The sequence below is a fragment of the Lepidochelys olivacea genome (genome assembly GCF_965140295.1).
Source record: "Lepidochelys olivacea isolate rLepOli2 genome assembly, chromosome: 27".
In the NCBI taxonomy this organism is placed as follows: Eukaryota; Metazoa; Chordata; order Testudines; family Cheloniidae; genus Lepidochelys; species Lepidochelys olivacea.
Window position 1 is genome coordinate 19,130,505 of NC_140437.1, and position 123,868 is coordinate 19,254,372.

The 123,868-nt window shown below is 47.4% G+C and overlaps 2 protein-coding genes across 7 annotated transcripts; one reads left to right on the forward strand and one right to left on the reverse strand.

The window, feature by feature from the left end:
- Nucleotides 1–3,584: 3,584 nt before the first annotated feature.
- DHX8 (DEAH-box helicase 8) lies at nucleotides 3,585–21,743 on the forward strand. Its single transcript, XM_084615546.1, has 23 exons — nucleotides 3,585–3,740; nucleotides 5,479–5,564; nucleotides 6,206–6,278; nucleotides 6,701–6,786; nucleotides 7,752–7,861; nucleotides 7,966–8,283; nucleotides 8,668–8,812; nucleotides 9,412–9,615; nucleotides 10,465–10,552; nucleotides 10,913–11,010; nucleotides 11,607–11,754; nucleotides 12,149–12,330; nucleotides 12,721–12,915; nucleotides 13,154–13,339; nucleotides 13,929–14,139; nucleotides 14,327–14,508; nucleotides 15,312–15,452; nucleotides 15,751–15,906; nucleotides 16,719–16,856; nucleotides 17,369–17,497; nucleotides 18,969–19,165; nucleotides 19,340–19,519; nucleotides 20,107–21,743. The coding sequence occupies exons 1-23, from the start codon at nucleotides 3,629–3,631 to the stop codon at nucleotides 20,324–20,326; spliced, it is 3,585 nt and encodes a 1,194-aa protein (XP_084471672.1). The 5' UTR covers nucleotides 3,585–3,628; the 3' UTR covers nucleotides 20,327–21,743.
- A 15,423-nt stretch (nucleotides 21,744–37,166) lies between these two features.
- ETV4 (ETS variant transcription factor 4) lies at nucleotides 37,167–82,462 on the reverse strand. 6 transcript variants are annotated; one of them, XM_084615859.1, is made up of 13 exons: nucleotides 82,283–82,462; nucleotides 81,781–81,883; nucleotides 81,563–81,656; nucleotides 81,244–81,291; nucleotides 60,968–61,021; nucleotides 53,697–53,820; nucleotides 52,232–52,390; nucleotides 51,566–51,816; nucleotides 45,159–45,233; nucleotides 44,978–45,046; nucleotides 43,254–43,426; nucleotides 41,785–41,886; nucleotides 37,167–40,926 (listed from the first exon to the last, which is right to left on the reverse strand). In XM_084615859.1, the coding sequence occupies exons 2-13, from the start codon at nucleotides 81,835–81,837 to the stop codon at nucleotides 40,705–40,707; spliced, it is 1,428 nt and encodes a 475-aa protein (XP_084471985.1). In that variant the 5' UTR covers nucleotides 81,838–81,883; nucleotides 82,283–82,462; the 3' UTR covers nucleotides 37,167–40,704. The 6 variants fall into 6 exon arrangements, with proteins under 6 accessions (XP_084471985.1, XP_084471986.1, XP_084471984.1 ...); XM_084615860.1 differs by having other exon boundaries at nucleotides 52,232–52,306; nucleotides 53,697–53,823; XM_084615858.1 differs by having other exon boundaries at nucleotides 43,254–43,423; nucleotides 53,697–53,823.
- Between the last annotated feature and the right edge of the window lie 41,406 nt (nucleotides 82,463–123,868).

A 123,868-nucleotide genomic window follows, 5' to 3' on the forward strand; every position in this document is an offset into this window, starting at 1 on the left:
AATTTCCCAGCCTCTCCTCCTCTCTGTCAAATGCAATATACAACAGGGTCTGGATTTTTCTTTTAAATTGCTATGTACTATTTGACAAAGGAATGCTGTGGAGACATACAGCCCTAATTTTTCTTGTGGGAAGACAGCAGACACATTTGCAGCCCATGACACATCAGTTAAGTCTCATTGACACAAAGTGCAAAACAGAAACACTTTGTACTCCTGTAATACCTTCCATCCCAGGATTTTACTGTCCACACTACAGTTGTAGTACATAAGAATGGCCATATTAGGTTAGGGCAATGATCCATCTCACCTACTAGCCTGTCTCCCAGTTTAGTGAGATCCCTTTGTTGTAACTCTCCACCATCTGTGTTGGACTTCACTGTCTTGAGTAATTTATACTGCCTGCAAACTTTATCACCTCACTGTTTACACCCTTTTTCCAGATCATTTATGAATATGTTGAACAGCACTGGTCTCAGTATAGATCCTTGGAGGACTCTGAAAAATGACTGTTTATTCCTATCTTTTAACCAGTTACTGATGCACGAGAGGATCTTGTCAAAGGCTTTCTGAAAGTCCAAGTACACTATGTCCACTACACCTCCTTTGTCCACATATTTGTTGAACCCCTCAGAGAATTCTAATAGATTGGAGAGGCATGATTTCCCTTTACAGAAGCCATGTTGACTCTTCCCCAACATGTCTGTCATCTATGTGCCTTTCCTTATAATCCATAAAGTGTTTAACAGAATCTTTTTCAAGACACAGGTCCCAGGGCCTAGGCTATGATTGAGGCAGGTACACCTGTTATCCCCTGAAACAGATAGGTACGTTGACTGTCCCTTAGAACATGATTCACAAGTGCATTAGGGATTTTATCCTTTATCTCCACTTGTAGTTATTTTCATATTCCCTCATATTTTGGACATTAGGAGTACAAAGTGTCTCACTATCCTGATCTCTTCTCTGTCACATTAGTTGCCAGCTGTTACTCATTGGGCTTGCACTCTGCTTTATGTCTCCCAGTTTCAACCTATTGTTTACTGACTTTGTTTCTGTATTTGGTAAGATTCTACCTTACCTATGCACATTTCACTGCGGTGAGGTATATGTGCAGGGTGATAGTTCTGTATCAAACTTTTCCGAACTTTTCTTCACAGTCACTCTGACACTGGTGTTTTTGGTGTATTGTATAATTTGTCTGGGATGGTTGTTTGTTCCATTGCTCAGCAGCTTAGTGCTCCTGGGCTGCAAGAGTTATGTTAGATAGCAGTGAATTTTGGTTTTGTTTGGATTTCGTTTTGGGCTCTCTAGTGCTTTAGAGAGGAGAAGTGTTTGCTGCTTCGGTTGAGGTGGCACCAGAAGCGTGGAAATCATCTACCTCTGCTCTGCAGCCCATTGAATAAATGTTGTAATAGTTACTTGCAGAGTTATGCATGTAAGGTTTCTGTGACATTTTGTCCCAGCTAGCATATTTGCTAAGGTCGGGTCCCTGCCTTCACTCCATACAATACAAAAGGTTTATATATACTGTCCAGTAGGTTTAGCAGTAGCATTATCACTGGGTTGTATTTCTCTAGTGATTTCTGTATGCCAGAGAAAGCCGACAGCTTTTTCTTCTAATGCTTTGATCCAACCCAAATGCTGATGAGTTTTTAAATTGGCCCAGGTGCCTAATTAACATACACTCAATATCTCTGTCTCTAACAAAATTTGTGTTGAGGTTTCTCCAAAAACAATGTGACTTTGTTGGTACTGGTTGCAGGATGACTTGGCAAGCCCTTGATTTGCAGTAGGCTGGCAAAATGGATGGAGATCTCATGTGCAATGGTTACCACCAGACAGTCATCATTTTATTTCTGATTGTTTAGCTGGTGCCCTAGGTAGTGGACCTAGTGAAGCAGGTAGGGTGAGGAAGGCCTGGCTCCATGTTTGTTTTCACCCTACAGTAGATGGGCTGGTGCAGGGATTTCATTGAGCCAGATGTTTTCCCTCAGACTGCCACTTTGTGGCAATTTAGGGTTCAGCCTCAGGTTCTGGAGTCAGCCTGGAAAGTTCCTGGAGCAGACGAGCTTTTTCCCTTGGTGTGTATTGTAAAGGTCTGTGAATGAGCATCCGCAGGGGAAAGGTAGGGACAGAGGCTCATTCCTCAGTTACAAGCCCGAATGTAACAGGGTGACAAAATGCTGTGAAAGTGGAGGAAGAAATCGCCTCATGGATATGGGGGGCGGGGGAATCTCCTCACGGATGGGGGGCCCCACACAGTGAGGGGGAATCTCCTCACGGATACTGGAGGGGGGGCGGGGGAATCTCCTCACGGATGGGGGGCCCCACACAGTGAGGGGGAATCAGGGGAATCTCCTCACGGATGGGGGGCCCCACACAGTGAGGGGGAATCTCCTCACGGATACTAGGGGGGGGAACAGGGGAATCTCCTCACGGATGGGGGGCCCCACACAGTGAGGGGGAATCTCCTCACGGATACTGGGGGGGGGCGGGGGAATCTCCTCACGGATGGGGAGGCCCATACAGTGAGGGGGGAATCTCCTCACGGATACTGGGGGGGGCGGGGGAATCTCCTCACGGATGGGGGGCCCCACACAGTGAGGGGGAATCTCCTCACGGATACTAGGGGGGGGAACAGGGGAATCTCCTCACGGATGGGGGGCCCCACACAGTGAGGGGGGAATCTCCTCACGGATACTGGAGGGGGGGGTGGGGGAATCTCCTCACGGATGGGGGGCCCCACACAGTGAGGGGGAATCTCCTCACGGATACTAGGGGGGGGAACAGGGGAATCTCCTCACGGATGGGGGGCCCCACACAGTGAGGGGGAATCGCCTCACGGATACTGGGGGGGGGCGGGGGAATCTCCTCACGGATGGGGAGGCTCATACAGTGAGGGGGGAATCTCCTCACGGATACTGGAGGGGGGGCGGGGGAATCTCCTCACGGATGGGGGGCCCCACACAGTGAGGGGGAATCGCCTCACGGATACTGGGGGGGGCGGGGGAATCTCCTCACAGATGGGGAGGCCCATACAGTGAGGGGGGAATCTCCTCACGGATACTGGAGGGGGAGGGGCGGGGGAATCTCCTCACGGATGGGGGGCCCCACACAGTGAGGGGGAATCGCCTCACGGATACTGGGGGGGGAACAGGGGAATCTCCTCACGGATGGGGGGCCCCACACAGTGAGGGGGAATCGCCTCACGGATACTGGGGGGGGAACAGGGGAATCTCCTCACGGATGGGGGGGCCCATACAGTGAGGGGGGAATCTCCTCACGGATATGCTCCTGAGGGGGCGATTCTCTTCACTGACACTGGGGCAGCGAATCGCCTCCCCGCAGTGCTGAGGGCAGCACTGTGCCAGGCACTACAGCTCTCTCCCCACCCCGGCCCTCCAAGAGAGCGGGAAGAAAAGGGCCAGCCCGCCAACCCAGCCACCCTAGACCATAGAGTCGGAGGCGCTGCCTCCCTCCCAGGCCCCAGCCTGAGCCGCTCTAGCCAGCGCCGCCGTCTCTATGGCCAGCGCCTTGCGTGACCCCCAGCAGTGACGTACGTGACGTAGCCCCGGCGCGGCCCGCACCCGGAAGTGGATTGCGCTTTGTGAGTCGGGGGCCGGGGGCCATGGGGGACCCGGCGGGCGCCGACGAGCTCGCGAAGCTCGAGTACCTGTCGCTGGTGTCCAAGGTCTGCACCGAGCTGGACAATCACCTGGGCATCAACGACAAGGACCTGGGTGAGGGGCCCGGCGGGGAGCGAGCGGCGCGGCGGGGCGGGGGGCGTCCCCTGGGGGGGGTTGAGGTGACCCCCGGGAGAGGAGGACGGAGCCGGTCGGGGGGCAGGAGCCAGGGAACCCCCCCCGGAGGAGGAAGGGGCGGGCGGGAGCCGCTGCGCTGATGCGAGGCTGGGCGTTTGCCGGGACACGCGGCTGAAGTTGGATCCTGGTCCCCAGCTCCTTGTTCAGAGGCCAACGTTATTTTCAAGTCGCGGGGGGGTGGTAGCCGTGTTAGCCTGTATCCACAGGCACAACGAGGAGAGTCCGGTGCCGCCCGAAAGACTAACAGATTTATTGGGGCATAAGCTTTTGTGGGTGAAAAACCCGCGTCTTCAGCTGCACGGAGTGAAAGTTACAGGTACAGGCATGAATATATACGGGCACATGAAGAGAAGGGAGTTCCCTTACAAGTTTCAGAGTAGCAGCCGTGTTAGTCTGTGTCCGTAAAAAGAAAAGGGGTCCTTGTGGCACCTTAGAGACGAACCAATTTGTTTGAGCATGAGCTTTCGTGAGCTACAGCTCACTTCATCGGGTGCATTCAGTGGAAACCCTTACAAGTGGGAAAACTAGTGTTGACCAGGCCAGTTCAGTCAGGGAGGATGTGGTCCACTCCCAATACTTGATGAGGAGGTGTCAATACCAAGAGAGGGAAAATTGCTTTTGTAGTGAGCCAGCCACTCCCAGTCCCTACTTAAGCCCAAATTGATGGTGTTAAGTTTGCAAATGAATTGTAACTCTGCTGTTTCTCTTTGCTCACGAAAGCTCATGCTCAAATAAATTGGTTAGTCTCTAAGGTGCCACAAGTACTCCTTTTCTTTTTGCGAATACAGACTAACACGGCTGTTACTCTGAAACCTATCTTTGAAGTCTGTTTTTGAAGGTTTTTTGTTGAAGGATGGCTACTTTTAAATCTGTTATTGAATGTCCAGGGAGATTGAAGTGTTCTCCTACTGGCTTTTGTATGTTACCATTCCTGATGTCTGATTTGTGTCCATTTGTCCTTTTACGTAGAGATTGTCTATTTTGGCCAATGTACATGGCAGAGGGGCATTGGAGGCACATGGTGGCATATATCATATTAGTAGATGTACAGGTGAATGAGCCCCTGATGGTGTGGCTGGTGGGGTTGGGTCCCATGATGGTGCAGATATGGGGACAGAGAAGGCAACAGGGTTTGTTTTCAAGAACCTCAGTGTAAGATTTACATTTTTAGAAATTTCATCAGACTAACAGGAGTGACTGTGGTAAAAAAGTAAATGTGTAATTATGTAAATATTTATTATATAATCAAATAAGGAATTGGGAACAAGGAACCAGCTTCAGCCTCATTGCCCTGACACGTCCGTTATTGATTGTGTGTATTGTGGTAGTATCTTTGAGCTCCAGTAGTTGTGCTAGGCGCTGAACAAACATAGACAAAAAGACAGTCCCAGCCCCCAAAGAGTTGACAGTCTGAGTTAGAAAATGAGCTCTCCTCTCATCCTGAGACACAATCCCTCCAGGTCTGGGTTCCTGAAAATGGACTTAAGGCAGTGTAGATAGAGAAACTTGCACTGCTGCAGACCATGCATTCCATGTTCTCTGGCTAGATGAGGGACTTCAGGTTGCCAAGCCAGCCCCTTTCCTCAGAGTGAAATGCATGTGACCTGACTTCAAATTATTTTTGTTTGTTTCACTCTCAATCACTTTTTCTTTGCAGCTGAGTTTGTGATAAATCTTGCTGAGAAAAACACCACATTTGACACATTCAAGACTGCCCTTACAAAGAATGGCGCTGAGTTCACAGTAAGTGAGATATGAACACAGAGAGAATCTTTTATTTAAAAGAGAGTTGCAAGGATTAAGTAAACACAGAGAGAATCTTTTATTTAAAAGAGAGTTGCAAGGATTAAGTATTTGTGTTTATTAATGTGCAATTATTTTCATTTAATAGTTCATACATGCTGGCTTCCACACACTTCTGTCTAATTAAGCGTTATTTAACTTTGCTTGATGCAGTCTGTGAAGCACTATGCAATTTTGAAGACTCATTTGGGCTCTTTGGTGTCTTATTACTATGCATATGTAGTGCAAGAAAAACAACGTGTCATGAAAACAAACTTTTTATGGTGCTCACACACCAGGCTGATAAGTACCTTAGAAACAGGTCAAAATGATTGTCCTAGTTAGAACCAGTGACTGGTGTGGAGAGTCACTTAAATGGAATTTTCATAACGTTGTAAAATCAAGTCACTTTTTGTCTTAGTTCTTTACAACTGAACTTTTATGGTGTACGTGTGATTTCTTGTGGCTATGGCCCTATACGTCTACATCTTTAGAAGTTGGGATTGAGCTTTTGTTCCCTGCTAACAAATCCTCCTTGTGCTAATGTGCAAAAATATTGCAATCACTTAAAAAAATCTTCTGTGCTTTATCAAATTTTTCAGGACTCCCTCATTAGTAATTTGTTACGTCTCATACAGACAATGCGGCCTCCAGCGAAGCCATCTACAGGCAAAGGTAAATACAGTCTCACTGCTCCAGCAGCTCAATAGAAAACAGACCTAACCCTTTCAGCATCTGCTGGACATTGTGGGTATGACAGATGAAATCGCTATTCTTATATCTTATCTACTATCATTCCAGTGGAGTTCTCTGTGTTACATGAAGTGCTGGTGCAAAGCTTTGGGGCTACTCGAAGAGAGCCTGAGTCAGTGCAGAATTCAGAATATTGCATATTTTGCTATCTCATTTAATCAGAATTTCCTTTGTGAGGGGAAATGTAGTTATTTTTAATTCACCTTTTAAAAGCTGCAGTAAAATTTACATTCAGAGATGAAATGAATACTCCGTTTCAGAAATGACAGTAGAAAATTATTCTAGCCATGTGATAAAGGTGCACTTCTAACTTTTTTTTTTACCCTTTTTTATTCTAAAAACAGAGGTAGTTGTCAAACCCAAAACAGAAAAGGAAAAGCTGAAGGACCTGTTCCCAGCCCTTTGCAGGCCAGACAATCCCACCATCAGGGTAAGGATGCAATTTCACACATTAACAATCAGTGAATGGAAATATGCTTGTTTTCTCACTCTTGGTTTGCAGTTGCTACATTAACATAACCATCTATATTGTGCTTCTAATGCATAAAATGTGATGGGGTATGAGAAATGAAAATGCAGAATGGAGTGGGAAGTAAGTAGTTGGTTTGGGATTGCTGGAGGTTAGTTGCAGGGGACTATTGCTAATATAGCTCTCTTAGGGCAAACATTGCTTTGCAGAACACCCAACAAGACAAGGACCCTACCCTGACAAATTCACAGTCTAACTCAGACAACATAATAAGCAGATAATGTTTCAGGTGCAAGACTGCCTGGTGACACTGAGACCACTGTAGGACACTTTGTTTAAGGAGTGGTTTTGAAGGAACGTGTTTGGCACCTGAGATTGAAAGGCCCTTATACACCTACTATAAGGGGTTGCATGATAGAAGGTACAAAGAGCAGGAAAGCTGAAGATGGTAGATTGGACAGAAGATCCAGAAGAGTGCAGAGGAAGAGGTGGGAACTGTGCAGAGGTTTGAAGGTGAGGTGGATGAAATGAATTATTAGCATATACCTTTAATCAGATTGGGAACTGTAATAAGCATCTACTTATGGAGAAGTTAATTTGTGTCAAAACTTTAGGATTAAAATCTAGGCTACCCAAGATGCCTACTAGTAACATGCATATTAAAGTTTCAGTAACAATTTTAAAAAGTCAGTCTCCAAATTCATACATAGAGGCAGACCTGGTAGAGCCATGTGGCAGAGAAGGCTTTGGCGTTGAGACTCCTGGTTAATGATCCCCATATCTTTGCTTCTTTACATCACATTTTCTCTGATCTTTTCTCCTACTTTCCTTCTTTCTGGTGATTGTCCCATTGCACAGATTAATGCTCTGTGCTGGTGATAGGATTTTAATCAGCCATTTTAAAGAGGTATTCTCTGTGTCTATAGACTATGCTGGATGAAGATGATGTGAAAGTGGCTGTTGATGCTCTTAAGGAACTTGAAGCTTTAATGCCTAGTGCAGGTGGGCAGGAAAAACAAAGGAATAATGACCGCCGGTAAGTTTCCAGCACATCTCTGGGCCATGGCTAGCCAGTAAATTTTCTGTCTGCATGACCTTCTCTTGTATGAAAGTTGAACACAGATTGTTAATGTTTGCTAGGGCAAAAAAGAAGAGGAGGAGTCGCAGTCACAGCAGAGACAGGGACAGGAAACGGAGACACCGATCCCATTCCAGGTCACGTTCTAGGACTCTGGATAAGAACAAGGGGAAATCCAGATACCGCTCAAGGAGCAGGAGTCTGAGTCCCAGCAGGGACCGTAAGGATCGAGAGAAATATGCAGAGAAGAGCAATGACAGATGGAGGGACAAGCATGTGGATCGGCCCCCACCTGAAGAGCCTTCGATTGGAGAAATTTACAACGGCAAAGTCACAAGTATAATGCAGTTTGGGTGCTTTGTGCAGCTGGAAGGATTAAGGTACCCATCTCACCTTCACAATGAGCCATTATCACTTCTTGTACCATCATCCTTCCTTTGTGTATTATAAACATTGGCTTCAATTTCAGTTATTAATATGACTTAAAAAAAAAAAAAAGGAAAAAAGGTATGATGCCTTATTAGGCGAAGGCAGGTATGCCAGTGATACACACTGCATTTCACAACCACAGTGAATTTTCTCTTTCAAAAAAGTAAAGCTGACAGTAAAGAATGTTTCTCTTTCCAGAGACAGTTTATAAACACAGTAAAACCTCTCAGCACTAAACATTTTAAGACATTTAAGTGCTTAAATGATATGTGAAGGGTTGGTTCCCAGAGTAATATACAGTATCTCATGCTCTTCTCTCCACGTGTGACCCACAGGAAACGCTGGGAAGGCTTGGTTCATATTTCTGAACTTCGCAGAGAGGGACGTGTTGCTAATGTTGCTGATGTTGTGAGCAAAGGTCAAAGAGTAAAGGTCAAAGTGCTATCATTTACTGGGTCCAAAACCAGCCTGAGCATGAAGGTATGGAAGAATTTTATAGATCAAATTATGGTGGAGAAAGAGAGTGTTTACAGTTCTAGTATTTCAAATATTGCTGTACACTAACTTGAATCCCTTCAAAGTATCATATTTTAATACTTAAAGCCTGTAAGTTATAGTTCTGTATTTATGCCACCCATTGGTTCCTACTCCTGTTTTCTCCACATGTTCTTTTCAGATGCCTTGCATATAAAGATTCTAAACATTCAACTCTGTTTGTACCACTCATTGAACCAAATAAAGTGGTAACTTTGAAGTCTTTAGTCAGGTGCCCAGACAGACCCCAAGCTGTCGTTTATGCCCATCCTCCATTCACTGCATGAGAAAGGCATTTTATTTTAAATTACAGGCTACAATGTGTTTCTGATCACAGACTGCTTAATCACTTCTGAGATGTTAATTTAAAAAACAAACAATAGTGAAATGTCTTCACATACATGGGCTGTGTTTGGGCTTGGCCCCTCTGGGAAACGGAGAGATCCTTGCCTTTATATGCTTGGTAGAGGAAGGAGGTCCAGGTCAGGTATCTCGGGAAAAGGTGGGACAGTGATTAATAAATTTATCAATCATATTTGATATAGGATGTTGATCAAGAGACTGGGGAAGACTTGAACCCAAACCGACGCAGAAACCTAGTTGGAGAGACCAATGAAGAGACCTCTATGAGGAATCCAGACAGACCCAGTCACGTCTCCCTGGTGAATGCCCCTGAAGTGGAGGATGATAGCCTTGAACGGAAGCGTCTCACCCGGATTTCAGACCCAGAGAAATGGGAAATCAAACAGGTGTAAAGCACTACCAACTCATACTGGGGTGTCTGGGGCGATGTCATTCAGTGTGGTTGTAGGGGAGCTTCAAAGATTACCATCCAGCTTCCCATTTTTCTTAATAGTCCATGGTTTCTTGGGTACATCCTCCTCACTGATATAAGCTGTCTGAAATATGGGTTTCCCAAGCTCTGACCTCATAAGGCTTTGAGTAGTCTTTGGCTAATAGTGTGATCCAGTTAAGTGTAAGACTAGTGTCTCTCTTTGCCAGTATTCAGAACCCCCCGCAGGGATCTATAATGGAATGTGGAGCCTCTCACTCCTATATCCCTGATTCATAAATCTGACCAGTGCTTTTAATAACTGACACATCTTTGTTAGAAGCGTCACTTGTCATTCCAGCATCTTTCACCACTAAAATCCAGGAAAGACAAGGTGTCAGAGATTAAAAAGCCCGTTTAGGCATACTAATGCATCTCTGCTGATGCTGGGTTGTTCCAGGCAGCACATCTACCAATGTTGTGTCCAGAGAAGTTTTAAAGTCACAATTGAATTCTTTTGGGAGGAGTCTACAACCCAGTATATCACCTTGTTGGGATGTATTATCTGATATTAATTGTAAATGTCCTTTTCTTAATTTCATCCTATTTTTTCCTATTTATACTGTGTTGTACCACACTAATAGGCACTAGTCCCCTCAGACAATCCCAGTGCCACAGTGTCCTGGGAGAACTTACACTTCCTATCTCTTTGCAAAGTGAACCCTTCTTTCATCCCAGAGAGCTGTAGAATCTTAAATGGGCCAGTCTACCCTTGAATGATGTTCACATGTGGGAACTAATCCTCCCCTCTCCATTCCTTTCCCAGATGATTGCTGCTAACGTGCTCTCGAAAGAAGAGTTTCCTGACTTTGATGAGGAGACTGGGATCCTCCCTAAAGTTGATGATGAAGAAGGTAATATTGTCTGGTAGTTTCACTGTGGGTATAATAGATTCCTTTCTGTGTATGCGATCTATGCAAAAAGGAGCTTCTGATGCAAGCAAGTGTAAGGAGTTTGAGTTAGCAGTAGCTCTAAACACCTGGAGCTGGCAGGTGTGCTGGTTCCCTTTGGTTAATGAAGTGCTGGTTGCCTTTGGCCGGGAGCTCTCTCCTTGCCTGTGACATTTTTACCTTTGTAGAATATGTAATTATACAGTAAACAGGATGCACAGAAAACACTTCAGCAATGTAGCTTCCTTTTCCTGCGGTGGAAGTTTGTTTGAAAAAAAGCTGCATCTGTCTCCTTGTTAAACCTGAATTATTTGTGTGTTTTAGATGAGGACCTTGAGATTGAGCTGGTTGAAGAAGAGCCACCATTCCTGCGAGGGCATACCAAGCAAAGCATGGATATGAGTCCCATTAAAATAGTGAAGGTAAGAGATTTCAGACTAATGATTGAAAACTTGCATGGTGGTTTTATGTAAATGCTCTGGAATTAGCAATAATGAGTGGAATCTTGGTATCCATAGCCCAGAAAATCAGGAGCGCTGGGCTGGAGATCTTTTTTTTATTATACATAGTTGGGTTTTAATTTCATTGGTAATAGTGAGATGAGATCATGGAATAGAAATGCAAGGTTAACATGCGGCCTACATTTAACAGAAAATGAGGTAGAACCAAGCGGTGTTCTGCCCCACTCATCCTCTTGTTTTTGATGAGGTGTGGATAGCCAGGAAACTATCCTTCTCACCTCAGTACCAGTAAGCTCATCCTTGATTGGACTATGAAGGGAGTCTGCTATTTTACAGTCACAGCCACCTGCATCCTGGAAATCTAGCCATCAAAAATATTTCTGCATTTGTGAAATAATAAAGTTTTAAAAGCCTTTGAAGTAGTTGTGGGAAAGAGATTGCCTTCAAGCTTGAGGACAGATGGGCTGGGCTGTAATAAAGGTGTACAGAGGAGAGGGGTAGTAAAGGCTCCAGGACTGGATAGTGCTTGTAATTGTATGTTGTTTTTTGTTCTTCAGAATCCTGATGGCTCCTTGTCCCAGGCCGCAATGATGCAAAGTGCTTTAGCCAAAGAAAGGCGAGAACTCAAACAAGCTCAAAGGGAAGCAGAGATGGACTCTATCCCCATGGGACTTAATACACACTGGGTGGATCCTCTTCCTGACGGTGTGTTCTGACTTGTCTTTGTTTAAGTATCTACTGTGCCATTCACTGTGGGAGCTGAACCATTCCAGGAGAGTATCTTGGTGTCTATGTATGTGGCCGCTTCACTTAAGACTTTTTTCATCTTGAGCTTAGCTTATATGTTTAGTCTTCTAGTCAAAGTGTGATGGGAGAGTGGACTGAGCATATTACCAAGTGATGCACAGATGGAACTATGGCAAAAATCGTAGTAGGCCCAAAATCACAATCAATATGCCAGAACAGCTCATTCGAATTCTAAACAGGCAGATTGTAGTGTTATCTATAAAATGCCTTTTTACTGTATCTAGCTCATTACTGCATTTGTGCCATGTGAGCTGAAGAGCGATAACTAAATTCTCTCTTTTTTTTTTCTTAGTGGATGGGAGACAAATAGCTGCCAACATGCGGGGTATTGGAATGATGCCCAATGATATCCCAGAGTGGAAGAAACATGCATTCGGTGGCAACAAAGCCTCCTATGGTAAAAAAACCCAACTTTCCATCATTGAGCAGAGGGAGAGTCTCCCAATCTTCAGATTAAAGGAGCAGCTGATTCAGGTAAGTCCCATGCAGGAACCGCCTTCTCCTTGGAGTGGGAAGGATTAATATGAATGTTACTGGGTCTGTTTATTGACAAATTAGTAGCCACTTGAGAGTTTTAAGAATGAAATTGTATTTTAAAATCATAATTTTTCTCTGTAAATCTTTATAAAACTGCAGTAGGGCCAATATTGGAGCTAAGATCCCAAATGACACAAGTCTTTATGGCAGGGTGAGTCCTCTGAGTGGTCAAAGAGTTTACTGGCTTGCTGGTTAGCAAGACCTAGGCCAGAACACTTTGTCCGAGCCAGCATGAGTGAGGGCACTTGGGGGCTACATCTAGTCTTAGATTGACTGTATTTAAAAAAAAGAATCCTAACAAGCACTTTCTAACATGTCCTCTTTCAGGCAGTTCATGACAATCAGATCCTGATTGTTATTGGTGAGACAGGCTCTGGGAAAACGACACAGATCACCCAATACCTGGCTGAGGCAGGTTACACGTCAAGAGGAAAGATTGGGTGCACCCAGCCTCGCAGAGTGGCTGCAATGTCTGTTGCCAAGAGAGTGTCTGAGGAGTTTGGTTGCTGTTTGGGACAGGAGGTAAAGTTCTGTGTTGGAGGAGGCAGCTGCATAAACACGATGAAAAGTGGGGAAAAATCAGTAATGGGATAACTGACCTATGGTCTATGGCAAGTTTGAATTGAGGGGCAGAATAACTCAACCTGGGATTATCATTGCCAACAATTTTGTTTCATCAATTCAGTTAGTTTAGTGTAAGGGGTGGAGACATAATTACTCATTCAAACCCATTGTTCTGCTTCCATCTCTTGTTTGGTAGGTTGGCTACACGATTCGATTTGAAGACTGCACTAGCCCCGAGACCGTCATCAAGTACATGACGGATGGTATGTTACTGCGGGAGTGCCTGATTGATCCGGACCTGACCCAGTATGCCATCATCATGCTGGATGAGGCTCATGAGAGGACCATTCACACTGATGTGCTCTTTGGGCTTCTGAAAAAGGTAATGTTATGTTTGGCCCCTGGTCTCTCCGCAGGTTATATCAGGAGAGAATGCAGGAAGACAGGCATGTCTGCCTTTTGAGACCCTCATGTCTTAAAACGGTCAGTTGTGAGAACTGAGCTATGGTTGAAGGTGACTGTGCCTTTACAGGAGTAGTTCACCTGGTCTTAGCTCTGACTGTAAATTAAATGGAGTTTTGGCAACAGATGAAGGTCATTTAATTCAGAACATTTCTGGGGATGAATAGGCAACTCTCTCAGAATAAGGAAACAGTCTCACTTAACCCAGTCTGCCTCTCACAAAAGGTCTCTGTGCTGGGAGTTCCCTTAACTAGGAAAAAAGAGAAGTGTATTTTAAATATGGCCTTAGCTTTAAATTGCATGAGATTCTGGCCTTTTGCCTCTCTGAGAAGGACAGTGTATCCTCCTTTGCATTTAGATGATTCTGCGAATCCACCAAAGTCCCTGAGGTGATTGAAGCCTCTTGTTACCTGGAATAAAATGTAACTGAGCGAAGGGGCTTGTTGAAGCCCTTATTTATTGCCCTTGTCACTATTAACGTGGTATGGGAATGTTCTCTCCTGCTACAGACTGTGCAGAAACGTCAGGATATGAAGCTGATTGTAACTTCGGCAACATTAGATGCTGTGAAATTCTCCCAGTATTTCTATGAAGCTCCAATCTTCACAATTCCTGGCAGAACATACCCTGTGGAAATTCTGTACACGAAAGAACCAGAGACTGATTATCTGGATGCGAGTCTGATCACAGTGATGCAGATCCATTTGACGGAGCCACCAGGTAAGTTTGATAAAATTTGGCGGTGGCAGGGTCCTGTGTCATGGGGTCATATGGCTTGATAAGGAGCACATCTGAACGGGAGATCTTTCTACATGGAAGAGAAGAGGGGAAGAAGGAAGCAAAGGGAGTGGTTAGACAGAAGTTGTGTGGAGCAGGATTAATTCTGTTGACACGTTCCCTTTTGTAGGTGACATCCTAGTGTTCCTGACTGGTCAGGAGGAGATTGATACAGCTTGCGAGATCCTTTATGAGAGAATGAAATCTCTAGGACCCGACGTGCCAGAGTTAATTATCCTTCCCGTGTATTCAGCTTTACCTAGCGAGATGCAAACCAGGATCTTTGACCCAGCCCCACCAGGCAGCAGGAAGGTAATGCCAGGCAAAGGGCGGCTTCCCCCTCTGATGAAACACTTAATAGTGGGACTTGTTACACTGTTCATTCCATTCAGAATCTTATTTGCTATGGGTTGGGGAGGAGAGTAATTATAGACTATGCTCTGTAGCTTTGAAACAGCAGCTCTTATGTGGCTTAACTCACAGAACTTTTCTTGGCCAATTCTCCATTTTTTGGCATTTAAGTATTCTTCTGTTTTATTTTAACCCAAACCCTTTTGCGCAGAATTGCTTTATAAATAACATTGATTCAGCAGAAAGATTCTCTAGATGCTACCTTTCAAGGTCATTGTTGTCCTCTGCGGAAATCGGATTTTCTGAATGGTGTGTCTAGAAGCAGCTCCCAGAGGATGGCAGTAATTGTCTTGAAGCACGTTCTGTGGTAGTTTCTTGTCTCATAAGGGCTATGTTGCAGAGCCAGGCAAAAAAATACTTTTTACGGATCACATAAAATTATTTGAGCAGAAATTGGTAACCTTTTCCTTGTTTTTATCAATGAGTTCCACTGTGTTCACATCACGTACTGCCCTAAAGCTTAAAACAGGGTGCAAATGTTTAAAATCTGGCCATTTTTATGGGTGAAAGGAGAACTCTGCTCACACATATTGGCAGGAGAATAATCAATAATTTTAAATCATAGCAGTTGTGTCAGCAACAGTCTGATTATACCATATTGAATGGTTTGTATAAACAGAGCAACACTCGTTTAGCTTAGTTCTGTTTCTGTCTGGTTGGCAAGCAGAGATAGTATCTGAATCAGACTGTACTCTTGCTTACAGGTTGTCATTGCTACCAACATTGCTGAGACCTCCCTGACTATTGATGGAATCTATTATGTGGTAGATCCTGGGTTTGTGAAGCAGAAAGTGTATAACTCCAAGACTGGAATTGATCAGTTGGTGGTTACACCAATTTCCCAGGTACACAGCATATGTTTGATAATGTATGGGAAGTAAATCTGTGGCTTAGAGGAAATTTTATGGAAACAAGGTGGGGAAATAAATACCACTTTCCCACACACAATGTCTTGCATCACACTCAGACTATGTTTAGCGCATCATGTCTCCTTGCATTGCGTTAGGAGCCCCCTAATAATGTTAACAGAACTGCAGACAACTAACCCTTCATTCCTCTCTCACTTAGTCTCTTGACTGAACCATTGTCCTGGATAATGCTTACTTGCCTCTGAGATGTTGTGTTCCCTCTGAAATCCTACAGGCACAGGCAAAGCAGCGAGCAGGAAGAGCTGGAAGAACAGGGCCAGGAAAGTGTTACAGACTCTACACGGAGCGCGCTTACCGAGATGAAATGCTAACCACCAACGTGCCTGAAATCCAGAGAACAAACTTGGCCAGCACAGTGCTCTCCCTTAAGGTAGGAATCAGTGTCTCATTATTTTGCTGAAATACAGCCAATGTGATTGTAATTTCCACCCTTTTACTAAATGCAAATGGATAGGAAGGAACACTGTACCATTGGCAGAGCTATAGCTCGCTCTCCACTTCTTTCTCCCAGGGGGTTATAACTTAGACTCAGACTTAGCTTTACAGATATCAGTCCCAGAAAAGCCATTCTTTACACACAACCTGAAAGCCATATTTCATTGCAAGTTCTAGAAATGGAAAGCCCCAGGAGTCTTAGTCGAATCATACGTTTCCATGCCCTGTTATAAAAAAACAAACAAAACCCTTTATAAAATACACATACATTTCTCAGGCCATCACCTCATAGGCGAGGACTTCTCTTTCTGGGGTCGTGGTAGTTGTGTCGTTTTCAAATATATGTATATAAAGATCTATAGAAGACCGTACCCTCTGAGAACTGCAGTCGGCTAAGTAACTGTCCAAGATGTGAGAGTCATAGATGTTACAGATGGCACGGAACTATTAAGTCACCACACATCTCTCTGGCGTTAGTGCAGGATTGTTCACTATTGCACCTTTACTAGAACTTTTCCCTGTTTTGGTTTTTGTCCCAAGGGATGGAATAATGTGCCCACTGGGATTTGTGATTACACTGGAGATAAGGCACGAACCCTGGGCACAAGGTCTAAGCAGCACTGATAAACTCTTGGTTTTGGCTTTTGACTCATTTTTTGATGCTCTCGGAGATGTCTCTACTTATGGAGCCTGGTTTCCAGTTTCTTTCCTGGTGTCTCTTACCCTTAGATTTTCACTCTATTTCAGGCTATGGGGATCAACGACTTGCTGTCCTTTGATTTTATGGATGCTCCCCCGATGGAAACACTAATCACTGCCATGGAACAGCTCTACACCTTGGGAGCCCTGGACGATGAGGGGCTGCTCACTCGACTTGGGCGCAGAGTAGGTTAAATATCATGCCTCTGAACATTGGTTGCATTGTGTTCTCCGGCTGGCCTGGGTGTAGCTATCCATAGGGGTCATTGCCACTGTCAGTGATTTCTCTCTGTGGTCTTGTGCATTCTTAGTCAACCCAAAGCCACACTTCCCCACTAGCAGTTGGCCTTTGCAGACAAGTAGTAAATAATATTGCCTTTTCTGCTTCCCAGTGGAATAGTGCCATTTTCTCTTGTAAGTGAGTTCCATTTTACACGTGTCTAAAAATCCCCTGTAAGTGTTGGGCTGCTCTGATCATGTAGATGGCAACGGTCATCTGCTCTGTGCCGAATAAACCTCCCCTAGGTAGTGGGCAGTGCCGTGTTAGGGAAACACTCAATGGCATCGTCTTCTCTCCCATTAAGGTTTAGTTACCTCTAACTGAAATGAGTCTGGCCTATTTTCTGATCTTGTGAGACCTCTTAAAGCCTTGCTTCAGCACCACTGAAAATATATGTTGTTGTCCTTTATTCCTGCAGATGGCAGAGTTCCCTTTGGAGCCCATGTTATGTAAGATGTTGATCATGTCTGTACATTTGGGATGCAGTGAAGAAATGTTAACTATAGTCTCTATGCTGTCTGTACAGAATGTGTTCTACAGACCAAAGGTAAGGAATTCAGGCCTATGTGCTGTAGTGCCCAGCCCTGGTTGCATGGTGAGAAGCAGGAATCTGGTGGTGGTTATTGAATGCATCTGGTGTAATGGTACGTGTGTACTCCCCCAGACAAGACCATAATTAAAGGGTTCATTGGATCACATATTGCAAAGCTAATTTACCTCTTTGTTACATGCCCCCTAGCTGTGGATGTTTGATGCCACTTTGCCCTCGGGGAAGTGAAAGTTGGAGGCTTTGCTTTTTTCTTCTCTTCTCAACAGTAAATGAAACAACATTAGAACCTGCCATCTCCTGCTTTGGAATTCGGAGCCATTCTTGTAGGGTGGCTGGAGGAACCCTGTTCCCCTCCCAGAGAAACAGAAATGGTTTCAGAATGAAGTTACACATCATAAGCCCCTCCTGCGCTGACCCTCTTCTTGCACCTCTGGTCTGCAGGCTGTGGTGGTGACATGGCTGCTCCTTATCAGACTCCTTTTGGATCTGTTATTTCTTCATTATAATGTCCTATTGCTGTCTGATTCAATGACCTCAGTGTGTGTTTGATATCCCAAGGCTACATCCATGGAGTTGAGAAACATGGACCTCTCTGCAGAGCCTATTGATTAGGCCTGGTCTACACTGAAAAGTTATATCGGCATAGCTACATCAGTCAGGGGTGTGGAAAAACCATACCCCCGACTGACATAGTTATGCTAACAAAACCTCCAGTGAAGACGCAGCTATGTGGAGAGAGAGAGAGAGTGCTTCTGTGAACGTAGCTAATATCATTCAGGGAGGCGGTTTTCCAAAACGTACAGAAAAACTCTGTTTGTTTGTGTAGGGGGGCTGTGCTGGCATAGCTATGCTGACAGGATTGTCATATAGTCTCCATAGTGTAGAAATACACTCTGTCATTGAATGTCCGATTTCTAAGCAACAAAAATTTGACTAGTTCTATGCATGCAACACAGTGCAGCCGACAGCGTAAGTGAGCCATATGTCCTGTAGTATCATTTCAAGAATAGTTAGGGTGAGGAAAGAGAAGGGTGCTTCAGGAAAGACCCAGTGTTGCAGGTTCTCTGCTCTAGCCCTCCCCTCTTGTGAGAGAGGAGAGGAGGGGTCTGCAGCATGTCTGTGTTTTCAGGTAGGAGCTGTGCTTGTCTTTTTCAAGTTTAACATTGTGTCATAATGGTAATGCCTTAATCATAGGGGTCCAGTTCAGCCCTGGTGTGGGCAAGGGACCTCCCATTGACCTGCAGGGCTGAGTCTGATCTGCAGTGCTTTGTATTTAATCCTTTACAAAAAAGCCAGTATGCTGTGTATGCATCTCAGCCTTGCACTGGTTAAACATGGGGCTGTCCATTTAGTAGCACATAAGAACATGCAGTATTTGGGCATAAAGAAGAACCAGTGCCCCGTTGCCAGGGGTACATGATACTTTCTCTAAAACACACATGTGATGGAAACGTGTTTTGTGTGTCAGGATAAACAAGCACTTGCTGACCAGAAGAAAGCCAAGTTCCACCAGACAGAAGGGGACCATCTCACCCTGCTGGCTGTCTACAATTCCTGGAAGAATAATAAGTTCTCGAATCCCTGGTGCTATGAGAATTTTATCCAGGCCCGGTCCTTGCGCAGGGCACAGGACATCCGTAAACAAATGCTGGGCATTATGGACAGGTGAGCAAATCCAGCAGAGGGCAGGAACTGGTTCTGCCTTTTTTTTTTTAAAAGCATTCTTGTCCTTTAGCAGTAGCTGATTGGCGCTTGCTGTTTGGGTGTTATGGTGTCTGTGCTTTGCACACCAAACACGGGGGCCCACTAAATTCTTTCTTTATGACTCTCTTCTGGCAGACACAAGCTGGATGTGGTGTCATGCGGGAAGGCAACAGTGCGAGTCCAGAAGGCCATCTGCAGCGGTTTCTTCCGAAATGCAGCAAAGAAGGACCCCCAGGAGGGGTACCGGACTCTCATTGACCAGCAAGTGGTCTATATTCACCCATCCAGTGCCCTCTTCAACAGGCAGCCAGAATGGTAGGAAAACAGGGACTCTTCATTCTAAGTTTAATTCTCAATTCTACAGCTAGAAAGTCCTCAGCATGGGTTATACATAAAATACAGACCAAAATCTGTGAATGCTCCAATACTTCCGTGATGGGCATGGAACGAGAATAGAGACCAAAGAGACAGACTGTGGTCTGTTCTCAGCTCCTGAGCAGACGTGTACAGGACATATGAGGTGCTACAATCACTGCAAAGCAAGGCTGTCTGGAGTCCTGCCTCCAGCTGTCCTGTTGTGCCTCTCCTCCAGGTATGGAGTTCAATGCAGCCGCATAAGTCAGCAAGAGGGGGATCCTGACATTAAACCAAGCAGCTCCATGCTGCAGAATGCGGGAGATGCATGAGAGAGGCTTTCTGCTGGGGGTGGCTCTTTTTGGGTCTGGTGAGCCTGGAGGTGGTGATGAAGGGGGAAGGAGAGTTAGAGAACTGGACCAAGGGGGACAGGTCTCGAGCACCCCTGACATGAGATGAGGTCTTCAGCCCCAAGGACCTTCTCATTGTTAAGAACCATTAATTTCCCCTTCTGCAAGCATTAATATTGCTATCTTCTCTCTCTACAGGGTGGTCTATCACGAGCTGGTGCTGACCACCAAGGAGTATATGCGTGAAGTGACCACCATTGACCCACGCTGGCTGGTGGAATTTGCACCAGCCTTCTTCAAAGTCTCTGATCCAACCAAACTGAGCAAACAGAAGAAGCAGCAGCGGCTTGAGCCCCTGTACAATCGCTATGAGGAGCCCAATGCCTGGAGGATCTCTCGTGCATTCAGGAGGCGATGAGCCTGGCTCTGGCATGGGTTGCTGTTGGCGAAGTGTTCCTGGCGGCTGAGATTCTGCACTGTTTTAAAATCCCCTTTTCAGGACACATGCAGTTGAACCCAAATCCAGTTGCAGCTGAAATCCAGACTGATTCAGGCTTTAATTTATTTCCTATTCACTTTGTAAATATCTTCATTGTGGGCCAAAAGAACTGGACAATATCACTGATTCATGTCCTCTGCCCTTGGAACTGCTACAGTTAGCAGGTCACTTCTCATGTCCAGGCTCACTCAGGTGTGTTGTATCACTTCCTCCTACTTCCAACCGTTTGAAAATCTAAAGGCTTAGAAATCTGGGCACTAATCAACAAATGAGGCAATGATCTAAAAACCAATTGTTTGTCAACTTGATCGTCTCCCATCTGACTGGATCTTCAGATGCTAGAATGGCCTGAGTTTCTAGCCACTCTGAAGAGGGATTGATTTCAGCCGACACTCCTGTCACTGCTCTTGGACAATGACTGATTTTCTTTGGCAGGCTTCACCACTTGTGGTCAACTTTAACTTTTCCATTTTCTTACCTGCTGTAACTATTTGTCTCTTACTTGAAATCAAAAACTCCTGCAGCCAGCTGTGGAGAGAGATTTAGAGTATGTGGTTTGGAATAAGGTGGAAGAGATCCCCTGAAACCCAACCCGAGTGTGTGTTATACTTGGACAATGGCGCAGGTCAGACTGGTGGTCTTATCTTTCATCAGCATCTCCTGTGCACTGAAAACTAGAATATCACATGTTAATTAACCACATCCACTCTGCAGCACAGCTCAGTCTGTGAACTTAAATGGTTACAGATGTCCCAGAGAGAGATTTTCTACACAGTGTGTCATGTGCTTTGTTTCCTCTGACAACATTAGGTGACATCACAACTGGCTTTTTTTTTATAGAATATTTTCTTAGGTCTAAAGGTGCATTTTCAGCAAAAACCTGCTAGAACAGTTGTTATGAAAATGTAATTCCAGAATGACTGAAGCTGTACATAAACTTGCTTTATTTTCTTTTTGTTATTCTAATGCCGGTGCTCAGACCTGCCTTTTCAAAGCTGGAAATAGCTATCTGGCTCCAGAACTAGAGAGACCCAAACTTTGTAACTTTTCTCAAGTTGGTGTATTTACGAAGTAACTGGTGAAAAGTGCACAGAAGAGCTGACTGGTTTGATTTATACCTGACTCTGTGAGCTACAAGACACCACGGTGCTTGCTCACTGAAAATTGGCTACACCTGAAATCTGCATCTGTCTGTAAAGAGGGCAGTGAGAGGGATGGCATAGATATTGTTTTTAATATGTTGTACAAATGGCCTAAATTCCTTAGAAGCCTTCACAAAGAAAATTTATTATAAAAATAAACTTCTGAAACAGGAAACTGTTTCAGCATCAAATAAGCACTAGGGGTTTGTCCTTTTGGTGGTAACAGAATGGCTTCCAACCTGGTAAAACCTCTTTGTGCTGCTGTACCTGTTACCAGTGAAACTTTGTGTTTGAACCACATTTTTAAAAAGCCGGTGGAAGATATGGGATATATTAACTGAGGGCTCAGGTCAGACAGCAGTGGGGCTTTGAGGCAAGGTCTCGTCATTCCAAATTCTTTTTTATTTTTCTCCCTGTTTGGAACAGTATTTTGTTTCCTTGGCTGGCTTGGCAGCTTGGCCCTTCTTTGGTAGGGGAATCAAGACAGCGCACACATGCCTTCTAGAACTGAACTATGAAACAGGCGTGTTGGTTTACACATAACTCTTTGCAATAGGCTTTATAGACCTGTCCTGCTTGGAACAACTCAGAGCATCAAGTTCTCGGATGTATCGACTGGCAGATACTAGAAAGCGGTTACCTCAGTCACTGTACCCATGGAATTGGAGCCAGAAGGAAGCACAGTCATTGCAAAGGTTTCTAGTCTAACATTAAGCAACTGTTCATTGATATTTTTAGATTCTGAGGCTAGAAAGGATCACTATGAGCATCTAGTTTATCCTCAAGTATAACACAGGCCCTAGAATTTCACTCAGTGATTCCGCTAGGAGGTCCATCTGCAGTTAGTCTAAAGAATATTTCAGTAGTGTGCATGTAACTAAACTCTGGGAAAATGAAGATGACAGAGGGTCTGAGGACTTGTCTATGTTGGAAGGTTATACCAATATAAGGTAAAATGTGAATTTAAACCAATATAGTTATACAAACATAAGCCCCAGTCTGTAGGCACTTGGATTCTGCTATCAGAGTGGCATTCGCTTATATCCATTTAGGAAGGTGTTTAAACCAAAAAAGCCACTTTTCCACTAGCATAAGTGTGTCAACAGAGGGGGGTTAAACCAGTATAACTGATAAAAACTTTCCCACGTCGACAGGCCTGAGAGAACTCTTTACCCAGAGCAGTGTACGTGCAGCCATACACACAGCCTCCTCATCCATCCCTCTCCACCACTGGGGATCAGAGTCATAGAAATGACCCATCTCCTTACACTTCTGCAGCCCTGGTTATGGTGCCGGGTATGATAGCAGAGATCTTTTCATGAACATGATGTAATGGGGTGTGCTGGCTCTAGCTTCTCCTCCCTGGCAGCGGCAGCAGCAGGCTCGCACGTGGGTGTTGGGGGGAGAGAACAGTATGCCTTCAGGCTGGGGTGGCTTTCTGCTTCCTGTTGCAGTTGGATGAAGTGCTTGCACAATGCCATAAGCTGTAATTAAGCAGGGAAATGGCTGCCAAAGCATCCTTATTAACTTTATAGCTGGTGGCAGAAGGCAAGTTACAGTTAAACACAGGGAGAACCAGGGATGCAGATCTAGGAACCCAGCTATTAAAAGTGTATAACCAGTGCTGCTACCATAGGCAGTGGGCAGGCTGCCATCAGACATCAGTGCTCAGGTCCTGCCCTGTCTTCTGCTACCTGGGTATAGCATCATGTGTCCTGGTAGCAGCTGCTTTATTCAAAAGGCCTCCCGGTTGAAATCCAAGAAGCTGCACTCTGAAACACTCTGCTCTTTTCAGGAGCTTTGGGCTCTGACAAAGAGGAACTTGCAGCCTCTCTGGTCCAGCTCACGTCAAAGTCTCTCTGTAGACTTTCCACTTCTAGAAGCTGGGAGTGTTACTTTTGGAGCATGCTGATGCAAGGTGCAGTAACTAGCCTCAGGTAAGGTCACTCCCACTTGTTTCCCAGAGGTTGGTGTGATGCTGTCCTACCCACAAGTACAAGAAGCCCCTGCCTGCTCCCCTCCGATTCTGTTGAGTACAGCTGTGAATCTTTATGGAGACACAAAATATCCAGTGCACTTGTCCAAACTCCAGCTGCACATGCCGAAGATCTGCAGTCCACTTGTATGTATCGCCTGCATACAGCCTGCTTGTCACATAAAGTATCCTGGACAAAAAATATCAAACTTCTCTCACACGCACACTCTCCCTCTCTCTCTCTCTCTCCCAATAAATCAACCTTTTGCCCTTAATCCAAGAAAGATAAATAAGACTTTTACAGGCACCACCACACGTATTCCATCTGTTATAGCAACTGCCTTCCCTTTATTTAATGGGCTTGTTACCAGAGCCATTGTGACAGCAGTGTGCTGCCATACAATGAGAGTTTTGTTTTCTCCTAATTCGGTTTTCATGAGATTTTGTGACAATTACAGAGAGGGTCACGATACTGACCCATTAGCAGTTTGGTGGAATTTCTCATTTATGAATGTATTGTTCTTTCAGGCCAGCTGGGAATATGGTAACTGAGTATCTGAATCTCCCAAAAGGGGTTTATAGGTGTATGTTCTGCAGCATACATAAATCCTGTAGCTGGTCTGACCATAGACTTGGGGTGAAGAAACCTGCACACTAGTTTATTTAAATTCAGAACAATCACCCTGTGCTTGTGGCTGGTGAGCAGTTGGTTCAGTCAAAGTGCAGTTCTACACCAAAAAATGCCACTCAAAACAGCACCTCCCTGTTTAATGTAGGTATGCTTCCTGATCCTGTCTGTGTTCAGTGTTACTTCCCTTCTACAAGGACACAGGCAAGGGGAAGCTACTTGCTCAAGGTCACTCTGAGTCAGTGGGAGAGACTAGGTGCTGACTCCCAGTCCTGTGTTCTAACTAATGTTCTTCTCTTAATGCACGCTCACTTCGCACAGCTTAGGCACTCACATACCCTGGGGACAGAACTGGGCTTGCTGCAGGTTTGTTCAGAAATTGTGTCTCATACGGGACTGATAGAATTGTGCTGGAGAGGATGTTTGTTCCCTCCAAGATGGCTGGGGTTGGCATGATTTTAGCACAGGGGGCAATAGTATTTAAAAGAGTAACTTTGCTATCAGAAACCACATGAGAGCCTCCAGTGCTGGCAGCTATGCCCTAGAATGGCGTGTGATCTATGGCAGTGTGTAAACACACAGATGCAAACCACAGTGTTACAGTGTTTGGTCACAGCCATATCAGAAAACTGATTCAACCTCCATTACTAGCTGGGTGTGATCAGAAAGTCTCATGACTCAAACCAGTCCGAGTGAGAGGGTTTCTCTCTAAGGAGAGCAATGGCATAAGGCAGTGGTTCTCAAACTTTTGTACTGGTGACCCCTTTCACATAGCAAGCCTCTGAGTGCGACCCCCCCTTGTAATTTAAAAACACTTGTTTATATATTTAGCACCCTTATAAATGCTGGATGCAAAGCGGGGTTTGGGGTAGAGGCTCACAGCTCTCAACCCCCCTTGTAATAACCTCACGACCCCCTGAGGGGTCCTGACCCCCAGTTTGAGAACCCCTGGCATAAGGCCACTGTTTGATTTCCTTCAAGTTCGGAAAAATAAATTCAAGGCACCTATTTGATTCCATCTCCTGGTGGAGAAGTCTGTGACAAGCTTTGGGCTATGGCTGCTCACCCTTCACTCTCTCTCCATCGAGTGGATACTTGAGTCAACACAAATACACATGAGGCAAGCAGCCCAGCCCGCACATCCCACTTAGCACTAGACCCAGCATTCAAAAATCAAGTGACGTCTTAAAATCATGAAGTTGTAATTTTTTTAAGTCCCTGTTTGGTTCTTTTCCTTTGCCTTCTGGCTTTTGAGCCTTTAGGCTGCACTTGCTGCATGTTTTCAAGCTTTTCTTCACAACCATGAAGGCTAGAAACTTACTTAAAAAACAAAAAAGAGAGAGCTGAGATTCTTAGGCACTCCCTTGCTTCCGGAAGCTGCAGCTTTCAGAAAAACACCAATTATCATGACATTCAGCAATGCTGCATCCTGGCTGTGGCTCAGATGGGCTGCACAACCTTCAAGAATGCAGTCTGCCAAGAAAGGCTGAGGTCTGGCTGTGCTGTGAATGATCTGTTCCTGCAGCAGAGGGAATGGGGCGCTGAGCAGGTTTCTCACTGTTATATTAGAACAGCCACTAGCTAGCGCCATAGCTCAGGATGGAAAACACTTTCCGTTACAACCCTTGTTTCCCACCTGCAGAATGTCCTGTAGCATTCACCACTGTGGTGTTTGGTACAGATATCCCCCCCCAAAACAGGAGTTCTGAGCAACTTCCCATCTGAGTTTTTTTAATTATAGGAGAATGAAAGAGAAACAACATTTTTGTTGGAAAAAAAATTCTGAGCTTCCTTTTATGTGTAGGGCTCTGGCCAGAGTCTGACCCCCACAGAGGCCTGCCTGGGCCTTTGCTTGATTTGAACTTTGAGCTGTGTGCTCAGGATGTGTGGTAGGTCTTTGTAATTGGGCAATCAGGTGACACTAACCTATCATATGACAAGGGTGCTGACCCTTTCAACTCTGACCCCAGTCAGGTGACTGGTGGCAGGCAATAAATTCAGTCTCTTCAGTCTAGTAGGTTGGTGGGGTGTGCATACAGCAAGGGGGAAGCGTGAACCTAGAGATGGGGGGGTGCTGCTGCCTTTTTTACCCTGCAGCCTCCTGGCCCCAGGCAATCCCTTTGTCCCCTCAACCTGTGCGGCTCCTGCTGCATTTCTAAAGCCTGGAATCTGGTTTGGGGCTGCTCTAGCTCAGGATAAACCCCTGAATTCAGCAGGACAAAGGAGGCAGCACCTACCCCAGCTGAGGATGGCTGCGAGGGGCTAGGTCGACCAGATGTCCCGATTTCATAGGGACAGTCCTGATTTTTGGGTCTTTTTCTTGTATAGGCTCCTATTGCCCCCCACCCCATGTCCTGATTTCTCACGCTTGCTGTCTGGTCACCCTATGAGGGGCAGAGGGATAGAAATGCCAGTGTGGGGTACAGCTCTGTGCTCCCTTGGGCTGACTTGTGCCTGCGAATATGTGGCAGAAAACTGTCAGTCAGTTCTAGGGCTCTGGCCTTTTCCTCCCCCCCAAAAATTTATTTTCCCAACGATTTCCCTGGAGAAGGTCCAATAAGCGGAGTTTCCACAAACTGCAGAGGTTTAAAGCAAATCCCAGAAGGGGAAACCTGATGCCAGGTGCTGCCAGCTCCCAAATCCTCTGCCATTAACAAGCAGAAATGTAGAGCCTGTGAGAGGATAAATAGTGGGAAAGACACAAGCCGAGGAGCCAGGGATCCTGTTTCCATTGTGTGCGGGCAGGTGGGGGGAAGGTTTGCATAAAGGTGTGCATTACTTGTCTGTGGTTTGTAGCAGTCAGGCTGTGGTGGAGCTGCCCAGGTCCCATCTATTTTTTCTGGCCAGGAGCAGAGCCAGGGTGAGGAATGATGTCAGGGACAGCTGGCGCGAAGCAGCCGCTTTCCTGGTCGACAAGGGCCTAGGCAGCACTAGTTAGTCAGTGACTCTCCCTGAGTCCAGCAGAGGGAGCACTGAGTTCAGTGTTCACGCACAAGGGGAGGAAAGATTAAGGAATTTGCCCCATGATGTGGGGACTGACAGAGGTTTTGCCTTGGCGGTTTGTGTGATGAGATCCTTTGGTTCCAATCTGTTGGACCCTGTGTAGCCCATAAGATTTGGGTTCAGACAAACTGCAAAATGCAGCTCGAATGGTCAAGTGAAACCCTGTAGCTCACGAAAGCTTATGCTCAAATAAATTTGTTAGTCTCTAAGGTGCCACAAGTACTCCTTTTCTTTTTGTGAATACAGACTAACATGGCTGCTACTCTGAAACCTGATTTAAATGCAGTGCTATAAAGTGAACGCCAACCACCTGCTCTGCTCCTGTGTGAGCATCTGTAATAAAAGCGGGCAAGTTTCCTGCAGTCTCTGCTCCTGGTGCTGCAACATTTTGCTCAGCTCCATGACTGACACCTGTCTCCCTCTCTAAACCATTCATCCTTCTAAGAGCTCTTCCTTCCATGGGTTCTAGATCAGTCACTTCAGGGTAGTTGGAGTTTTCAAGCAGGTAGAAGCAGTTCAATGGGTGCAGCTGGGCTCTAGCACTGAAAGTCAGCCAGTGGGCTGTGATGTTGCTGGAAGCTGGTTTGTGACCTAGACTGATGGGAGAGTCCTCACTGCTGACAGCTCCAAGTAGGCAGATGTAATCACACAGAACCAGAGCAAAAGTGCAATCACAGCAGGCAGCATAAAGCGAATTCAGAAAAGTGGAAACATGCAGCATGAAATAACAGATCAGTGAGCAATAATGGAGAAGGGAAGTTCAGGGACAGATGCAGCAGTTATGTGCTCAATAAATAGGGTAGTGGCAAATCTTTCTCAAGGGTCCTGCATGAAAGGCTCTTAAGCAAAGTAAGAAGTCATGGGATAAGAGGGAAGGTCCTCTCATGGATCAGTAACAGGTTAAAAGATAGGAATAAATGGTCAGTTTTCAGGATGGAAAGGGGTAAATAGCAGGGGCCCCCAAGGATCTGAATTGGAAGCAGTGCTGTTCAACATATTTATAAATGACCTGGAAAAGGGGTAAACAGTGAGGTGGCAAAGTTTGCAGATATAAAATTATTCAAGATAGTTAAGTCCAAAGCTGACCGTGAAGAGTTACAAAGGGATCTCACAAAACTGAGTGACTGGGCTACAAAATGGCAGATAAAATTCAATGTTGGTAAATGCAAAGTAATGCACACTTGGAAAACATAATCCCAGCTATACATACAAAATGATGGGGGTCTAAGTTAGCAGTTACAGCTCAAGAAAGAGACCTTGGATTCATCATGGATATTTCTCTGAAAACATCTGCTCAGTGTGCAGAAACAGTCAAAAAAGCTAATGGAATGTTAGGAACCATTAGGAAAGAGATAGATAAGACAGCAAATATTATAATGCTACTATATAAATCCATGGTACGCCCACATCTTGAATGCTGCATGCAGTTCTGGTCACCCCATCTCAAAAAAGATAGATTAGAATTGGAAAAGGTACAAAGAAGGGGCATGAAAATGGTTAGGGGTAAGGAACAGCGTCCATGTGAGGAGAGATTAAAAAAACAAGGATTGTTCATCTTAGAAAAGAGATAGCTAAGGGAGGATGTCATAGAGGTCTATAAAATCATGAATGGTGTGAAGAGAGTGACTAAGGAAGTGTTATTTATGCCTTCACATAACACGCGAACCAGCAGGTTTATAACAAACATAAAGTACTTCTTCACACAATACACTGTCAAACTGTGGAACTCATTGCCAAGGGATGTTGTGAAGGCCAAAAGTATAACCAGGTTAAAAAAAGAATTAGATAAGTTGATGGAGGATAGGTCCATCAATGGCTACTAGCCAAGATGGTCAGGGATGCAACCCCATGCTCTGGGTGTCCCTAAACTTCGGACTGCCAGAAGCTGGGACTGGATGACAGGCTGGATCATGCAACAATTGCTCCACTCTGTTAGTTCTCTCTGAAGCATCAGGCACTGGGCACTGGTGGAAAACAGGATGCTAGGGTAGATGGATGATTGGTCTGACCCAGTATAGTTGTTCTTATGTCTTCAGTGCAGACACGTTTCTGGATGGGGTTGGGACAGCTGCTGAGTTTGGACCAACAGGGCTGCTGCCCTTGCTGAGTCCCTACTTTGCTCTTTCATTCTGTCTGGCTCATTTAACATGGTGGTGGGCACTTCCCCTTCTGCCCTTCCACGAGTATATCAGCTATCAAGGTACACAGAGATCAATATTCATTGTACCAAGTGGTTTCCAGTGTTGTAGTGGATTACGATATTACTGTGATTGAAATGCAGAGGGGAAGGCAATGTATGGGTAGCATTAGGGCTGATTCATTTGACAGAACGAATCTCCTGAGAATATCAGCAAAGTTCATGCCAACCTCCTTCTCAGGGGCTTTACGCAGATGTAAAGGACTCAAACATCCCAATATTGTCACATAAACCACCCTGGGGCTGGCCTAGTGACACACGACACCCAGCCAGCCGTGGCCTAGGGAATGGAGGCTGACTTGTTTCTAGGTGTGCTGTGTGTCAGCTCTCTCACTGCGGGGGGGCAGGGTATGTGCCGAGGGGACAGGCTCCCTGTCCCAGTGCCCATCCCAATGTTCGGATATGGTGAAGCAGAGGGGATTTGTGGTCTACGGGGCTGACCCCAGAATAGGGAGCATGCAACTCCTGTGTCCCGCTCTGGCACTGACTCCTCTCGGAGCATCTGGGAAGTCACTTCCCTTGTCGGTGTCTGTTTCCTTCTTGGTAACGTAGGGTGAATGATATTGACGCACCTCATGGTGGGGCTGGGAGGGCATCATGGGGTCACAAGTGAAGGTGTAGTTCGCTCCAGAGTCTCAGTCCACGTTGCAGTGTTACTGCCCTGTTCAATGGGATTTCCTTGCCTGGGAGAGCAAGGCATTACTGCAGGTCAGGATCCCAGTGGCTGTTGGGTAGATTGTCTGCTTAATATGCTCCAGTCCCTTCCACTAGCATTAATGGAACGATGGGCCAGTATCCAGCTCTCTCCAAACTGGTGAGCTGCTTTCCACTGAGTCAGCATGCAGAGGCTGGGCGTCCCACAGAACTGGGCTCTCTGGCAGAGGCCAGTGGGAGGAAGGGAATGTTCAGCAGCAACATGCTGGGCTGTCAGGAAGACATTATTTGGAAACACACATAACAGTAGCGGGGAAGCAATATGTTCATGATAACACTCACCCTGTCACGTGGCCTCTGGGACTCTGACCCAGGTCAGGAGATTGGGGCCAGGCAGTAATCCCTTTCCAGCAGTGTGTGTCTCGCCTGCAAAGTGCTGCAAATGCTGCTTCACTCATGGTGCTAGGAAGCATTTTCAGAACCCCCAAGCAGAATGGACAAGGCACTATAAATGATTGCATCTGACCGATGCAACATATAATATAATCCTCCTCTCCTAACCCTCTCCTATTCACTCATGGCTCCACCTTCAATAGGAATTTTGCTGCTGCATGTGTCCTTCAGTATCTCTATTCATTAATATTTCAGAGTAAGAGGATTCTTTTATGTTACCAACAATTTCTTATGTAGCCTGCACTCTGATGCTAGTGCAGTTCTGCATCGCCATCCTTTCATATTAGGATTAATTCCCTTACAGCGTAGTCTAAGGGCACATCTGGGACAGACTGTAACGTTACGTTAATTATTTAGTATGACCAGAAAGGAACTTTGCATCAGACTCTGGGTAGTAGATTTATGATGCTTCCTGCTGGGCTTTGTATTATTCCTACAGCAGGAGTAGCTGTGGGACTAGAGCAACGATAGAAACTGCTCCGAAAATAGAAAATCCACATTAGGAAAAACTAAATCACAAAGAAATGATCATGGAGAATTTTTTTCCAGTTGGTCCTGTAGCATAGTCACATTTTCTAGTGGATAATTCACCAGGCTAAAACAAGAGGTGTAATCAGTAACAATGGAAAAGATGGTGAGAACTTTACAAATATATGTACTGTACCCAGTTGTCTGGCTCTTTGTCCTGATCAGAATTCCTGTGACAGAACCCATGACTTTTGGCGGTTCCATAAAGAAGATCATGGCCTTTCTCCGCATCTGTCCATTAAGGAACAAAACTTTTATTGTGAATTTTTCTAATGGGTTGGGGGAGGTTGTGTGTTTTGCCAGCTTGACACACTTTCAAGCAATTAACTGCAGCTAACACATTTAAGAAAATCTACTGTAGTGACAGTAAGATGGGAGTCAAAGCGAAAACTCCGCTCTGTTCAGACCCTGCTGTGCTTTAGAACGATCTTTGTAACAAAAGAACTGCTGCTGCGTTAATACACTAACTAGCATGTGCACCATTATGTAGGTCAGGCCCAGAATTGACAAATGCTTTATCTGGTAGGAACAATACTTGCCTCTCAGGTGCAGAGTTAGGGATGGAAGATGTGGGCTTTAATATTTGAGCAGTTCCCTCACTAGTCACCTGCCCCATCAGTCTCTTGCTGAGCTGGAAACTCAGAGTGGATTTATTGACTGCCAGGGCTCTGATCTGCTGATTATAAACCTCTATCCTTCAGAGCTCACTCCTCCTCAGTTATGAGAACCTGATCTCACCAGCTCCCAGAACCACCCCCCATGTCTGTCCATCCTATTGCAGTGACTTGAAAAATCCAAAGTGAGACACAGGTTTAACTTTTTGTCTGAAAGTGAATTAGTCCCCAAAATTCCCTGCACAGGGGCTGGCTGGGCTGAGCACTAGCACAGAAATTGCAGCATAATGTGTATGCAAAGCACTTCAGGATAAGAACCTAAGAATGGCCTTGCTGGGCCAGACCAATGGTCCACCTATCCCAGTATCCTGTCTTCCAACAGTGGCTGGTGTCAGATGCTTCAGACAGAATGAACAGAACAGGGCAATTATTGAGTGATCCAGCCCCTGTCGTCCAATCCCAGCTTCTCGCAGTCAGAAGTTTAGGGACACCCAGTGCATAGGGTTTCATCTCTCACCATCCTGGCTAATAACCATTGATGGACCTATCCTCCAAGAACTTATCTAGTGCTTTTCTGAACCTAGTTATATTCTTCACAACATCCCCGGTAATGAGTTCCACAGGTTGACCGTATGTTGTGTGAAGAGGTACTTGCCTTTGTTTGTTTTAAACCTGCTGCCCATTAATTTCATTGGGGTTCTTGTGTTCCTTATTCACTTTTTCCACACCATTCATGAGTTAATAGACCTCTGTCATATCCTGCAGGGTGAAAGACGCTAGATAAATGCAAGCTACCACTGTTCTTAATTTTCACGAGACAGCAAGTGCAACACCAGGGAACACAGCGGGCTAGCTCAGATCCTTTTTCACAGCTGCACGGTTTGGTTCCTAGAAGAGAGAAAATAATTTTTAGGAATGTACAAGACCTTCATAGAATCATAGAATCATAGAATATCAGGGTTGGAAGGGACCCCAGAAGGTCATCTAGTCCAACCCCCTGCTCAAAGCAGGACCAATTCCCAGTTAAATCATCCCAGCCAGGGCTTTGTCAAGCCTGACCTTAAAAACCTCTAAGGAAGGAGATTCTACCACCTCCCTAGGTAACGCATTCCAGTGTTTCACCACCCTCTTAGTGAAAAAGTTTTTCCTAATATCCAATCTAAACCTCCCCCACTGCAACTTGAGACCATTACTCCTCGTTCTGTCATCTGCTACCATTGAGAACAGTCTAGAGCCATCCTCTTTGGAACCCCCTTTCAGGTAGTTGAAAGCAGCTATCAAATCCCCCCTCATTCTTCTCTTCTGCAGGCTAAACAATCCCAGCTCCCTCAGCCTCTCCTCATAACTCATGTGTTCCAGTCCCCTAATCATTTTTGTTGCCCTTCGCTGGACTCTCTCCAATTTATCCACATCCTTCTTGAAGTGTGGGGCCCAAAATTGGACACAGTACTCCAGATGAGGCCTCACCAATGTCGAATAGAGGGGAACGATCACGTCCCTCGATCTGCTCGCTATGCCCCTACTTATACATCCCAAAATGCCATTGGCCTTCTTGGCAACAAGGGCACACTGCTGACTCATATCCAGCTTCTCGTCCACTGTCACCCCTAGGTCCTTTTCTGCAGAACTGCTGCCTAGCCATTCGGTCCCTAGTCTGTAGCTGTGCATTGGGTTCTTCCGTCCTAAGTGCAGGACCCTGCACTTATCCTTATTGAACCTCATCAGATTCCTTTTGGCCCAATCTTCCAATTGGTCTAGGTCCTTCTGTATCCTATCCCTCCCCTCCAGCGTATCTACCATTCCTCCCAGTTTAGTATCATCCGCAAATTTGCTGAGAGTGCAATCCACACCATCCTCCAGATCATTTATGAAGATATTGAATAAAACCGGCCCCAGGACCGACCCTTGGGGCACTCCACTTGATACCGGCTGCCAACTAGACATGGAGCCATTGATCACTACCCGTTGAGCCCGACAATTTAGCCAGCTTTCTACCCACCTTATAGTGCATTCATCCAGCCCATACTTCCTTAACTTGCTGACAAGAATACTATGGGAGACCGTGTCAAAAGCTTTGCTAACGTCAAGAAACAATACATCCACTGCTTTCCCTTCATCCACAGAACCAGTAATCTCATCATAAAAGGCGATTAGATTAGTCAGGCATGACCTTCCCTTGGTGAATCCATGCTGGCTGTTCCTGATCACTTTCCTCTCATGCAAGTGCTTCAGGATTGATTCTTTGAGGACCTGCTCCATGATTTTTCCAGGGACTGAGGTGAGGCTGACTGGCCTGTAGTTCCCAGGATCTTCCTTCTTCCCTTTTTTAAAGATTGGCACTACATTAGCCTTTTTCCAGTCATCCGGGACTTCCCCGGTTCGCCACGAGTTTTCAAAGATAATGGCCAGTGGCTCTGCAATCACAGCCGCCAATTCCTTCAGCACTCTCGGATGCAACTCGTCCGGCCCCATGGACTTGTGCACGTCCAGCTTTTCTAAATAGTCCCTAACCGCCTCTATCTCCACAGAGGGCTGGCCATCTCTTCCGCATTTTGTGATGCCCAGCGCAGCAGTCTGGGAGCTGACCTTGTTAGTGAAAACAGAGGCAAAAAAAGCATTGAGTACATTAGCTTTTTCCACATCCTCTGTCACTAGGTTGCCTCCCTCATTCAGTAAGGGGCCCACACATTCCTTGGCTTTCTTCTTGTTGCCAACATACCTGAAGAAACCCTTCTTGTTACTCTTGACATCTCTGGCTAGCTGCAGCTCCAGGTGCGATTTGGCCCTCCTGATAACATTCCTACATGCCCGAGCAATATTTTTATACTCTTCCCTGGTCATATGTCCAACCTTCCACTTCTTGTAAGCTTCTTTTTTATGTTTAAGATCCGCTAGGATTTCACCATTAAGCCAAGTTGGTCGCCTGCCATATTTACTATTCTTTCGACTCATCGGGATGGTTTGTCCCTGTAACCTCAACAGGGATTCCTTGAAATACAGCCAGCTCTCCTGGACTCCTTTCCCCTTCAAGTTAGTCCCCCAGGGGATCCTGGCCATCCGTTCCCTGAGGGAGTCGAAGTCTGCTTTCCTGAAGTCCAGGGTCCGTATCCTGCTGCTTACCTTTGTTCCCTGCGTCAGGATCCTGAACTCAACCAACTCATGGTCACTGCCTCCCAGATTCCCATCCACTTTTGCTTCCCCCACTAATTCTACTCGGTTTGTGAGCAGCAGGTCAAGAAAAGCACCCCCCCTAGTTGGCTCCTCTAGCACTTGCGCCAGGAAATTGTCCCCTACGCTTTCCAAAAACTTCCTGGATTGTCTATGCACCGCTGTATTGCTCTCCCAGCAGATATCAGGAAAATTAAAGTCACCCATGAGAATCAGGGCATGCGATCTAGTAGCTTCCGTGAGCTGCCGGAAGAAAGCCTCATCCACCTCATCCCCCTGGTCCGGTGGTCTATAGCAGACTCCCACCACTACATCACTCTTGTTGCACACACTTCTAAACTTAATCCAGAGACACTCAGGTTTTTCTGCAGTTTCGTACCGGAGCTCTGAGCAGTCATACTGCTCCCTTACATACAGTGCTACTCCCCCACCTTTTCTGCCCTGCCTGTCCTTCCTGAACAGTTTATAATCATCCATGACAGTACTCCAGTCATATGAGTTATCCCACCAAGTCTCTGTTATTCCGATCACGTCATAGTTCCTTGACATCACCAGGACCTCCAGTTCTCCCTGCTTGTTTCCAAGGCTTTGTGCATTTGTATATAAATGGGGCAGGAGGCAATGTTGCAGCGAGGAAGAATTCCTGGGCTTAGAGATGGCTCCTGTGCCAGTTGCTGGCTGGATCCAGCATTTCCTAGGCTGTTTCTGAAGCTCAGCTGAGGGATGACTGCGCCTCCGGCATCCTCCCAGGATGGCTTTTCTCTATTACCTCTGCTGTGCACTTGGGTGATGTCATCCTGCTTGCTACTGCCTGTATGGCACCTTGTTCTATTATACGGGCAGCTCTGCAGCTAGGGTCTGGGAGCTCAGCCATAAGATGGCCCCATGCTCATCCCTAGTGCTCACAGTGACACTTTCCAACAAGAGGGTGGTGCTATGGAGCAGGCTCAGGGAAAGACAATTTTAATTAAATTAACAGAGCTGAGATCCAATGGCAGGAGCCTTTATCAGCCTGGGACTGTGCAGAGGAATGTGGGGGATGTTCTCTGCAGAGGCAGATAGCTACTCCCCTGGCTCCAGGTGCAGTAGGAAACTACTGATTTCATTGTGTACTGTCCTAACAACGAGCGCTTGAGCTGGACGGCAGTGCCCCCAGGGCCACGCTGAGGCAGGCTGGGCTGATAATGAACTCTCCTTCTTCCCATGTCCCCCAAAGCCTTCAGTCTGCTCCTCCTTCATCCTGTAGCAACACCCTGGGGGACACCACAAACCCAGCTCCTGGCTTCACTGCCAGGACGGGGCTTCTGCAGCAGGAGCAGCTATAGCTCCTTCCAGGCAAGAGCCACTGGACCACAGAACACACCAGGAGTTTCCAGAGCAGGGATTTCCCCACCCCTGCAAACACTATAGAGCCAGGACAGAAACAAGTGGACTTTCCAGCCAGTGATTCTGCAGATCCCACACCTTGCACATTGGTGCCCTGGCCTCTCAGCTGGAGTTCAGAGTTGCCAGTGCCCTGCTTACACGGAGCACCTTTATAAGCTTTACTAAGCACAGAGAATCCCATGCAGCGCTCACATTCTGTAACGTTGAAGGCCAGGCTGGGAGGTAGCTGTACATGTGCATTACAACGCAGCTCACAGCCCCACTGTGCTGTACCCTCAGGAGCCTTAAAGTCAGCATTTAATCCAGGAGTATGGTAGGCTCTCACCCAGCATGGGGGGGATAGAACCAGCACAGAGGGTGTGGAAGTGGAGGCTAGCACTGCTGCAATGGAAATACTGTGGGGGTGCACCCTGGTGTGTCATTCCCTGTAAACTGCATGCATGCGCCAGGTGGGTGGGGACAGATGAAAATGAGAGCAGGACCTGTGGGAACTGGAGTGGCTGCCGCGGTGCTTGGGGTCAGGTAGGAACTGGGGTGATGGGGCCGGGGCCAGCAGCAGTGACACCTGGGGAGAGAGATGCATTGCTGGGGCCCCCCCTTCCCAGCCTAGAGCTGTCAGCCTCCCCTCCTGTGCTAAGTCTCAACAGCTCCACCTTCAGAGCACCCACCCCGCTCCTCCCTCCTAGCCCTTCAACCCTCCTATTTAACACGAGCTTCCACCCTTCTGACCCTATGCACCTGCCTGCGATGAGAGTCAAGAGGCCCATGGTCAGGAGAGATTCAGCTCAGAAGTAAATTCACCTGGCTTGTGACTCTCCGGGGTTCCCTCCTTCCCGGCACTCTATAGCAGAAGATGGACAGAAGGTCTGTGGTCATGGAAACGGACCGGGGGATTTGGGACTCTGGACAATCCTTCTTCTGTGGGGAAACCCCCAGGCCTAGGGCTTCTTAGCCAAGGCAGGGGGAGAAGCCGTCTGCTAACATCCTCACACAGAGAACATGGAGACAGGGTGGGATGAAGCACAGTGGGTTCTTTTATTCGGGTCCGAGGATGGTGAATACAGAGAGGCTCAGGGAGGGAGTAAAGAGTCTGCCGAGCGTGGAGTCATGACAAGCACCTTCCCTCTTTTGGGCATTACCACAACATTAAAACCCCTGCCTGTCCAAGTTTAAAGGGAGAGTCCCAGCGCCACCCTCGCATGACCAGACCCCCACAAGCCCAGCCAGCGTCTCCAGTCGTCCTGTGCCGAAATGACAAGCTATGAAACACATTTTCTTCTCTTGCCCCATTGCTTCCTGGTGTATTTTTCTCCCCAGCCCACCACTGCCCTCTCACCTGCTTCCCGCCACCCAGGCAGTTGTGCAAAGCATGGAGGCCCAGCTCCCTCAGTGCAGGACTCCTGCTGGGATGCACTTTGCAGGCACTCAAATCCAAAGGTGCTCACTGATGCCTGAGGTCACAGAGCCCACCTCTGAGGAGTGAAAAAGCCACATAGGTTTGTCCAGGTATCGCAATCTCTTCCTGAGTGTGGACATGTGCACTCTCTCAGCCCTCCTGCAATGGAGAGGCTCTGCTGGACCACCGACTTCCCCTTTAAACAGGGACTTATGAGGTGTTGTGACAGGAGCAGTTTAACATGCAGAGGAAGCCTAGCATGGTGCCAGTGTGAAGGCAAGTCATTCACTCTGGGTTTCTTGCCTGCACAGCCTGGCAGGGAACAAAACACTCCATTTTCTCACTTAATATTAAGTTTATAAATCTAGTATTTGCCCCCATCCTCCTTCCAGCAGCAGCCAGCCCTGGGCAGGCTTGAACAGCTCAAATAGCATTTCCCATGGAAACATCTGCAGCTAGTATATTGCTAAAGCAACTCTCAGCACCCTGACAATGGCCCAGTAAGACTGGAGCCGGTGCTGGGCTGCAGGGTGAATCATGCATGGGTTGGGATTGTAGGAAAGGGATTTTTGTAATGCCCAGCACTGTAATTTGTAAAGGCTTTATCTGAACAGGGGCTGACCCAAAACGGTGGTTTATAGCATTGGGAGAATTTGCACCTTTATCTTAGGCAGCTGGTGCCTAGTGCAGTCTTATAATGTACATTGTTTTCATTGAGAGTTGACAGCAAATCATAAAAAGCAAATGCTGTTAGCCAGGTAGAAAAATTAAACACACAGTGAGAAAAAACATCCCCCCAAATATTTGGTATAAAACTTGCACGTGTCCAGCTCGCACTGCGAGCCCATGATCTGCCACTGCTCCTGTCCTTGTCTCGCCCTCTGGAGTGGGCTTCAGCAGGGCAGACACGACTTGGGTTGGAGGACAAGGAACTGGAGGCTGCTGAGTGGGAACTGTCCCTTTGCAAGTGATTGCACAGGAGCAGGTCACTAGTCCACAGGGTTCCGGCCAGTTACAGTACCTTGGCCTACACCGAACATGAAAATAAATGCACATCCCCCGTCTGGCTGAATCAGTCCATACAAAGCTGCATGCTGATGCCCGTGACACAAGCAGAGCAAGCTTAGAAGGGAAGGTAGAAGAAGCCAGGGAGCTGAATGAAGGGGCACCGGCCAAAGATATAGACCAATTTATTGATTATAGTATTTTTTTACACTCATAAATAATAAAAATAAGTGATGCCGATGGGAAGAGCTCCCCCTCTCCTTCACTCGTGGGGCAATGGAGAAAGTGTGCTTCCCACAAGAGGAGTGAGCAGGGCGAGGGCTGCAGAGGCCCAGAGGAGGGGTGGGGCCAGTAGAGGAGGAGGGAGGTTCTCACAAGGGGGCAGAGGAGCAAGCTGAGCACTTTGTAAATGGAACATGCCCACCACGCTGTGGGTCACAGAGAGCTTCCCCTCCAGACATTGCACCTGGGGCCGAAGCGAGGATCCCTGCTAGCTGCATAGAGAGGAAGTTCCTGGGAAATCAGCCTCTTAAGCAATATAAAAAACTTTCCCTCCAAACTGCCACATGAGGCTGAGCCAAAAGCCTTCTGCCCTCAGGAGCCTGAAAGTCATCCAGAGGAGCAGCAGGGCGCAAGGAGAGCTGAGCTCCACCACACAGGCACTGCTGCTCCTGTGATCCTGCTGTGGTTGTGCCTGGGTGGGGCTGCTTAGCACAGTGGGGGCAGGGGAGGGGGCCTCTCAGTGAGAAGGCTGTGAGAGATGGCATAACAATCTCTCGTTATGCAGCCCGTGCTGCATTAACCAGTTGGGACCCCTGACAGCGTCTCATGAACTCCTCCCTTACCCCTCGCATGTGCCCTTCTGGGAAGGCCAGAATCAGATGAACAAGGAGAGTGTGGCTTTTTTGCAAAGCAAATGCCTCCCATCCAGAGGCTGAGATTGTTTTCTAACCTCCAGGGTTTACCCACTTGCCCAGGGACAGCAGGTCTGACCAGCGCTAATGGAAAGGAGTACTTGTGGCACCTTAGAGTCTCTCAAAATTGCTGAGGATGTTTTTGGTGGAAGCTCTTCAGTTTTGAAGAGTTTGGCTGCTGTAGGTAGCCCCTGCTCAGTCAGGAGCAATCAGCAGCCCAGCCACTGGCTTGGGCATTGGAGCCCATGGGCACCAGCATCCCTTTCCTCGGACCCCATCTCAGACTTTGCTCTCTATCCTCAAATTCCCAGTTATCTGCAGGGTTCCTCTGGCTCAGAGCCACACTCCAGGCCAGTGGAGTCCAGGGGCTCCATGGCTCACCCTCGGTGACATTTCCTATCAAGCAGACCAGAACCACGCCAGCATTGGCTGGTGGCAGCTGGTCCCCTTCCTGTCGTTGCCAGAATGACAACAGGCTTCAAACACTAAACAGCCCAGAGATGAAGCATCCTGAGCAAGAAGGCACCAAGACAGGAGCAAATGCATCCAAGGGAAGAAATGTTCCCCATTCCCGCCAAGCTGTTTGTATGGAATAAGTGTGAGCTGAAGCCTTCAGCTCCCTACTGCCCTGCTTCAGCTCCCTACTGCCCTGCTTACTGCACTACTTCTTACGTCCCCAGCACGTAAGAAGTAGTGGGGGTAATAACAGTGCTTGTAGGTGGGCTGGGTGTCTGAGGGAAGCTTTGTAGGAGTGTGTGTGTCTGGGGAAGCGAGGGAATTAACAGCTTTCACAGAATCATAAAATCAGAGGAGAGAGCCCAACAGGGTCCCATTTCCTCCCCACCCTGCTCGGCGGGAGGTCATAGCCAGAGACAGGATCGATGCAGGGATGTGACACAATCACACATTTAACTGAATGAAGGCAGCACTGGCTCTGGATGCTGCTGCTGGCAGCCCGGAGAGGTTTCTGTACTGGTGAGAGAGCCAGTTCCATTGCACCAAGTCTGGGGCCACATCCTGGGTGAATGAGGTGCAGCCAATGTCTTTCAAAGCCTCAGATGCTGGCGAGCTGTCCAAGGATGGGCTCGCATCACCTCTGCCTGTTTCAAAGGCAGCTATTCAAAGAGTCTAGTGGAGCCCAAGCTGGCCCAGGAAAGCTTCTATGCAGATCGATTACTAACAAACGTCTCCATAGATACAAACACAACGGCTGTGCAGCAGGCTACTGGTGGAATTAGTAGGGGTAGCCCTTGCTGTAAGGCTGGGAAGGGAGGCTCCCAAGATCCTGGATGTAAGCCGTGTTCTCGTCCAGGTGGGAGAGAGGAACAGTATCTTCCTCGCTGATCTGCCGGTCAAACTCTGCTTTCAGGGTTGGCCGCTGATTGTCAGGGAAGGCCAGGGAGAAAAGGGCTTCAGGCTCACACACAAACTTGTACACATAGCGCTCTCCAGCAACCTGCAGGGAGGAGACAAGGTGAATGCTACAGTCTCTGTCCCACCCAGTTGGCGTGCAGCTAGCTGCTCCCAGCGAATGACAGCAGCCATGGGCATGTGAGTTGTTCAGTGGGGGATGAGAGGGACCCCATAGAGCTAGGAAAGACCCTGGGCTCCTCTAGACCGTCCCCATGTCAGAGAGGGAGTTTTCACCACTTCGTCCAGCATCCTCTGTGGCTGCTGCCCTAGTCCCATCTGAAATAGCTCCAGGGATGGTGATATCTCAACCTGATAAGCAGGCGGGCCATGTTGCAAGGTACAGCTTTTCTCTTAGGGGGCTGGAAATGGGGAGGGTGGGAAAGAGACTTTTAACTGTCGGGTTGGAGAACCATTCGATGAGGACCAGGATTTGTCGTGGGTTATCTTCAATTGCTGGACTGAACGCTGTATTTATAGGCTATGTTAAGGGTGCCCAGAGCACATGGATAGGTGCTACCTTTAGCCTTTTTATAACTCTAACTAGCACTAATAACAACAAGAGACTCCCTTGGCAACTAATCCCATGACAGGCACCCTGACTGTTGTAGAGAGGATCCCCCCTTTGCTCCCCAACGCAGGCGAACATGGAGAAAGCATGACCCCGCCCCCTGATCGGCTTTCCCCTAGGATGCCTGGATTCAGCTCCTTCAACCTTTCCTCAGGGGTCTTGTTTCTTTGCTTCCTGCTCTGCGAATGGTGGGCCAGGGAGAGAGTTGCAGGGAAAGAGGGAACCTCAGGAAGTCAGGGGGTTCAGAACTTGCCATGAGCCAGCCAAACCTCCAATCACAAGCAAGACAAGTGTCAGGATGAGCATAGAACTTGGATCCCATCACAAACTGACCTTCTGCATGATGCCCTTCTCATAATAATAGCGAAGGGACCGGCTCAGCTTGTCGTAGTTCATGGCTGGCCGGTTCTTTTGGATACCCCACAGCCGGGCCACCTGCAGGACAAAACACCAGGGTGCATTAATGTCTGTAAGCTCTGAGGAAAGGAGCGCATGACAAATGCCTGTGTTTATCTGTCTGGGGGATGTTCCGTGTGATTCCTTTCTGAGAGAAGGATGCTGCTCAAAAGGTAATATAAATAATAATTTAAAGTAGGCAAACAATGGAATACAACTAATAAATACAGCATCGTTCACATTTCACTGCAGTGAACAAGGAGGGCAAGGCTGATAAACAGAAGCTTCCTTTCATCACTGAGAGAATGTGTGCGTGCAAATGTCCCTGTGGCAATTGTATTGATGGAAAAGTCCATCAATAGGCAAACATTGTCACCGGCCCACAAACGACCTTCCTCGATCCCCCAACATTCTGACGGAAAGTAAGGGGTTTGAGAATACTGGTAATCCTGGGTGCTGAGTAGCTGATGAAAAGGTCACATGTTACTACAGACTACATGCAAAGTGCTTGGCACTTTTAGCCAGTGCCTCTATATTGGCGGGACATGCCCACAGCCAGGTCAGCACTGGGAAAGGACCACTTCACCTGAAACCACCTTCACCCTTGAACGATGAGCACTATTATACAAAAAAGAGGCTGAGAAAACACTTGTAAACGAATGTTAATAGTGAAGTGACCCAGCAAAGTGACTCAGCCCATCTGCGCTGCACATGTTCGTAAGAGCCGGGGGATTAGCTGGAGCAGCTGCTAAACACAGCCATAAATCGGATCCTGACATTAATGGATGTTCCAGACACATTTCCCAGCTATTATCAGAGTTTATTGCTCTGTTTGGAACATGGTGGCACTAGAAATGATATCTGTTAATTGCAGTTCGAATCCATCCATCCCCAGATTAGGACACGGTTTCTCCCAGATTTTTATTTAAAATGCTGTGATCAATGAGATACACTCCTGCCCCGGATCTCAGAGACAGCATCGGGCACTGACCATGAGATAGGTGGCACAGAACCAACATGGGACAGCCCAAGAGTAAAACCCCTTGGAAGAAGGAGACCAGCTGAGAAACCCACCAACTGCAATTCCCTTTAGCAACTCTGAGATCCTAATGAGGGAGCTATTGGAGGGGAAACTGCCATCTCCTGTATCTGGAATCCACTGACCCAGACTGTTCACCTGCTGAAGCTCAGATGATGGGCGCCGCCATCATAGAGCTGGGATTTTTGGCACTCAGCTGCTGTGGCCTCCTCCTCTAAAACCCCAGCCTCAGTGGTGACCCTTAGGGCAACTGGCAGGCAGGAGGCCTTACATGTGGCAAAAGCCCTGGCCCTTAGGAATCTGCAGAATCAGTAAGTCAGCCCAGGGGCCCCTCTTGCTCCATGGGTAGAAGCCGAAGAGTTTTCACCTCCTCAGGCTCAATGAGTTTGAACTCCATCCCTCTGCCGGTCCAGGAGATGAAGTGGGAATTGGTGGGATCATCCAGCAAAGCCACCAGGAACTGCCAGAGCTGAAGAGACCCTCGGCGCTGGTATGGGGGTCCTTCCCGGTACCCGCTCACTTCCTGCTTGATGTCTCCTGCTGAGCAGAACAAACACAAAGGGTTTTGCTATGTCCCTTCCCTTGCCCTCCAGCAGTTCTGCCTCTCCTGACGGGAGGAAGATGCAGAGAGGGCTTCTCGGTGGAAAGCCACAAAAGACAAAGCAGGCTCCAGGCCACCTACAGAGGTTACTACAGGGATGCCTGAGGACTAACCTCCTCTCACCTGCTGTTTACCCAAGAGGAGAGTCTGGTCAGAAAGCCAGAGCCCAGAGTGCAGCAGGAATCGTTTGACAAGCCAGCCGAAAGAGTTGCTTGCTCTTTGTTTAATTGGAAGAAGTTGGGAGAGTTTTACTGTAGTTCAGGGATCACTTCACAGTGTAAATGCAACAAGACCCTAATGCAGTAGGACATGGCATCCGCTCCCAGTAGAGCCCCATCCTCCAGAGATGGATGCTAAAGGAACTGGCTGCCCTCTGATTTCTGAGAGAACTCTGCAGAAATAGAGCTTTAGACCAAATGTGCTTTCCCCCCAGCGTCACTGCCCCCTTCAGAGACTGGCCCCCACCTCCCTTGACTCCCACATCCCTGGGCAGTGGGGAATCACTAGCAACTCATTCAGGCCCAGGCTCAGAACTGCTGTTAATGTGCAGATAGCCCAGCTGGCTGATGCCCAGCATCAAAGCCCATTAGGTAATCTCCTCCTCTAATGTTCACAAAAGGCAGGGCTGGCCCTTGGGTCCCAATGGGGGTGGGCGAATCCCAAAGGGGACGAGGAGAGAGGCTGAGAAATACAGGTGCCAAGATTCTGGGCAGATGCCGGGCCTGGCTTCTGGCACGAGGCATTTACATGTTCAGGCTTGACTCCTGCAGCAGCAAAGCACATCGGAATGATTTCAGCTTGTGTCTCATCCCAGGGCAATCCCACACACTCTGACCTGTATGGGTGGCAGGCTGCACATCAGGACCAAGCTCCATTACTGTGAGTGAGCCCATGTTAGACGCACTGCCTTCAGAGTGACACTGACAACCACACAGCGACTCTAGGGGTGTATGGGGACTACTGTAAACTGAAGCCAGGTTGGTAAAGAGGCCCTGGGGTGCCGTGCTCAGCTGGCACTAGGAAAGGGCAGTGATCTTGGCGAGAAGGTTTGGGGGTGCCTGTGGAGAGCTGGGACAGTAATCAAGAGGGACTGGGCCCCAACACCAATAACAAAGCTGGGAAATGGGGCTACTGGCTGGGTGATCCTGGGTTCAACTACTGTGCAGAAATCAGCATCTCTCAAGTGTTTGCCTACAACATTTCAGTTTGCACAGGAGTGAAGAGGAGGAGAAATTCACCACCAACTGCAGTGATCGGGGCTCAGCTGCTGAAATGTCTGTCTGCTTCTATGAAAACTCAGAAAACAAACTCCCAGGAAGCACAACATCAGCCATGACTCATACATCCAGGTGCGGCATCTCCGAATGAATAGGGTCACAAATAGAGTGAGCAGAGCTGGCAGTGACTATGCCCACTCACATGGCTACATAGGGCTTGGGGTAACCTCATTCTACCCCAAGATTTGGAAGACACACAGGTTTCTCTCTGACCTTCAAACTTCTCTGGGACGACACAGACATCATCAGCAAATGGCCTCATCTGCTTGTTGTAGCCATAGCCTGGAAGAGACAGCAGCAGATGCAATCAGAGAACACAGACAAGCTGCAGCACTGGAGTGAGGTCCATTGCAGGAGCAGATGAAGAGGAGACAGAGCCATGGAGGTTTCTTACCTAATGTCCCTTCGGTATTTGAATGGCTTTGATACCCCTCAGCGTTCATGTACATGGAAGGACAGCCAGGAACATCTACAGAATGATCAACACACACAGATCACTGCCAAGCACAACAAGCATCAGAGCCGGCCTGCTCATCATACGGGATCACAGCCTCAGGCCCTGAAACAGCCGGGCCAACCACTAGCCTTGTGCCCTCCTAAGAGAAAACTGAGACTCTAGATCCCGTCTTTGCTCCAGCTCAGACCGGTTCTAGGGCTTGTCCTCTCACCACATTTTCAATAGCCATGGATTAAATTAATGTGCAATTGTGACACCACCCAAAGCACTGTTTTTATCCACCATGACAAAGAGAGAGCGGAAATATTAACACAGGTTAAATTTGTTTGCTATTTCTCCTTCATTTAGGGTTTAGGGTGACGTGACACCATAGGCGCCAACTTCTCCTGGTGCCAGTGGGTGCTCGACTCCCCCCTGCCCCGACTCCATCCCTGCCCTGCCCCGCCCCCATTCTAACCCCTTCCCCAAAGTCCCCGCTCCAACTCTTCCCCCTCCCTGCCCCTATTGGACTGCTTCCCCAAATCCCCGCCCCGGCCCCGCTTCTTGCCGGCCTCCTCCCCTGAGCGCGCCGCATTCCCGCTCCTCCCCCCTCCCTCCCACAGCTTGTTACGCTGCGAAACAGCTGTTTTGCGGCAGCAAGTGCTGGGTTGAGAAGTGGGGACGCGGCACGCTTAGAGGAGGAGGCGGAGGCAAGGTGAGCTGGGGTGGGGAGCTTGGCTGCTGGTGGGTGCAGAGCACCCACCAATTTTTCCCTGTGGGTGCTCCCAGCCCCGGAGCACCCACGGAGTCGGCAGCTATGCGTGACACTGGACTGCACTCTGATTGTTACAGGTGAAGAGGATGTTATTAGTCAGGATGGGCAAGGGATGGTGTCCATAGCCTCTGTTTGCCAGAAGCTGGGAATGGGCGACGGGGATGGATCACTTGATGATTACCTGTTCTGTTCATTCCCTCTGGGGCACCTGGCATTGGCCACTGTCAGAAGACAGGACACTGGGCTAGATGGACCTTTGGTCTGACCATTCCTATGTTCTTATTTTGCTACAGTGCAGCTATGGACTGCAGGGCCCCTGCTGCATAGTGCTCCTATGGACAGTCTGTTTCAGGTATATTGTTGCAAGCACTTGGGGTCTTAGTTCTCATGAGCATTAGAAAAAGTGAAAGGGTAAAAACAAGGTGGGTGTGAAAGAGGGCAGCAGTTTTAAAGGTTCCATACTGCACATACAGTATGACTGGTTACTGTAGTTTATACATTAATTTTCCAGCCCCGCCTGGAATGAGGGAACTAACTGGACACTTTGGAAGAGTTTTCTCACGTTTCTCATGCCTTTTTGTATAATGCAGTTGCCTTCAGCGCTCTTCTGCTGATGCTAAAGGCAGGGGTACACTGAATTGACTGCAGTCTGCACTGTACATTATTACAGACATAAACTAGTTTCACGAAAGCCATTCTGCTGGAAGCAGGGTCATTTTTACCCATGTCAGGGTGGAGGCACTCAGTGAGGGGTATGTCTCTATGGCGGACACAGAGATACATTCAGAACCCCAGTGGGAAATGTGATTGAATTTATTTTTGCTCATGAAAACCAGTCCAAAGTGGCCATTAAAACACCAGGAGAACAGGAGCAGCCTTCTCTCTTCAAAGGGGGATTAATCTAGTATGGATCACGGCAGCATGTGCCCACACCTCAGGCAGGAGTCTGCTGGAAAATAAGCTTTTCACTGAGAGAAACTAACTTTAGTCCCTGACTGGTTGGGTTCCCAGGCAGCCCCCTTTGGAGATTATTAATAAACATTTCTGTAGTGCTGTGATCAGCTCTGGCATCCTCTGAGATACTGGGTCTTCACCCCTGACTTCCCCCAGGATGCTTGCTGTGGGGGTGACAGAGCCAAGAGGAAGATAGTAAGTCCAGCTGATTAGAAATTTCTGCTTAGCGCAGCAGACAGGCCCAGCTGTGCTGGGAGTGGCTCCCGTTCTCCAGTTTGGTGTTAGTGGCACAGATGTAAAAAGAAAAGATTTGCTTCTCAGAACAAAGCTGGTTTATCCTGCGATTTAACCTCCAAACGAGGGAGTCGTTTCTCATTGTCCCTGACTCGCTCCAGGCAGCAGTCAGACAGCAACACACCAGCTCATGTTACCAGCCACCGGCTGATGTCAGCTGCCTATGAAAAGAAAGCATGTGGTGAAAGCTGACACCACCGCCAGCCCAACTGGGAGCTCAGCTCCTTCCCCAGCCCTCCATTTTGTGAATGAAATTCCTCTGACTCCATTCAGAGGGAGAGGAGCAATGTGTGCCAAGCTGCAGGGCGGGAGCACGGTTCAAGGTTATGTAATGCAATCCCTGGCACTGGGGAGGAGTGCTCCAGCTCCCCTAGCATTTGAAGGTCACTGGCGCTGCAGAGACCGCAGTGCATTCTCTGTCCTAGTTCCAAGCCACTGGACTCCCTCCTGCAGCTCTTGACAAAGGGATTTCTGTGCAACTTCTGCAAGGCTGAACACAGCAAAGTCTGCAGAGAGCTAAACAGAATGCAGGGGAGCTTGCAGCGTGCACACCATAGGTGCTGGAACTAGGGATGCAGCTGCTCCCTTGAAGTGTCAAGTATCAGAGGGGTAGCCGTGTTAGTCTGGATCTGTAAAAGCGGCAAAGAGTCCTGTGGCACCTTATAGACTAACCGACGTATTGGAACACCACGAAAGCTTCTGCTCCAATATGTCTGTTAGTCTATAAGGTGCCACAGGACTCTTTGCCTCCCTTGAAGGGGTTTCCATTATATACAGCCTTTCCAGTTTGGTTCAATGGCTCTCAGCACCTCAACTATACAAACTGTTCCAGCGTCCCTGGCACACACTGGCTCGGGTAAGAAAACCGCTTTCTGCAGAACCCACTTGCTATTCCCTCTGGCCACTGCTGCCTCCTAGGTGGCCAAAGCTCTTCCTAAGAGCTAGTGTAACCCACACACCTTCTGGGTGTGGTGTTCTGGCCCATCTAGTGGCACCAAGACCACTTAGAGAGAGAGAGCGAGATAAAATGAGTCTGCTCTACAGATCTTAGCTAACAACCAGTTGGCTTTTAGCTCATGCACTAAGCTCGATCCCACCCGACACACCTCTTATATAGGGAGTAACAGCAGCCTCCCATCAGCACAGTATCTGAGCACTTTCCATGCAAAACCAAGAGCCACACTGAAGCCCCTAGTGGTCTTCACTAACAAGTGTTTCATTTCTGACTCATCTCATGACACCAAAACAAGTGAGTGACACACCAAGTACCTTTCCCAGACCTGAGGATGAGCTCTGTGTAGCTCGAAAGCTTGCCTCACTCACCAACAGAAGCTGGTCCAATAAAAGATATTATCTCACCTGCCTTGTCACAAGAACAAGGGGGCAAATGAAGCTCCTGAGATGCTATCCTTCTTGGGTTTTTTTAAACACAATGCATACTTAGCATCTGGAACTCACTGCCACATGATATTTTGAGGCCAAGAGCTGAGTGGGATTTGACATTTATGTAAATCATGAGGCTATCCAGAGTTACATTAAAAAATACAAATTTATAGGGGTGTTAAACACTTTTTCTTCAGAGCATGAGCCAACCTCTAAGTGCCTGGGGATAGGGGAAGATTATTCCATAACTGTCCATTGTAGGGTGTTTTACATCGCTTGTCAAAGCATCTGGTGCTGGGCACTGTTGCAGAGAGAAGCCTGGTTAGATGAACCCCTGGTCTGATCAGGAGTGGCAGTTCATATGTTGTGGTATGAGGAACACACACAGAGTTCCATTCCCCTCTGTTTTTTGTCACTTACTCATTCATTCACTGGGGACTCTGGATTAGTGATTGTGCATTGCTGGGGGAGGGGTCAGAAGACAACAAGGCACCCCCAGGACTCTTCAAGGAAGCAGAGAAACCAGATGTGACCTACCCTGCCCATACACAGGTCTGGATCCAGAGAAAAGGGCTCTTTCTTTTGAGGAAAGAAAAGGAGTACTTGTGGCACCTTAGAGACTAACCAATTTATTTGAGCATGAGCTTTCGTGAGCTACAGCTCACTTCATCGGATGCATCCGATGAAGTGAGCTGTAGCTCACGAAAGCTCATGCTCAAATAAATTGGTTAGTCTCTAAGGTGCCACAAGTACTCCTTCTCTTTTTGCAAATACAGACTAACACGGCTGTTACTCTGAAACCTGTTCTTTTGAGGACTTACCCTTGGAATCCAACCAGAACATGACTAAAAATACATCCAGAAAGCAAGAGTCCTGCTCAGTGTTCTCAGATCCCTCAAGAGGAGGTCATTGCAGCCTGGCCAGCTGCCAGAGCATTTCTGCAGATTGCAGGAGTCAGAATTCCTACCAGGAAACATTCTCTGATCTTTTTAAGGAAGCGTAAGTTATTATTTATTGTTATTGTTAGCAGGCAGATTGTGGGGCATGAATCAAAGACTGAATATAGGACTTGAGCTTTTTTCCAAGGCACTTCCATGACTCTTTACAAACTGGGCTCAATAAGGGCCCAGTCCTGCATTGCTGATGGAGCTTTGCCATTGATCGCAATAGTGCAGGATCGTCCCACCCCTGCAGGGTTGTGGGCAGCACAGAACCCACTGGGATGCTGAGCAGGCGGGACATGGCATCCCTACCAATACTGCCAAGCAGTTCTGAGGTTTCACTGGAAACTGGCAGGGCAGCAGTCCATTTTCTAAGCAATTATAGACTCATCATCATCTCAAAAGTCACTGCTTTCCAAAAATCCTCCACTTTATCATTCAGGGAGAAAGGAATTTGCTCCAGAGAGCCCGTGGAATGTCCTCTGTAATAGGCCAACTAGGGCCAGGCAGAGAGATTACGCTTCTTGGCCTCCATCTCTGGCTGCTTCACCACTTAAGATTGTCAATAACAGGCTAGTAAAGAACATGCATTACTGTGCATTAGCCTTCATTAATTTCCCAGCTCTGGGGGCCACAAGTATCTCTGGCAGGGCAGTATTCCTGTAATTAGTGCTCAGGCACAGGGGGGAGGGAGGCCACACCTCTTTTTGAGATGTAATCGTAGGCTTTAGGGGAAGGTAGAGGACAGACTTGGGGAGTAGCCTAGTGACCTGTAATCTCCCGCAGACCCTCTGAGATGCTCTGTCCCCTTTCCCTTTGGGGACATCCAATGTGTGTACGTAGCACCCAGCACAATACGGTCCTGCTCTTTGACCAGAACCCCTAGGCAATATTAAAATAGAAATAATACACTAACAACATAAATTCCTACTGGGCAGCTGCAGCTGAGGGATTCTCCTTCTGCAGCCTGGAAAGTCTGATTCATCGATTCACAGAGTTCAAGGCCAGAATGGGTCATTCTGATCATCTAGTGCAGGGGTTCTCAAACTTCATTGCTCTGTGACTCCCTTCTGGCAACAAAAATTACTACATGACCTCAGCAGAGGGGACTGAAGCCTAAGCCCCACCCAAACTCTGCTGCCCCAGGCCGGGGGAGCCCAAAGCCCGAGCCCCACCACCCCTGGTGGGGTAGGGGGGGCGCAAAGCCGAAGCCCAAAGGCTTCAGCCCGAGGCCGGGGGCCTGTAACCTCAGCCCTGCTGCCTAGGCCTTGGGCTTTGGTCCCTGGTGGTGGGGCTCGGGCTTTGGCTTTAGTCCCAGGCGTCAGCAAGTCTAAAATGGGGTCGCAACCCACAGTCTGAGAACCCCTGATCTAGTCTGACCTATTGCATAGCACAGGCCTGAGAACCTCATCCAGTAATTTCTGCATCAAACCTCTAAATGCTGGTTGAGCTGGAGCTTGTCTTTTAGAAAGAGACCCAGTGTTGATTTAAAGACTTCATGGATGAAGAATCCACAATGGCCCTAGGTAAATTGTTCCAATGGTTAATCACCCACCCTAATAAAAATGGGTGCCTTTTTCCCAGGTGGAATTTATTCATGTCAGCTTCCAATTAGTGGGTCTTGTTCTGCCTTTTTCTGCTAGAGTAAAGAGCCATTTCCTGTCAGAAATGTCTTCCCTAGGCAGGTACGTATAGACAGGGATCAGGTCACTTCTTCACCTTCTCTTGGATAAACTAAACCAACTGGGCTTCTGAAGCCTCTCACTCAGTTTAAGTCATGTTTTCCAACCTTGAATCATTCTCACAGCTCTTTCCCTGCTCTCAGAAAACCTCCCTCAGGGTGTGGAAATAGGGAGGGGAGGTTTTGCAGGGGGAGGGAGGCTGTTAGCCAAAGCACCTATGTGCTGTTGCCCCATAGCCCGTGACAATGCCAGCGAGAAGGTTCCCCAGGAGCCAGCACACCCAGCAGCATCTGGCCTGCATGTATTGCTTTAGTCAGGATAATTCTCCTGCCCTACCTGAGTCATAGGCATAGTCTGTCTGCTCCTGCTTGATCACCACTCCCGCTGGGTACGAGTGGTCACTGCTGCTCCCCAGCTGGCTTGCCTGCTCATACATTGGGTCGTGGTACTCCTGTTTAAAGTCCTGCGGATGGTAATGTAGGCAGGGCTCGGACATCTGGCGCTGGTAGGCAACTGGAGCGTCTCGGCCCATGGCCTGAGAGGAGGGGAAGGAACGGCACATCTCCGTAGGTGGCTGGTAGATGGAGCTAAATGGGGGGAAATAGCTGATGTGGTGACTGCTTTCCCTAATCACAAACTATTTGAGACCCGTATGCAGTGGTAGGAGGAACAGGGATTTTAGAGGGTTGTAGCTTAATCAAAAGAGACACACGTGCACAGTTCTAGTAAGGTATTCCCGGGGGCTGTTGCATAGCCGTAGGTCATATAGAAGCTACGGCTATAGAGCTGAATGGGCTTCAGACAATAGACTTCCCCCACATAGGCACAGGGCAGCAGCTTGGGACCCAGGCTGGTAACAAGAGGGAAGGTCTATGATTGCTGGAAAGAGACAACTTTGATTGAGATATGGGGGAAGGGGGGAGAACGTCAAGGGAGCTTTGGGGAGGGGAGCCCCTTTCGTTGGAGGCTGTCTACCACCTTGCTACTGCTGTGGACACTCACCTGTGTTCCATGAGGAATCCACGGCTGGATGTGGGTTGGGACGGCCCCCGAGGGCTCAGGAAGCTCCTGTCCTGCCTAGGGAAATGTTGAAGCGGTGACTGTATCGGGGTTCCTGGGTTTGGGGACTTGAGTCCAACTTGTCTGGTTTGGTCATAGGCACTGGGACAGTCAAACAGATATTGGAATATTACAATCTCCTGACAGCGACCCATTCCATTCACCTGGGGAGAACGTGCCACAGGCTGTCACCTGGCAATGCAGCGCTCTGAGTAAAGTTCCCTCTTTCTTATTACTGATCGCTCTCCTTGATCAAACTAATGGCACTTTACAGAGGAGTCACCCAATGAAATTAATAGGCAGCAGGTTTAAAAGAAACAAAAGGAAGTATTTCTTCACACAACGCACAGTCAACCTGTGGAACGCCTTGCCAGAGGATGTTGTGAAGGCCAAGGCTGTAACAGGATTCAAAAAAGAACTAGATAAGTTCATGGAGCTGTTAGCCAGGATGGGCAAGGGATGGTGTCCCTAGCCTCTGTTTGCCAGAAGCTGGGAATGGGTGACAGGGGATGGATCACTTGATGATTACCTGTTCTGTTCATTCCCTCTGGGGCACCTGGCATTGGCCACTGTCAGAAGACAGGATACTGGGCTAGATGGACCTTTGTCCTGACCCAGAGTGGCTGTTCTTATGTTCTTATGAATGGGAGGACAAGGCCTGGGTGGTGAAGCGCTTACAGTGCAAATACAAAGAGGTGCAGAGGAGTGGTGGGAAGGTCAGTACAGGGAGGATCTGGGGAAGGGAGGGATGAAGGAGGAGAGGGAAAGTGCTTGGCAGACAAGAAGAGGGAAATTGTTCTAAGCGTTAGGGGCAGCCAAGACATCAACAAGGAGATGCAAGGGGACTGTGCAGGGATTGAGGACAGGGGTACAGCAGAGCACTGCTACATTAGGAGGGTTTTATTTGAACAAGTAAACTGGCTGGCACCAGTGGCAGATTCAGAGTTAGTGGGGCAGCGTGTGGAGCTGCCTCCCCCCACCAGGGGCACGCAGAGACTTGCCAGCAGCTGGCCACTTCCAGAAGTGGTGTGGGGCCACCAGCCACTGCATGCAGGCAGCCTGCCTGCCTGAGCCCTGCTGCGCCACCAGCCAGGACCTGGGGACTCGCTGTCAGGTATTTGTCCTGCATTTTGGCGGCCCCCCTGTTGTTGGGGGCCCTGGGCTACTGTATGGTTTGTTTCATGGTAAATCCGCTCCTGCCTGGCACTGATTTTCTTGGGTGTAATACTGTACAATAAACTAGCACATGAGGAGGCTGCCGGGGGTGCAGTGTTAAACGGGAAGTAACCCATCAATCAGTTTGCACTAGCATGTCAGGAGAGACCCAGGGACTGAACAGGACACGTTGCAATAGCACTCCCTCACCTTTAGTTACCCTTCCCTCCCTCCTGCATGCAAGCAGCATTACCTGGCGTAAAGGCATTGCTCGCCATTGCGGTACCGAAATGGCTGCTTATGGCTGCAGGACAGTGCTGGGTCAGAACAGGGACTCTGTGGCTCCTTCTTAACTTTAGCAGGAGGGCTGTGAAAAGCTACTGAGAGAGAGAAAGAAACAGTCAAGTCAAAACTCCTCCTGGGCCTGGAGAGATGGCATTTGTGCCAGCGGAGAAACTAATGGCAACTGAGACACACATGTGCACACACTGCCTGACCTACTTACCTGGCTCTAGGTGAAGCAGAATAACAATGGGTACAACTGTTCTCTGGAGTTTGCCGAACTCTGTCCCAAATACCCCTCCATACCCTTTGTTTGCACTAGCTGCTGTCCGAATATTTAGTTAGGTTCATACTGAGCCCTTCAGGGGAGAGGTGACATGGTGAGTGGGTGTCTAATTATTTTGTGTTATAACCCAAAGGGTAACACATTCATATTCTGCTTTTCAACACCTAGACCCTAAGGTCTGGCTTTGCATTATGCAAACCACGCTCTCAGGTTCACATGGGTGCTAACAGTGTGTTGTGAGTGACATCGCCATGTTGTTCATTGTGCCATACTGTACTGACAGTCTCATGAGGTACATTTCATGATACGCTAGTTTGTCCTGTAGGACAAACAATTTAAGATGGTTACCATAGAAACGGCTACACTGGCTGCTGAAGGATGTCTGTAGGGAAATATTATTATACTTATTGAGCCATCTTCGCTCCTTAGTCCTGTACCAATGCAGAAGAAAGCAAGGACTAATATTTTCAAGAGCCCCTTAGTGATTTAGGAGGCTAAATTCCATTTTCAAGTTACTTAGACAATTAAAAGTCTAAATACCACTCACTTTCAATGAGAGTTCAGCTTCTAAGTCACTTAGGGGCTCTTGAAAATTTTATCCAAGGTCTCTGACCAGAGGTCAGTACAGACTGTATCACACAGGACCATTGGACTCACAGCTCAGAGGTCAAAGCTTTCAGTGGTAGGGAGTTTTGTTTGTTTTTTTTAATTTGGAAGATTAAAACCCCTTCCTAACTAGCAGTATCAGCAAGATGCCCCCTTGTAACATTAGAAATTTCAGGTTGTCTCCTGGGAACCAGCTAAGTGTAACCACACAGTTCACTAACACCCGCAGCACCATTACACAGCCGGCTGCATGCTATGTGACATTTGACAGCATGGGTTCAGACAACATACAACCATGAGGGATGTTCCCCGGTGCCCTCTCGCAAAGAGACTGCTCATGAAGCTGGGAGGAGGAGATATTTCTTGTGAAGGAGACATAACCACTGCTTCCCCAACACCCTCCTTTTTATTTTTCAATATCTATTTAGAACAGAGAACAGTGCAGGTCACACAGAGTTCTGGGTTGCAGCTGTCTGGAGAAAGGCCCAATGTAGCCAGGTAAATGTTTGCCTAGTGAGTGACAGCTCAGCAAAGCACTGTGTACTTTAAAGTCACACAGTCAGTCTGCCGGTAGTGCATTTTATCTTAGATCTTTAGGAAATGCTCTTTATCCAGAATCCCTACAGATAAGGACCAAAATCAGATACAAACCAACAGGCCCTTACTGACATCAACAGCATGGAAAGCCACCAGGCAGAGCCAGTAGGCAGCTACAAGCCAGAGAGTTCCCTTGTGACGCCCACCCTCATTGTCAACAACACACACCTTATTTCCAGTCTGAATTTGTGTAGCTTTAGTTTCCAGCCATTGGATCACGTTAGATCTTTGCCTGCTAGATTGAAGAGCCCGTTAACAAATCTTTGTTTACCAGTAAGGTCCTTATGGACTATAATCAAGTCATCCCTTAACATTCTCTTTGTTAAGCTAAGTAGCTCCTTTGAATCTATCACTATAAGGCAGGTTTTCTAGTCTAATGTTTTAATTAGGGCTGGCAAAGCCCAACTAGGTCACACGCAGTCCATCCCTCGGGGACCCAGTGCTCCCTAGTGTTTTGTCCCGTTTAATTTTCAATGTGCCACCACTTCTCTGGACAGGTGCTAGCACATTACACATCAGCAGGAAGGACAATGCTTCCCAGCTCCCAGCTGCAGTGCACACACGTGCCTACATTTTCTGCACCCCACTCATCCTGCAACAGCTCAAGTGTCTGCCACTTTGCTCCAGGTTTCTGCAGCAGTGGCATGGTGGGTTGTGGCAATTTCCTTTGGTGGACTTGGCTTCTTTCCATGCTGAAGGAGGGGCAGGGAGAAACAAGCAGCCTGTTTGGTCCAAACTGCTAGACTGCCAGAGAGTGAATTTGCAGAGGAGATGCAGTAGCCCCCCATAGGAGCGTGTGCGCAGATGTGGGGGGGAAGGGAGAAAGAGGAGTGAGTGATGGGCGTGGGGACCATGTTACTGCATGAACCATTGCGGAAAGGTATAGAATCACAGAACTGTGGAAGTGAAGGGACTGGAAGGGACTTCGAAAAGTCATCAAGTCCAGTCCCCTGCGCTGAGGCAAGACCAAGTAAACCTAGACTATTCCTGACAGGTGTTTGTCCAAGCTGTTCTTAAAAATCTCCCGTACTGGGGATTCCACAACCTCCTTTGAAAGCCTGACCCAGAGCTTAACTATCCTTAGAGTTAGAATGTTTTTCCTAATCCCTAACCTAAATCTCCCTTACCGTAGGTTAAGCCCATTGCTTCTTATCCTACTTTCAGCGATCATGGAAAACAATTAATCGCAGTCCTCTGTATGTGCGCATGTTTGGTTGATTCCACACTCATCTAAAGCATTCCTTATTTAAAGAAAGAGCACTGTCCCATCTTCATCGCTCCAGCCAGTGGCTTTGGCCTGATGCAGGCGGGAAGAAATATTTCTGAGCTGGCTAGAATGTAATGAATAACAAACGTGGGTTGCAGTTTACAGGGTCAGGAAGTGGGATGCGGATATTGTTACTTCTTATGCATAATTAAATCCAGCAGGGAGCAAAATCTCTTTACAGGCTCTTCCGAGGAGCATGTCCCAGGCTAAGGGCCACATGCAGCTCTATGAACAAGGTAAGTACCTTCTGACTTTGCCTCCACTGCTTCCTTCAAGTCATTGCTGGACATAGGAAGGAAAGAGCTACAGGGGTTATGCCCCATTTTGAGCATTCAACAAGGAGAGGGGAGAAAAGGGAAGAAGAAGCATAAGGAGTGGAGGGGTTAGGTACAGAGAGATGTGCACTCTTGCACCAGGTCTATGTTTGGTCCTCAATCACCAGTTCATGCCTAGTTAAAAATTCCATCCACTCTAGCTGATACCATTTCACTTACTAGGGGTTCAGATGCTTAAAAATCTCCCTAAAAACCTAGGGAAGGTTAAGTACTGATCTGTGAATGGCTTGCTCAGTTTATTTTAGCACTAAGTAACTTGAGATGTTAATTGGCCAGTCAACTTCATGCCAGACCCTTTGCCAACAGGAGACAGCTCTCTCTGAGATGAGCCACGCTGGCTGATTTGCAGAGTTCTGTCCATGAGGATTGTGCTGTGCACTCCGCCCTGCAGCAGCTGGTGAAGGGAGCAAGACGTACTTCACCCCCTACAAGAGGGGGTCAAAGTGAATTCTGAAATTCTTAGTGCGCCTGAGGTGGGAGAACAATCCCCTGAGAATCCCCCCAGGAATAACAAGAGCAACACCCCAACTGTGTCAGGCTAGTTTACTGCCAAGAGTTGCCCAGTTTTTTTTATTCCCATCACCCCCAGCAGTCGTTCTCCAACCCAGCCACCTTTGCTCTTCAGCTGCACAAGGAGGAACCTTTGAGCATTCTTGAAGCCTTACTGAGCACCCAGGAGCCTGGCCATTGAGAGCTCTCCAGGACAAGGCTTGGGTTTGTTTGGTTTTTTTAAAATTTCTAACATTTTAGGTACTAACTTTCCTATTTTCATGAGCAGATATTGCTGGAAACAAATGCTTGGAAGCAGCTCTGCTGTCAGTTACAGCAATCTAAATCTGGAGCAATGACTTTGTGTTACTCTGGAATTATGCTATTGTAGCTGAAAGCAGAGTTGGCCCTTGGTGTTTCTCTTCTGCTCTGTGAGATGCTGAAGATGTTCCCTTGGATGCCCCATAAACAACCTACCTGGGGTAGAAGTGGATTGGAGGCTATAATAGGGTAGCTCACCCATTATGGGCGGGAGAGAATGATCCACTCCTGGGAGAGATCAGGGTGGCTGCCTATAAAGAGCAGCAGGAGGCTCCCATGAAGGAGGGAAGGGTAGGCTGTGGCAGAGAGAGTGTGAATGGTTCTGCAGGGATGAGACTCTGAGCCCAAGGGGTCTGTGAGCAAGGAATTGTAGTGAGCAGGAGGCTCCTGCTAAGGATCCTGACCAAGAGAAGGGTGAGGGACTGGAAGCCAGAGAGCTGAGAGAGGCTTTCAGCTAAAGCCTGAAAGATGTTGACCTGGGGCCTAGCCCTAGGAAGGAGGGCTGGGAACTCCATATATAAAGGGAGAGAGGGATTGAACGGGGTTGGAGCCTGGAGGCCTGTTATGTAAGGACTCAATATAGGTAGCTCAGGAGAGGAATGTTGAAATTACCTGTGGCTTGTAAGCTATTAAGGGGCCCTGATGAGGGCAGAAGTTGGTAGCAGGGCATTCTGGCCATGAGAGGAGAGGCCTAGGAGGTGGCTGGCCCTGTTACAATGGCCTAATGGTACAATATTGGCTAATGATACTAGAGGTCCTGGGTTCAAATCCAAAGTAAGCTCTCTGTGGAGGTGACATGTGTGGCCCCTCAACTGTAAATAAGCAGGCATCCCAGGACTGGAGAAGGGGGCAGCTTATCACCGCAGTGTGGCTCTAGGCCACGCCTGGTCATTCCAAACAAATCCATTCTCAATCAGAGAGAGAGAGACAGGCACCTGGAGCCTCACCCCCTTCACCTGCTCTGACTTTCAGCCCAGAGGAGAAGAGCCCATGTGCTTATTCCTCAAATCCCTCCTGACCCTCAAGGGATCCAGACCCTCAGGTAGAAATCAACACCAATAAATACACCCGCAACAGCAGGGAGGCTCCTAGTCCTTATTGCTGAGGGCTTGATCCTACAGCCAAACCTGAGGCGTCCATCAATCACAGTGGAGTGGCATGCTCATGAATAGCTCGTTGCACAACCGAACAGGAGCGAGTTCTCTCCCCCCAAAACCCCGCCCCCCAGGGCCTGTCCCACACCTGGGAGAGATTCAGTGTCTGAAGCATGACATCTGTGCAAACAGTGCAGGTCCCAGGAGCAGGGGTGGAGAAGAGACGTCTCTTTCCATAGCTTGGGAGCACTCCTTCCCCTTCTGTCTGTGACAGCTCAATTCGTTTTACAGAGTAAACAGAAACTACAGAACCAGCCACAAAAATGCTGCTGTCAAGGGAGAGAAAAAACCCCACTGGCCAGTACACTGAGCTCCATTCAAGCCTCATGAAGCAAAGTGTGCTAGGAGCGGCCAACCCTTTCCGGCCCCTAATAGCTGGAACAGGCTATTACATTACAACTGGCTCATTCATTCAGAATGAAACATGGGACGAGCCCTCTCCTCAGCTCCAGGTCAGCGGGAGGAAGAAAGAAGTCATATGACTTAGAGCACATGCTGGGCCAGTGCTGCAAAGCCAAATCCCAGTGAGGGTGAGAGGGGAGCAATCAGAAAAAGTGCGTTGTCCTTTTTTTCATGAGCAGACACAGAAAGGGGGAGGGGAACCCATCCCTGGAGCTGATGGGGAGTGAGGAGCATCGTCCCTGGAAAAGCACAGAGCTGTCTGGAAGGGCTTTAAACATCCATCTCCCTCTGTTCTCAGTTAGTGTGAGATGTTCACATGTGCAGGGGCTTGGAGAGGGGAGCGGGGCTTCCTGAAGCTCTGACACGCCAGGCTCTGGGCTCTCTTGGCCAGCCTGGAACACAGACTCTCTACTCAAAACAGTCTGTTAACATCAGCTGGATGGGACAGGCAGTTGCACAGGACAACGGACAGCAGGTTCAATGGCTCCCAGTTACAAGGTTAATTCTGATGAGGATCCAGCTAGGCTCTCAAAATACCACCCTGTGCCATGTAGACAGGCTGGGGTCAGCACAGGGGCTTCCTGGAGTGGAGAAAGGGATGGACCATGAATGGAGAGGCAGGAACTCCTGGGCTCTCTTCCCAGCGCTGCCAGTGACGCCTGTGTGACCTTGCGTCTGGGTCCACACCTAGGAAGTAGCCATCCCTCCCGGGGATGTTCCTTAGGGCCTGCTCAGCCCTTGGAGGATGGAAGTGCTCTGCAAGGACTGAGCACCATTATTATACAGAGACAGCTCCCTGGTGCTGCACTAACCGTGCTGTATCAGACCCTCCTTTGTGAACAGAAGTGCTCTGGTGTTAGAATGAGGGTGGGTGATATAAATGCTCCCACACACATGGGCAAACACACCCATTTGATTGTTTCATTGAAGTTTGGTAAAACACAAGGATCAGGCTGGAGCATGGATCTATTTAGGAAACTGATTGTTCCACTGCAGGTCGGCCTCAGGAGAGTTCAGTTTTCACAGTGTCTCCAATCTGGGCAGCACCAAGTCCCCCTACACAGTACCCAGCTCCTAATCCAATCCCCTGCCCAGGTGGCAGGTGTCAAAGCTGATTATCAGAGCCCAGCAGAAGTGATAATTAGGAGGTTCCCAATACGTCAAGGGAGCTCTCAGCACACTTCCATTTATGGCCAAAGGTGGGTACGTGCCTTCAGACTCCAGACGTCAGAGATTTAAAGGAGCTGATGCCATCTGTAACCCAGACCCCAATTCCGTACTGTTAATGTCCCACCTCAAGAGCTTTGTAAATAAAATCCTAACCAAAAATAATTGACTTATGACTAAAGATGGATTTCCCCTCCTTTTTTATTTTCCCTCTTCTCCTCTCCCTCCAGTGAGAACATCTCCATCCGAGCCAATTTCCTTCAGCTTGGTGGCTATAGGTGAAGGTTTCGCCCTTGCATCTCATGCCAATGCCACTCCTTAGCTGGCTGGAATTGCCCAATTAACCATCATACACATCTGCCACCAAACGCCAACAGCCTTGGAACCTCAGTATTAGGGCAATGTGCCAAATGCCTTTGACTGGAATTAGATAGGGATATTTTTGTCTTCTCAAGAAAGGGAGAGGTGGTCACTATCCCTCTACTTTGGGTGGTGCAGGAGGGAGCTCGTGCCTTTGCTTTGACTCTCCATGTGGCACAGTGATCTTCTCATTGATACATCTGTTTGGTTGAAGCAGCTCCTGCCCCTTCCCCATAAACACATTCCCACGGTACTTACAGTTTTCCGAATGAAAGTCAGGCAGAAATTGCTCATCGCTGTCTGGAACCTGAGCTGCAAAGAGGAAGAAAGAGAGATGCGGAGATTCAGATCTGGCACTTAGTAAGCTGTAATTAAACAGTGAGGCACAAATGAGTCTCTGTGTGTAAAATCAGAACTTTCGGCTGGAAGGCTCTTTAGGGCTGGTTTCCCTTAGGGATTACAAGCACACTGATGCAGTTCTTCCCCCTGCAGATTCAGGGCACGTCTACACTACAAAGTTAGGTCGACTTAATGTAAGCCGACATCCAGCCGCCGCAGGAATTAAGTCGGTTCGGTGAGTCTATACCACACTCATTGTGTCGGTGGAGTGCGTCCTCACTAGCAGCCCTTGCATTCCTCACCAGCAGCCCTTGCATCAATACACAAAGCAGTGCAACTAGCTGCAGGGGTTTTTGGGAAGGGCTTGCAATGACTCATGGGACCAAAATATTGTTGCAGGGGGGAATGAGAATGGGAACATGGCTTCAACCTCACACGATGTAGTTTTCTCCCTCCCTATCCTGATAGCAACGGCATTCAACCCATAGTTTTTTGTGCCTTTTTTGAAAGCCTGGTTTAGCTGCACATATGCCATAGACCAAGAAGCATGGACCCAGCTCACCTATTTACTCTTGTTGTGAGCATTACAAACACCTCAAGCCTTATCCTGCAGTATTTCCAGAGCTGAGACAGGAGCCGCCGCACAGAACATTGTGATGTTATTCAAGCAGCCCTGCTGCAACCCAAGAAACGAAACAATTCCCAATTGCTGCTGGCAGTTGCACAGCAGGTGAACATGGTGAAGTGTCATTTCTGGCCCTGGGAAACAAGCAGTGACTGGTGGGATCGCATCATTACGCAGCTATGACGAGCATGACCACAGGATGACGAGCAGCGGTTGTAGAACTTTTGAATGCGGAAGGCCACTTTCCAGGAACTTCATGCAGAGCTTTCCCTGGCTCTGAAGTGCAGCCACACTAAAATGAGACCTGCTCTGACTATGGAGAAGCGAGTGGCGATCTCTCTGAGGAAGCTTGCAAGGCCAGACTGGGGGGAGTCAATTCAGAGTTTGTAAATCCACCGTGGGTATTGTTGTGATCCAAGTGTGCAGGGCCATTAATAGACTTCTGCTAAGAAGGGTAGTGAATCTGGGCAATGTGCAGGACATAGTGGATGGTTTTGCCGCGATGGGGTTCCTTACCTGCAGTGGGGCTATAGATGGAACCCATATCCCTATCTTGACACCAGACCACCTTGCCAAAGAGTACATAAAACTGAAAGGAATACTCTTCTATGGTGTTGCAAGCACTCGTGGATCACAGGGGCCGTTTCACCAACATCAGTGCGTGATGGTCAGGAAAGGTGCATGACGTACGTATCTTTAGGAACTCCGGTCTCTTCAGAAAGCTGCAATCATGGACTTTCCAGATCACAAAATAACCACTGATGATGTTGAAAAGCCAATAGTGATCCTGGGAGACCCAGCCCCCCGGCTCCCATGGCTAATGAAGCCGAACACCGGCCACCTGGACAGCAGTAAGGACCGGTTCAACAATAGGCTGAGCAAGTGCAGAATGGTGGTGGAATGTGTCTTTGGGCATTTAAAGAGTAACTGGAGCAGTTTGCTTACTGGGTTAGACCTCAGTGAAAGCAATATCCCCATTGTTATCGCTGCCTGCTGTGTGCTCAATATCTGTGAGGCCCAGGGAGAGAAGTTTCCGCAGGGGTGGGGCATGGAGGCAGATAGGTTCACAGCCAATTTTGAGCAGCCAGATACCAGGGCAATAAGAAGAACCCAGTGAGCAGCTCGGTCTCCAGGAGGTTTGAAAACCTGGTTCAGTAATGAGCCACAGTAATGTGCACTGTTTATCTGCGTTGTGCCTTCCCATACCATCTCCTCTGTTGCATCATTTTTCCTGCACCTCGCCTCCCCCTCCCCACACCCTCATGCTCACAATAAATAAAGAGCATTTCATTCTCGAAACATTGACTTTTATTGCACAAACATACAGAAACTGAAAGAGCAGGGAAATACTTTAACCTTGGGTAAACCGCGAGATAAAATTGGGAGGGGAGAAACCAAGTCAGCTTGTCTGTGAAAGCACAGAAGTCCTGGCCATCAAAGGTCTTTGAATGGCCACCTTTTGTTCTTTGTGCCCTCCACTGGTGTTGAGTGGAAGGGATACTGCATCTTTCCCCCCCCCACCCCCCGCCTCCTGGAACGTTTGGGGGAGGGCAATTGGGAATAGGGTGATGTTTGCAGGCCATTCTGCAGGGGTCTAGCCTCATGCTGTTTTTCTTGAAGCTCAACCAGACGCTCCAACATGTCTGACTGGTTCCTCGTAATCCGCAGCATCTCATCCTGCATAGCCCTCTTGTGCTCCTGGGATGCTCTCCTGTTCTCTCTGTCCATGTCGTTTTTCAGACAATGAAATCCTCCAGGCTCTGAGCTCCATGTCCGCTGTCCCAGACACATTCATTATCTCGCTGAACAAGTCATCACACGGTCTCTTTTTCCATCCTCTAATCTGCAAAAGCCTCTCTGCTGGTGTGGAGGCTGTGCTGAAGGCCAAGCTTTCCACTGTAAGGCATGCAAAGCACAAGGCAACCACTGTCAGTGCATACCTGGGGTCTGGTACAAGGATGCTATTTAAATATCCCTCTCCTTATTACACTCAAGTGCAAGCCAGAACATAATCAGAATCTCTAGCCATTCAATAAACCTGTTTGCTGTTCCTGCCGTGGTGAATATGTCCCAGTGGCATGGGCGACGGGCCTTGTGCTGCAACTTGTGGGAAACGCGCATTGGGAGCCCAGGTGTGTAAGTGGACAATGCCTCTTCCCTTTAGCAACATGGACGGTGCTTGGAGACTGGGGACCAGCGTTAAGCCTCCCAAATTGAGGTTTTTTTATTTGAGGCAGCTCCAAAGTGTGTGTGTGGGGGGCGGGGGGGGAGGGCGTTGCGGCCATGAGAAAACATAGGAAGCACACCTTCCCCTTCCCTTAACGCAGCAGGCAACAGTCGCTCTGGGCTTGGAGATTCTGAATTCCCTGCCAACCAAAACACTGGCATGTTAGGGAAACCGTAGTTGAGAGACTCGGAAATCACCATGAATGATTGTTTGTGGTCCGAGCACTTGTAATGAAAACGTCCACAGTCTCCCCTACGTGACCCTATGTGATATCAGTCTCCTGAGGGTGACAGAGGTGGCAAGGGAGCAGATGCTGCAAGCGTCTGGGTACAGAACTGGTCCTTATGCTGCTATGCTGTGTACTACAATGAGGGTAGCAGAGTTAATACTGGAGTGGCGTGGGAAAGTATCCTACCGTGGTGGAAGAAATAAGGCAGTCCTCCCCAGAAACCTTCTGCAAAGGATTGCAGAGTACCTCCAAAAGTTTCCTGGAGGTCTCCATGGAGGATTCCCAGACCATCCCTGTGCACATAAACAGTCTTTTCCGGAGTACACCCTCTGTGTAGTTGGAGTGGCCACTGGGAAGCGGATTCCCACTGCACCTCTCTTTTTCTTCATCTTAAACATAAAGTATAAGAGCGTGTAACCCCTACAGTTTGGTTGGAGTTGCATACTCACCAGAGGTGCCTTCCCCAGAATCATGCTTGGCCACCATGCTGTCCTGTGCCTTGCTGGGCTATGGGATTAAAAGTAGCTCCTGGCTCTTGAGGAGAATGGATCCACCACTTGCCTGTCTCACATTCTCCTCGTCCAGAATGTCCTCCTCGCTGTTGCCTGAGGTGGCCCAGGACTCAGACTCCTGGGAGGTGCCCACATTGCGTTTGAGGGCAGGGGTGGGGTCACCGCTGAGAATCGCATGCAGCTCATTGTAGAAGTGGCACATCAGTGGTGCAGAACCAGAATGATTGATCACCTCACTAGTCTTCTGGTACACCTGCCTAAGTTCTTTGATTTTCACATGGCACTCTTGCATGCCCCTGGTGTAGCCCTTCTCTCCCATGCCCTGCGCAAGCTTTTCACAGATGTCTTCATTTCTTCGGCTGGATAGGAGATGTGCCTGCACAGACTCTTCTCCCCACAGACCAATAAGATCCACAACTTCCAGGCTGGAGCATGTTTGGGGCACTGAGTTACCATGATCAGCTGGGCTGGCGAGCTCTCCATGCTGATCAAACAGGAAATGAAAATTCAAAAGTTCCCGGGGCTTTAACAGGGAAGGTGCTGTTTCCTGTGTACTTGGCTGCTGTGCAGCGGAGTTGAAAACTATCTCCAGAGCAAACAGTCTCCAGAGCATTGTGGGATACCCCCTAGAGGCTAATTCGGTCGACTCACACAATGTTGTGTCTACACCACCTCTCTGTTGACCCATCAACATCGAATTAAGCGCTATGTCTCTCGCAGAGGTGGAGTACTTAAGTCGACATTACAGGCGAATTAGGTCAGCGGTAGGGACCCGGTACTGTAGACACACACATTATTAGGTTGACATAAGGTGGCTTCTGTCAACCTACTTTTGTAGTGTAGATCAGGCCTCCGTTTCTTTCCCTCTTTTCTTCGAAGTCAAGATGACTTTCTAACTAGGGTTCATTATTTCCCAATACCCAGGAATCTTAGAGAATTCATTGTGGCACAAATAGCTACTGATTGAGAAACTCAAGCTGGGAACGATATGCCAAGGTCCTGAGAGAAGCAAGAAACATTTATGTCTCTGCACGGACGTAGCCTTTGCAAAGCAATTGTTCCAGAAAAAGCAGATTGCTTGGGGGGGAAGGCTGGAGTTCGTAAGTTACTAACAGGAGAAGGAGCATTTCAGAGAAAGCGTTTAAACTCTGCATGTATGTGTGGGAGAAAGGGAGAGAAAGCTTCCCCTCTGTATGCATGATCTCTCAGGTGGGAAATTTAGGAGAAAATTGTAGCATATTGGCATCTTATATGACCTGCCAAACACCTGACCTCTCTCTTCACAAAGACAACACTGAACAGCTCACAGTCACACTGCAGGAGGCCTGCACTTCCTGCTGAAGATACTGTAGACAGAGCTCATCATAATGACAATAGCAAGTGCCTCTGTGGTTTTTGAATAATCCAGAAACTGTCTGATAAAGGTGTTTGAATATCTGCAGCCTCATTCCCCGTGGACCATCCCATCTTGTGGGAGCACGAAGAGCAATGAAATGGTTAACAGCGTTAGCAACTCAATAGTAATAACAAGACTTCAAGAATTAATGCCTCATCAAGCCACACTTGTTTGTCTGCAGGGATGAAAAGACAACAGCTAGGCAGTTTGATTTCTCTGATTTCTCCCCACATCCCAAAGGCCTAGAATTATTAATTATTATTATTTTAAATGAAAGCTTAGACTTTGGAGAAAGCTATAAAACCTCATGTGCAGAGATCCCCACAGCCTCTACTACAGAGACACAAATAAAGAATCTAGAACAAATGAAGAATCCTTTCCAGGGACGGCTCTTTGCTTTCTTCTGATAAGAATTCTTTGACCCTCTTTAAAGCATACATTTGTAAGTTTTCATGGAGATGCCTCAACTCAGGTTGAGGCACCAGGAGACAAGTAGACATGAATTCATGTATGCCTTCTCCGCACTGCAGCGCTTAACTGTGATTTTGTACCCAGGTAGATGTGCAGTTGCCATACCTGGTTGTGCAGTGGCCATAGTTGGTTACAAGTAACACTTTGTGTCTGCACACAGCAAATTTTCTGTATCGTGACCATGTTTGTAGCAGTGCAAATCCATGATTTGTAGGGGATATAGTGCCCAGAGGACATACAGAACAATGCACCCTGGGGAATCCTACTTCACAGGCAGCTGGGAGTAAGTACGCCCAGCCAAACTGGTTACACAAATATACTTAGGGCGCCCTGTCCACTGTGTGATGACCTCAGATAGCCATCTGTGCTCCAGACTAGGGCTCGGGCAGGGACAAAACACTGTCACCACTTTGGTTGGTAAGCAAGTTTTAACCATGTTGTACATTATGGGTCACAAACTGGTTACAAGCCTGTAGGGTGGTCAGAATCTTAATCACCCCTCTCAGGCTTTATTGTTTCAACTTTTCTTACAGCTAACACAAACATTCAATTAAACAGACTTAAATCCTAGAATCCTCCTTCCACACGAGGCCTGTGAAAAGCTTGACAATGGTGCGGCAGCTGGTGTGCTGGGCAGCTGCCTATCATGCTGACTCCCGGTGACTCACTGTTATCTCATGCTCCCCGCCTACTTGTATCTACCTGTTTCTGGTCATAAAACTGTGAGCTTTTGGTGGCAGGGACTGTCTCTTTGTTCTGGGATTGAACCAGGGGCCCTGGTCCATGACTGAGTTGCCTAGGCACGATCACAATATAAATAACAATAAAATAGAGTAAAACATATACAGTAAAGGAACAAGGACTAAACCACTTCACCAGGAGAGCTGACATAGCAAATTCTATGGGCATGCCCTGGAAAGGGTATTCCAGCCTACAAACTTTATATTAATAGTGCCGTAATGCTACAGCCCATTCCTGTTCTACTAATACCTTAGATAGGCACCCTTCAGTTATACGTCTTTTCAGTTTCAGGGAATAGGCAGATAGGGATTTGCTCTTGTTCCACTTTTCTTTTTTGCTAGGAAGAGCTTTAATGAACATTCCCCTCAAACATTCAGAGAAGGAGTAATTCAGTCAGATTTTCCAATTATAATGAGTCTGTAGACACACCCTCCTCCCAGGTTATTTGTGCCATTTTCCTTCTGCTGTAGCTATATGAGAATAGAAATGTAGCGCTCAAAGGAGCATGAGAGGTCATCTAGTCCAGGGCCCTGTTCTTAAAAACCTTCCATGACAGGGATTCCACAACCTCCCTTGGAAGCCTATTCCAGTGCTTAACTAGCCTTAGTTAGAATTTTTTTCCTAATATTTAACCTAAATCTCCCTTGTTGCAGTTTAAGCTGATTACTGCTTGCCCTACTTTCAGAGGAGATGGAGAACAATTGATCCCCACCCTCCTTAGAACAGCCCTTGACAGGTTTGAAGACTTATCAGGTCACCCCTCAGTCTTCTTTTCTTAAGACTAAACATTCCCAGGCTTTTTAACTTCTCCTCAGAGCTTAGGTTTTCTAAGCCCTTGATCATTTTTGTTGTTCTCCTCTGGATGCTCTCCAATTGGTCCACATCCTTCTTGAAGTGTGCTGCCCAGAACTGGTCCCAGGACTTCAGCTGAGGCCTCACCAATGCCAAGTAGAGAAGGACAATTGTCTCCCATGTCTTACATATGATGCTCCTGTTAATTCACCCCAGAATGGTGTTAGCCTCTTTTGCAATTATATCACATTGATCCATATTCAGTTAGTGATCCACTCTAACCCCAGATCCTTTTCAGCAGCCGTACCACCTAGCCGGTCCGCCCCCATTTTGTAGTTGTGTATTTAATTTTTTCTTCCTAAGTGTAGTACTTTGCATTGACTTTATTGAATTTCATTTTATTGATTTCAGACCAGTTCTCCAGTTTATCAAGGTCATTTCGAATTTTAATCCTGTCCTCCAAAGTGCTTGCAACCCCTCCCATCTTGGTGTCATTTGCAAATTTTATAAGTATACTTTTACTCCATTATCCAAGTCATTAATGAAAATATTGATTAGTACTGGACCCAGGATAGACCCCTCCATGACCACACTAGATACATCTTCCCAGTTTGATAGTAAACCAAGTACTCTTTGAATACGATCATTCAGCCAGCTTTGCACCCACCTTATAGTAATTTCCTCTAGATCACATTTCCCTAGTTTGCTTCTCCTTATAACCCTATTATCCTCTAGATGCTAACAAATTGATTAATAATTTGTTCAGTGTCTTTCCAGGTATTGAGAGCCATGTTGGTCCAGCCTAACTTCAAATAGACTGCCCTCAACCTAGGATGTACAGTGTTGTTGAAGTTCTTCTCTCATAATCGTCTCCCTTATGGGACAAAAATATAAAAAATAAAGGTACCAACCCAGCTTTGTCTTCAAAAGCAACAACATCTAGCTGTATTTATTCTAGAACACCCTTAATTTCTGGATGAGAAGACACACTTCTACTAAGGTTTCAGAGTAGGAGCCATGTTAGTCTGTATCTGCAAAAAGAAAAGGAGTACTTGTGGCACCTTAGAGACTAACCAATTTATTTGAGCATAAGCTTTTGTGAGCTATTCGTGAGCTACTAAGAACAGCAAAGAGACTGAGGCAATCAGTATAGGAATCAAATCCTGGTTTCAGCATAGCATTTGCTGCTCAGAAATTGGCCCTTGTACCAATACACAATTAACTCTTTTCCAGCCAGTCTGAGCTTACACTGTGCAGAGATTTCAGCCCTAAGCAACATATTGGGAGTTGCAGTTCCCACACCCAACGAACTTCTTCAGAATAGCTGCACATCTGCATTCAATTCTGTGCAAACACCCCTCCCCCTAAGTTTACCTTCCCACCCTACCTTCTCACACAGAAGAATACGCCTTCAATTTTCAAATGAAAAGCCTCCAGAGCTATTGCTTTTCCGCCAAAGCAGGAAGATCTAATTATCCTTCTAGTCACCTGCATTTTCTTGCTTGCCTTCCCAGTTTGTCTGAACAAGTCCAGACACACTGGCACCTCATCTGCATTAGACTGCCCCGTAGGGCTGCACCGTGCTGGTACAACATGCAAAATGTTAAAGAAAACTGTCAGTAATGAGGAGGTCAGGACAACAGTCAACAAGTTATAAACACATCACAAGTCCCCACAAAGGCGCTCCCTGTGAGCCAATGCAGCATGTTTCCAAGTCTGGTTCCCTGGAGCTCTGCTGAGACATGCATGTTGCCCTCTAGCAGCTCTGGCAAGTCAGGCATCACTTAGTCTCAAGGACCCTGGACCCAGGGGACTAAGGCTTAGATACGCTGTGAGGCCCTGTCCTCGGCAGGAGCTTGGCCTGTACACACCTCTGAGAGACACATGATCTCTCCTGTCACCTTTACACTTTGGCAACACTTGTGTAGCTTGTCATTGAATTTTGAGACTCTTTCCATTTCACCAGGGTTCAAAGAGCTGGTTTGAATTAATGCCACGAGTCAACACAAGCAGCAGCTATGTTTTGAAGCAGCACTATGTCAGTGCGAGACGCTCTTCTGCCAACGTAGCTACCACCGCTTGTTGTGGGTGGTTTGGGGAAGCAGCTACACGGGAGATCTGCAGAGGCACAGGACAGTACAGCTGTGCTGCTGTAAGCTTGTCAGTGTCGACAAATTCTCTAGCAATCAAGAACGGCTGCTACTCTGAAGAACGTCCCAGACTCCCAGTAGTTAGGCATGGGTGAATGTGTAGGGAGGGAAGGCGGGGTGATTTGCACATCTTTCTTCACTGGAGGCAAAAGTCCACATTTTGGGTTCAGAACAAACTGCTCAAAAGTAGGCAAATCAAGGCAGGTTTATCACGACATAAAAGATGCTCCTTTTCCTCCGAATCGCATCACTCATGCAAATTTAACAGGATAAGGCTAAGCACAGCTCCAGTTTCCGCCTTAGAAATCTAGAGTGAGGCCTGAAGGCGAGAAACCAGACTTGTCTCTTCAGAAACCAGGGACGCTTTGCCTCCCAAGGAGTCACACAGAACAATCTGGGATGCTAATCGGAAGGATACAGGCAGTTAGGTAAAGTACAAGCAGTGGTTGAAGCCCATATTAGCCACCCCGGAGCTCAGGGCGTCCCAAACAGAACCTGCCACAGATTCCATGAGGCTGGCATCAGGCTTCAAAGGGGGCCTCAGCTGCCACACAACTCGAGGGGCTTTCATCATATTCCCACCATAGGCGCCAACTTTCACTAGCGCCAGAGGGTGCTCGCGCCCTCCCGCCCTGCCCTGACTCCACCCCTTCCCTGCTCCTGCCCCGTCCCCCCCATTCCAACCCCTTCCCCAAAGTCCCTGCCCCAACTCCGCCCCCTCCCTGCCCCTACTGGACCCCTTCCCAAAATGCCTGCCCCGGCCCCACCTCTTCCCCAAGCGTGCCGCGTTCCCCCTCCACCCCTCCCCCCCAGCCACGCGAAACAGCTGTTTTGCGGCACAAGCGCTGGGAGCTAGGGGGGAAACGTGGGCATGTGTTGCGCTCAGGGGAGGAGGTGGAGGTGGAGCCGAGGCAGAGGTGAGCTGGGCGGGGGTGGGGAGCTGCCGTGCTCCAGCCCCAGAGCACCCACGGAGTCGGCGCCTATGATTCCCACAGCAAAGCCATAGGACAAGGGTTAGGACACATAGTGCCTACAACTGGCACCTGATTGTCCAGTTCCACTGCACTGACACATCATCAGTACCAGGCCTTTGGACAATTGTCAGAGCAAATGAACACACACATACAGAACACACAAACATGAGTGGGGCAAGAAGCAAGAATCCTTTGCTTCAAAACCCGAGAACCAGCACTCTACATCAAGTTTCACTGCAAGGGGTTAGAGCAGCCAGAAGCACCAGATGAGATCTATCACTGCTAGCTCCCTCAGTCAGGCTACGATTTAGTCAGGAAAAATAACGAGGAGTCCTTGTGGCACCTTAGAGACTAACAAATTTATTTGAGCCTAAGCTTTCGTGGGCTAGACCCCATTTCATCAGATGCATGGAGTCAGGGGTATTTTTAGTAAAAGTCATGGACAGGTCACGGGCAATAAATAAAAAATTCATGGCCTTGTACTATAAATATCCCTGACTAAATCTTAGGTGGGGGTCCACTGCTCTGGGGGGCACCTGGCGGGCTACTGCTGCGGAGGCGGGGAACAGGGAGGGCCACGGCTCTGCCGGGGAGAGTCAACAGCACCAGCTGCTGGGGGCCACTGAGCAGTGGCTGCTTGCTCTGGGCACCCCCAGGGCCGCCCAACTGCCACTGCTCTGGCTGCCCCCAGGACTGCTGCCGGAGGCTGCCGAGCAGCAGCTGCTCCTGCCACCCCCAGGATCCCTGCTCAGGCAGTCCCCGGGGCCAGCTGCCTGGGGCTGTCCAAGCAGCGGCCGGTGTGGCTGGCCCCGGGGCTGCTCCAGTAGCGGCTGATGCAGCTGGCTGCGGGGCCGCCTGAGCGGTTGGCTGCAGAGCAACTTGAGCAATGGCCGGTGTGGCTGTCCCCAGGTCTACCTGAGCACAGGGTCAGCCACACTGGTGGCTGCAGAAGTCATGGAGGTCGCGGAAAGTCACGGAATCTGTGATTTCTGCAACCTCCGTGACAGACACGGAGCCCTATCCATCAGATAAAGCTCCAATAATGGAAGAAGAGGTTAGAACTAGAGGGACATGGAGCTGCCCCCCATTATCCTGTCAATAGAACACACACAATTCCCATTGACTGATCCTGCTGATGGAACAATTAGGCCCCAGAACTTTAGAGCGACTTGGTCAACTTGAAAACACATTTCAAGCAGGTACATTTATTTCCCTAGGTTACTAGGAACATTCAATATTATGCTCTTTATTCACTTTTTGTATTTCTCTTAGCTGGTGAGGAGACTCATAGATAGATTCCAAAGCCAGAAGGGACCCTTGTGATCGTGTAGTCTGACCTATATTGCACAGGTCATAGAACTGTCCCAAAATAATTCCTAGAGCAAATCTTCTAGAAAAACAACATTAAAATGCACATTATTTGCTTGTGCCCAGTTTACCGAGTGATCCTGATTGCTCTGAATCAGAGATCTGTCCTCTTCATTGTTTACTCCTCCAATTTTTCTGTCATCTGCAAACTTTATTGGTGATGACTTTGGGGTTTTTAGCCAGGTCAATGATAAAGATATTAAATAGCATGGGGCCAAAGAATAGATTAATAGATTTTAATGTTACCCTTTAAAAAAAATTGTGGATGCAATTTATGTGGACTTAGCCAATGGTTCATCTTTTGTTTATATCTAGTTTCATTGTCAAGTTTATGGCTCTGCATTGCTCGGGTTTTGAGCCTTTCCAAAAAACCTGTTTGTCTGAATTTTTTTTTAAATGGTGGAAACATTTATTTCAGTCTCACATTTTTATAAAAGCTTGGGTTTTTAAAAAAGAAAATAAAAATTAAATCTGAGACCAGATTCAAGTTGACAGTATCCCTTTAAGCATTTCTGTATGAAACAAATTAAGGAACCAAGCCACTGACTATGGTGAGATGTTCTAGTTAGACCACAGAGGAAAAAAATATCCCTATATATATAAATATAAATCTGAACAATCTGTAAGGAAAATGAGAGTCAGGCTGCAGCAGCTCATCTGTTGAGGTTTAAAATGAGATGATCAAAATCCTATAGAAACTTTTAAAATAGAAATAAAGGAGACTTAGCAAGAAGTTGTAGAAGTAAGTGCTGAACTTTAGTCTAAATGAGGCTAAAGTACTAGAAGAAAGACTGCGCAGTTCAGAAATCAAGACTTGCAATCTCACTGTGAGTATTTAAGATCGGGCTTGTAAAAGGGACATCACAACATGATTCAGAAGAGCTGCTCCGACATCCATTTCGATTTCCATGGGATAGTCCCCTGAAATATATTTTGTATCATGGCACTATGATGCAGGAAAAATGTATATCACATACACAGAGACATGGCAACCCTACTCCCTCTGCTTAGTGAAAATATGTATTTCTCTGCTTAGCAGAGATAAGCAACATGGAAATTCTCCACATTTACATGTGCTCTGTTTCATGCATTTTAAATGCTAGATTTGGACAGCAGAGATCAAATTGGCTCACTTGTAAGTGGTTTGTGTGTTTTGAATACAGCTTTGCTTTTCTTGTTGAAAAGATGCTTCTAAAAGCAATGAGAACTTTGAACTGGGTTTTACAAACAAAGGGAGAAACATGATGTATTTACTGGCTTTTGCTCTTGTCCACTTGGGAAAGATGGATTTTATGTGAAAAGGCTAACTTTTGTGTGTCTAATAGAACTGAAAGGAACGTAGCTCATTTTCTGTACGCTGTAAGAGTGATCTAGCAGACAGCGCACAGGACTGTGATCTAGGAACAACTGAGCTCTCTAATCATGGCCAGGTCCACAGATAATGTCACTGTCAGAGGCAAGTCTTGGTGGTATTTCTAATATAGATGAATCCTGAAAACAGATCACAGCATAGCTGCACTTTGTAATGTAGACAGCACCTACACCTACACCTACAAGGGGCGGTGAGAACACAAGAGCCTAATTTACAGATACTAATACATATTATTACTGTTACTTTGTTCACAGCATCAGTGAGGTAGGTCAGCCAGCCCAGTCCAGAGAATAGCATCTCTTTGCTGCTGCTGCAGGAGGAAGAGGAAAAAACTCACTTGGTTTCTTAAGGAACTAGAAAATAACAGCTCGTGTTCTCACCTTGGCTAGAGCAGGGAGTTTATTTTATTACAGGTAAAAAGAGAAGTTTATGGTCTGGAGGAAGTTCTAACTTTTAGGCAATATTTTGGGTCTAAACAACCAGCTACCATATTACTTGCATATTAACAGATTAAAGAGAGATCTTTATGCTGCCACCACCTCTAGTCTTGTCAGAAACTAATGGGGGCGGGGGGAAACTGACAGTGACACCAAAGGAAACAATAGCACTAATCTTTGCCAGGCTGGGCTGGAACAACGCTGCTCTTCCTCAGGGGCTGAAAGTGTTCCATATCCAAAGTTTTTCATCTGTATTGTCAAGAAGCCGGGGCGTGGAGACATCAGGCTCTGCAGGTTAAGGAACAATAAGATGCAGCACAGTGTCTAGTTGCAGAGGTATGTTCTCGGGAGAGATCTAAGGGTTCGCATTTAAACCTAGTTAGGAAACTTGCAAACGGATAGTTTTTGTGCAAGTTGTTTTGTTCTTTTTTCCAGTTAACTCTACAAACCAAAGTTCAAGGCTAGTGAAAATCATGCAGGGGAGTGAAGCTAGACAAGGATTTCCCTGGTATCACAGATAAGTGGAGAAGACAGTGCAGGGACCTGGCCTGTCAGCTGCAGCCACCAGTGTCAGATTCTATTGCTGCTAAACAGAGAGCTACCCCCCAGGGGTACTAGCTGCTAGCCCCACCATTCACCAGCCCCAAAAATGAAGTGCACAGCTTCCTCCCTTCTGGAGAGGGGAGATAAAGTCCCACGAAAAACTGGAAGTGACTCAAAGGGGACTGAACAGAGAAACTGTCTGAAGCGAACTGCCCCTCTGAGTTTCCCAGCAGTAGAGGGATAGTGCTGAGAAAACACGAAGTAACAAGCAGAAACCCGGCAAAGAGGGTTCCAGCCTGCTGGAAGGGAGTTGATCCCACCTGGAATCCCGACTGTTGGGACTCACAGTGACCAATATGTATCGCTGACCATAGATGCAAGTTGAACTAGGAAGAGCCGACAGTGCTCCCTGGGGACAGGCCCATGGACACTGCACTTAGGAGCTGCCTGAATTGCCACAGGAGGTCACTCTTGTTGCACAGCAGGGAGCACATTTGTGCTGTAACTCTTAAACGCTGGCGTAAAAAAGGTGGTTTAGTGTAATTTAAAACGACCGTCCTGACTGCCCCATGGCACACGGGGGGCAAGAGGGGACTTATTGCATCTCCAGCCGGAGCCATACTGGGGCAGGGGCGGTAGCAGCAAGTGCAGGAGCAGCTGTCTGATCGACACCACTTAGGAAGGGAAAGTTTCCTTTGGTACAAATTTTTTGTAACCTGTTTTTAACACTCCAAGAGCATGTGACCATTTCATTTGCTCCAGCCAGGAATATGCCAATAAAGCACCGGAACTCAAAAGTGCAGCACAAATGACTCGAGCTGATTCACAAAAAGCAATGATGAGAGGTAAATGTGCATTGCTTGGACAAATAGCAACTACGGCTGCTTCTGCCACTGCTCCCAAGGGTCCAGCTCCCCTGGGGCTCCAGTATAGACAGGGCTCCAGCAGCTGCTAGTGCGCTAACACCTTGATGCCAACCCTGCTCAGAGCAGGTCTATGTGACCACAGCAGCAGCATCAAGACCCTTCTCTGCATTGGCACCACCAGTGGAGGTGAAAGAGTGGAAAATGTTAGGTAATGTAGATGGGGGCAGGAGGGAATGAAAAACATCTGCAAGTCTCTGAAGACCATAGGATGGGAGAAAACTAGGGTGTGATCCCAGGGGATAGCCAGTTCACTTGAATGGTCAGGGGAAGTTGTAGGCTGAATATCAGGAAACATTTCCTTCACAGCCCAAGACAGTCTCCCAGGGACAGAGCCTGAATCAGGGTGGCAACTAGCGATTGTGTGCACACTGCCCACTCTTCCAATTCCTCTTAGCTAAGTGTTAACTCTGCTCTCTGGAACACACAAATAGGGACAGAGTCCCGAGCCTCGCTCAGACAGACCTGCCGTTACACACCGTCGGGTCACTAGCGCAGTGCGGAGACCGCAAAGGGCATGTCCATAAGATATCTGCCAAAGGAGCCCGCACCTGCCCATTGCCATAAACAAAATTGTCTTTGAGACAATACAGACCAGACAGCACAGGCCCGGCTAATGTTTTATTATTATTTCTTACAAGCATTTCCTGGGCCTTTGCACAGCAGGAAAACGAGTACCAGCTGCGAATGCTTGTTCCCCAAAGCCTCTATCAAATTGCTGCTGAAAACACTTCGGCTGCTAGTGCTGAATGGACAAAACCATTTTCAACTGCACTGCAGAAAGTGGGATAGATACCATACGCTTTAAAGGACAGAGGTAGGGAAGGACTAGCAGCTACCTGAATGCTACAATAGTAGGACTAGGTACCAGCTACATCCACTGGTGGAAACCCAACCACGTGAGGCACTTAAAACTAGACTGGACAAAGCACCCCTGAAATATACTGTAGGGAATAACCCAGTACTGGCCTGAGTAACGGACTAGACTGGAGCCAGTAAAACTCTGCCAGCTCAACTTACTGTCATTTGAAATACTCTGCATGGCTCTAAGTGGAACCAAGAGTGAAGAAAAGAAAATTCCTACAGAATTCAAAGAGTGAACAGTCTGAGAACTCTGTCATCGCAAGTGACTGACGAGGGCACCCAGGCTCCAGGCAGTAGTTGGACAATAGCACCAAAGGGACTGTAGGTTAAAATTCAGTCTCAGCAACAGATGAGCTGAGTTTGGGGGTCTCAGTCTATTGCCCGAAGAGCCTATGTCTATTCTGTTATTTTTAATAGAGCATCATGGCCAGCTGCCTGCCCTGGGCTGCTGACAGTTTTACTCAGGGTAACAGAGAACAAAGGGCAATGGTCCATATCTCAGCCCCACAGAGTGGATGGTGTCTGCTCTGAGATGGAGGAATCAAACAGAAGGGGCATGGCTGGAATGCAACTCTGAGGTGTGATGCCCTATAGCGGTGGCACTCAGTCAGGGGTACGCGTACCCATGTGGGTACACAGAGGTCTTTCAGGGGGAACAGCAACACATCTAGATATTTGCTTAGTTTTACAACAAGCTACATAAAAAGCACTAGTGAAGCCAGTACAAACTAAAATTTCATACAGACAATGATGTGTTTATACTGTTCTATATACTATACATTGAAATGTAAGTACAATATTTATATTCCAATGGATTTTTTTATAATCATATTGTAAAAATGAGAAGGTAAGCAATTGTACAGTAATACTGTGCTTTGACACTTATATTTTTATGTCTGATTTTGTAAGCAAGTAGTTTTTAAGTGAGGTGGAACTTGGGGGTACACCAGCTAAATCAGACTCCTGAAAGGGGTACAGGAGTCTGGAAAAGTTGAGAGCTACAGCCCTGTAGAGCTGGGGGAGGGCAGTGGGAGGATGCACCAACAGGCCCTGTGCCCTGAAGCCAGAGCTGTCAGTCAGTCTCACTTACATGAGAAACATAATTCTCCAAATTTGTTCTCCATCTCACATAACTGCAACAGAACCAAGAAATTTACTTCCAACCTCTTTGCCCCTAAGCCACCAGACGTGCTTCCAAGAGAGCTGGGAACTAAACAGGCTTCTCATAGCCTCTCTCCTGACTTATTTTAGTCACTTAACCTGAATCCATCAACACTTGCCCCATCTTATCCCATAGCACTTACGGGCTCCCTAGGGTTACAACCAACACATTCAGACCAGAGGCGCACAAAGAAGAATATTTCCCCCACCCCGTTTCCCCACTGGTTCTAAAAACAGAGATGGAGTCCGCACAGGCAACTAAGGAAAGTTCAGAAACTTTTCTCCAGGGAAGCTTTTGCATCTTTGAATCCTGAGTCACGTTTATGAAAGCTTTGGCACAAAACTAGTTCCACAGTTATCTACTGCTAGAGTCACATTTCATTCTAACATACTCCAATTCAAACAGAAAGTGATGTGGAAAAGAGCATGAAAGTTGTGGCTATAAGGCCTAAGATTCCAGTGTCTGCTAAAAAAGACTTACATATGTACAGAGACCGGTGATTTATACCAGTGCAATGTGGAAATTGGGCCCTATTTGCTGCTATAAAAACCTCCTGAATTAAACCAATTGTAGAACAAAGTTAAGTTACATACTTACATTTTTTATTTTGTGCATAGCTGGATGCTTGGCACAAACTAATTCCTGATTTTATATTTACAAGTTGGTTCCTTCCTGCGGTATTTTATTTTAAAAGTAATTGCAGGAAGCCTTTAACAGAAAGCTATATTTCTCAACTGCATGAGGTGGAGGCAGGAAATATATAAAATATTTAAAAGTTTCACCTTTTTCACATTATTCATAATTCTTAAATTTGTCAGTTATCCCTGGCACTGTTCAAAGATATGTCTGTAGTTTAGAATTGTCTGAATCTGATACAAAAATGCTAGCAGATAGCTCCACATACACAGACATTAGATAATAACTGATTATCAAACACGTCAGCGAATGCGAGTACGGAGAACAAATAATAGCCTGCTTGAGAGGGGAGCTCTCCTCAGGGAAATTGGGACTTAAATCCTCAGCCTGCAATTTGTTTGTTTCATTTACAAATTTACAGCATCTCAGATTAGCTGAAGAGCCACTTCACCATACACATACAGTCTAAGGAACGGAACCTGGATTGTTAAAGCATGTGCACAATCTCAACTAGGGCTCCAATTGGACTCTGACTAGACTCAGTGAGCTAGATTTAAAATACTAGCAGTTTGGCAGTTTCCAGGAGAACTGTGCCCGCAGAAACAGCATTTCACTTTTTTACAAATAAATACTATCATTTTTGTTATAGTCGGTCATTTCTTATAATGCAGGTGGTCTATAAATAACTGGGAAGCTCAAGATTTCCCTTTAGTTTTGTGCTGGAAGTCAGATCTTATGAAAGACAAAGAGGTGGTGGGAATGGAAAGTCCATAGGGTTTGGTATGGTGCAGGCAGCTTCACAGACTTATCATGGATGGTCTTCTCTTCGCTCCCTAATATATACTGTATCTAATGCTTTCCTTGGCAGGGGAAGGGAAATGTCTACCCCAGTCCACCAACTCCTCCCTGCAAAAAATCTCATTTTCCCATCTACAAATATTCAATAATCAAATATAACAACTCTGCATTTTCATCCAAAGATGACACAGCACTTTACAAACACTTATTGCCTGGGTAAAGTGGGTCCATATTATCACCCATGACTGGGAGTGTGGTCCTACAGTTATACCGTGCAACCAAGTATCAGGAGACCTGGAGTCTGTTCCTTGCTGTGCGACCTGGAGCAAGTCTCCGAGATGCTCCATGCCTCAAAAGGGGAATTGCAATACATACTTCACAGAGGTTCATTCATCACTGTCAGTAAAGTGCTTTGAGATCCTGGAATGGCAGGTTACTATAGAAGTGAAAAGGATTAACATTTATTATGAATTTGCAAGTGGGGGAAGCTGGAGATCAGAGAGGTGAATTGGCTTGTCCAAGGTCACACAGAAAGCCGGTGACAAAAGCTGGGAAACAGAATCCAGAAGTTCTTTCTTCCAGTCCAGCACTCTAACCATTAGGCAGCTTTCCACAACTTTCACCCAACGTATGCCCAGGCAGAGAACCATCATTTCTTCACTATATTTTTTTGTGGTTTGCATTACTATCTAATGAAATCTTATCTCTGTCCATAGCAGTGAGACCTTGATGTGGCCTCTCCTTCCCCTCTAGTAATTTCACAAATTAGTTACTGCAGGGCTTACTTATGGAACATTGCACAAGAGATTCTGTGCAAGCTCTTCCAATTTTAATGGTGTCAAACTTAAAACAACTATCAGAGAGCAGAAGGCCCAGAATTGAAACTCCACCAGAACCCAAGTCTGACATGAAGTCCTTTTACTAACACCTCCACAGGTTTTGAGAGTTAAAAGAACTTCTTTCATAATCTGAGTGTATGAAGGGTGTTTACATAGATGGACTTCAAGCAAATCCTCCTCTTTTTCCCTTGTAGCATGAACACAATGGGTATTATAATCCTGGACTGGCCTCCAGATGATATTTTGTGTCCATGAAGTCTGCATTCCTGAACATTGCCTGATCAAAAGGTCTTCTCACTTTGGTTTTAACTGAATAGAAAACATTTTTTTTAAATAAAAGCCAATTTTTTGTATTCCACTCACAAATTTTTGTTTAAAAAAATCCTGCTTTTGCAGGAGTATATTTTCTTGTTGTGGTAGAATTAGGGGAAAGATTGCTGCTCAGATTACCATATGTATTTAGGATATTATTATTAAATATTTGTTAAGTACCAACAACATACTAGGGGCTTTCTGAGACACAAGAGTACTTCTTCAGCTAATAAATAAATTAAACAAACATTTTAACTCTTTCAGGGGACAGGCCGCTGGTAGCGTTACAGTTAAAGCAAATACAAAAGACCACTTAGAATTAGTTTCAATTTAAATTAATTGGGCTAATAGAGATTTTATAATTTCCCTTCAGTGCTGAAGTTAAAAGGCAAAACAGTTTAGACATCAAAACTAAATACACAGTTTAGAGACACAAAGAAATTCCAAGACAACCTCCTCAGAGCACTAGCTTTTCTGAATTAGCAGAAGAGCATTTTGCTCCCAAAACTGAAGGCAACATTCCATTGTTTATTAAAGAAATCATCAGTGTTTTGGCAACTAACAAAGATAAGTGACAAATTAACACAAAATCCCAGCAGTTGCCAGCAGACACTGAAAATGGGCCAAGGGCGAAGTTCCATTCATAAGCAAATACCCAGCACAATAGTGTGATTCATAATCCTTGACTTACACAAGACTAGAGTTTCGCCAGGCTGAAAAATATATTTAATGTTTGGAACTAGGCAAACTAAGTAAAGGAAGAACAGAGCAAACACCAAAGACAAACAAATGAGAGACAAACAAAAAGAGGAATGGGTGCCTACCTTCTGTCAGCCAAGTCTCCTGAAACTGGCTCAAATCCTGGAAGAGGTCTGCAAGAAAAGTGAAAGGTGCCTTTACTGAAGGCTGGCCTGGGCTGGACTGACAGCAGGATGCTCCAGGGTTGGTGATGTGGGATGGGAAAGAAACACAAACACTGCAGGGAAATAGGGGAGTGAAGCAGAGGGAGGGGAGGGTCTGGTCCCTATCTACTCCCTACTCATGAGCCCTGTCCCTCCCCCTGCTACCTCCACCCACTGTCCCCCATGAGCCCTGCCTCCCCCCCCACCCCCACTGCCCGTGGGGTGCTGCAACTGCCTTTACCTTCCGAGTCCTGAGGGGGTGCTAAGCCTGGGTCCATGGGTCTCCTGGTGCCCATCAGAGCTCGGCTGCTGAGGGTCCCATTTCCGGGCGGTTTCTGAAGAAAAGGACAAACCAGCTTGGGAAAGTCATGTCAGGACTGGGCCCTGGGCCACCTCCCCCCGGGGCTGAGAGCTGGGCGCTGTCTGCAGCCTCGGCCCTGAGGTTCTAGCGCTACTCACGTGTGTGAAAGTGTAAGGCACTTGCTGGTCCAAGTACCCTTTCATCCTCCCGTCCATACGTTAGCTCCTCGTGGGCATGGAGCAGCCAGCTCAGCGCAGCGACCTGCGGGAGACGGGCAGAGGGAGCCTGTTTCACAAGGGCTGGGGGGCAAACAGGGCGCGCCCCTTAGTCTCGGCTGCACCTGCTTTAGCCCACCACGTCCCAGGCTGGGCCTCGTGGCATCTCCCCATCCCCGCCCCCCCCCCCCCCCGCGGGCTTGTCCTAGCTACAGGAGCGGGGCTCGAAGATTCAGCCCCTTCCTAAAACGACCCTGGGGGCAGGTTACCAGCAGCAGCCCCACCGCCCCCTCCCTGCTCCCCGGCTGCAGCGCTGGGTGTGAGGTGCAACGAGACGTCGTTCGTGCTGCATCTGGCAAAACTTGTGCGAAGAGGCGGGGTGATGCCTCGCTCCCCAGTGGGAACTGCCACCCTGCACCCCCGCCCAGTCCCCCCGGGCTCTCACCTGCGGCGGGGCTCCCGGAGCGGCTCAGCCCCGAGGGCTGTGCATGCAGATGTTCCCCCAGTCCCGCTCCCAGGGAAAGGGCTCGCTTTGCTGGCGGCTCAGACAGTGTGCCCGGGGGGAGCCTCCCATTGGTGCATTTCCTCCTTCCCAGGCTCTGCTTTCTTGCTTCTTTGTTTCATTGACTTTGTGAATGAAGCCCCGGGCTGGGACACGCCCGCCAATCACAGCTCGGCTTGGCCCTCACCCAGAGCAGAAGGGGGAGAGGCTACGGCTTCCAGGGCCAATCAGATCGCGTCACTCTGGGATTCATTCAAGGCTGGGGCTCCCATTCATAAAAAAACTCCCAAAGTTCATTCATAAAGGTCTGCAAGGGACGGGGAGCCAGAGCTGGGCTGAGCTGAGTTTTGTGCATGGCACGGCGCGTGCACGGCTCACACCATCAGACTCCCTCAGGACCATACACACATCCAGGCTTGCCAACTCACACTCAACGTGGGGGTCATTTAAAAGCAGCTTTTAAAGTATCTACACTCCTGTTATGAAGGATTTTTTTTTAAAGTTTCAGTGAGACTTTGAAAATATCACTCGCATTTATCACTCCTTCTGTCCCGTTGTACCAGCTAGGCGCCCCTGGCTTTCAATACCAATTTCTTTGGTATAACTACTTAGTGCCAATAAAATAAAATAAAATAAAATAAAATTCCAGTCCCTGAGTTTGCACACCCAGAAATAAACACCTGCATGTACAGTCAACATTTGTGTGTGCAAACCAGGTGCTCCATCTCTTGCATTTACCTGTTCAAATGTCATTTGCATATCCAAATAAATGTTTTACATAAACCTATGTAGACTCAAGTTTTTAAATTTCTCCTTAGAGTTCCATGGGGCCATGGACTCAGTTACAAGAAGATATTGTTCTGGGGGAAATTATCCCCTAGACAAAGATTGATACTGGAGAGAGAGTCAAGAAAGAAAGAAAGAAAAAGGTGTGAGTCTTTACATGAAAACTAGGCATAATGACATGTTCTGCACATCACAAATATCAATGTGGAACCTCAGTATGGTAGATTGGAGCAAGACATTTTCTCTCTCTCTCTCTCTCTCTCTCTCTCTGGTATGTGGATGTCTCAGACTGTTATTTGGCATAACAGTCAATTAAACATTTTTGAACCCTTCTACCAAATCAGGCTGTAGCTTTATCTGAAAACATAGCTCAATCACAGTTCAACACTGTCTGCACAGACAAGACTGAACAATGTTTTAACTCTATCATGCAATTAACATCTTTCAGCATAGTTCCTCCCCTCTTCCCCACAACCAAGGCAGCTGGGTAGTTTAGCTGGGACTCAGTCCTCAATGCAGGAGATTATGTTGTTGAGATTGCAGCTCAGGCAAATTGCCTGGATATTTTTCGTTTCCATAAATTTTTAGATATTTTGTGACCTCCAGAACAACAAACAGGCTATAAATATTAATCTGTGTTTAATAGTCAGGATGAGACTGAATGGGAAGAACCTCCCAGTTAGGTTATTGTTGATCTATCTGTTCCATTTCTGCTTAAAATAATTAATTAACACCAAATACTCATGCTATAATTCACTCTCACTTGTGCAGACTGCTGTAAAACAACAACTTGACTTTTACTGGTGGCACATTTCCTGGGTGAGAGATAATGGAGCCTTTGTTATTTCAGCTCTGATTTCAACATATGGTTACACTCTGACCTCTAAACCGGATGGGATTTTCTACTGCAATATTTATTTACTTTACAGTGTTTTAATTTCCCACCCAGCTGGCAGTAGCAATATTGCAGAAGGAAGAAGAGGCCTCAGTAAACATCTTCTTTTTACTTTCCATACCTCTGAACAATACAAACGGCCCTCCTAGCAATCTTTACTGTATTACACTCACTCTCTCTCACACACCCACACGCGTTACTGTGTTAACATCAGAGACTCCAAGGCTCTAATAGTGACAAATGGAGCAGCCCCAGCCTTTTACCTTCAAATACGCAGCCTGTCATTCACCTCCCCAATTTCATACTCTTCTCCTAATAGCTGAAAGGGTTAATTGCAACAGACATTTCATATCAAAAGAAAAATTCATGCACCCCTATCAAAGCCACCTCCAACTCATCGAGCTGCAAAATGCGTACCTGATCTGTTGGTTAGGGCAGTCATTACTCCCCTGTACCATTGACTGTGAGACTGACTGGCCTTGATCACATCAGCCCCATGAGCCATTGGCTCAGGAGAACTATCAAAAGGAGTACAGAAGACTAGGGGTTTCCCCCACAGTCATTCATATGTGTTAGCTTGTGAGCTGTTTGGGGGCAGCGACCATCATTTAACATGTGTTGTACAGCACCTAGCACAATGGTGTCCTGATGCGTCTGAGGCATCCAGGCATGACTGCGATATAAATGATAGATGAGACTCTTTCTGAGGAGACGGGGTGGAGATTGCATTCATTCAGGTCCAGTGTGTGGACTCTTCATTTGAGCCATCACAGCATTCTGGTGAGACAGGATAACCATGCCCTGGACCTGGTCGAATGACCTTGTAGAATGACCTTCCTCCAGGCCAAAGGTCAGCAGCAGAAGCCAAGGTGTGAATGTCAGCTCCCAGCAATCCAGGCACCTGAATGAAGTATGAGCCTCAAAGCTCAGAACCCCAACTGCTGTGCAGATCATCTGGCAAGAGAGGGCTTTGCAAAAACCAGCTTTTTAGGCCTTGTCTACATGGGAAAGTTTCACTAGTTATGCCAATATAATTATACCAGTATAATTCCACTACCCCCACCCTATGGGAACACTCTTATTCCAGTATAAAATTTCTGTTTCGTTTAAACCTTTTCCCAAGCAACAAAAGCTAAACTAAAAATAGTCATACCAGAATAAAAGTGTCCACACAGGGAATTATACCAGTATAACCATAGCATCTTAAATTCACACCTTAGCTTACACCAGTATGACTTTTCTGAGCAGCCAAGCCCTTATTACAGTGTCTGGAAGGGGAAGACTGAAGCCAGTCGTAAGAGCCTATTACAGTGGGAAAACAATCGTGTCAGTGCCTTGTTACAATGCATTTTGCTTTGGCGCTTCAGCTGGAACCAAGCTGTATTATCGATACTACAGAATTAGTCCTACACATTGTTAAGAATCACAGAATCTCAGGGTGGGAAGGGACCTCAGGAGGTCATCTAGTCCAACCCCCTGCTCAAAGCAGGACTGATCCCCAAGTAAATCATCCCAGCCAGGGCTTTGTCAAGCCTGACCTTAATTAAGGCTTTAAGAATTATTTCTGCTACAGTACTAGTGTAAGCATGGCAGTAATACAAGTCAGGGACAGGATGAGGTTCCGAGGAAGGATGGTCCTGTGATTACTGCACTGGGCTAGGACTCAGGAGCTCTGGGATCCATTTCCAGCTCTACCACAGCCTCCCTTTGTGACCTTGGGCCAGTCACTTAATCTTTCCATGCCTCTAAAATGGGGACAATTCTACCTCCCAGGAGGTTGGAGAGGATAAAATCATTAATGTTTGTGTGGTGCTCTGGCATCATGGTGATGGGAGGGGGGCCATAGAAAAGACTTCTAAAAAACCATGTCTTTAACCCTGGTATGGACTGAGGCTAAAAGTAGTTCCCTAACATGGCTGTAGCATGTTTATTCCTGACTGCACAGGTAATAAAGAGTGGCCTACAACCATGGCTTTGTTTATAGTGCAGCCAGGTCCTTTAAGGAGCATGACAGTGAATGCATGCAAAAGAATCTTTAAAAGTCTGCAGAAAAATCAGGAAAATTCCCCATGATTTTCTGCAAACATCCACCAATCTGTTCTGTTTTTGCATCCCGTTTCCCACTGCCACCGTGTCCCCCTGCTCAAGCACCCTTGAGTCAAACACTTTCCTCCAGCTGTAAGGCAGGTGAATGAGTGGGCGGCTCCATGGCTGCTATTAAAACATCTGGCAGGGGGCAAGGACGGGGACAGCATCAATCAGTGATGCTCCCTTCCGCCATCACCTGTGCCCAGCCTGGAGGGAGAAAAGAAGTTTTTCCGGTGAACTGGACTTCACAACAGTTTTAGGGCCTGGGGTCTTGTCTCACTTACAGCATTTTTTATCACAGTATAACTCTGCTGGCTTCATTGGGACTGCTCCTGATTTACAACAGTGCAAATGAGAAGATAATCAAGTTCTAAATATTCAGGAGCAGATTTCTCTCTTTTTTGTAAAAACCCTCAGGGTAAAGAGTCTGCATTCCCTAAGGAAGTGAAGTCATTGCCCTGTAGTTGAAAGGGGGTGGAGGGAGGGAGGTGCAGTTATGTGCCGTGAGGACAAACTTTTTCCTAAGCGGAACTCCACTCGCATTAGTAAGTAGGTGTTGAAGGCTGTTACTTTTCACACTAAGGAACGGCAGAAAATGGTGTTATGTGCCACAAGGGCCCTCCTGGCTAGAGGCTGAGCAGTGCTTTGTAAGCCAGGGTATTGCCTGCTGAGGAATTTCAAGATTAACTAGGATTTTGGCTCATATTTGCTTATGAAAATTTCACTCCACATCAAATCTAATTCTGAGAGCTGCCAAAAAACCCCCTAAAGCCAGGACGAGGGAGAAAAATGGACAAGGAAATCTCAAGAAGGCTAAAAACAGAACAGAAATGGGAGCCTATGGCCTCTTCCCTTTACTACAAGGGAATGTAGTGCAGAAGACAGGGAGGCAGATGATGTTTTATTTACTGTAGGGTCACTAGAGCAACTCAAGTTCTGGCTCAGCCTCTTTTAGGAGCCCCCTCCCCCACAATTGTATTTTATTGTATAATTTTTTCCATTTTGGGGAGGGGTGGGGGGAGCAATGGTTGAAAATTGAGACGTTTGGAACCGAAAGCCATAGGCAAGGGCTGACTCTCTGTTGCCCTGCACCTTGTACAATCATTTACCCCAGTGCAAATTGAGTGTAAAACACTCCTGGATCAGACAGGCAGCAATGTGCACCCACTTTGCACTGGCATGAATGACACACAAGGTACGCAGCAGGGTAGTGCAGCTTCAAGCGTAACTGCCTTCCGCGGGTGTGAATATTCGACACTGACAATGCAGGCGCTTCTCTCTCTCTCTCTCTCTCTCTCTCTCTCTCTCACACACCCACACACCAGGACAGGCAGGGAAAGAGGAGCAAGAAAAGCCACCTCTGCCACCTTACAGAGCCTCTCCACATATTCCTCGAAAATCCACATCTCAAAGAAAATCACTTTAAAGAATTAACTAAACTGATTAGGGAGCTAGAGACTGCTCTCTGCTCTACTCGTGGGTCTATCTAGGCCAGTTCAGAGAGGTCTGAGTCAGAAAAATGATCCAAGGCTTTAATTAGAAATGCCTTCCTGTTTTGCTTGTGCACAAGTTTTTCTTACCTCCAAGGTGCAATTTTGCTACAACAGCCCCCCCTCCCCCCCTTAGGCACTGTTGTATGTGCTACGGCTGTGGTTGGGGAAGGCAGTTCTTTGAGAAGCAATAGCCAGGCCTCTACATTCATTTAAACCCCAGAAGATGTGAGGATGGGACTCATGAGGCTGTGTCTTGGCTGACACACCAGGCATCTCCAGAGCAGAAAGCATGAGCCTCTATACTTGAGCTAAAGAGCCAGGCTTTATGGAGCTGCTGTTGTTTTAACCACTGTTCCCCTAACTCAGCTCAGAGCACGTCTACTATACAGTGATATAGTGACAGCACCCATGTTAGAACTGGTGTGAAACATTTAATAAAAAAGCCAAATTCAGACAAAGATTATGTCATCCAGGTCCTGTCTGTTATATGTGGTCTCCCGAAGCCACCCCACTGGTGGTGTCAAATGTCAGTTATTAGTTATATTACTGGAACATCGACCTTTGCTTCATTGCTAAGGTTTCAGATCTGGCGTGTCCAGTTCCGCTTGGAAACAGAATTCTGACACCCTATGCCCATGTCAAAGCCAAACTGGCTGGACAAAAGGGTTGCCTTTAAAGTTCATCACAACTTTATGATTAAGGGATGTAGCCATGGCTTGCTGGACCAGACAGGCTGTTAGTGCTAGGAGCAGCCTCAATACAAGCTTGGCTCACAGTTCAGACTCGATGGATGGGAAGATTAATTTATAGGGCCTGATACCTGAGAATCTGGTTTCTAGTTCATTCGGATCTAGAATAGGTGACTGTGCCACCTAGTCAACAAATATGAGGGGTCTGCAGGGATATTAAAGGATGAGTACGTACAACATGGCCACATGTCAGTTAAGTTTCAGAGTAGCAGCCGTGTTAGTCTGTATCTGCAAAAAGAAAAGGAGTACTTGTGGCACCTTAGAGACTAGCAAATTTATTTGAGCATCGGATACATCTGATGAAGTGAGCTGTAGCTCACGAAAGCTTATGCTCAAATAAATTTGTTAGTCTCTAAGGTGCCACAAGTACTCCTTTTCATGTCAGTTAAGGGAGGTGATATTAACCATCTACAGTTATGTGAAGGGCATAAAAGGCAAGGAGGGGAAGAAACGGGTTAGAGCATAGCTAGGCATGACTCAGTGAATATCAGGAAACATTTCCTCACGGTGTGCCCTAGATTATGGAAGTGGCGAAAGCTCCATTGAGAGTGGAGGAAGCCCTGGAGAAGGTACTGTAAGGTGTAATCTTGCACAGAGCCCTCAGGGAGGGACAGAATGACCCAACAGGCCTTTCCCATCACCACCTCCTATAATTAGGGCCTTACAAAATTCACAGTCCATTTTTGTAAATTTCATGGCCATAGCATTTTCAAAATCTTGAATTTCATGATTTCAGATATTTAAATCTTAAATGTCACAGTGTTGTAACAAAACATGAATATGTATTTGAAAACAGCAAGCTATAAACATGTAAAGCCCTTAAGACTCAGCGTTTCTCAACTGGGGGTTCTGACCAAAAGGGGGTCGCAAGGCTATTGTAGGGGAGTCACAGTATTGCCACCCTTCCTTCTGCACTGCCTTCAGAGCTGGGTGGCTGGAGCGCAGCAGCTGCTGGCCTGTCGCCCAGCTCTGAAGGCAGCTCTGCCACAAGCCGCAGTGCAGAAGGAAGAGTGACAATACCATGAGCCCTACAATAGCCTCGTGACTCCTTTTGGGTCAGGACCCCCAGTTTGAGAAATGCTGTGTATTTTGTATAGTTTTACCATATAATATTGGGTACTTTTATAGTATAGGGTAAAAGACAGATTTCACAGGGGAGATCATATTTCACAGTCCATGACGTGTTTTTCATGGTCATGAATCTGGTAGGGCCCTACCTATAATTCTATGATTTCAGTGGCAGACTGTTGCATGGGAGCATTTCCCTTCCTCTCTGACAGCTGCAGGGTGTTGAGAAGGTGGCTGTCCCACTCATGTGTCCAAACTGACTGCAGCCCTTCATGTTTCCACAGCATGAAACTCACCATGTGCATTCCATGCGCATTCATCAGAGCCCCCAGGAAGGAAGGGGACAAGGCAGACGTTCTGCAGACAAATGCTCTGTGCAACACAGGCCTATATGTCCCTGCTCATGTTCTCAGCCCCAAAGGAGAATAGTTCTGCTCTCCTTTGGAGGGTGCTCCATGAACACACTCACTGATCTTGGCTGGAGGAATCAGAGAAGTTAGATAAACCTGCTTCTCCTCTCCCAATGGCCATGCCACCTCAGGCTTTGTTCTCCACCCTGGCTACCCCCAGCCAGCTCCATGGAGGGAGGAGAGGCACTGAGAGGAACAGGGGGTCCAGCTTTGCAATGCACAGGACCCTACTCTGCCAAGGGAGGAGGGAGAGTCAGGACAGGCATGTTTGTGTGGGTGGGTGTCTAGCAAATTTGGTTTCCTCTCCTCCATGCCTGCTGCCAGAGGAAGAACTAGGGTGCGCCCTGTAGCTGCAGAGCTTGCATGTGACATGGGGCTCCCAGTGGGCACGCGCCAAGGAGGTATTTTGCTTTGCTGAGGCTTAAGAAGGGTACATGTCCTCACCTGGATGCTGAAAGCATTTGGGGACCCTAAGGCCTGTCCTTTCTGTTCTGGCCAGAAGCTTGCCACCTAGTGGATGCTTCTGGGTTTAACAGGCCTTGAATAAGATGGAATCAGGGTGAAATTCAACCCTGTGCAAAGAGCTAGCACAGGACTTAAGTCCCTTCACTCTCGGGACACCAGCCCTGTGCACAACAGTGCTTGTCACCCCAAACAAGAGCGTGTTACTCAGCCCCACAGTAGTGGTTTATCCCAGATTAGGCTCTAACAAAGCCATAGCTGTGGTCGTTAGGAGCCAACTCACTGGGGTGCTGGCTTTGACCCACTGTTGTAAGAGGCAGTTTTGTGCAAGACATGTCCTGAGCACTTGAGGCAGATACCAAGCGGCATGTGCATTAGTTCATCCGCCCAGATCCCTTGGTGTCACAGGTATGAAGCCGGGCAAGGTTCCCTTAGCCTTTGCAATTGAGATGGTGGCGATTCAGAGTCTTCTCACAGGAGCTTTTCCCTGGTGTCCTTGCCTTAAGCTGCCTTACTGTGCAGTGTGTTATCAGCCTTCACACAAAAGCTGGCTGCCCTGCAGTGGCACCGTGATTCCGGTGTGTACCCACACTGCCCTCTGTAAAGCCCTTTAGGATGAGGGGGGCTGTGATGTAAATTAGTATCATCTCCCATAACAACAGCCCTGAGTAATCACCATCCTCACAGCCTCTGGGTTACCGCAGTGCATGACCTTTAACTCTTCTGGTATGCATCTGATGAAGTGAGCTGTAGCTCACGAAAGCTCATGCTCAAATAAATTGGTTAGTCTCTAAGGTGCCACAAGTACTCCTTTTCTTTTTGCGAATACAGACTAACACGGCTGTTACTCTGAAATCTTCTGAGTGCAGAACCCTGAGCCAAACCAGCATGGCCACCACAGTAATGCTTTGAGAGGCTGCCACCTTGTGGCATGTTTGGGAGAGGATGGCTAGTGGCAGGCTTTCTGGAAGCAGCTGTCAGGGCAAAGGGAATGGAAGGGCCCTGTTGCTACTTACCCCAGTGTGTGAAGAGGTGGAAAGGTGGTATACTCCCAATACTATGGCCCCAGGCTGTCAGAATCCCAGATCCTGGCCCTGGGCTTCTCTGAGTCCCTGGTCTGGTCTGTCTCACCTGCACAGGATATAAAGTCTAAAACAAAGCCAACCCCATTTCAGGCTGCAAGCAAATGTTCTGCAGGGTCCAGGGTCACGCCCGTGTTGTACAGACAGTCTACTGCAAAGCTACTGCTTCCCTTTCCCTTTTCCCACTGTGAGCAAGTGTGAACAAATATGTGAGAGAGTCACACGGCGTGTGTGTGTTATAGTAGTCACCCTTTTCACTAATTGGATGGTGATGCCATTTTTCACTGTGATTCATTAAAATCTGTTGCAAGGCTACCATTAATTATTATTATTTTATTGATCATTTGTTTGTATTCCAGTAGTGCCCAGAGGCACTAGTCTAGACTGGGGCCTTGTTACACCTGGATGAGACAAGCTTGTGCAAATGTGTATATATGTATGTGTGTTTGTGCATGCCTGTGCATCTGTGTGCATGCATACATGGTATGAAGATTTTATCTACATCTATATCTATATTTATGAGAGCCACCTGATTCCTCGTAGCTATGGTATATAGGGCCCAATCTTTCTGCCAAGGAATTCAGTGAGAATTTTGCCATGGATTCAGCAGAAGCAGGATCTGATCCAAAGTCTGAAATTCTTCAAAGCGCTTTGAGCCCTGCACAAAGTGCCATATAAGTCAGTTAGGTAGATCAGTGGTCTCCAAACTGGGGTGCACGCACCCCAGGGGGTGCACGAGATGGTCCCAGGGGGTGTGCGGCAGCAGAAGTGCTGCCAGACGGCACTCTGCCGTTTTTTTTCTTCAGTGGCAGCTCTGCACGTCCACGGCCGGTGTTCCCCTCCGGCGGCCCGCCTGCGATAAGTCTTCCATTCTTCTTCTGTCAGCAGCCCGCCTGCGGTAAATCTTCCAGTCTTCTTCTGGTGGCGGCGCACCTGCGGCTGGTCTTCCAGTCTTCTTCCATCCGAGGTGTGTCTGTGGCAGGTCTTCTGGTCTTCATCCTGGGGGTGCGCGAGCCAAAAAGTTTGGAGACCACTGAGGTAGATAATATTAATTAATTGCTGGGCTGAAGTTTGAATCCCACCAGGAACAGTCATCATAGGGATTTCCCCACTTCACTGCTGGAATTCTAAGAAATGACTCCTCCTCCTAGGGGAGCTTGGCCTGTATGTTCATGCTAGGTTCAATTTCCTCCTGTGCAGTGTGTTAGGAGGAGGCCAAGTGGTCCCTGGGTGCTGGGTCTCGATCTGGTGCCCTCCACCCAGAGCAGAACTTCACCCTCTGGATTCGTGTTTCCCTTTAGAGCACAGCCTCAGCCTCACGTCTTGCAGTGGATCAGCGTAAACACTAAACGTCAAAGGAAAATCCATGGGAACACAGTGTTGACAACTCTCAAGATTTTATTGTGAGTCTAGGGATATTTGGTGTTCCTCCTAAAACCACAGCTCCTGACTAGTTTGTAGCAGTGAAAAGGTGGAAAACATGAACCACAAAGGCTCATAAACCAGAAAGCCATAAACAGAACCCCCAATTTATCTTTTTTGTTAAAAAAAATTATGATTTTCAAGCCAATCTCATGAGCGTTGGGGGCCAGTAGTGGGAACAGACTGGTTTTTGAATTTCTTGGTTTCTGGAGAATGCCCAGGCTATGATGGCCAGGATTCACCAGGCTTCTTCTGGGTTCTGATACTTCTATCCAGGCTGTAATTAGCAAGGAAGAGAGCAAAAGCATAAAAATGACTAAAACTAAAAAGATGTCTTTCCCGCATTGGTCTGGGCAATTTAGTCCAATTATTTGAGATGTTTCACTCATATTATGAGCTCCTAGGCTGGAAATAAAAAGCAGGTAGCACATTGCCTTAAGAGCAAAGAAACCCATTACGCTACGATACAAGAGAGGCAGTAATAGAATGAAGCAGTAATTATCATAGGGACGGCTGACCTCATTGGTGAGTTAAGTGTCTCAATGTGAAACAGAGGCTACTTATCACTAGCAAGGTCAATTCTCTGATTTATCCCTCAATGACAACAATAGCTTTGGGGAAGACTCATGCCCCAGAGCAAGCTAGCAAGCAAATCTTTTCTTCAACTCTCATACAAATAAAATAAAAGCAAAATAGACATTAACATTCTTATTGCAGGGCACTGCATCATTCAGGAGTGGGGAAAACACTGAGGGCTTGTGTTGTTTGTGCAAAAGGAGCTGAGGCCAGGATGGGAAAATTCCGACTGAGCAAAGGAATCATAGAGTCATACAAGTTATAGATAGAAGAGACCTATTAGATCATCCAATTCACCCTCCTGCTAGACCCGAACTGGTCCCTGTTGTGTTTGTTCTTTCGGTTTGTCCAGTCTAGTTAACAAAGGCCCAAGCAACTGGGCTTGGACACATGGTTCCGGTGTCCATCCTTCCCAGCCCAAAAATTAACACTCATGATGATTAATTACTGGGATTCTGCCAGTGTGGAAGTACTGAAGGGAAATATAAAACAGAGGGCAATTGGCTCTTGCTCCCTCAGGACTAGCCATGGATTTACTCCAAACAATCAGACCTATGTCACCTGTGTCTGATGTTTCTTTCACTGCTTGGTGGCTTGTTTCTTTTTAAGTAGCACTTAAGTTCTGTGCTAAGCCCACCCCCCCAACCCATTCACCTGCCTCCTCAGCCTGTTGGTCTGAGAAAAGCCAGTTCTCGTTCTCAGCTCCTTGCCCTGTAAATCGCACCATTTATGGTTAGTACAATGCAGATTTCTCAGTCATGGATCCTGATACAAAAGGAACAAATGGCAAATGTCTTAAAAATGTGGCAAACTGAATTTTGAAAAAAGGGCCTGTTTTTCAGGAGGGAGGCATGAACAGACCTTTATGTTTTATAAAAATAATAATACACAGCTGGATGAAGAGCTCAGGTTTCCTAACATCTGGAGTGAAACCAGCCCATCCACTCTTCAATACCGGGTTGTTCCCTGGACAGGAATATCCTGAATAAGGTGTTAAGTCTACTAATTGCCTATTGCTATTAGCCATCTTTGTCTAGCAAGATGCTGTGATATCTGAGAAAACACAGAAATCCTAACACTAGAGACACGTTTCCAATGCCTGTGTGTGGTGTGGGATGGAACTGCACACATGGCAGCCTTCAGGCACGGGGGGGGGGGGGGTCAGAAAGGAGTAGCCTGCCTCTCTAACCCTTTCCCAGCCTGGGCTGCCTCCATCTCTCATTCTGCAGGAAGAGGCGCGTGACTGGAGACAGCAAGTTGGCTTCTGACACTGCAAGGAGCTGAAACGGAACGGGTAGTTGATTGTGAAAGGGGAAACTCCAGCAAATGAATGAGCATTGCCCAAGAGGGCTGTCCCCAGAAGGACTGACCCAAAGTTCCTGGTTATCATTTTCATGGATGTTCATGTAACATACTGGCAAAGAGTTTGCTCTAACCCTTGCTAGTGGCCAGTCCCCTACTTCAAAAACAGCACCCTATTATTGCTACCAGCTCACTCAGCTACTCCTTTAGCTCTGTTGCCAGTGGAGTGCGCTGTGGTGCGGGAGGTCTGAAGGGCAAACCCTGCTGATAGCTCTTGAGTGTGTGAGTGGGTTTGCTCTGCTGACAAGCCTGTACTGTTTGCCCTTTGGGCAGGCGGGTGTCTTCCCTGCAGCCTGATATGAAGTGACTTGGGCAGGAATCTTGCTGAGCATGCCCTGACCTGACCTGCTCCAGGAAGAGAGTGGCAGCAGAGTCTGGAGCTCAGGGCTGAGCTCTCCTTACTGTTATGGAGTAGCACAAGGAGAAAGAGCATTATGTGTGAGTTTACGCTCTCGCTCTCATTCTTATACATAGCCCTCTACCTAACCTATTGCATTTCTGCTGCAGGCATCACTTTAGGACTGGGAGCTCAGTGTTGTGGCAATTCTTGTAGATCTCATTCAGCAGTAGAAATGGCTCTCTCTCTAATCTGGGCTGCTTTTAGAAGAGTTCATTATGCCACAGCACAGATGAACATCTCCAAAGTACCAGTGAGGGCTAGAGAGCAAGTATTACCTAGACTTGTCCACTGCTATCTATCATATCAATATTAGAAATCATCTTGCCGTCCTCATGCGGAAAAAGATCCATTGACTTTGTCTGGAATTTGCTTGCATAAAGGACTGCAGGATCAGGCCAGTTCTTTGTCATGATCAACAGGAATCAGGTCCAAAGATGAGATCCCAGCTGCTGTTATTACTTGTGGAATTTGTTAAGTGAAATCCCTAAACCAGCAGAAATTCATGCTCCTACCACATGCCTTCCCAGCTGCGAATGCTACAGAAAGATGGATTACAATTATGATCACAAAAACAATTTATATTTTCTGTAGGGCCTTTCATTCTGCAGGATCCCAAAGCACTTACTAACTCAAACTACACACAGTCACACTAGCTGCCACTGAAAATCTGGTGTGTAACATAGCCACTGGTTAGCAGCAAGCAGGAATGTGACACACAGAAAAAGAGAAGAGTCTTGTACCCAACTGAAACTGCAGTGCAGAGTTTAGTTTGGCAGAAATGTAAATTGATCAGGGCAGTGGAGTTCACACACCAACGCTTACACAAAGTGTCATGGGACCTTCAAGAATCTCACAGAATCAGGACCATGATTTTACACCACAGCCAACTGTCTATAGCTGGTATGACTATGCCCTTCACCACCTTGCTCGGGTACTAGCTCAAAGGACAGTAATGGCAACTCTACTTCTAGCAGGCCTAGATGTTACTTGGAGATCTCCCATTCCAGAACCTACCTGCCATAACCCTGTTGACCTTCAGAGATGTGGTAGTGTAAGAAGACAAAGTGGTCAGGCTGCATGAGTCCTAGCGATTCAACTGCCTCTTACCATTTAATACGTTATTTCATTTTAATAATGTAATCCGATTATTAGCAGTTGATCTATCCCCAAGGATGTGTCACTGTCAGAGAGCTGACTGAATTGGACACTGCCCTCTGGGTCTGTAACCCTGTGAGCTGAAGCATTAAGTTGAGCCAGAACAGTTAAGTGAAACAATCCCAGTTCCTAGAAGGATATTTGATGGCATCCCCATCATAACTCATCTGCAGACGGAATCTGGAACTAGGAGAGGTGTGTGCCTAGGGAAGGCCAGGAACAGCACTGGTATAATCAATCCATATTCCTAGAAACAGGGTGAATACAACTGGCAGAGGACTAGGGAAGTCTAAATTGCAGACAGCCGATTATTAATCAAAGCCTGCTAGTAAATTCACTTTTTCAAGCACAACTATGTAAAGTGTAAAGTGATTGCACTGCGAATTACGGACTAATCTGTCTAAGCTTTGCAGCATCATGAAAGGTCTTATTAGCAACTTGAAGGAAATTTCCTCTTTCATTCCCAAGGGGTTGTTCATGGCACTAAGGAGCTTCCCAACAGCCACAGGATTCTTCGTGCGAGACTCGATATTTACAGAACAATCCTGTAATTAGGTGACTGACTACAATTAACGTATACCCTAGTCACAAGGAGACAGCAGTGGACAGGTATTTTGCACCTCTGCAACTGTGTCTCAGACTCAACATAGAGACTTCGGAGAAACCTCTTTTCCAGCCAAAACGGCCCTTTTAGGTATTCATGCCAGCTCCTTTTTTATAATCTTCTGAATGGGAGAAGACAGTTCAGGCACTTTGTCTTCAGGAAGGAAGCCATTAAATTATTAGCACTTTGAGAAATTAAACGATATAACTTATGGCAGAATAAGTTTAGCAAAATGTTATAATGTAAGAAAACAATTAAAAAGAGTTATATAAGGTTGGGTGGCTTCTTTATTGCAATAGAGTGAGCAGTTAATTGATTGTCATCTTGTTATAATGCACCAGGGCAGTTGTGGCAGCAAATAGAGATGTGTCTGTTCGGGAAGTGCTAAGACAAAATGAAGAGAAAGGGAAATGGGAGCAGACAGCAGTCTGCCATCCTCCGTTCCAGCGCCTTGTACCTGCCGGGAAGAGAATAGGGCTAGAGCACTTTCCTCCTCCTCCCCCCTCTTGTCTCTTACTTCCAAGTCCCAGTGCTTCAGCATTTAATTTTTTGCTCTCTTCTCTGCTGTGATGGGGGGAGAAGTGCTACAGGAGTGGGGCCCTAACAGGGTAGGAGCAACAAAGGAGAGCATCCAACACCAGCAGCAGAGCAAGCTGGGGAGCCAAAACAACACACTGCACCAGCTCAGGCCACTCCAGCCCCAATGCCTGTTTTCGCCCCCTAGCGCAAGGCCCTCTGGATCAGGGCAAGGCACTCTTGAAGGACACTGCTCTATGAACAAACAGAAGCCCTTGCCCTCCAGGGCTCTTAGTCCAGCTCCTTGCACAGAATCACTGGATTGGATCATAGTAATCAAGCTCCTCAGGGCCCCATTGTGCCAGGCCAGGCACAAACAGCGAGGCTCGATTCCTGCCCCAAAGCGCTCACAATCTAATTAGAGTGGAGAAAATTAAATTGGAGACAACAACCTGGAAATAATCTCCCCTGTCATTTCTCTGGTGCCTGGGGGTGAAGCTGGGGGGTGGGGGTCCCCACTCCCTTTAATTGATGAGGAAGAAGAAGGGGTGGCCTTTCTTCTGTCAGGCAGTGGCTCTTACAGTTAACCTTGTGGGATTCACTAACCCCAGAGGCTGACTCTTCCAAGTCACCTTTAATAAGACACTTCCTTTGGTGAAAGCACATGTGCCCCTCTGTGCTCTAGCCTGAGCCACAACCAAAACAGAAAGGTTCAGGCCCTGTAGGTTCAAAGGCGGGAATTTGTCAGGGCAGATCAGGGTCCTGGCTACTGTGACAGGAACAATTAACTGACTCAGATTTGGCAGGGGCCTCACTTACCCACATGCATACAGGGCTCATTCCATCTCTGGCTCTGGGGCGGGAATGGTGTATAGGGATTAGAGAAGGGGACCTGGGGTCAAGACTCCTGGGGTCTAATTCATGGTCCCAGTACAGATCTTTGGAGTACCCCACTATTTACCTCAATCCACTGTGAAAACTGAACATTTATTCCTATCCTTTGTTTCCTATCTTGTAACCAATCACTGATCCATGAGAGCACCTTCCCTCTTATCCCATGACTGCTTAGTTTGCTTAAGAGCCTTTGGTGAGGGACCTTGTCAAAGACTTTCTGAAAGGCCAAGTACACTATATCCACTGGATCACTGTTGTCCACATGTTTGTTGACCTCCTCAAAGAATTCTAATAGATTGGCAATGCATGATTTCCCTTTACAAAAGCCATGCTGACTCTTCCCCAACATATCGTGTTCATCTCATAGTTCAGTTCTTTACTGTAGTTTCAACGAATTTGTCTGGTACTGAAGCTAGACTCACCAGTTTGTAAATGCCAAGATTGCCTCTGGAGCCTTTTTTAAAAAAATGGTGTCACATTAGCTATCTTCCAGTCATCTGGTACAGAAGCTGATTTAAGTGATAGGTTACATACCACAGTTAGCAGTTCTGCAATTTCATATTGAGTTCCTTCAGAACTCTTGGGTGAATACCATGTGGTCCTGGTGACTTATTACTGTTTAATTTATCAATTACCAATTCCAAAACCTCCTCTACTGACACCTCAGTCTGGGACAGTTCCTCAGATTTGTCACCAGAAAAGAATGGCTCAGGTGTGGGAATCTCCCTCATATCCTCTGCAGTGAAGACTGATGCAAAGAATTCATTTAGCTTCTCTGCAACGGCCTTGTCTTCCTTGAGTGCTCCTTTAGCAACCTGATCATCCAGTGGCTCCACTGATTGTTTGGCAGGCTTCCTGTTTCTAATGTACTTTAAAAATTGTTGGGTTTTGTGGAGTTTGTTAGATGCTCTTCAAATTCTTTTGTGGCCTGCCTAATTACACTTGACTTGCCAGAGTTTATGCTCCTTTCTATTTTCTTCAGTAGAATTTGATTTCCAATTTTAAAAGGGATCTTTTTGTATATAACAGCCTCTTTTATTCTGTTGTTTAGCCATTGTGACTTTTCTTGGTCCTCTTACTGTTTTGTTTTTGTTTGGGGTATACATATAGTTTGAGCCTCTCTTATGGTGTTTTTAAAAAGTTTCCATGCAGCTTGCAGGCATTTCACTCTTGTGACTGTTTCCTTTTAATTTCTGATTACCTAGACTCTTCATTTTTGTGTAGTTTGTCTTTGTGAAGTTAAATGCTACTGTGGTAGGTTTCTTTGATATTTTCCATCTACAGGGATGTTAAATTTAACTACATTATGGTCACTATAACGGAGTGATTCAGCTGTATGCACCTCTTGGACCAGATTTTGTGCATCACTTAGGACTAACTCAAGAATTGCCTCTCCCCTTGTGAGTTCCAACATTAGCTGCTCCAAGAAGCCGTCATTAATGGTGTCTAGAAATTTTATCTCTGCATCTTGTCTTGAGGTGACATGTTCCCAGTCAATATGGGAATAGTTGAAATCCCCCATTATTATTGGGTTTTCTGTTTGTGTAGCCCCTCTATACATTTCAGCATCACCAGCACCAGCCTGATCCGGTGGTCAGTAGTATATTCCTACTGCTATACTCTTATTATTAAAGCATGGAATTCCTATCCATAGAGAGTCTATGGTAGTTTGATTCATTTAAGATTTTTACTATATTTGACTCTACGCTTTCTTTCACATATAGCGCCAATCCCACAAGCATGACAAAATTCCTACACATTTTGTACCCTGGTATTACTGTGTCTCATTGATAATCATCATTCCACCAAGTTTCTGTGATGTTGGTTATATCAATATCCTTGTTTAATGCCAGGCACTCAAGTTCACTTATCCAAGTATTTCAACTTTTTGCATTTGTATACAAGCACTTATAAAATGTGTCAATATTTAGCTGTCTGCCTTCATGTGATATAATTGAATAGGCTCTTAGCTCCTACCTGTACTTTATCAGCTTCTATCTTCTCCTCTTTACTAGGATATAGAGTATCCCTTTTAATAAATCCTCCCCTAAGGGATGTGTCCACCCCAATTACCTGCCTCATGGGGAGGGTGGGGTCTATGAAGCTTCATTAATTAGCATTTGAAAAACACTGAAGGGGGGCGGAAAATGGAGCTGGACCTGGAGCTAGAAGAAAGGCGAGCTCTTCCGGGGGAATCTCTTTCTGGTGGGATTCTGCTCCTAAATCACAGCCTAAAATAAACCACCTTCCTTAGTACAGAGAAATATCATAGCAGCTTTCAGGGTTGCTGTTGGGTCGTGTATTCTGAAGGGGACAGTGTAGTGGGTTTCAAATCCCAGCAGGGTCTGTCCATTAGTAATATATTCCTAATGTGCCTGGGTCTTTTAACTGAGATTCAAAACCTGAGGTTCTGCCTGCCTGATAGTCCTACCCCATCCCCCATTGCTGTCAGGCACACGTGGGTTTTGGCAGGAGATGGCAGGTGTAGAGCCAGGACATGGATTATATCCTCTGCCAGATGCATGGCATGAATGTTGGTTGTGCTTTGGCAAGCTGGGATTTGAAGGGTTAAAAGTCTGCTGTGAGTTTTGTGGCTTCTTTCCAAAAGGTTTCAGTTAACACCAAAGGTCTCCTGGTAGCTCACTCTCTTTAATAGATTTTTCCCATTGACTTCTCACTTTATTGACTATCATTTCCTTTTCTGCAGGGGAGCTATTTTCTGGGTCAGTGATCCAACCAACTTAAAAGGGATTTCATTGATTAGATTTTCTTGGTGGTTACTTCAGCCATGATGGGTAGAGTTGCTAGTACCTGCTAACAGCTCCTCTGCTCCCAACTAGCTACCCAACACAGGCCCCATACACCTTCCTCACCAATGGTGTTTGCGTTTGCGTGCCTCTTCTTTACCTTTATTGAGTGCTGTGTAATTGTTTGCACCTTCTTCATTTCCTTAAATAGCTCATCTGATTTTCACTTCAATACAGCATGTCAACTGCCCTCAGGACACAGTGGAAGCTGCTAGCAAAGTTCTTTCTGTTGCTGTTACGCATTGGGCCAGATACTCAGCAGGCATTAACTCCATTCACTCCAGTGGAGGGGCCCCAGTATGCAGTGGCTGAAGAGTTAGTCCTTTATTTCTACAGCGTCATGCCTGTGCAGTGGGGAAGCCACAACAAACAAGTCACAGGTTCTAAGGAAGAGCAGAGTGTTGGGCCTTTTCAAAAGCAGCTGAGTGGTTTAGGAGCAGATTCCCCCAGAAGAGCTCGCCTTTCTCCTGGCTCCAGTTCCAGGCCCCTCCCAAAACCTAGGAATATTTTGCCATTTCCTGAAACCTGCTCTGCTTGGCTATTCTCAGAACCTTCTCCTCCCCCGACTGCTTTGTTCCAACTACAGAGCAGAGTAACCTCCAGCATCACTCTAAAGAACCATTTATGTCTCTAAACCATCATATGTCTGAAGTGCCCATTACGTGAGCCTTGACCCTTTGGGCTCATTAAAGGTCTCGCAGCACTTTTCACAGGACTGCCCTCTCCCTTCCCAACCACACCCGTACCTGTGTTTTTGAAAACTTAGGATGGGGTTGCAATGACATACACAGTCCACTAGAGGCCACTCTCCAAAAGCATGCTGTCAGTGCATCTCAGTGTCATTTCTGCATCCGATGAAGTGAGCTGTAGCTCACTTAAGCTTATGCTCAAATAAATTTGTTAGTCTCTAAGGTGCCACAAGTCCTCCTTTTCTTTTTGTTCTAAAGCTGTGGTTTCCAACCTGTGGTTCGCGGATCACTGTGGGCTCGCAGACTATGTCTAAGATTTCCAAAAGTGTTTACAGCTCCATTTGAATTTTTTAGGGGTTTTCAAATGGAAAAAGGTTGAAAACCACTGCTCTAGAGCACGGCAGCTAAGTGGAGATACTGCAAGTTTACCCTCTAGAAAGTGAGCAAGTGAAACTGTATACGCAGCTCTGAGTCACAAAGGGCCTGATTCATGGGGTGAGGGAAGGGGCAAGGATCCTTCCATGCTGTCACAGTAGTGTCCCTTTACTCAGGGGAGAAGTCTCTGAACAGCAGTAAGACCCAGTCCGTGGCTTTTACACAGTGCACAGGGGGTACTGACTGTTGGCTGGTGGGCTGGGATGCAGTATGGCCAGGAATCCAGCCATGTTGCAAGGCCTGAGGAAGATGTGCAGAGACTAAGAACATTTTTCACAGCTCTGGGTTTTCCATGTGGCCTGGGTGCTCTGGTCCCCCTCCTCACTCCCAACGCACATTTAAAATTAAGAGGTAGTTATCAGCTGTTGATTGCATTTATTTTCTGAGAGTCCATGAAATGTACAAACCCCAGAGATTTACTCAGGGCTGCACTGGTGACCAATAAGCTGTGCTTCTGTTTCTGTTATGTTTGTCCAGTGACTCCTCCTCTCTGGATAGTCTGGATTATGTTGGTATCTGGACAGGACACATTTTGTAACATTAAAAACTGTGACTGTGTCCCCAGCTGCAGAGATGCATCTTGTAAAGAAATCTGAAAGACAAGCTGGTCAAAAAATTAAAACCTATTTTAATGAAAAAGTTGTAAAATTTTGGACTTGTTTTAATTTCAAAATGTTCAAAACAAACTCATTTTTCATGTTTTCAAAAAATGTTCAATTAATTAAAGGGATTTTTTGGGAGGGTGTGAAAATTTTATAGGAAACATTATTAAAATGGTGATTGAAATCTTTCATGTACCAAAACTGATTTTGCAGAAAGCAAAAAATATTTTTAAAAATTCAGTAAAAATATATTGAAACAAGAAAGGCACATTGTGCATGAAAAAATTTGGTTTGAAAAACTAACAAAAATTCATATGAAAATTTTTGACTGACTCCATGAAAGACAGCTTTAATTCAGGCTGCGCTTGCAGGTAGTGTGGTCTGCACTTTTACTTGTTGGGATGTTGGCAGCAGTGTGTAAATGGTGTCATCTTCCCTGAGCAGTGATTTATTTGTATGGGAAAAGCCAGGGAAAATCTTTGTGAGTAATGGAAAAAGACACTAGCAAATGCCCAGCAGGGAACAATCCTGTACTGTCAGATGGACTGACTGATCTAAGGGGTCTTCTCTAACTTCTGTGGTGAGTCTGCGTCTGGACAGGAGTTTGATGTGCTATAAGTCACCACCACCAGATGGCAGTATTGGAAGCAATATCTAGCACTCAAAGGCCCACATGTCACTGAAATGTTCAGCGATGGTACTTCATGTACCTTGTGTTCCCAGTTGAGGCCAGTAACTCTTTGTACTTTCACCCACTCATTCGTACACCCCATCCCCATTCTGGCTTCCTCTCTCTCTCTCTCTCTCTCTGGAACGTGGAGGATTTTCCATGTCTTTGAGCAGAACCAGAGCAGACTGAGGGGAGGTGGCTGAGGTCTGGGGGACTCTGAGATGAGGAAGGGTTTCTCTTTCAAAGGCACTCTCTGAGGTTTGCAAAAAGAAAAGGAGGACTTGTGGCACCTTAGAGACTAACCAATTTATTAGAGCATAAGCTTTCGTGAGCTACAGCTCACTTCCTCAGATGCATATCGTGGAAACTGCAGCAGGCTTTATATATACACAGAGAATATGAAACAATACCTATTCCCACCCCACTGTCCTGCTGGTAATAGCTTATCTAAAGTGATTTCCAGCACAAATCCAGGTTTTCTCACCCTCCACCCCCCCACACAAATTCACTCTCCTGCTGGTGATAGCCCATCCAAAGTGACAACTCTTTACACAATGTGCATGACAATCAAGCTGGGCTATTTCCTGCATAAATCCAGGTTCTCACATCCCCCCCACCCCCATACACACACAAACTCACTCTCCTGCTGGTAATAGCTCATCCAAACTGACCACTCTTCAAGTTAAAATCCAAGTTAAACCAGAACATCTGGGGGGGGGGGTAGGAAAAAACAAGAGGAAACAGGCTACCTTGCATAATGACTTAGCCACTCCAAGTCTCTATTTAAGCCTAAATTAATAGTATCCAATTTGCAAATGAATTCCAATTCAGCAGTTTCTCGCTGGAGTCTGGATTTGAAGTTTTTTTGTTTTAAGATAGCGACCTTCATGTCTGTGATCGCGTGACCAGAGAGATTGAAGTGTTCTCCGACTGGTTTATGAATGTTACAATTCTTGACATCTGATTTGTGTCCATTTATTCTTTTACGTAGAGACTGTCCAGTTTGACCAATGTACATGGCAGAGGGGCATTGCTGGCACATGATGGCATATATCACATTGGTGGATGTGCAGGTGAACGAGCCTCTGATAGTGTGGCTGATGTTATTAGGCCCTGTGATGGTGTCCCCTGAATAGATATGTGGGCACAGTTGGCAACGGGCTTTGTTGCAAGGATAAGTTCCTGGGTTAGTGGTTCTGTTGTGTGGTATGTGGTTGTTGGTGAGTATTTGCTTCAGGTTGCGGGGCTGTCTGTAGGCAAGGACTGGCCTGTCTCCCAAGATTTGTGAGAGTGTTGGGTCATCCTTTAGGATAGGTTGTAGATCCTTAATAATGCGTTGGAGGGGTTTTAGTTGGGGGCTGAAGTTTGAGTTTCATTAGAATCCCTCAGTATTTACTCACACCAGCCGCCACAGTGTGGCGTTAGACATCAACAGTACAACAGGAAAAGTAAAATACAGAGCCTGTGATTGAAGGATCCCTGTCACCCATGGACCCGTGGCACTGGGTCTCCCAGAGTGGAGCTGGGCACGGCCATATGTTCATGTTCGGCAACAGAGTTAGCAGAGCTCTGGAATACTTCAAACTTTCTCACCACATCCTTTCCCCCTTGACCTGTATGTTTGTTTCCCTCTAAGTGTTTAGTCCCTTTCCAGACCTGGATGAAGTTAAAATATTTGTTTTGCTTAAAGGGCTTCCACCTTCAATGAGGCTGGGAATGTTGATTCCCATGAAACCTTGAGGTGGCCCAACTCATCTCACTCCTGATGAGCTACAGGGGGCCCTTGACCTTCCAGCGCAGTCATGTCATATGGCAGCTGCAATTCCAAGCGTGTTTAAGGTTCACAGATGTCTAACAATAGCCAAATGGTCCCAAATGTGGGTATATAGCATGCCTGATCCCCTGAGAATGCAATATTCACTATATCGCCCAGTGCATTCCACCAGAAGCCTTCACAGCAAGGCCCTGGCATAGTCCTGGTGAGGGGGGAATTCTGTCTGTGCCTCTTGGGCTGGAGTGAATTATTCCAGGGGATGGGTTTGTTGGAGTGACATAACAGCTCAGAAAATTTTGGACAGCTGTTTTCTGTTATTTCTCAGGCATCACAGCTGGGCAGGGCATTTTAGGGGCAAATTAGAAAAGAGCTTTCAGGCTAGGTTAGATTTTCGACTGGATAGCTCATATAATCTCCGTGGTGATGTAAAAGCCATTACTGTCCTGGAGTCTCACCCCAGACGTAGCTGTCTTTGGAGATCGTTCACCCCACAGGCCCAGATCTGGTGAGATGTCTCTTCACCATGAGCAGGGTCACTGGATGGGTTCCCCTCACTCTGGGAAGGTCATGGATAGGGAACCCCTCACAAGTGCTGCTGTTCCACACGATTCACTGGCCTTCACAGGGTACTTTCGATACAGTGATCCTCCTGCTCCACAGCATGGGATAAATGGGGCTTTTTGGAGAGACGTTTAAAACGTGTATGTTACAAGTGGAAATGTGTTTTTAACTCTGGGAAATCTCGCCTAAATCCTTTATTTGAGGAGGATGTCATTACAGCATCTCCCACGAGACTCTTCGAGTCTTATTAGATGTCTATTGACTTCCTAGGCATGATGGGACGGAGGGAAAATGTGAGACCAGAGCTGGGTGTTGCTCCAGGAGAGGGCTAGAGGACAAGGTAACCAAGAGCCGAGCAGCTGTTCCAGGCAGGACGGAAATCCCCCCAGTTTGAGAAGCCACACTGTTCACCGCCCCCTGCCACCTGGGATGAAGCAGAGAATAACAGGAAGCACAGAGCATTAGTCCTTGAGGGAATACGCTGCCCATTGGCAGAAAGCAGCTCCTGTTCTCAGGGAGGAATGAGACAGGGGAGGGGAAAGTCTCAGGGACAGAAAATAGCCTCAGAAATGCACAGCAATGATGAACTTTTCACAAACATTACAGATGACTTTTTTATCGGTGCTGGATCCTGTCTGCTCTCCCAGAGAGTCGCACAGACATCCCACTCCCTATCTGGGGTTTGCATGCCCACTTCTGTCCAGCTCCATGCCACCAATGAGAGGGCAAGTCAGGAGCGGCAGGGAAAAGGCAGCTCTTGACAAGAGACTGAGGGTAACAGGTAGATGGCGCAGCATGAGTGACCCAGCAATCTCTCTGCTCTGCCCAGCTCGGAAGCAGTGGGGAGTAGAGGAGAGAAGAGCAGGGGCAGAGTCCTCTCCCCTGGATAATCATGTGAAGGGAAGAGAGGAGGCTGGGCCTAGCAAAGGGGAATCAGTGTGGGGCGGGGTGGGGGGGGTGGCTGCAGCTTGGAAAGTCAAGACGTGGAGTTCTGAATTGTACTCAAGGAAGGACAAGGTACCTCTGATGGTGGCTGGAATGGAGTCAGATAAGGATAATGAGAAGCAACTTCAGAGTCATGCCCTGCGCCTGGTTCTGAGACTCTCCTGGAGCAGATTCACATGGAGCCACTGTGAAATAAGGCCAGACTCTAGGAGTACTCGGAGTGTAGCACGTTTTGGTTTCTTCCTCATCGCACTGGGGGCAATGCTGCTGCTGCTTTTTGGGCCTGCCCTGTGGGTGCGGTGCTGGGGAAGGGAGTCTGCAGGAGGAAGCAGCTCCCTGGGGTCAGGATGTATGCATAGTTAAGTTAGGTTAACAGCTCTGAAGAAGGGGTCTGTGCTTTTATGACTGGCCTGATTGACTCCAGATTAACGGAGCACAGAGGCCCATTGCAGCCTTGCCACATCCTGCACTCCTGCAGCCAGTCAAAAAGCAGAGGCTGGGGACACACAGATTTATAAAGCAGGAAGTCTGTAATGCACCCCCCTTTCTCCTCGAGCTCCTTCTGGCCTGTTGCATCTGCCTCTGGGCCACTCTCTTTGCAGACTTTTGTTTGTAAATGTTAGTCTGTTTAATGATTAAGAAGTGACAGGCAGCCTGGCATCCCCTGGCCCATCTGGATGGGAGCTGCTCATCCCCCTATCGCACCCTCGGGCTCAACCAGCCCAGCGTTTTCCAGTGCCAGAGTTCTTTTGTTTGGGGCTTCCCTTTCAGCTAACTCTGAGCCCTGCAGAACCTCCTGAGCAGAGACAACCACCCGCAGCTCCTCCTGTTTATTCCGGCTAAGAATGAAGTGATTAATGAGGCCAGAACACATCCTCTTTCCCCAGGATCCAGGGAGCGGTACAGCTGAATAAATAGCTCACATTATTCTGTCCTGCCTGGCTGGGAGTGAAAGTACAGGTAGCAAAGAGCAGGGCCAAACATATTCATCTCCACACACTGCAGCCAGTAACTGAATCCCGCAGACAAGGGCTGGAGATAAGGGTTTATAAAGCTGAGGTTATGTTCCTAGCATTTCCCAGGCCGGAGCTGTGAGTGCTCAGGAGTCCCCCTGGCAGGAGAGCCAAGGGAAGGGGGCAGTAATAACCAGGGATTTCATCTGCCCCTCTTCCTCTGGAAGAAGAGTATGTGGATCCCAACCTGGGAAGTGCAGGCTGTTTCCAATTACACTGCTAATAACGAGGAGTCCTTGTGGCACCTTAGAGATTAACAAATTTATTTGAGCATAAGCTTTCATGGGCTAAAACCCACTTCATCAGATGCATGGAGTGAAAAATATAGTAAGAAGAATATATAACACATGAAAAGATGGGAGTTGACTTACCAAGTGGGGGGTCAGTGCTAACAAGCCAATTCAATTAAGGTGGAAGCAGGGGTGAAAGTAACTGAGGACACGGTACAGCGTTGGGGTGGCTCCGGCCCACAGAAGGGGCGGGGCCTCAGGTGGAAGAAGCGGGGCTGGGGGGGTCAGCATCCCCCAGCCAGCCCTTCCAGGCCACCTGGCCCATGCCTCCCAGGACTCCTGTATTGATTCAAAGGGCCCGGGGCTCTGGACGCTGCTGCTGCAGTAGCTGCAGCGGCATCCAGAGCCCCGGGCCCTTTTAAATCGCTGGCCCCAGGGCAGCTGCTCCCTTTGCCCCCCCCCACCCCCCGGCCCGTTGGCGGCCAGGTCAGGGCAAAAGGGGCAGGGACGTTAAAGCGCTGCAGGGTCCTTTGCTTCCTTCCCCATGTCGGCCCCTTTTGCCTCCCCTGGCAGCTGCCCTGCCGGTACGGACCCTACCGACAGGGCCACCAACGGGGGGAAGGGGCAGCGACATTGAATGTGGGCTGGGTATAGTCCGGTGCGGGTTCTTACCGGTACGCAGTACCGGCCCGAACCGGGTCACTTTCACCCCTGCGTGGAAGTCGCCTATTCGCAACAGTTGACAAGAAGGGGTGAATCCCTAGGGAGGGAAAATTACTTTCATAGTGCTAACGAGGCCAATGCAATCAAGGTGGCCCATTTCCAGCAGTTGACAAGAAGGTGTGAGTATCAGCAGAGGGAAAATTACTTCTTGTCGTGACCCATCCAATAACAACACTCTGCCACTACACAGCATCTCCCAATGCTTTACAGGAGCTAATTCATTCTTCCTGAGAGGTAGCTGTAGCCTCCTTGGGTACCCCTACTGGGCACTGGCAGATAGAGGCTTAACTCCCTTTCTGGCTAGCCAGCAGGTGATGGGCAGGGTAATCAGGCAGGGCTGGTGGTGCAGGCCCCATCAGGAACTCACAGTCAAACCTGGAAGCTTTTATAAACAGGGCTCCCTAGGACTCAGCCTGGAGCCTGTGTTTGGGGATGGGGCTGTCTGTTGAAGTAAAAGCCTCTTCTCCCTGTTATGAGTTGGGACATCTCAAAGTTGAGAAACAGAATTTGGGGAGAAAGTATCCTTGTGAAAGGTTTTTCCTGCTGGAATAGGCTCCTTCCTTCTCCTTCCCACTTCCCCGTATTTCAGAGCTGGGCAAATCTTAGCCCAGCGAAATGCAGGACTTGCCCAGGTCCTGCATTTAATTCTTTGATTCTTTGATAAAAAGCACTGAATGTTAGAATCTGGAGAGTAGGCAGATTTTTTTTCTTTCAAGCAAAATGGCCTTTCAAAATCAACCAAAATGAGAGGGATGGTGGGACAGGGAACTGCTAAGAGCCTGAGCAGGGCTTTTGGGCTCTCTGGTCTGAGGGTCACTGGATCCAGCCTGTGGCAGGCAAGCAGGGGACGTGAATTTGGAGGCTGCAGTGTGGGGGATGGGGATTGAGGGATGATCAGAACCCTCACATGCCCCTAACCCAAAGGTGGGGAGAAAAGAAACTTCATTTGGTGGGATCCAAACTAAGTAGCATCAGCTGTGTGTGTCACAGTGTGAGGGCAGGTCATGTGCTTTGCAGCTGGGAGACATCACAGCCAGTCAGGCAGTGGGGAGAGAGGGTGTCAAATCTGAGAAAGGTGTTTGTGGAGGAACTCCTCGCAGTGCAGCAGTGAGGAGATGGGGCACAGCGCATGAGGCCTCTGAGCCAGGGAGGAAACAATGCAGGAGGGCACCGACAGTCACAGCCTTTAGAGAAGGGAGAGCTGTGTCAGTTCCTGCTGTCCATCTCCCTGCCAAAGCAGGATTATTCCCTGCGATAACTGCTCACTGCATCTCCACTTCCTCCCTTGTGTCTTCAAGTACCACCCATACGTTTTGCAGCATGTTGCCTTGCACTGGTACGGGGGTAAGGTGCTGGTGCTATGGCTGGAATTTAAGAGCATTTCCAAGGTTACTGCCACTGGTGACTCTCAAGCCCAGTTGCTCACGATCATGCTCCCAACAAAGCCAGGAGTTGAGCACTGAATGGAAGAACACCACTGTTTAAAGGGGAGACATCATGAAACCAAATGCTTGCAGCTCCCATTAGGGTCCCTCCTGTATTCACGGGTCCTAACACTGAAACCTCCATCATGGTTCATCTCTCAGAGACGCACCAGGCAGATAGAGTACAGGCTAAATTCCCATTAGGGTGAGCACACGTCTCCCCTGCACATCCATGCTGGGTCCAGGACACACTAATCCTATTCTGGATAAGATTTAGAAAAGAGGTTTTGAATATGACAGATGATTCCAGCTCCTTGGGGAGAACTACAGCCTGTAGAAAGAACGAGGAGTACTTGTGGCACCTAAGAGACTAAGACATTTATTTGGGCATAAGCTTTCGTGGGCTAAAACCCACTTCATCAGATGCATGTAGTGGAAAATACAGTAGGAAGATATAAATATACAGAGAACATGAAAAAATGGGGGTTGCCATACCATACCATAGCCTGTAGGTGACTCATCACATAGGAACCGATCTTGTCACCTGTCTGGGCATTTAATACCAGACCCAAACGTGCTTCTCCACATGGGAATGCTCTGATAAAAGGCTAATATGACCCAATGCAGGTTACTAGGGAATGAAGGGCAATATTACTGGTCCTTGCCTGGTGCAGGCTTTTTTCTTAGTTTCTCTCTGACCCTTAATTTTATTTCCTGAGAAATTCTGTATTTCATGGCTGCTCACATTTGCCATACAGCTAAAGGGAAGTTCTTTCCCTAGTACATCTAGCAACTGGGCACTGTCAGTTCCCTTCTTTACCTCTAGCTGTCCAATGCTCTCAGTATAGTTCTCTGGCCCCTAAGCCCTTTGCTTTATTTGGTGCTTCTGAGTATCTGCTGAGTTCTCCAGGAATAAAGAATTTACTGCCACATCAAATATTCCCATGCCCTGAATGGAGCTGCCAGGTCCTTTCTCACCAGCTGAGTTGCCCACATCATTTAGCCCAAGGAGAGAGTTTGAGTCCATGAAATGCACTGCCTCACAGCTTGGCCCAGCTGCCCCAGCATGGGCATGTTGCTGGGTTGGGGGATGCACTTTGAGGTTTTATTCTTCATTTGATGTTTTGGAACAGAATTTGTCCAAAAATAAGAAACCATCTAACAGCATGAAAGCTGCATTGAAATACTTTCCTGGTGCTGTGGGAAAGGTGAAGGGGGAGGTGGCTGTGAGAGAAGGGGGACTTTTTCTTATACCTTAGCAGGTTTTGTGGACTTTCATCCTGAATAAAATTCTTTAATTTTTGATAAAGGGAAAACAGTAAACCAAGAAGGAACAAAAGTTAAGTCTGTAAGTGAGAACATAGAGTACGGACCTCCTTAGTAACATGCTGCATCAATTCAGCCACACAAAATGGCAGCTACCTCTGCAGATTTATAGAAAGGCAGTACACAAAAAACCAAGATCACACTTGTTATATCACTCCATGCAACACAAATATTTCCAGACTTTGACAGAGTGCAGGTTTCTCAAGGGTGTTCCGGAGGGCCTCTTGAGCAGCATGCCAGGGTCATTCCGCCTGCACTCCATACTCAGAGTGCTGGGATAAGCTTTGCAAAAACTGATTAGTTATCAGTAAGACGTGTTCCTTTCTTCCAAGCCCTGGCAATGCGCATCCTGTACTTCCACTGCAGCTGCTCTTGCTACAGTGATGTGTGCCCTCCCAGGAACAAAAAGCTGTAGGGCTGCTTATTAAACTCGGGCTTTGCTTACTGTGGAAATGCCACTGGCACCAGGGCATGCCAGTCTCCAGGCTGGCTGAATCCTGGTGCCATTCTGCAAGCAGGACAGGGCCCAAGAGAGGGGAAAGGGAGAGGCAGAACAAGAAAAAAGAAAAACAAAGTAAAATATTTTAAAAGGAAATTAAAATGAAATTGAATTAATTTATTTTCATGTTGTACTTAACTTCTGAAGCGTGTTAAAGGGCCTTGAATTAGAAAGTAGAGTAACTCTTCTGTAATCTTTTTGTTTAAAGCCCATAGAGAAAACAGAGCTGTTGATTTAAGATATCCAGCACAAGGCTTGGGGAAACCTGCTGAAGGCTCCTGCTGTTTGGGGTCACAGGTCACACGATGCAGCCTGCTGCCTTGGGATCAAGCTCAAGGTTTTTGAGTGATGGAAAAAACGTTTGACGCTTTTCCTCGGCAAGCCTAACTTGCTAACACGGGCCAGCTGAGTGAACACAAACAGAGACGCTGTAACCGGCACAAATCCCAGCTTCCTCTGAAACTTCCAAGCCTCTTTTTTCCTGTTAGATTCCAGACAGATGAAATTTTCCTGGCAAGGGCCCATTCCTGGCAGCATCTCTCCCCTGAATCATGGTAAATCAAGGTTTGAGGTTTAACTGATTGACAGCCTGGAATGAGAGGTCCAGGGAAAGCACCCTGCTCTGTAGGTTAAATACAGCCCCTGTTTCCCACCCCCTCGCCTTCTTCCTTCTTGTTGATATTATTTAGCATATTTTCTGAAAATGCAGGCTTGAATTTGGATCCACGGTTTGCCGCCTGCTGGCCCAAGTGATACCATTGGTCATGTGACAGTGTCAGCAGTGAGCACATTCCTCGGGTCATAAATCATCTCAGCCTGACCCCAGTTAATTACAGACCCTGGATTTCATTTCTCTCGATTCTTAGCAGCCATAATAAATTAGGTCACTGCTTGTCAATGAATCTTTGGAGCAGGCAGTGGTGGGAATGGAACGGGGGGGGACTCTGTGCTCCATGGAGATTGCAGGGGGGACAAAGGAGAGAGAAGAGGGTATCCCAGTCCTCTGACTCTCTGAAAAAGAGACCCTGAGACCCTCAACTGGTCGACCAGGGGATTACACTGCAAGACAGAGCAGAGCCTTCCACCTGTAGCATCTCCTTTGAATGTGAGCCATTGGGAGTGATGGATAGTCACCGTCACCTGCTGGCTGTACAGCCTGCAGGAAAGGAGCTGGTAGGATCCTAGCAGATTTTGACAGTGTTAGAGCTGACATGAGTTTCCCCCCTTGCTGGCAGTTGCAGGAGTGAGACCAAGGACTGGGTGGAAGGAGACACAGAACTCCCTGTCATTTCTAGAGCTGGCCCCTTGCAGGACAGGGATAAGTCATGTAGCAGGGAGAGGGTGTCTGGGAAGCTTGCTTTGCTGCTGCTGCCCATGCTGTACCTTCCTGATAAAGGAAGGACTCGGCCTCCCCAGATGGCACCAAATTCTCTCTTTAAAGCAAAACGCCAAATGAAGCAAGCAAATCTGGGGCTTTAGAAGCATGACTGCGATGGTTGTTGAACTGTTTTCCCCTTTTTGTGTGAAAAGATTGCACAGAGCCAGTATGACCCCCTCTGTCACAGGATGGCTGGCCCCAGTCAGTGAAGTAGGTCCAGCACCCCTGTGCCAGGGCAGGTGCTCCCATTTGGCCAGGTAAGTGGGGGCAGCACCTGGAGTCTACAAGGATCAGGGAGAGTCCTGGTGAGCCACAGCAGACTGGTTCAGATAGGAAGGGCAAGTAAGAGCTGCCAGAGACCAGGGGACTGGAGGAGTCCTGGAAGGATGCAGAAGGTGGGTTCCTAGGAGAAGCCTGGGGACAGGAAAGTAGCAAGAGAGGTTTGGTAGTCCATGTCCTCCTGCCAGAGATCCAGGGCTGGAGGGCTGGGAGAGGGCTGCAGGCAGGAGCAGCAGCAGTGGGAGTAGTCTTCTAGCTCTAAAGCAGAGAGCTGGACCCAGAGGAACAGTGAGGGTCGGGGGTGCACCTAACAGAGGCTGTGGGGGCTCCTGCTGGGAAGAGTGGGGTTGTGCTCCAGTTTGAAGAGCCAGGGTGGCTGTCCTGGTACAAGGACAGGAGAGGACTAACAGTCCAGGCATGGCTGAAGGCGCCAGTGTGTGGCACATGGGGAAGCAAGGAATGAGATGTCTCGAGTTTTAATGACTGCTTGCACTGGGCTGAGAAATGGACTATTTAGATTTTTTGTTAAAGACTCTTTAGACTATGTTAAAATATCCCAGCCCCAAGGAGGGCTGGTATTGAGACAAGAAAGACTGAAGTGAAGTTATTGGGTTACCTGAAGGGGGAAACTGAGGCAGGCATGCTGATTATGCCATGATCTGATCTAGGAAGGCTCTCCAGGTGGGGCTTCCTTGGGACACCCCTCTAATTTCTTTCCATATCAGAAAGGAGGGCAGTAAAGGAGAGCCAATGCCACTTGTGGCTGGCAGTCCTGAGAGGAGACTCCTAAACAGTGCATCACCCTGTGACAGCATCTCCTTCACCAGCAGGATCTTGCAGGACCCATGGAGTTCACAGAGCAATAAGCCACAGAATGGAATTCTGAACCGCGGTTTGAACTGAAAAACCTAATTCATCTTCTCATTGCACGTCATCTTTTCCCCTGTATGTTGTTTTATTAATAAAACTTAAACTTTTGAAATTCATTAAATCTCTGTAATAATCCAAAATTAATGCAAGTAAATTCCATCATCCTGAAAGGATAGGTTTGAGCACCTGCTCTGTGACCCCACTGACTAGGGCCAATTTTCCTGTGGTTCCAGACCGAACTGTTTGTTTCACAGATTGTCAAGGGTCAAGTGAAGTGAGATGCAGAGTCAAATGAGGACTGCACAGACCCTTTTAAGTAAAGGCTCATCGAAGGAGGTGAGGTATCTAGAGTGGCCTGGGCCTCCATGTAGGGTGTGACTCTGCTGCCCCTGCAGGCCAGGCAGAAGGCAATGCCTTCACCACAGCACAGCTTATTGTGTTATTTATTGTGGTGTTTTTATGCAGCTCTGCTCTATTGTGCCATAGACGACACAAAACAGACCCCATGTGGGGGGCAGGTGGCCCCCTCAGAACACTTCTTTCCCCCAGGGGAATCAGAGCAGAAAATGCACAGCTTATGTTTTGAATTATTTTCCATTTTTAAATGGCAGCTGAAAAAGGCTAGAAAAAATCTCTGGCCAATCATGAAAAGATAACTGTATTTTATGACATAATTCCTGGCACTTGGCAGCAGGCAGCAAAGCACAGCCAAGAGCTCACCTATTGCGGCACAGAAATGGGAAACCAGCAGACAGTTTAAACGCATGATTTACTCTGTCTGCAAACACTAGTTATTTGCATTAGCCTGCAATTCTACACTGGAAAAAACAAAAGCGGATGTTCAGCAAGTGTGACATAATATGTGAATGACCCCAGCTGGGATATGTTCAGCCCTGGCTCTCTCCTCTTTAGACTGAACAGAGAAAGCTGTGTACGCACCTACCAGACACTTAAACTAATAACTGGCAAACTGGATGAGCAGAGAGTGCATGAGGACTGCTATCTTCCAGTGTTTCAGAGCAATTACTGAGTCCCACAGACAGGAGTGCCAATGGAAAAGCAGCCAACTGCTCAAGCCAGTGCAGAAGACAGGAGTTGCTGTGACAGCATAGAACATTGATGTGCCATGCTTTGCACTGTTTTCTGTTTGTTGCCAGATGTAGATGTTGATTTAGCATTTCAGGCCTTGGTAATGAGAGAGAAACCACTGGATAGTTTGGGACCTATGGCATCTGTGGAAAATATCCCTGCTCTCCTTATCTGCTGTTACAAGGCAGTCTGGTGTGCGTCGCTATCTGTCTGGCCACTGAGTGCAGCCCCAGTCCATCTTTGACACAAGCAAGATGCAGTCATGCTGCAGGGCTCCGATGACTGAATGTCTGTAACTTCCACTCACTTCAGTGTCCCCCCACCCCGCTAGAAGGATGCGAGGGATAGAGGGGTTCCAGCTGAACATCCTGCTTCATCAGTCACGGACTTCCTGTGTGACCTTGGAGACATCACTTTCACTCTTGGTGCCTCCGTTCGCTCATCTGTAGCATGAGGACAAGACTGGGCGCTTTGCAGGTGGGCTGTGAGGCTTTGCTAATGGATGTTTATAAACCTCTTTGAGGTTCCCAGGTGGGAGAGCAAAAGACTGCAGGCCCTGGTTCTCATGGGATACTTCAATCACCCTGATATCTGCTGAGAGAGCAATACAGCAGTGCACAGACAATCCTGGAAGTTTTTGGAAAGGGTAGGGGACAATTTCCTGGTGCAAGTGCTGGAGGAACCAACTAGGAGCAGAGCTCTTCTTGACCTGATGCTCACAAACCGGGAAGAATTAGCAGGGGAAGCTAAAGTGGATGGGAACCTGGGAGGCAGTGACCATGAGATGGTAGAGTTCAGGATCCTGACACAGGGAAGAAAGGAGAGCAGCAGAATACGGACCCTGGACTTCAGAAAAGCAGACTTTGACTCCCTCAGGGAACTGATGGGCAGGATCCCCTGGGAGAATAACATGAGGGGGAAAGGAGTCCAGGAGAGCTGGCTGTATTTTAAAGAATGCTTAGTGAGGTTACAGTGACAAACCATCCTGATGTGTAGAAAGAATAGTAAATATGGCAGGCGACCAGCTTGGCTTAACAGTGAAATCCTTGCTGATCTTGAACACAAAAAAGAAGCTTACAAGAAGTGGAAGATTGAACAAATGACCAGGGAAGAGTATAAAAATATTGCTCGGGGATGCAGGTGTGAAATCAGAAAGGCCAAATCACACCTGGAGTTGCAGCTAGCAAGAGATGTTAAGAGTAACAAGAAGGGTTTCTTCAGGTATGTTAGCAACAAGAAGAAAGTCAAGGAAAGTGTGAGCCCCTTACTGAATGAGGGAGGCAACCTAGTGACAGAGGATGTGGAAGAAGCTAATGTACTCAATGCTTTTTTTGCCTCTGTCTTCACAAACAAGGTCAGCTCCCAGACTACTGCACTGGGCAGCAAAGCATGGGGAGGAGGTGACCAGCCCCCTGTGGAGAAACAAGTGGTTCAGGACTATTTAGAAAAGCTGGACGAGCACAAGTCCATGGGGCGGGATGCGCTGCATCCGAGAGTGCTAAAGGAGTTGGCGGATATGATTGCAGAGCCAATGGCCATTATCTTTGAAAACTCATGGTGATCCGGGGAAGTCCCGGACGACTGGAAAAAGGCTAATGTAGTGCCCATCTTTAAAAAAGGGAAGAACGAGGATCCTGGGAATTACAGGCCGGTCAGCCTCACCTCAGTCCCTGGAAAAATCATGGAGTAGGTCCTCAAGGAATCAATTCTGAAGCCAGTGACTCTCCCCAGGAGGTGGCGGCCCCCAGTTCACACCCCTCAAAAGAGCAGGGGAGTGCCCTGGGGTCTGCCACAACCTGGGCATGTATCCTGATCAGGGTGGACAAGAGTGAGAGGGGGGTTTTACTGTAGAGCAGCATTGCCTCTTTAATTAAAAGAGCAAGAGGCCCTGTGCCAGACCTCTTGCTCAGCTAGGAGGGGCCTCCTCTCACCCACCAGAGGCCCTCCTGTCCTGCCAAGCAGGGATGCGAACCAGGGTCACCCGCAATCCAAGCGAGCGCCCTAAGCCCCATACCGTAGAGGGACTTGAGAGCTTACCTCGCCCCGGTTAATATATAGTTAAAGTGGAAGGCTGGAGCGGTAAGAGATCGAGGCACCCCCTGCCATCTCAATCAACGCCCAGGGGAGTTGAACCAGGAGCACGCACACGCCAGGTGAGCACCTTAACCCCCGTACCATAGAGGGCTTGGAGGGCTGCCTTTGCCCCGGTTAATATATAGTGAAAGCGGAACGCTGGCGGGGCAAGAGATTAAGCTCCCAAGCCTTGATCTCAACAAACAGAAAGGGGGTTTGAAACAGTGGCTCACTGCTTCTGGGGCAAATAGCCAACCCACGGGACTACACAGGGAGCCCTGGCAAGCTGGTTTCCCAATTCTCATGTAATAGTTCCTGAAAGTGGCCCGCCTTCAACAGAAGAGACTGAGGGATCCCCCACATCCCACTCGCCAGGCACTTAGGCCTTTCAGTTGAGAGATAAGTCATCAAGGCTCAAGCCCCTTCTCTTCAAGAAGAAGAAGAAGAAAGAAAGAAAGGGGATTTGAACCCCAGGCTTCCCCCTGCTGGGCAGCTCACCAAGCCACTAGACTACCCAGGGCCACTTGCTTTGCCTTTGCCCCCGTGAATATGTAACCGAACATGGCCCTCCTGCAAGAGAAAAGACCGAGAGATCTCCCATATTGGAGATCCCTCCGAGCCCAGCACTTAGGCCTTTCGCCTGAGAGGCAGGAGATCAAAGTTCAAATCCCTTCTCAGCAAGAAGAGAGGGGCTTTGAACCCCAGCCTCCCACACGCTGGGTGCACACCACACCCACCAGACTACAGCGGGCTGCTGGGTGGGCTGCTGGCCCCACGAATATGTCATGTAAGTGGAACAGCTTCAGCAGGAAAAAAAGGGGGACAGGGGCCCAAGCGCCCCGGGAGAATCCCTCTTAGTCCAGAAGCTGGATACTCACTTGAGAGCAGGGAGATGGCTGTTTGTTTAAGTCCTTCCTCAGCAAGCTGTGGGAGGAGTTGAACCAGCATCACCCACACACTGGGTAAGTAGTCAAACCACTGGACTGCAGAGGGATTCATGGCACAAGGCTGGCCAGTTACCACTTCATGAAAGTGGCACAGCCCCGACAAGCTACAACGAGCAAGCCTCCTCAGGCTGTCCTTTACTTCAGTATTGGGGCTCACACTTGGGAGACTGCAGAGCCCTCTTCAACTCCCTGGCGCCCATCAGGCGGGGAGAAGGAAATCGACCCAGCGTCTTCCCCTCCCAGGTACCGCCCTCTGCTTGCCAGCCACGGCCAGGAATCCCTCCGGTGACTTAGGTGCCTAACCCATTTAGCGTGAGCTGGTTAGGGACCGGCCGAACGCCCCACAAAACAGCCCAGGGGGAAGGAGGCAGAGGCTGCCCCGCCCGTGTAACTTTTAACCTCGTGGTTAGGGGGCCTCGTCCGTGATGGGGCTTGGGGGCTGCTTCAGGTTCAGCTGGGAAAAAAGGGACAGTTAAGGTTGGATCTGACAGAGGGCTAGCCAGTCACGACTGGGATGGAGAAGGGGAATCGAGACGTGTTATTTACCCCTTCACGCAACGCAAGAACCAGGGGGTCACCCGCTGAAATGAGCAGGCAGCAGGTTTAACCCAAACCAAAGGCAGTAGTTCGCCCCGCAACGCGCAGTCAGCCTGTGGAACTGGTTGCCGGTGGAGGTGGGGTGGGCCAAAACTGTAAGTGGGTTCGAAAAGAAAGACTGAGAAAGTGCATGGCGAATGGGTCCACCCGTGGCTATTAGCCGAGGCGGTCAGTGACGCGGCCCCGTGCTCCGGGCGTCCTTCGCCCGCTGACGGCCAGCTGCTGGGAGGGGGCTGATGGGATGGATCGCTTGAGAATCGGCCTCTTCTGTTCATTGCCTTTGAAGCAGCCGGCGTTGGCCGCTGTGGGAAGACAGGACCGTGGGCTAGCTGGGCCATCGGTCTGATGGAGTCTGCCCATTCACGTTCTTAACTCGCCCCTCTGCCTGATGAGCACAAGGGATTTGCCAAGGGCTCACCTACCGCCCGGGTGAGTGCCCTAATCATTGGGTCCTGGGCTACAGCCCTCTGTGGAGAAAGAAGTGGTTCGGGCCTATTTAGAAAAGCTGGACGAGCACAAGTCCATGGGGCCGAGAGCGCTAAAGGAGTTGGCGGATGTGATTGCAGAGCCATTGGCCATTATCTTTGAAAACTCATGGCGATCAGAGGAAGTCCCGGACGACTGGAAAAAGGCTAATGTAGTGCCTATCTTTGAAAAAGGGAAGAAGGAGGATCCTGGGAACTACAGGCCTGTCAGCCTCACCTCAGTCCCTGGAAAAATCATGGAGCAGGTCCTCAAGGAATCAATTCTGAAGCACTTAGAGGAGAGGAAAGTGATCAGGAACAGTCAGCATGGATTCACCAAGGGCAAGTCATGCCTGACTAATCTAATTGCCTTCTATGATGAGATAACTGGCTCTGTGGATGAGGGGAAAGCGGTGGACGTGTTGTTCCTTGACTTTAGCGAAGCTTTTGACACGGTCTCCCACAGTATTCTTGCCAGCAAGTTAAAGAAGTATGGGCTGGATGAATGGACTATAAGGTGGATAGATTGCCGGGCTCAACGGGTAGTGATCCATGGCTCCATGTCTAGTTGGCAGCCGGTATGAAGTGGAGTGCCTCAAGGGTCGGTCCTCGGGCCGGTTTTGTTCAATATCTTCATAAATTATCTGGAGGATGGTGTGGATTGCACCCTCTGCAAGTTTGCAGATGACACTAAACTGGGAGGAGAGGTAGATACGCTGGAGGGTAGGGATAGGATACAGAGGGCCCTAGATAAATTAGAGGATTGGGCCAAAAGAAATCTGATGAGGTTCAACAAGGACAAGTGCAGAGTCCTGCACTTAGGACGGAAGAATCCCATGCACCGCTACAGACTAGGGACCGAATGGCTAGGCAGCAGTTCTGCAGAAAAGGACCTAGGGGTTACAGTGGATGAGAAGCTAGATATGAGTCAACAGTATGCCTTGTTGCCAAGAAGGCCAATGGCATTTTGGGATGTATATGTAGGGGCATTGCCAGCAGATCGAGGGACGTGATCATTTCCCTCTATTCGACATTGGTGAGGCCTCATCTGGAGTACTGTGTCCAGTTTTCGGCCCCACACTACAAGAAGGATGTGGAAAAATTGGAAAGAGTCCAGCAGAGGGCAACAAAAATGATGAGGGGACTGGAACACATGACTTATGAGGAGAGGCTGAGGGAACTGGGGATGTTTAGTCTACGGAAGAGAAGAATGAGGGGGGATTTGATAGCTGCTTTCAACTACCTGAAAGGGGGTTCCAAAGAGGATGGATCTAGACTGTTCTCAGTGGTAGCTGATGACAGAACAAGGAGTAATGGTCTCAAGTTGCAGTGGGGGAGTTTTAGGTTGGATATTAGGAAAAACTTTTTCACTAGGAGGGTGGTGAAACACTGGAATGCGTTACCTAGGGAGGTGGTGGAATCTCCTTCCTTAGATATTTTTAAGGTCAGGCTTGACAAAGCCCTGGCTGGGATGATTTAATTGGGGATTGGTCCTGCTTTGAGCAGGGGGTTGGACTAGATGACCTCCTGAGGTCCCTTCCAACCCTGATATTCTATGATTTAAACTGTTCCATAACTCTCTGTTTGAAAGACCCCACACAGTTAATGGAGAGAGGACAGGCAGGGAGAAGGCTGGGGTAGAGCCAGGCTGCACGCACAAGGTTGCTGACAGCCCATGGAGCTGGACTCACCCTACAATGAGAGATGTGGGCAATGCATACACTGCATTATCTTCATTTACATTTTATAAAAGCATCTCAGCAAATCCTAGGTGCCTTACAAACTCTGTAAAACAAAGCGACCTTTCCCCACCCTTTACCCTGACATCTGTCCTTCCCAATGCGCCGGGAGCTTATGAGAGCGTCTGGAGCCTTGCTGCAAGTATCAGCGGTGGCCTGATGTTCTGAAATGCTGAGCGCACACACAATGCAGCAAAGTAAGTGGGAGCTGCTGGTGTTCAGCACCTTTGAAAATCAGGCCCTGAGTAACTATCTTATACCAAAGGTTGCTTTAGGAATAAGGCTAACAGAGAGCAGTGCCCCACGGTTGGGCTCATGGTGGAATGATCTATTTAATATTGCAGGAAATACATTCTCTGCACTAGCAACCACCATTTGCACCTGAAGAATGGAGCAGTTTCCTTTCATTGCCACTAGAAAGACACCTGCTATTTAACTCTGCCGCATGGCCAGTGTCTCTCTGAGCAAGGCAGTGTAGGTTTTTATTTGGAAGATCTCATACACTTAAATGCCATGAGCTCATCCTTTTTCTTGGCATCCTCTCATTTTGGTTTTGGCATAGAGAGAGTGACATTTTTGCAGAGGGAAGATGGTAATAAAAGGGAGCTCATTTTTCTCGCTAAAATAATGCTACTCGAGTTAGCCCAAGCAGCTGCCAAGGAAAGTGGAATTCTTGCCAAGTTTCATGTTTGAATTTATGTCCATAATCCAAATCCAACATTATTAACCTTACATTGTTTTCCAAATCATGTGTTATATTCTTTGCATGTGTAAAAGATGGCAAAGCAACTGCAACTGCTCCTGGGAACATCTGATAGATAATGTCCAGAAGACCAGCTTTCAATTGGCCTTGGGACATTTGGCCCCAAACCTAGGGTTTCTTCTTCAGTTCTAGAGAGTCCCACGCACAAAACTTCCTTGCCAGCTGCTCTTCCAATTTGTTGCTGGCTGCGCACTTCTCACGGTACAAAAGAGACAATGATTTATCATTGGTAATGACACATTTTGAGCCTGATTCTAATCCCTCACTGGTGTAAATGAGGAGTAACTCCCCTGAAGTCAGTGGAGTGCCTAATCAGGTGAAGAAAGTGAGTGAGGCCAAACAGCAAAAATTAAGATGTTTGGACACCAGTGCGAGGAGCCTAGGTAACAAAATGGAACAGGTACAGAGAAGGGCTACTAGGATGATCGTGGAATGGAAAACCTGTCTTATGAAGGGAGACTCAAGCAGCTTGGCTTAGAATCATAGAATCATAGAATATCAGGGTTGGAAGGGACCTCAGGAGGTCATCTAGTCCAACCCCCTACTCAAAGCAGGACCAATCCCCAATTAAATCATCCCAGCCAGGGCTTTGTCAAGCCTGACCTTAAAAACTTCTAAGGAAGGAGATTCCACCACCTCCCTAGGTAACGCATTCCAGTGTTTCACCACCCTCCTAGTGAAAAAGTTTTTCCTGATATCCAACCTAAATCTCCCCCACTGCAACTTGAGATCATTACTCCTTCTCCTGTCAGCCGCTGCCACTGAGAATTGAGGTATTGAGGTGAGACTGACTGGCCTGTAGTTCCCAGGATCCTCGTTCTTCCCTTTTTTAAAGATGGGCACTACATTAGCCTTTTTCCAGTCGTCCGGGACTTCCCCAGATTGCCATGAGTTTTCAAAGATAATGGACAATGGCTCCGCAATCACATCCGCCAACTCCTTTAGCACTCTTGGATGCAACTCATCGGGCCCCATGGACTTGTGCACGTCCAGCTTTTCTAAATAGTCCTGAATCACTTCTTTCTCCACAAAGGGCTGGTCACCTCCTCCCCATGCTGTGCTACCAGTGCAGTAGTCTGGGAGCTGACCTTGTTCGTGAAGACAGAGGCAAAAAAAGTATTGAGTACATTAGCTTTTTCCACATCCTCTGTCACTAGGTTGCCTGTTTAGCCTAGCCAAAAGAAGGCTGAGGGAAGATATGATTGCTCTCTATAAATATATCAGAGGGATAAATATCAGGGAGGGAGAGGAATTTAAGCTCAGTACCAATGTGGACACAAGAACAAATGGATATAAAATGGCCATCAGGAAGTTTAGACTTGAAATTAGATGAAGGTTTCTAACCATCAGAGGAGTGAAGTTCTGGAATAGTCTTCCAAGGGAACCAGTGGGGGCAAAAGACCTATCTGGCTTCAAGATTAAGCTTGATAAATTTATCGAGGAGATGGTATGATGGGATAACATGATTTTGGGAATTAATTGATCTTTGACTATTAGTGGTAAATAGGCCCAATGGCCTGTGATGGGATGTTAGATGGGGTGGGATCTGAGTTACTACAGAGAATTCTTTCCTGGGTGTCTGGCTGGTGAGTCTTGCCCACATGCTCACGGTTTAGCTGATTGCCATATTTGGGGTTGGGAAGGAATTTTCCTCTAGGGCAGATTGGCAG

Excerpts from the sequence above, each read along its gene's own strand:
- ETV4 (XM_084615857.1), bottom strand. The coding sequence starts at position 81,837 with ATGGACGGGAGGATGAAAGGGTACTTGGACCAGCAAGTGCCTTACACT. Across the intron at positions 41,887-43,253 it reads AACTCATTGAGCCTGAGGAG|GTGGCCCGGCTGTGGGGTAT; the intron begins GTGAAAACTCTT and ends TTTGTCCTGCAG. Across the intron at positions 40,927-41,784 it reads AGAAGGGCATCATGCAGAAG|GTTGCTGGAGAGCGCTATGT; the intron begins GTCAGTTTGTGA and ends TCCTCCCTGCAG.
- DHX8 (XM_084615546.1), top strand. The coding sequence starts at position 3,629 with ATGGGGGACCCGGCGGGCGCCGACGAGCTCGCGAAGCTCGAGTACCTG. Across the intron at positions 11,755-12,148 it reads GGTGGATCCTCTTCCTGACG|TGGATGGGAGACAAATAGCT; the intron begins GTGTGTTCTGAC and ends TTTTTTTCTTAG. Across the intron at positions 19,166-19,339 it reads ATGCTGGGCATTATGGACAG|ACACAAGCTGGATGTGGTGT; the intron begins GTGAGCAAATCC and ends CTCTTCTGGCAG.